At 45.1% G+C, this 137,026-nt stretch overlaps 2 protein-coding genes and 1 non-coding gene across 5 annotated transcripts; 2 read left to right on the top strand and 1 right to left on the bottom strand.

The window, feature by feature from the left end:
• Positions 1–4,151: 4,151 nt before the first annotated feature.
• Positions 4,152–5,846, bottom strand: LOC142591502 (uncharacterized). The gene has a single exon (XM_075703827.1). It carries the CDS (start codon positions 5,844–5,846, stop codon positions 4,152–4,154), a length of 1,695 nt encoding a protein of 564 aa, XP_075559942.1.
• Positions 5,847–52,566: 46,720 nt separating this feature from the next.
• Positions 52,567–136,366, top strand: LOC142590477 (uncharacterized). Of its 3 annotated transcripts, none has more exons than XM_075702630.1 (4): positions 52,567–52,912; positions 62,419–62,625; positions 65,316–65,522; positions 134,036–136,366. In XM_075702630.1, the coding sequence occupies exons 2-4, from the start codon at positions 62,433–62,435 to the stop codon at positions 134,851–134,853; spliced, it is 1,218 nt and encodes a 405-aa protein (XP_075558745.1). In that variant the 5' UTR covers positions 52,567–52,912; positions 62,419–62,432; the 3' UTR covers positions 134,854–136,366. The 3 variants fall into 3 exon arrangements, with proteins under 3 accessions (XP_075558745.1, XP_075558746.1, XP_075558744.1); XM_075702629.1 differs by lacking the exon at positions 134,036–136,366 and adding an exon at positions 95,476–97,653 and having other exon boundaries at positions 52,569–52,912; XM_075702631.1 differs by lacking the exons at positions 65,316–65,522; positions 134,036–136,366 and adding an exon at positions 95,476–97,653 and having other exon boundaries at positions 52,568–52,912.
• On the top strand, positions 121,050–121,122 carry TRNAS-CGA (transfer RNA serine (anticodon CGA)). Its single transcript has one exon. It is a non-coding gene; the product is annotated as a tRNA-Ser (tRNA).
• Positions 136,367–137,026: the final 660 nt, after the last annotated feature.

Here is a 137,026-nt window from a genome sequence, read left to right as displayed (position 1 = left end):
AGGACGTGCCTAATGAATCTCTGTAAGAGCCTGATTCGGTCACGATTAGATTATGGTGCCGTGATCTATCATTCTGCCGCCCCGAGCGCGCTAAAGATGCTAGATCCGGTCCACCATCTAGGAATCCGCTTAGCCACGGGCGCTTTCAGAACGAGTCCCATACAAAGTTTATATGCAGAATCGAATGAGTGGTCACTTAATATCCAGAGAACATACATCAGCCAAACATATTTTTTGAAAGTCCACTCTAATCCTCAACATCCGTGTTATAATACCGTTAACGAGATGACATACGCTACACTCTTTCGCAATCGTCCCTCCGTAAGACAGCCTTTCTCGCTGCGTGTGAGGGAGCTTAGTGAAGAAATGCATGTTCCACTCCTCGAGCTTCGCCTAATGCATCCAGCCAAGCTGCTACCTCCTTGGGAGTGGCAGCCCATACAATGCGACACATCTTTCGTTCAAGTTACAAAGCACGCTTCAGACATTGAAATCCAAATGCATTTCCGGGAACTCCAACACAAACACTCCTGCACGGAGTTCTACACAGACGCATCGAAGTCGCACGACGGGGTGTCCTATGCAGCCGTCGGTCCATCCTTCTCGGAATCCGGCGTACTGCATCCGGAAACTAGTATCTTTACGGCTGAAGCCTACGCAATATTATCGACCGTGAAGCATATAAGGAAATCAAAACTCAAAAGATCAGTTATATATACGGACTCCCTAAGTGTTGTGAAGGCTTTGATATCGTTCTGTAAGCACAAAAATTCTGTTATAATTGAACTCTATTCCATCTTATGTAACGCATATATATCTAACCAGCATGTGATTATATGCTGGGTGCCAGGACATAGGGCCATCGAAGGTAATATTCTGGCGGACCAGATGGCCACGTCAGTTGCATGGCATTCTGCTAATCCCACCGCTGCAGTTCCTGTCACAGATCTGAAGCCCTTCTTGCGGAGGAAACTACGAAATCACTGGCAACGCCTATGGGACGCGGAAACAAATAATAAGCTCCACGTGATAAAGCCACAGTTAGGATTCTGGCCCTCTGTAACAAAATCACGCCGAACAGATGTCCTATTCTGTCGTCTCAGAATAGGACACACATTTGGCACGCATAACTATTTACTGACTGAAAATGATCCTCCAAACTGCGGTAGATGCGGGGAGAGGCTGACCGTCCTCCACGTCTTCCTGGAGTGTCGGGAAGCCGAATATGAAAGAAAAAAACATTTTCCCTTAGCATACCGGCATCACATCCCCCTTCATCCCGCAATGCTACTCGGCCCAGAACCTTTATTTGACACCAACGCCGTCCTAAGTTTTCTGAAAGATGTTGTCTTGCATGTTTTTAGCCCCACATGTTCGTAGCGGGTCCTCTCTTCAGAGAATGCCGCTGCGATATCTCTTTAGTATAGCACATGCCTCTAGGCCCTTGTCTTTCAAGGGCTCTGGCGAGGCAGCAGTGCTCCAAGTAATTTTAACATCCTACATATTTTTGATTTTGCATCATTCTTCTACGATGGATTTTAATGTTCATAGCACTCGTCATTAGTCATCGCCATAATTTTATAGCACGTCGATTTTACGCACTTTACAGCGACTATTTTTAGGCCACTTTACAGCCAAGTCACATCCTCCATAACACATCGTTAACACTACCACTTGTCATGGCGCTCTTTGGCCAAACCTGGCCCTTGCGCCACAAAACACCACACATCATCATCATCATCATCATCAGCTGGTAGTATGGCTGGTGGTAGTCTTGGGTTATGCTAGTGTTACGGCTTACACTGAATCATCTAAGAGGATGTCATCCGTCAAATCCGTGTATGCCGACAAACATTTCCCTCACCAGCGTGCCCATTACAAAAGCTTCCAGTATCGATTGGCCGACGGTGCGGTAACACTCCATTTTCTCCGCGTCGTAAGATATGCCCACTCGGTGCTTGCAGTAGCGTTCGTTAAAGTATGGTAGCGTTAAGCCGTAATAAATGTTGGGGTTATTGTCCCCGTCCAAAATGCGATACAGTTTGTTGTACGTCTCCTCGTCGTCTTCACGATGCATTAGCGGTAGCTTGTATGTTTCGGCCACGTTGTGGATGGCCAAGTTGTCTGCATAACACCCCCATCGTTCGTCGGTCATCTTAAGTTTGCCCCACTTGTGCATCTGCGTGTCCGGCGTGTCGCTGGTTGCCCCGGGGTCCGGCGGTAGACCCATCTTGCGTCTTACAATGTCGTTCTTGTAGCGCGGTACGCGCTCGTACACGTCGCCTATAGAGACCTCGTCCAGGTAGCAAAACGCGTTTTTATTTTGTTTTTGTTGAACATGGTTCGAGTAGACCGCTCTATGGGGTTGGGCGGCGTCTTTGACGGACCGCCGAGACGACGGTATGGCTCGAACGGCGTGCACGACGTGGCTTCACACCCACTTTTCGTGAACACGAATCGATCGTTGCTACATGTCAAACCGTCCGGGCACGGGTAATCCACTGGAAGGGGTTTCCACGTTACGGCGTCGTCGCCGAAAAACTTAAAGTCGTCGATTCCCTTGGCGCGCCGATGTTCGAGCAACTTCTGATAGGCGTATTTATTGATGTAGTAGTAATCGAGCATCGTGGGCCCTGGGTCTGTCATCACGTATTAGTAGAGTTGTGCGATTATCTCTAGAACGTCAACTACCACGCGCGTTTTTAGCTGAATTTCATCTTGTAAATGGCACCCGATGCCCAACGCCGGAGTTTTTACCAAGTCGTAGTAAAGAATGACGACACACACGTGTTACTTTGTTTCATCTTTTATTTAAACCTATAAATACGCTTTGGTGATCTGTGAAGTAATGACTTTTGGTTTGTACATCACTTATTACATATTTGTCAGAATGTCTGTACATGATTAAATCTAAACTGCTTCCCCACTGAGTTGTAGACTTTGGCTGTAGTGGGCATAGGTCAAGGAAATATCTGGTGTCGTGGGCTTCGATGAACGATGGGTCTCTTGTAGGATCATTGTTGAAGTCTCCTGTACAGACGAGCATTCTTCTGTCAGTTCGTTCCGGTAGACCATTGGCCAAGATGTTAAGAGCAGCATCATTTCCTGTTTGGAGCGAGATGTAAACACCAGCCACAACTAAGTCCAAGGCAGAAATTGCTATACACAGTGCTTCTCCTTGTTCCGTCGGTACTGGAGGCGTCACAACGGTAGCTTGCAGAGGTTGTCTTACATATATAGCCACTCCTGCATTTCTAGTCTGGTCAACACGTCTGGCTGCACCCACAAAGTTGAAACCACGCATATCCAAAGGACACTCGCCTGGGTAATATCCAGTTTCAGGAAAGACTAAGACATGAGCGGACATAAGCAATGAGTCCATGGCTATTTCCTGTTTATGAGCATCGAGTGATCTAACGTTCAGTGTGGCCACTGTAATCGTGCTGTTCGCCACCAATTGCTCACATCGATTAAACGCAGTGTCTAGCCTATGTCTCTCTAAACGCTCAAAGTCCGCTTTGAGGAACCTGTCTGCATTAGGCCCTCTGTGTGTAAACTTATGGCATCTTTCCTTGTTGGTAAGATACAGCCCTCCTAGACTTGTAGCCCTACTCAGGGCTACATAGACAAGTTTCTGTGGATGGTTTGATGCGTACTCATACACGACAGCATCGGAGGTTCCTCCTTGAGACTTGTGTATGGTCATGGCGCTGGCAGGTATCAAAGGAAACTGTGTCCGCTTAACTGACATGTGCTTTACTAATTTTCCCTTCAGTTGAAACTGCATGGACACCAAATCTACGGGTATCCAGCTGTTTATATGACGACCGCACCCGCGCTGTGCAAGCTTTGCCTTAGCTATGAGGTCAACTCCAAGTGGACAACGTAGTCAAATTCTGCATGGTTCTTCCTGTGCATCATATTCAATCAGCTTGAGTGTCCCTACCATACCATTCACTAATCCGTCTGTAATATCTAAATTGTGTATCAACATGTACAGTTGCTCCACACACAAGACGACTAGTGAAGGCAAGTAGCCCGTCTCAACTCGACTAAAGGTTTCCAATGATCGTTTAGCCAAATCTTTCTCCTCTTGTGACCTGTGGCCAATTACCAAGTCTCTCGCTAGATGTTCTACTTTGTTTCGACTTTCACGGGCAACCACACAGACGAACTGCGTCGTAACGCTGCGCTGCATTATCCTCCGGGTCTATAAATCTAAATTCCAGTAGTTTAACTTCAAAGTCCTCCAACACTTCGCCATCGCCAATCTTGGTTAAGAGAGTTGAGAAGACTGCGTCGCTTTGGCGGACAACTTGGGTTAGGGGTAAGTATTCCAGGTGATGCCACGGTAGAACATCTGTGTTATACACGGCTCCACATGACTTTGGTCGCTTGTACACCTCGGATGCTCTAACGGGCGGCAGCTGCCTCATGTCTCCACATAGAATGATATCGAAGCCCCCAAAGGGTTCCAACATCCTGTCCGGCCTTATTTCACGAAGCCGCCGGTCCACTTGTCGAAGCAGGTCCGAAGATAACATGCTGACCTCGTCGATAATGATACATCTCACTCCTCTGAACAGGGTTCGAAATGTGTTCAGATCCGAGGCAGAAAGGCCCTTGTCTTCACGGCCTGATGTCATGACGATCTTGAAGGGTGAGTGCACAGTTATACCATTAAGTGCAACGGCAGCCTTACCGGTTGTGGCGCACGCTATGTAGGCGTTTACTCCCGATATTTCACCATCTCCGTAACCAATCTTTCGACTTTTACAGTACCGATTGTAGACATCCATAATTAAACGGAGAGTGAAGGTCTTGCCGCACCCGGCCGGTCTAGTGAAGAAGATTCTAAGAGGCTTGGCGTCCTCATTGGTGGCGCGATTTATAACCTTTTCGATTAACATTCTTTGGCGATGGTTGGTCATTTTCATTCTTGCGTAGAATTCATCCAAAGGCATACAGTCTTCCCTTTTCTTCACGCCTGGGCACATTGCAGCCACGACGACGCTTGTAACTGTGCTTTCTGGTACAATGTCCGTGTCGTCGTTCTCTTCGACCAGCCTAGCACGAGTTCGTTCGCTTACCCCATCCTTGTTTTCGTCTTCTTCCTGCACACTTGTGGATGACACCTCTTGGCCATTCTGATCATTGATGTCACGAATGTATTCCAGTAGTTCAGCCTTCGTAACTCCACTGTTATACTTGCTTTTCACCTCCATGATTCTTTCTTTGTTCTCGTCAAAGACACTTTCAAATGCATTGCCATCCAGAAAGTCGTTCTCCCTTCTAAATGGTAAGTACATCACGTGCTCTCGTTTGTAGTTGACGACATCGTTTATACCATAGTCCCGGCACCGAAGTATTGCCGTTTTTCTTCGCTTGGTCATCTTGTTGATGTTGTAATCTTTCATAAACTCTGCGAGCATGACGTGCTCCAATTCAGGGGGGCGTTCTTCATACTTTTCCACAGCGCTCTTTCGCCATATATCAGTGCTGGTTAATTCCAAGTGTTCAGCATCCATTTCGCGTCCGCTTTTCCTACTTCTGACCCGTTCTTCCGGCCATACAGTGTTCACAAAGATTACATCTGTGCTTGTTTGGCTCATTCCAAACTGAAGTAGCATCCAGGCAGCTTCTTGGGCAGACATCTCGATGGCATTCAGCATGTGTACACCCAGTTTTCGCAACGCCTGTTCGTAAGACAGTTGAGCCTCTGGGTCTTCGGCAATCACATTCTTAATGGCTCTGCTAAGAGACGATACACCGCGGTTAGCCCTATTCACGTACTCGACTACGTAGGCAGCGCAGGCATATACATCCAGAATGATTTGCAAATCCATGTTCGAGTTTAGCACTTCGGCTATCCAAGGATTGAAGGCGTTGATGTTACATTGGTCTAAATCTTGCTTTAACAGCATGGTAGGCCGTGAAAGTCCAGTCCGGATAACCTTTTCGTACTGCTCAAAGTCTTCAATGCCGTGCTGCTCTCACATTGATTCGTACATGTCGTAAATCGTTGTGTTTAAGGCTTCATGAAGCGCATCTCGCTTTTCCTTCAGTACTTCGAATCGTTTAGCACCCTCGGGATCTGCTTCCTTGTCCGGGGCAACCAACGGTGTCAACAATTTGGTACAAGGCATCGGCCACAGTGGGTAATTAAATCGGCAATTCTTCCTGTTACCCTTACAGCACGTATGAGTATGTTCGTGTCGTTGGCTTCTAGGCCTACTCAAAGCATCGTGATTCAGTGAAAGCAGTCGTTCGGCCAGCGCTACCGTCTCCGGCATGTCGTTGTTGGGGACCTCTTCGTTTGGCGCATCGTTTAGCCAAAGTAGAAGGTGAGCATGAGCACTGCCTCGATGCTGAAATTCAATGCGTTTGAAGTATTCAACCACGTGGTTAGGCTTAAATGGGCTAAGCCGCTTATTGCAGAGGATTTGCATAAGTACCCGAACCATATGTTCAAAGTACACGGCACAAACCACCGGATCTTCGTTCACCAAGACTGCAGCAAAGTAGCTATTCATCTCATGTTCATATATACCAATATCAGATGGGGGTTGCCTTCAAGCTCTTCAGTAATTCGAGAAGCCGCGGCCAGTGTACTTCCGATGCCGAAAGAGTCAGGAATGCCGTTGGTTTGCCCAATTGACGAATCATCGCAAACAGTTCGGCTTTACGGGTATGCCAATACTGTATAATATGCGGTACACCCTTCATAAATCACATGACTCTCTCAATGAGATTCTCCACTTTCTCAGGATTCTCTACATCACCTCTGGTCAACGTATCGATGCCTCGTTTGTTCCTAAACATGGTATTCAGGTTATCGCACACACGGTGTCGAATTACCTTCATAGCCATATAGAAAACATGCATCGGTAGAGCTCCTCGTCTATCACTTCTTCTAATCTCGGACGATGCCATGGTCAGGATTGTAGGCCTAGCCTCAGGTTTAATGCATCTTGCATGACCGAGGTAGATCTGTGGAAACGGCAGCTCCTCAGCATGCGTGTCGTACAGAATGCTTATAGGCTTCTGACCTTCGCCGAGAGCCATTGTTACCACAGGACTCAGAGTTGCTTGTTCGTCATACACTATAGTGTGTTGATCCATTGTTAATACAACTGCCTCTGACATGGGATCACCTTCGTCGTCATCACCACCACACTCCTCCAACTCCATTTCATTGTCTTGTGCCATATCAATCAAGTTGTTTACCTTGGCGAGGTTGATCTTAATGTCATAGTGTTTATACAATGGAGAATTTTGCAGTACCTCTACCCAGGGCAGCAACTGTTCACGTGAAACCTCATCGGCTAGGTACACGGTCTTAGTAAAGCGGCGTCTCTTTATATTCACAAATATTTGCTGTTGATCATCCACGTCTCTGGGCAACTGCTTCAACATATGGTCAGTCTCTACCGGCACATTCACGATTGGTCCCTTGATACCGTACTGACCGTTCTTCCAATTCATTAGTCTCAGAATCTGTACAAACAGTATACGCGGAGACAGAAGCCGCTCGGCAACTGGGTTCAAACGCGGTAGCTCTTCTGGCATCGGCGGGTATCTATAGCCATTAGAAACACTGTACAAAGAAATCTTTTCCTCTTTAAGGCTATTCTTGCATGTATTGCACATCACGGCACCTGCTAAAGTCTCTTCTTTCCAGTCCGGGTAAGCCTTAAGCAATGTGGGAAACATGAGAGCACTCACCGGCGTAAGTTTGTCCCTATGCCACAACCGGTCACACACTGTACACGCTTAGCCGAACGGGTTGTTAGTAAAGCTTCTGTTGAATTCACGCGTTGCCGTCTCAAACTCCTTTACTCTTCTCGCATGTTCTTCACGTCGTTCTACTGCAATGTGTCCTTCGGGTTGAGTCGGGCCAGCCTTGGTGAGAGATTTCTCCTGTCTTTTCTTCGAACGCTCTTATCTCTGCTGGGGTGTTTCTTCTGCACGCTGTTTTCTTCGCTTTTCGTTTTCCTTCTCTCGAAACGAACGTTCCTTCTCGAGCCGCTGCTGCCGCTGTTCCGGGGTTTCTTGGACACGCCTCTGCCGTTTAGTCGCATTCCAGTGTTCTGAACTAGTAGATGGAGACTCACTGTCGGGCAAACTCATAATTTCTTCCTTTGCTTCTGCTGTTTCCACAGAGGAGGTTGCACGTTGTCGCCGAGCTGCATACTGGGCACGCCGCTTAGAAAGTCGTTCTTCTCGTTCTTCTTCCGTCTCCGTAGCTCGCTGATGCTTCCTCTTTGCATTCTGCCGAGCTGCCTTGTTCGTAGGCACCATCGTAACATCTGGCTGTATGACTGCCTTGGCGAGAGGACCGGAGCTGTTTTATACAGCTGGTGTGACGCCACTCTGACCGTAGCGCCCCTGGTGAGAGGAGCGGGAGTTAGGCCGCCGTTGGTGGCTACCGCCTCGCCTCGCGACGGCGTGAGATGGGGCCCCGTTTTTACACAGCTGGTGTGACGTCACACCGACCGTAGCGCCCCTGGTGAGAGGAGCGGGAGTTAGGCCGCCGTTAGTGGCTACCGCCTCGCCTCGCGACGGCGTGAGATGGGGCACCGTTTTTACACAGCTGGTGTGACGTCACTCTAAGTCACGTGGTGTGACGTCACGCAGCGAGGTCACGCTAAAGGTCAATGGTGCCTACCAACGCCTCGCCACGGAACGGGCTGAAGTGCGACCTAAAGTAATATTGCTTCGCAATAAAATTGGACGGAAACCAATGCCAAAGAAATGAAAGCATTCATTCGAATACTGATTTGTATTGGTCTCCTCCTTTTTCCTACTCCCAAATCTAAATCACAGTTGAAAAGTTGGATGGAAACCAATCTTCAACAAAAGAAAGCATTTGTTGGAATACCAATTTGTATTGATCTCGTCCATCTTCCTATCTGAGTCACTACTGGGCAAAAAGTAACCTGTGTGGTGCTGAACTGGTTCGTCAAAATATGAGCCGTGTCCGCCTTTTCCCTACTTTTGAGGTTCTGGAATTTTGCGGATAATTAACTGGTTGCAGAGTTGCAGGATCATGTCTTTAAGATCCATCCTCTGGTACAGAAATTGATCCAAAATTTTTGCCACCGTGCTTGAGACGGGAAAGGTGGAATAGTGCCATGGCTTGGCAGATTTCGTTCTTACAGAGTCAGGCTGTTCAAGGCATGTACCAAAGAGGGTCAAAGGCTAAAGGTTGATGTATATGCCGGAAAGTGTCACTGAACAGTTGGCATCGGACACGCCGAAGATGTATGCTTGAAACTTCTGCAAAATTACAAGGAAGTCGTATGCCCGCTGTACGTAGACAACTTCTACATGAGCTTGCCGCTCACTCTTCGCCTTGTAAAGGAAGACACTTTCATTTGTGGCACAGTTCGCTCAGTGAGGAAAGGGCTGCCAAAAGGTGTCACTGAAGTAGAGGTTGCAAATGGCAGTGTTACCGGACTTCAGTCCAAAAATGGAGTGAAGACACTGAAGTGGATGGACAAGAGGCCTGTTCTGATACTCACATCTATCGCCAAATATAAAGCAACCTTGGAGGACAGTGGGAAGAAAACAAGGGACGGCGCACAAATCATGCAACATAAGGCCGTTCTCGATTACAGTGCAGCAAAAAACGCGTCGACCATAGTGAGCAAATGACGTTATACCACAATTGTCTTAGAAAAGGACTCAAGTGGTAGAGAAAGGTAGCTGTGCAGTTGCTTGTTGGAAATGCCATCATAAACGCGTGGAACATTCGTGTCATGCTTGAAAGAAACCCTACGCCAATTATAAAATTTCAAGATGAACTGCCTCATTCACTGTTCGGCCCTCGTCAAGACAACATCGAAGAAACTCGTGGGAGGAGTGTCCACATGCTAAGAAACACTGGCACATCGGCACAGGACACTCAGGGGCACTGCACTGGCTGCTATGCGGCCAACAGTACCAGCAGCAGCCCAAACACTACGTTGAGAGTGAGAAAAGTGACCGTTTTCTGTGGATAACGCCCCGGCAAGCCATTCATCTGTTTGTTGTGCTTTGATTCTAAGCACAAGTAACCTGAGAAGCAAGCTAGCTTCAACTGTAAAATGAGCAGGATGAAAACTTCAAGACATGGTTAATGTTCCTACTAATAATAATATTTTCTCTAATAATAAGTATTTCTAACACAGGAACTGACTTCTTGTCTTTTCTAGTGGCAAGCACTTTGTAGTTCAACATAGGTATCTAGCATCTTGAATCCATTGAGGGGCTAAAAATAAATATAAAAATGCATAATGTTGTGCTGAATGTGATCAAGACACATGTACAAGAAACTATAGTTATTAGTTCGATGAGGACAATAATGTGCTTTAGCAAGTTAGAAACTTGTTACCAGCTTGCCCACATTCACATCTTAACTGATTTAACAATGTTTCCACTGCGTGGAGAACCTTGATCTACAGTGCTTTTATCATCCTGAAGAAGGTTGGTGTTCCTATTATAACACGTGTAATTAAAAAGCTCAATCTCTCAGGATTTCATGTTGTTTTACTTGACATAAGCTTACGAGGCTTACAGATTACGTGCTCATATCTCAGCGTAAACACCCACTTCCTTTTCAGTGATTTTCATTTCTGTAAAAGCACAGTAAATTTCGTAAGACGAAAAGTGCAAATGCGTTTTTTATTCTTTCATGCTTGGTGCTTGCTAGCCTGCTGCGATTGTGAAGTAAAGCTTCAAGAGGACAGCTGCCTGAATACTTTGCTTTTCTGCTTGCAGTATTACACTTGAATGCAAGCCTTTTTGAGCTTTGAAGATTTTTAATGGTTTTATTCCGTGAGTTATTAACAGAAAATGTTGAAACCTTACTGTACATAAAATTTATTCTATAGCCTGTTTATTTTTACAGTAGTGATTGTTCTACAAGTGATCAACATCAGCTAAACAAGGGAGGCCTCTGGCTGCAGCCAGTGTTTCAACAAGACGACTAGTTGACAAAGATGAGTTTGTCACAACATTGGCTCCAGCAAAAAGCATTCTTTATTCGACTTCACTATTTACATCTTCCTGTGAATCTGTTTGTTGCTCCAACTCGAATACACAAAGATGAGTGGAATGCATAAGCTTACTTGTAGAGCTGCTCAATGAACTGCTGCATAAGTTACCCACCTAACAAAACACACAAGACGTTTTTTTAGTAAACCAAAGAAAAATAACAAAATATCATGATACTAAATAAACAACCTACTTTCACAAAGGAAAGCAGTTTGTGCGCTAAATATCCACTCAGGCTAATAGATGAGTTATTTTACAGATTTCACAGGTCATGAATAAATGCTAAAGGCAGACAAACAAGACAACTACGCAAGAACATTGTGTCTTCTTACAAACCATACAAATTACATCGGCCAATTCATTTCTCTCAGTGAGCATGTCAATCAGACAATCACTTAGGCAGCCACAGCAAGTATTCAAGGTATTTATGCATAAATCAAATTGTCAAACATACAAGCTTCCTTCATGTTCTGCATGCGAGATTTGCCTTTTGGCAAATAATAATTATATTGGACATGATGAACCAGCATATAATAGCAATGAGAAAATACAGATAAAATGACAGGAGCACAGCATAGAATCTGAACTTTTGCACCGAAGCTTAAAATTAGTTTCTTAAAAAAATTATGACGTTTCACGTGCCAAAACCACGATCTGATTATGAGGCACGCCATAGTGGTGGACGCCAGAAATTTAGACCACCTGTGGTTCTTTAATGTGCACCTAAGTCTAAAGCATATGTGCGTTTTCGCATTTGACCCCAATCGAAATGCGGCGGCCGTGGCCGGGATTCGATCCCGCGACCTCGTGCTCAGCAGCTCAACACCATAGCCACTAAGCAACCACGGCGGGCAAAATTATTTTCGTCTCCCAAAATATAATTACCCCATGCGTAGAAGGATCCTCTTTGGGGGTCGGAAATCTAACGGAGGCACGGACAGAGAGGGACAGAATGACCAGGTACTGTGACATTTCAAAATTTTATTAAAACTCCAGGCGTGTTTATTCACCGTAACCCCTCGACAGGGCCCAAGCGGTAGACCAGAGGCATTTACAAATCAAGACCTTCCACAATCCCGTTCATCTCAGGAGGATATATCCAGACATCTATTCAGACGATACCTGCAAACTATGCGGCAGGGTTCACGCATTTTAGACACATTCTCTGGGAATGTGAGGTTATAGGCAGAGGAAATGCAGTGCCTCCAGACAAAGCTGCGGCGCGGTGGGCGGCCGCGCTACGAAACTCAAACCTCCAAGATCAACTATGGGCCATCCAGCAAGCCCGTGAAGCGGCGAGGAGACAGGATCTTTGGACCTACTCGAGAGCGGCCTAGGCCCAGGCCACGAATTTGCCGGATTTTCAATAAAGTTGTTACCACCACCATGTTTTGCATGTAAACTAACAATTCGTTGGAACATACAAGTGCGTTACGAGAGTAAAGTTTACTTGAGGCTAAGATTTTGCAGCAAAATTATAAAGAAACCATAGACGACCAGCAATTTAATGCATGGTATCTTTGTAAATAGAATGGGCAAATTTACGTCACAACAGCAAATATTCAGGTGAGTTTGTAAACAAAACAAGTGGACCAAGCAGTTAACAGAAACAGCACAGCACTGCTTTCAGCACTCCTTATTTGTCAGAGTTAGTGCAAACACGCAGTGCCGCGCATACATAGATCACATAGGCACCCAATGCGCATTGACCAATAGTCTGGGAGATTAACAGCGCCTACACGACCATGCTACACGACACGGATGCATTAGCAAGCGGGCAATTAAGAAAGCCTGTTTCAAGAGGTGTAACCCTACAGGCTATTGAGTATTGTACATAGTAAGGTTCCAGTAATTTCTGGACGCCTTAGTTTCATTCATGGCCAGTGTCAATGCATTTTTGAAGTGAACACACAAATTCATCCACATCGCTGCTCTTGCCAGGTATACATGCCTATGAGAGGCACATAGTGATTACGGGAGCAGGAAACAGCTTTGTTGAAGGCAAAATCGACAAGCATGCAAAACACTGTCTCAAGCAACTTCACATTTTTCTTTGTTGAAAAAATCATAACTTTATTGTTCTGTGAAGAATGATCAGCCCTTGCTTTGTGCCAATCACTGGTTGTGCACACGAAGTGCACCACTGATGAGATACTTAGTGGATAAGAGATGTGCAGCCTCACCTTGCTGCTATTTGAGGCGCAAACACAGATGTGATGAAAAAAAATTCACCTGTAGAACCCCTCTCCCCTGAATCTAATGTTTAGGACTGCTATGTTTAGGACCACGCTCGTTGTGCCAAATGGGCACAAGGAGTGCACCGCTTTTGCTGTGAAAAGTAGGAGAAAGAGGCTGCCCAGTGCCTGTAGCAGGTAGAACATTGTGGCCCCACCCATGGTGCCTCTCTACCTCATTCCAGATTCTGTTAAGCGTAACTACTGAGGGGAGATGAATGTTAAAATTCTACACAGAAAAAATGCGACAAGCAGTCCATCGTGTCGTCGAAGAGCTTCTAATTTCTGGTACTTCCCTGAATCATCGACCACACTGTGCAGAAGGAAAGCATTCCAAAAGTATTGCAACTTGCTTGCTTAGAAAACTCATAAGAAACACTCCCCCCCACATATTTTTTTCTTCTTTTACTTTCCATTGACTCTGACTTTCTTTACAATTATTATTAGGGTTATAATTATATTCGAGTGCTGATTGCCGTGTTATAGTTTGTTAACGAAACTACCCCTCAATTCTAAATATTGTAAGGCAGTTTGTCGTGTGCGTATCATGGCCACGCATGCTTATATCGCCTTTCCGTTTCTCTACCACGGTTGCGCCTTAAAACCACGGCGCTGCAAGTTTGCTTTCTTTTCCTTCCCTCTTCTCCGCCCTTAAACTGGCTCTCTTAACTACTACACGCAGAGGCAAGAAACAGCGCGCGCTTTAGATCCTATAGATGAGATGAATATTTACAATTATTATTAGGGTTATAATTATATTCGAGTGCTGATTGCCGTGTTATAGTTTGTTAACGAAGCTTCCCCTCAAGTCAAAATATTGTAAGGCAGTTTGTCGTGTGCGTATCATGGCCACGCATGCTTATATCGCCTTTCCGTCTCTCTACCACGGTTGCGCTTTAAAACCACGGCGCTGCAAGTTTGCTTTCCTTTCCTTCCCTCTTCTCCGCCCTTAAACTGGCTCTCTTAACTACTACACGCAGAGACAAAGAAACAGCACGCGCATGCGATCGCATAGATGAGATGAATACATATATATAGAAAAGCATCAGTCATAGCTCTCGAAGTATAATATAATATAATATAGAATAGCTCCAGAAGATAGCTATTCCGGCGGCTAGCTTCCCACGCTATGCGTGCCGTCCTCGCACCTGTTAAAGCTTTTCCTAGACGCTAGAACTATACTATTCCTGCGCAACCTTGAGCGATCGGAAAGCGCGTTTTCCACGCCTGGCCGGCGGAGAGGGGAGGCTTCGTTCCGGCCGCGAAGCTCTCCACATCCCCGTAAGGAGCCTGGTGGTGGTCTCGTGCTGACGATGCCCTCTCGGTGAGCGCATATTTCCCCCCTCATCTTTTAAGAGATTCAATACATACAAGCATTTGTCTCGCAAACCAGATTTATTTCAAGGGAATTTTCCACGTCTCAATTATTTCTCTCGTCGTATTCGAGTGCTCATTGCCGTGTCATAGTTTGTTAACGAAGCTTCCCCTCAAGTCTAAATATTGTAAGGCAGTTTGTCGTGTGCGTATCATGGCCACGCATGCTTATATCGCCTTTCCGTTTCTCTACCACGGTTGCGCCTTAAAACCACGGCGCTGCAAGTTTGCTTTCTTTTCCTTCCCTCTTCTCCGCCCTTAAACTGGCTCTCTTAACTACTACACGCAGAGGCAAGAAACAGCGCGCGCTTTAGATCCTATAGATGAGATGAATATTTACAATTATTATTAGGGTTATAATTATATTCGAGTGCTGATTGCCGTGTTATAGTTTGTTAACGAAGCTTCCCCGTAAGTCTAAATACTTTAAGGCAGTTTTCCTAGTCTCTAAAGCCGCTCGAGTTCACGCTGCTCCTCTGGCGGCCATTTTTCCAAGAAATTATGCCTTCCAACCAAAATCGACTGTCGCGGACAACACCAGCCCCTTTCCACATAAGTATGATGCTCGGAGCAGGAGCTATGGCGCTTGAAAGTAACCGCTGGCTTGACGAACCAACCGACTGAGCTACCTTTCCGGGCAACATTGAAGGATTACGAGTTCAAATCACAAGTTATGTTCCTTTTTTTTAATGTCTTTTCCTTCATTTTATCACTGTACGGAAACCCTCCTAAAAGAAAAAAATTATATATCCTCAATTATGTGTGGCCACACATGTGCAGGTCATAAATACCAGGTTCTCTAGCCGAGTGCCATCCATGCTGTATAACCGAGCTCAGATTGGCCCACCTTGACTGATCAAATTGGGCACCACTGTAGGTTAAATGAGGCGTAGAACTCCTGCGGGACCCGCCGTGGTTGCTCAGTGGTCATGGTGTTAGACTGCTGAGCACGAGGTCGCGGGATCGGACCCCGGCCACGGCGGCCGCATTTCGATGGGGGTGAAATGCGAAAACACCCGTGTACTTAGAATTTGGTGCACGTTAAAGAACCCCAGGTGGTCGAAATTTTCGGAGTCCTCCACTAAGGCGTGCATAATCAGAAAGTGGTTTTGTCACGCAAAACCCCATTCTCCAATTTTTAATTTAACTCCTGCGGGGACGGTAGAGTATCCGTCTCCAGTGCAAAAGGACCGTGATTCAAATCCCGGTGCAGCGCAATTCTCCACCGGAAAATACAAAAAAAAAACGTGTGTTGAGAAAATTGCACAAACAGGCCTGGAGTGCGGCCTGATCCCGGTGACCAGAACCGGTAACGCACTCTCTCACAAGAGCAGGATTGGCCACCCTGGTGCAGTACTTGGCCACAACCTCCTATATGAATACAACAATCAAACCCCGGCCCTCAGTCCCCAGCAGCCACGAAGCAACTGACCTCGGCGGCGGTCAGATCTGTGACGCTGCAGAGGGTGCTAAGAATACCTGGCTCCGGACAGGCCGCCATTGGAATCTGAACCTGGCAACGATTAACGTTAGAACGCTATCTAGCGAGGCGAGTCTAGCAGTGTTATTGGAGGAATTAGAGGGTAGTAAATGGGATATAATAGGGCTCAGTGAGGTTAGGAGGACAAAAGAAGCATATACAGTGCTAAAAAGCGGGCATGTACTGTGTTACCGGGGCTTAGCAGAGAGACGAAAACTAGGAGTCGGATTCCTGATTAATAAGGAAATAGCTGGTAACATACAGGAATTCTATAGCATTAACGAGAGGGTGGCAGGTCTTGTTGTGAAGCTTAATAAGAGGTACAAATTGAAGGTGGTACAAGTCTATGCCCCTACATGCAGTCATGATGACCAGGAAGTCGAAAGCTTTTATGAAGACGTGGAATCGGCGATGGGTAAAGTCAAAACAAAATACACTATACTGATGGGCGACTTCAATGCCAGGGTAGGCAAGAAGCAGGCTGGAGACAAGTCAGTGGGGGAATATGGCATAGGCTCTAGGAATAGCAGAGGAGAATTATTAGTAGAGTTTGCAGAACAGAATAATATGCGGATAATGAACACCTTTTTCCGCAAGCGGATTAGTCGAAAGTGGACGTGGAGGAGCCCGAATGGTGAGACTAGAAATGAAATCGACTTCATACTCTGCGCGAACCCTGGCATCATACAAGATGTAGACGTGCTAGGCAAAGTACGCTGCAGTGACCATAGAATGGTAAGAACTCGAATTAGCCTAGTCTTGAGGAGGGAACGGAAGAAACTGGTACACAAGAAGCCAATCAATGAGTTAGCGGTAAGAGGGAAACTAGAGGAATTCCGGATCAAGCTACAGAACAGGTACTTGGCTTTAACTCAGGAAGAGGACCTTAGTGTTGCAGCAATGCACGACAATCTCATGAGCATCATTAAGGAGTGCGCAATAGAAGTCGGTGGTAACGCCGTTATACAGGAAACCAGTAAGCTATCGCAGGAGACGAAAGATCTGATCAAGAAACGCCAATGTATGAAAGCCTCTAACCCTACAGCTAGAATAGAAGTGGCAGAACTTTCTAAGTTAATCAACAAGCGTAAGACAGCGGACATCAGAAACTATAATATGGATAGAATTGAACAGGCTCTCAGGAACGGAGGAAGCCTAAAAACAGTGAAGAAGAAACTAGGAATAGGCAAGAATCAGACGTGTGCGTTAAGAGACAAAGCCGACAATATCGTTACCAATATGGATGAGATAGTTCAAGTGGCTGAGGAGTTCTATAGAGATTTATACAGTACCAGTGGTACCCACGACGATAGTGGAAGAGAGAATAGCCTAGAGGAATTCGAAATCCCACAGGTAACGCCAGAAGAAGTAAAGAAAGCCTTAGGAGCTATGCAAAGGGGGAAGGCAGCTGGGGAGGATCAGGTAACAGCAGATTTGTTGAAGGATGGTGGTCAGATTGTTCTAGAGAAACTGGCCACCCTGTATACGCAATGCCTCATAACCTCGAGCGTACCGGAATCTTGGAAGAACGCTAACATAATCCTAATCCATAAGAAAGGGGACGCCAAAGACTTGAAAAATTATAGACCGATCAGCTTACTGTCCGTTGCCTACAAAGTATTTACTAAGGTAATCGCAAATAGAATCAGGAACACCTTAGACTTCTGTCAACCAAAGGACCAGGCAGGATTCCGTAAAGGCTACTCAACAATGGACCATATTCACACTGTCAATCAAGTGATAGAGAAATGTGCAGAATATAAGCAACCCTTATATATAGCTTTCATTGATTACGAGAAAGCGTTTGATTCAGTCGAAACCTCAGCAGTCATGGAGGCATTACGGAATCAGGGTGTAGATGAGCCATATGTAAAAATACTGGAAGATATCTATAGCGGCTCCACAGCCACCGTAGTCCTCCACAAAGAAAGTAACAAAATCCCTATAAAGAAAGGCGTCAGACAGGGAGATACGATATCTCCAATGCTATTCACAGCATGTTTGCAGGAGGTATTCAGAGGCCTGGAGTGGGAAGAATTGGGGATAAAAGTTGATGGAGAATACCTTAGCAACTTGCGATTCGCTGATGATATTGCCTTGCTTAGTAACTCAGGAGACCAATTGCAATGCATGCTCACTGACCTGGAGAGGCAAAGCAGAAGGGTGGGTCTGAAAATTAATTTGCAGAAAACTAAAGTATTGTTTAACAGTCTCGGAAGAGAACAGCAGTTTACGATAGGTAGCGAAGCACTGGAAGTGGTAAGGGAATACATCTACTTAGGGCAGGTAGTGACCACGGATCCGGATCATGAGACTGAAATAACCAGAAGAATAAGAATGGGCTGGGGTGCGTTTGGCAGGCATTCTCAAATCATGAACAGCAGGTTGCCACTATCCCTCAAAAGGAAAGTGTATAACAGCTGTGTGTTACCAGTACTCACATATGGGGCAGAAACCTGGAGGCTTACGAAAAGGGTTCTGCTGAAATTGAGGACGACGCAACGAGCTATGGAAAGAAGAATGATGGGTGTAACGTTAAGGGATAAGAAAAGAGCAGATTGGGTGAGGCAACAAACGCGGGTAAACGACATCTTAGTTGAAATCAAGAAAAAGAAATGGGCATGGGCAGGACATGTAATGAGGAGGGAAGATAACCGATGGTCATTAAGGGTTACGGACTGGATTCCAAGGGAAGGGAAGCGTAGCAGGGGGCGGCAGAAAGTTAGGTGGGCGGATGAAATTAAGATGTTTGCAGGGACAACATGGCCACAATTAGTACATGACCGGGGTAGTTGGAGAAGTATGGGAGAGGCCTTTGCCCTGCAGTGGGCGTAACTAGGCTGATGATGATGATGATGATGATGATGATGATGATGATGACTTTCATTATGTTAATAAACTTCAGAAGAGCTTGCTCTCAGGCTAGTTTTTACACACTGCTAAGAATGAAAAAATGGAGAGAAAACGGGACAAGAAAGAAAGGCCGACAGAATGTTGATTTGCGCGCGGCAATTTATTTCGAGGAAGGGGTGCTGGACCAGGGAAGCTAAGAAGCCGCCACAACAAACAGGTGAGAGGGGAGCTAGGTGGATGGCTTCGATGTCCACACAGAAACATAAATATAGGAATGTTAGAGAATGCTGTGTCGTTCAACAACCCCGTGAATGTTGAAAAGTGCGACAGTGATTAGCTGAAAAGAGTTTCAGAGAGCTCCAGGGAGTGGGGAGGTGGATACGGTAAGGAGGCTAGGGTAGTGATGCGCATTAAGGGCGTCAAGAATGAACTTAAGTGAAAAAACTATGGAACATAGTCTCATCACTGCTAGATCGCTCAACACCAGATGGCCGTGGCCAGTTGCCTTAGCTGAGATTCACCTACCCTGTCATAGCATGTGCTGTGCTTGCTGCTCTGCAGTCTTTAGAATAGCCAGGTGTCAGGGCAGCATGCCCATAATGCCTGCAATTAAGTAATAGGTGACTTGCAAAATAGTGCCCGCTCTCTTCTGGTAATCTGGTAATGGTAAAATCTGGTAAGAAAATAACGCTGACCTCCACTGTTACTTGGGCTGCAACAAGTCTGGGCTGCAAACAAGAAGACACAAGACAGAGCACTGTCATGTTTTTAGCACAGTTCGCTTTCCTAAGTAATGTACCAACTAGGTCATAATATACATTATATAAATACATCAATTTGTAAACAAAATGTTATATTTAATATAATCATTTTTAAAAACAGCACAAGGATAATAGCATAATTTTAAGCGTAGTGACTGCATGCCTTAGAAATGAAAAACTTTTTTCAAAAGTTAAGCAAAGTTGTTTTGGCACCGTAAAAATGTGCATCCTCGTTGCTAAAGCATTCCTGTCCGGGGAGTGCTGGGAGTTTGTCTTGGTGTGATGTGAAACCCTCCACGCATTTATACAGTGCGAGAGGTGATGGGGAAGGGGGAGTGGTAGTGGCCAGTGGAGAATCCTTCCCTGAAATAAATTTCAGGCTACGTCACTGAGTGTCTGTAATGCGTTGTAATAGCAATAGGTCTTGGATGGAAACACTGTAGATGATACCAGTGAACCTATTGAGCCTATTCCTGTTTAGTGAGGCGATGGATGTTTTCCCAAAGAATTATAGAAACTGTACAAAGGAATGTTTTGTACCATCTGTAATAACTATGCTGTAAGAAAGCAGAAAGGCTGAGCTTAAATGTAGTAGGATGATGACGATGATGATGATGAAAAACATTATTTATCCCTCTTTAAAGGGAAGGGGGCAATGGAATAGAGGGGGGGAGGAACTACTTGAAGTAGGCCTCCTTTACCCTCTCAGCCCACTCCAGGATTGCCTCCTGAAGATCGGGCCTGGAGCTGCGCAAGGCAGCCTCCCACTGCTCCTCACTAGATAATGATTGCTTGAGGAAAGAGGGAAGTGGGTGCTTAGGGCACCCCCACATGACGTGGTTTAAGTCTGCTCTGGGAGAGACACAGAATTTACAAGAGGGAGAAAGGTAAATGGCGGGATGAATGCAGTGGAGCAGGTAAGGGGACGGAAAGGTGCGAGTCTGCAGCTGTCGCCACAGAACTTCACACCTACGCAGGGATTTGCCCATGAGTGTCGGAAAGGTTAAGCGGTCTAATCGGTAGTGTGTGCAGATGTCGTGTTAAGCAATAAGTCGATCCCGCGCTGTAAACGGCGCCTCCTCCGTGGCGAGGTCCAACGCATCTGATGCCTGAGCCCGGACTGTAAATCCTCGGGCACTGGCATGAGCCGCCTCGTTTCCGGCAAGGCCCGCATGCGTGGGAGTCCAGATTAATGCCACAGTTTGATGGAAAGGATGGGCCAAGAGGAGAAAACAAGCTGGCTTAGAGACCCTACCCGCTCCGAAGTTATGTATGGCTGCTTTGGAGTCGCTAACGATAACTGATGAATTTGGAATTGTGAGGGCCAGGGCTATGGCCGCTTCCTCCGCCTCCTCCGAGGAAGAGCCAGGAATGGAGGCGGCCGCAGCGACCTGGCCGTGAGAGTTAATGACTGATATTGCGTAATGATTTCTGTTCCCATATTCGACGGCATCAATATAGAGCACGTCTTTAGAGGTGGAGAATTGTTTTTGGAGAGCCTTTGCTCACTGCCTCCTGCGCTGTTTGTGATGCACAGGGTGCATGTTTTTAGGAAGTGGGGGGATGCAGAGGTTCTCGTGTATGCGATGTGGAATGATGTATTTAGTCTCGATGATGGGTGCCGGAGTGATAGAAAGAGTTTGTAGAATGTGTCGACCTGTTGCGGTGTTAGAAAGTCTGCTATATTGGGATGTGAGGTGGGCTTCTGTGAGTTCAGTAAGTGTGTTGAAAGTTCCAGTAAGCATTAGCCTTTCAGTGGAGGTACGTATGGGGACCCCCAGAGCAAATTTATATATTTTGCGTAAAAAGTGTCGATCTTATCTGATTCTGATTTAAGGAAATGTAGATATGGTGTTGCGAATGTAATTTTACTGATAACGAAGGCCTGAATCAAGCGGAGAAGTTCGGCCTCCTTTAGTCCGCCATGTTTATTGGAGACGCCCTAGAAGACGCAGGGTGTGATCGACTGTGGTGTGAAGTGTATGTAGGGTATATGTGTTGAGCCGGTTTCTTTGAATGTGTAAACCGAGCACCCGGAGCCTGTCCACTCTAGTAACGGGGATGTGGTTTAGGATTACCTCTATACTAGACATGTGTTTTCCGGCCCCCCGGTGGGATGGCAGAAGAAGTAGCTCGGATTTTTGAGGGGAGCATGTGAGATTCATAGCCCCGGCATGAGCGACGACGGCGTCTGCTGCGGCCTGTAGAGTGTCTTGAATCTCTCCGTCGGAGCCGCCAGTCGTCCAAAGAGTGATGTCATCGGCGTATAGTGAAAACTTCAGATCGGGAATAGACCGCAATGCTTGCGCCATCGGCATCATAGAAAGATTAAAAAGAAAAGGGGACAGCACTGAGCCTTGGGGCGTGCCGTAGCTACCTAAAGCGTATGAAAGGGATTGCTCTGTGCCTATGTGTATCGTTGCGGTACTGTTGGATATGAAGGTACATATGTAGTCATATGTCTTTCCGCCAACCCCAATGAGATTAAGCTCTCGGAGGATGGCGGAATGTGAAACGTTATTGAAGGCTCCGTGGAGGTCCAGACTGAGAATTTCTTGCGTATCTAGACTGCTATTGGGTGTAATGATGTCATGCTTCATTCGAAGCATGATATCTTGGTATGAGAGAGATTTTCGAAAACCTACCATTTCTGATGGACAAAGATTGTTGTCCTCGATGTATTTACTTAGTCGGTTGAGGATGACGTGTTCGAGTGTTTTACCTAGACAAGAGGTTAGTGATATAGGCCTGAGATTAGAAGTGTTGAGTGGTTTGTTTGGCTTTGGGATAAAAATTACCCTGGCATCTTTCCACGAACTAGGGAGGGTGCCAGTGTCAAAGCAGTGATTGAAGTACGCCGTGATGGCTGTGACAGAGTTGTCGTCTAGATTGCGGAGTATTTTATAGTTAATAAGGTCGGGGCCTGGTGCTGACATTGTGCGCAGGGTGGCGAGGGCATGGCGAACCTCTGCTTCCGTGATAGCGGCGCTAAGTAGGTCGTTGGGTTCGCCAGTATATTTTGCCATGTCATACTTGTGAGCGGGAGGCAGATGTTTATGGCGCAGGTCGTCGAAGAATCCGTTGAGATTGTTTTTGTGTGCATGTAGCAGTTTGTTTATGCTATGGTTGTGGTGTGTGCGCGATGTGGTAGGGTCTAATGGGTGTCGCAAGAGTTGCCATGTGCGCTTGTTATCGAATTTGTCATGCATGCTTTTACATACCTGGCCCCACTGCTGGCAGGCCAGTTGTGTGGAGTACTCCTGGATCTGAAGGTCTAATTTGGCAATTCTGAGTCTTAGTTTTTGGTTGAACCGTTGCCTCTTCCACCGTTTGAGAAGAGACTGTTTGGCTTCCCACATGTGTAGAAGCTTGGAATCAACCGTAGTGATAGCGGTTTCGGGGGGCAGAGTGGTAGTGTGCGTCTGGGCGTCTGCGTGTAGTTGCTGAACCCATTCTGAAATGTCTTGAATGTTTGTGGGAGCTGATATCTGGCGGGCCTCTCGAAAATTGTCCCAATTGGTAAGGCTGAGGCGTTTGGGCGCAAAGAGTTTGTGTTTGAATTGTAGTGTGATGGTAATGATGTAATGGTCGCTGCCGAGGTTAACTTGTGAGTTGTGCCATGTGACGTGCACAGCAGCCCCGCTCCTTGACAGAAGCGGTTGCTTAGCTTTAATCAAACTTGATGTCAATTACTGTGAAACACAGCGTCGTCTTCATTTGAGGGGTGGCACTGTGCTCAGCTCAGTGGAATGAAGCTTCCAGTTATAGATGGTTTCAGAATACAGGGTAAGTGACCTCACATTTTACTCTCTTCGTCGTGAAGTCTAGACACCAAAGCCTCGGTTTGAACAAGTAATGCTTTAAGCGCTCTCTCATGCATATGTTTGCTTTAAGGCAGAGTCAGCTTACTATTTCCTGCTTCTGCCACATGCAAATAATACAAAAATATCTCAATAAAATGATCGTGATCTAAGTGGTACACACTCTCTGCAAGGTGATTAAATGTTTGCAATAAAAGAAGCACTACTCATGTGCTGGTCAGCATCTGCAGCAATATGTTCACCAAGATATCTTTTTTATCTCAATATATTCGATATTGCTGCAAATTTAAGAGGTTATGCAGCTAACATGTAGCTGTTTACTTGTGTCTCGAGGACATGCAGCTTTAGGTGAGAGGAGCACTATATTGCATGATACAAAGGAACATTTTTAGACTGCTTGTTTTATTTTTGTTTGAAAAACAATTATGAAGGTTTTAATTGCAAAGTAATACAGTAGGTGTTGGCAACGCAAACAAGCCATGCAAAGTGTATGCATTAGAAATGAACTATCCAGATGAGGTACCCCCACCCCCCTGATGTATTGTCAATGCTATAATATCAAATGCTGTGACATTTAACACATATGGTGACTAAAAAAAGGATAACTAAAGCAAGAGCAGCATTAATAAAGCAACAATATCAACTGCAAAATTTATATAATTTTTCTCAAAACTTTTATCTTCGCATAAACTGTGGCCTCACACATGTGGGCGCCTTTGCCAACAACCTCGACATTTCACTAGTGCTAATTCTAGCTTCCCTCTAGCTTCTAGCTTCATTCTAGCTTCTAGCTCAACTGCAATGTTTTGAACGTCAGGGCATGTGCAAGTGAAAATTAGTTTGTGATGGCCATGTGGATCTCAGTTTCTCTGCCTGAATAATAGGGAGAGGAGGGAAATATAATTGCCTGGAGAACTTTTAGGCAGAAAAAGCATGGTGGATGAGGAGCAGTGGCCGGGATGAAACATTTCAGGAGTTCAATGTAGTAAGGATACAGGAGTAATATGATTAACTTTGCAAGAATATGAGGCCATTATAACACTAGGGGAAACAGACTGGCCGATCACAATGAATTTTCAAATATTGTAACTGATCTAGAACACCTTGCACGGCTGCTGTAATTAGGAAAAAAATGTAGCATTGTCTTAAAAAGACAACTTCTTTGTTTGTTTACTCTGCTATGCCACTGTACACGTTATTACTATTACCTCTTTTTTCTTTTGGAACAGAAAGTCACCATATGCCTGGAGGTTTTAGATCACCTTCTTGGTCTGCTCCCGATATTACAGTGTACTAGAATATTCTAGTGCACTGTACCGATATATGAACAGTTCGAAAAGATTAACATTGTTGCTTGGTTTATTGCCCATGTAGACCGGCACGTAACGACTAAGGAAGCAGGCGTGTGAATATGCACACCCTGTATCCGATCAACCCCTATATCAATCAATTTTGTACAATTAGACCTCCATATATTTAACTTTAATGTAACAAACCGTTTTACTTTGCAGAACTTATTTAGTTTGCATAGAGAAATATTCAATTTATTGAATTCTGTTTATCTGCAATTTCAATTTAATGAAAGCATAAATTCTTCTAAAATTTAAATGAGGATATGTGTTGCATTTGAACTGTAAATTCTTATTCGAGCTCGAATAGAACGCGCGCGAGATTTTTCGCATAAGCCAGGAACGCGCACAGGAGTCCAAAGAAGACCTTTGTCACCAGGAAAAGAGGTCACAGCACAGTGGGTCGAGTCGTAACGAAACTTGCGAGCGTCCTGGGAGATGCCGGAGTTAAGCGGGGTGAAGTGACGGCAGTCCGCGAGGCGAGACCCAAACTGTTCCGAAAAAAGAAGCTGATGGGGGTACAGGAGTCGAATGATACATCAAGAACGAAACTTGGGGAACAGCCATAGATGAAGAAAAAAGGTGAAAAGCCGGTAGTATGTTGCGTAGCCATGGTATAGGTGAATGACACGAATGGCAGGATTGCATCCCAGTTCGTGTGGTCGGGGCGGATGTACATCGCAATCATGTCGGAGAGGGTATGATGAAAACGCTCCGTCAGGCTGTTGGTCTGTGGATGGTAACTTGAGGTTGTCGTGCAAATTGTGTTAGGGGCGCGCAGAACTTCGGTAAGGATAGAAGAGAGGAACACTCTGCTGCGGTGACTGAGGAGAACGCGCGGAACGCTGTGGCGTAAGAAAATGTTGTGTAGAAAGAAATCGACGACTTCAGCAGCAGTGCTGGATGGTAGAGATGCTGTCTCCGCATAGCTTGTTAGATGATGTATGGCCGTTACAATCCAAAGATTGCCATGTGAAGTCGTGGGAAGAGGACCGTACTAGTCTATTCCAACTACTTCAAAAGGCGAAGTGGGACAAGGCAGAGGTTGTAAAGAGCCAGAAGGAGCTGTTGGTCGTTTGCGGCTTTGACAATGAACACAGGATGCAACACACTTCGCAACGGCTGAAGACAGGCCGGGCCAGGAGCAGCGACTTCATATTCTGTTGTAAGTCTTGTGGTAGCCTAGATGACCGGCCGTCACATGATCGTGAAAGGCTTCGAGCACCTCACGTTGCAGAGAACGTGGTATGACCGGGACCCATTTGTTGCCATCGATGCGATAAATGTTGCGATGTTAAGCCCCATTGTGCAGCTTGAATCGGTTAAGTTGTCGACGAAGTTGGGCGCTTGGAGGTGATGAAGAATCTTCCATGCGTTGGAGAATAGTTCGGCAGTGTGGGTCGATGCGTTGGTGGGACGCAAGGACAGATGGGCTGTCGTGTCTTAGCCAATCGAGGATTACGATGGGTAAAGCCGATGAACAAGACTCGGGACACTCACAATTACGGAGAGGTGATGGTAAATCGTCGTGATTCGGCAGAGGGTAGCGAGGGAGAGCATCGGTGCCTTGATGCTTCTTTGCAGCCCTGTAGGTGACATTGAAATCGTACTCCTGTAGGCGAAGCACACAGCGACCCAGGTGACCTGATAAATTCTGTAGCGATGAAAGCCAACACAGTGTGTTATGGTCGGTAACGACTGTGAAATGGCGGCCATGAAGATATGGGCGAAATTTTTGCACTGCCCAACACCAAGGCACTCCTGCTTGGTTATGGTGTAGTAATTCTTCTCTGCACTGCTTAGTGCACGACTAGTATACGCAATTACTCGTTCGCGGAACGTGCTGTCACGTTGCAGTAGAATGGCACCGACACTGACTGCTAGCGTCGGTGTGAAAGATGGTGGGCGCGGTCGGATCGAAGTGGCACAGTACTGGGTATGACGTCCGGGCATGTTGCAAAAGCAGGAAAGCATGTTCACATTCGTTGGAACAAACGAAGGGCGCATTACTGGCGAGGAGTTAATGGAGCGGGGACGTAAGCGTAGCGAAGTTGCATATGAAGCGCCGGAAGAAGCAAGTCCGAGAAAACTGTGCACGTATTTTTGACGCAGAGGACACAAAAGTCGAGGATGGCAGCAAGCTTCTCGGGGTCCGCTCGAATACCTTTATTGCTATGTGCCCCAAAACTTTTACGGTCTTGCTGGCGAAATTGCATTTGTTTGTGTGTTTGTTGAGCTGCAGGCCAGCATTAGGAAGAAATGTGAGAACGAGGTAGAAAACACAATGTCGTCGAAGTAGCACAGACAGGTTTTCCGTTTCAAACCACGCAAGACTTATCAGTCATGCGTTCGAAAGTGACAGGCACATTGCAGAGTCCAAAAGGCATCGCATTGAACTCGTAGAGCCTATCAGGGGTAGCAAACGTCGTTTTTCCTTTGTCGGAGTTGGCCATCGGTATTTGCCAGTAGCCTGATCTAAGGTCAAGGCTAGAAAAATATTCAGCACCATGGAGCGAATCAAGTGCATCATCCATCCGTGACACGAGGTAAACATCTTTCCACATGATTTCTTTCAGCGCACGGCAGTAGACGCAAGAACGCACTGAGCCGTCTTTGTGACAATTGCAATGGCATGAGTGTCAACAGCTCAAGTGACAGTTGATCCACGAGGCAACAGTTGGGGTTCGAGAGTTTGGTTTATTGCGGTAAGCAATGCAGACCCCTCAGAGAAGTGAATAAGACCCGGAGTAATCAGAATCGCTCGAAATAGGGTATGGTCATAGGGTAGAAAGAGTACGTCACCATCCACAATGTCGCAGGAGTTGACACTTATCTCTTCTCTACGTGGCCAAAGAATGTAATCGGAAGAGGTGACGAGACGAATGCGTTCTTCATGGTTAGGAAGAGAATTGCCAGTGGCATCCAGTTGTATAAGGCGCTGACAACAAAAGAGGGAAGCGGACGCCAAAGATAAGAAGTCCCACCCCAAGGTGAGTTCATGGGTCACTCACGAAATACCGCAAAAACAATGTGGTGACGAATAACGTCTATGGACACACGAACAGTACACCATGCGATTGGAAGAATAATAGCGTTGGTCGCTGCACGAAGAGAAAAGCTGGTGTAAGGCGTGGTCACTTTTCGGAGACGGGAACAAAAGTCAGCACAAATAATCAAAATGGTAGCGCTTGTATCGAGAGCTTCGACGTACACACCTTCTACGAACACTGACAGCAAGTTGGGCGGTTGCTCCAGAGGAATTGTAGGCTGTCCATTGATGCAATTTCCCCATCTAAAACTACATCAGGAAGTTTTCCAAGAGGGCGTTCGTGACATGAGAAGCATCACCGAACGACGACATGGAGACGGTGACCTGCGGCGTGATTCACGAGAATTCACAGGCATATCTGCAGAGTAAGAAGGAGAAGGTGACGGGTGATAAGAGGAGTGGTAAGACGTGCGCTGATAGCCCAATGCTGGGTGGACACGTGTACGTTCGTCGGCAGCGTAGCCACGTTGCTCATCCTGTTGACGCCGTCCACAAAATCGGGAGATGTGCCCTCGATAGCCACAGTAGTATCAAATTGGTCTGGCAGGACGCTGAGCGTAGTTACGCTGTACATGCACTGGAGGTGACAACGAAGCCACTGGAGGGTGGTCCCCTGGTGTAGGCAGAGGGGCGGTAACGGCAGGAGAGAGCACTGCAACGTCGGCATATGTGGGTACCTGATCAGTGCAGGGGCTGTCGGAGCACGGTAGACGCGATGCGAACGTGATCTCTTGCCGAGTGATGTCGGTCAAGCCGGTCGGTGGAGAAGGGATGGTAATTTATGGAGCGCAGGAAGAGCACCGCCTGTGAAGCTCTTCACGGACGATGTCGAGGATAAGCGTGCGCATGTTCATGGTCGAAGGGAGACTAATGTCGGAGGTATCAGTGCACAGCCAAAGACTGGAGCTCCTCAAGTCGCTGGCAAGTAGTTATCACATCCTGGATGGTAGCAGGATTTTGCGTAGCAAGGGCACTGAAGGCGATGGTGTTTATGCTTTTAATAATGTGGCGTATTCGGCCACTCTGGTACGTGGTGGCGTTCACACGCTTGCACAATGCAAGCACATCCTCAATGTACGAGATGTACGAGGCGCTCACTGAGCTTCTTCGCAGCCTCAGTGCGAACAGCTGGGGCATCGAAAATCTGCCGAAGCTGTTGCGTGAACGTCACCCAGTTGGGAAGATCTGGCTCATGGTTCCAAAACCAGGTTTTCGCAACATCATACAGGTAGAACGGGACGTTCCGTAAATGTGAACTGTCCCACTTGTTGAAGTCGCTTATGAGGTCGTTCTTTTAGATCCAGTCCTCTACGTCATCCCCACGTAGACCACCGAAGACTTAGGGGGCGCGCTGGCAGCTGTTGATGGTCACGATGGAAGGCAAAGGCTGCAGTAGAGCAGCGGCCTCGGACGTGCCAGGATTCGCTGAAGTCAGTATGCCCAGCGGTGTTATGCCGTGACCCGAGTGGAGCTCCAGTGAGAACGTGCGAGAGTTCTTAGGGAATGAAAAGAACCGTCCACCACTTGTAAGGAGCCACTTTATTCCAGCCGAGCTCGGGCTACTACCACGAGGATCAAACTGTGCTGCTGGTGATGAAGAAAATGCACAATGGATGATGATATGTGCAGATGATGAAGTTGAAAGTCAGGCATGTGCTGCGCCCGCGATATATATATATATATATATATATATATATATATATATATATATATATATATATATATATATATATATATACAAACGAGACGAAAGGGGGTCAACCGAGGGGCCCGATTTTTATTAATCATATCATGAGAAGCCAACAAACACTGACACCAAGGACAACACAGGGGAAATTACTTGTGCTTAATAAATGGAATAAAGAAACGATAAATTATTGGAAATTCACTTTATCCACTTTAATTTCCAATAATTTATCGTTTCTTTATTCCATTTATTAAGCCCAAGTAATTTCTCCTGTGTTGCCCTTGGCCCTGTGTTGCCCTCATAATATGACCATATATATATATATATATATATATATATATGCATATATGCATACACATATGTATGCACTCACTCTTGCAATATCTTGCTATGCAAGATGGCAGTACATGTAAATAAAATAAAGAAATACATATATGGGTTTCAGAAAGCTCGTCGGGCCCTCACCATTCCCCCCTCCCATAAAAAAAAGCTATCCACCTATGCGTGCAGGACTGGTTAACGATTTCGCTGTACCCAGTCTACTGTCGGTGCCGAGTTGGTGCAGCAGACAGGCACCATTGAAACCCTGTTTCGTGCATATGCTGTGTCCACGTAAGTGCACGGTGTATTTGCACCTCAGAAGCTGATTATGCCCACAGTTCAGGAGCTAAGAAAATAACGATGTACATTAATCGGACGAAAACATAATGCCTGCACTTCGTCTGCACTCTGGCATTCGTTTGAAGTGTTCCATTGTGCCTGTGCCGCAGATATCGAGCTGCACAATTTCTGAACTCTTGTGCACCGCCATGAACTGGTTCAGCGCGGTGCAGGCAAATGAAACGGATCTTAGATAATTTCTGAAACTCTGGCGCACCACCTTGAGCTAGTTTACGGTGGTGCAGGCAAATCAGTTGAACCTTCTAAAGGGCCTCTCCCCAGACTACATAGCAAATTTTCGCTATATGCTGGAGGTTGTCATGTGCCCTCTAGGGAGCGTTCTGCCACAATAATTTTTCAAATTAGTTCATTAATAGCCGAGTTAAAAATATTTCAGTGCCGCGAACCCATGGTTTCAGGAGGCGAGCGCCACTGAAAAGAGAGACACCCCCTCCACTTGCCTCGTCTAGCCCACGCAAGCGAAATTCCTGCCCTGCGTTCTCCCATACCAGAGCTTCAGTAACGCGTACAGCACTGCCATGTACATAGCCCACTTTTGCGATATGCGTCGACTCTCCAGCTGAGAGATGCTGAAGCTTTAAACGTTGTGATCCCTAGTACATAAATCTAAACTGTATTAAAAAAGCCATCTTGCATGAACGTTTTGATCATTATGAAGTCCTGCATATATGTAATATGTAGAAGAGAGCTGCGGCTAATCTGTCTGCAACAAATTTCTACAACCAGACAAATTTTTAATCACTGATTTGCATAGCTTCAGCTCACACATTCGAAGTGCAAATCCAGTGTGAGTGACGCTGTCAAATGGGCATAGAGCTTAGTTAACAGCTTTGACAAACACCACCTTAATACTAGTGCTTTGATTTGTCTCGTGCGACATTTACTTGTGGACAAAATGAATCTGGAGCATTGTATTGCAATGAAAGGGTGTTTGAGGCTTGATGGTAAAGTTCAAGAGCGAATTAGCGATTTGTTAAAACATTTAGTTCAGGCTCGAAGTGCACATCACAACAAAAAGAGGCTAAGCATAGGTGTCAATTTCAAATTAGTATGTCCATTGAGAATGCCATCCGGAGGGATATTCAACAGAGCAAAACCCATTGGCATGGCTTCATTTATTCGTTGCAACGCATTCAAGTTTGTTTTTAATCAACAGGTGGATGAAGAAGGCAATTCTTGCGTTTATTTATAGAGTCCCGAACGGTCACATGGCAATGATCGCCAAGCCTCTCGTAACATGGAGCCACCTCAGAATTGCACCAAACAAAGATGATGGATGCAGCCAGTCTTGCCAGATAACTACATTTTTACTATTCTGTATTGTTTTCATTTTTTGTGCAAAAGGGATTCTCACAGCGAGTTATATCTTCATTGGGCTTGAGTTGACGTCATCTGCTACAACTAGTGCATGAGTTAACGCCATAGTGCACCACTAGGATGATGACACTGTGTCGTGGGATGCTTCCCTAAAAGTGGACAAGAAGATTCCAAAGGAAGAATGTGAGATGGTCACAGTAATAAACAAGACATTTGGCATGAGAATGACCCAGCTATGAAGGTATTATCAGATGTGGACAGGCATATAATCCTAAATGGCACCTTGCACGAGTCCCAAGTGTGAAATTTAATGAGTATTGTGCATTGAAAGGGCCAAGGATGTTTTGTACATGCAAGGGAACACTATGGGCATTTGATAGCAGTTGCTTAGATGTAGCACATTAACAGGAACCAAAGGAACTCCCTTAGACATAAGCATGCAGCAAATTCAAGGACTAGATGAAGCTTCAAAGAAGTAACTGCATTTCATGTAGGATAGGAGTGAATGACCTCTGTGCATGAGATCAGTGACAAAAACACTAAATTAATGCATTACAGTGTCTGTATCATATCATATGCAGACCAAATTAGCCGGGAATTTCAGCGTTCTTTGTCAGTTCATTTACATAGGCACTACATTGTTTAAAGTGCGGTATTGCTCTACAAGGCATAATATGCAAGATGTAGCATGCTAACCTTCGTGGCTCAACAAATACTGAACCGAAACCTCAATGAGCAGTGAAGCTTCCTTGTAATTTTCATCATAACCATACTTTTGCTCTTGAAAGTGAACCCCTTTAGTGAATTTGCTTGTGTATTAACTTTTCTTTAGGCAAGTATTTTTCTTACATGTTAATGTCTCAATCCTGCTTTCTCTTTCCAGAGGTAAAACAAAATGTCTCATTTCAATTTGATCTTTTGACCTAGGAAGCCATCATCTGGCGCTGTTTACAGCAAGCACATGCTTCGGGCAAGGAGGGAGCCAGCACCATATCTACATCAGCAAGAACATAAGTGTTGAAAATAAACATTTTCTATTTAAATGCCTGTGTTTTTATACTGCGAGCATGAATTAATAAGGTTCTCTTGCCTTCAGATGCAGGAAGGTTTATAGGAATAAATAGTGACTGTTGAATGCCCAGGAAAATCCTTGAATCTTTTTTACTTGTACAGTGTTAAAGTACATGTGTACTTGAACTTGATAGTACAGAAATGAAAGGCAGAATTACAGGCACAATGCTCAAGACAGCACTCGTATAATTGGGAGATGAACACAACTAATAGTGCTGTACAGTTTCATTCAGTTTGACCAAGTGTTGTAAGGATTGCCTTCAAAATGCAACATTCAGTTTGGCCAGCTAAAGTCGAACTCGTACAAACCTTGGAATGTATGCTGAGAATTTCAGCATAAATGGTACGTGTGCAGCTTTCAGCACCGCTACAAACCCAACAAGGTTTGATGTTACTGTCCTTGGTGTTATTTCAGTATCTATTTCAAGTGCTTGATGGTATAACGGAGAATGACTCCAGTTTGCTATGAATATGTGGAGTGTTGATGCAGAAATGAGAAAGTTATAAATATGCAGTACAAGAGATGGTGGGCCTGGTTATAAGCATGAATTGAAAATTTATAGACCAAATGCAATATGAATACAACTTGTTAAATGGCATCCATGTGTGGGAACTGCCTACATGGAAGGAGAGAAAGTGCAATACTTGCAACCTACCAACACAAAGATCACTCCAGGGAAGGATTATATATGGGTCTACTAAGTGTACTCTCTATTTCAGCGCACACTGATTAGGTAGAGCTCTAAGCTGGTAGAGGAAGCGGCGATCGTCACCTCTTCCTTTCCGCTGAGAGCTGAGCATGGCCTAGGTTAAGTCAGAAAAAGCAACCAGCGTCCTTAGAATCCAAACAACTATTACTATTTGTCCTATAAAAGAGGACAGTGACACTTGATTTTGGCCATATTTTTCACTATATGCCCGAGAATATTGGTATTTCCCATCAATCTTATCGTTCCTACATCGCATAGTGAACAACCTGAAAACTTAACACTGTTGTGCAGAGCGATGGGGGGACAGGATTTGAGCGAGAAAACAACACGACACCTGAGCGCAAACTATGAACTGGTTTATTTTTCCGCAAATGAAGCGTACATAAAGCCTACACGCCTGCACAGGAGTCCTCTTCCAGGTCTACCTACACTCTCTATTGTCTGTGATTACGCTAATCTCTTTATTGCTGAGTGAAATAGATGAGGCGCTGACACATGAGCCCTGTGGGTCCATCTTGATGTATGCTTCCACGACTTCTCTTTTCCTTTGGTTCCTACTTTTCAGCAGAATCGTTGCCTTGTGATAATCACCAGTTGATAGTTTGTGCGGATGTGTCGTGTGTTGTTTTCTTGCTCAAGTCCTGTCCCTTCGTCGCTCTGCACAAGTGTTAAGCATGTCGAACCAACTAGCCCACTGCACAATTTTCCTGAATTTGCAAACAATTGTGAACCAAAGCCCGTGAGAAACGATGAGGTGTCCTGTCGTGACATACAGATTTATGCATGATCACTTTGCTAAAGATAAAATATTTTAGCCAATGTAATTGAAGAGCTTCACTTTTGGAGTTCATTTAAACAATGTGTGTGATGGATTGTGACAGTAGGAGGTCCTGGAGACGCTACTGTGGAGATATGTCAACATATTGAGCCTATTCCTGTTTAATCTATGGATAGATGCCTTCATAAAGAGTTGGAGAAACTGCACAATAGAATGTTTTACATCACCTGTAATAATTATGCTGTGATAAAGTGTAGATGCTGAGCTTAATGTTTTAGAAAAGCTCAAGGAAAGGCTCCAGAATAGGCATGAAGGGTAGGTGACTTTATAGTTGGCTCTCTTCATAGTTAAGTCTACAGGCCTTACCTCAGCCACACTTAGTAAAATCTGTGGGCTCATACTGCCCATGCCTTTTCTGCACAAGTTGCCTTGGTGTTCCCAGTCTTGACAGGTGACACTTAAGCACTCTCTCATGCACATGTTTGGTCCAAAGCTATTGTTGCTAACTAAAGTAGCTCCCACACAATATTCTGTAACTCTAGACCTAACTGCAAAAACTCATGCAGTACTACCAGTCTGGCATGGAGTCCACATAACACGTGCACAAGTTCATATTTCGTAGGCAACAGATAACTGGTAACCTGTTAGAGTAACAGAATGGATGCCAAGGAAAATTTGCCCGAGGCCTTGGGCAGGAAATTAGGTGTTTTGATGAGATAAGTAAATAACAATCGCATTTGATCGACTGACTCAAAGCTGGCAGGGGTATTACCTTTCACATGACTGAAACGAGCTGTAGCATGGAATGGTCACTGTGGCAGCCTTTACAATGCCGCGCTCTCTGAATTACACTTATGTGCATCCATATGCTGCAGCGACCAACTGTTTTTATTCAAGAAAGCCAAGTTTGTGGTTTAGCACACGTCATATGCTGACAAAGTCACTCATGAGTCAACTCCCTCAGATCACCCCACGATGTGAGACCAGCTGAGCAGTATTTTGCAGTGTTTGAGCCCGAGTGAGCCCGGCTGAGAAGAATTCTTTTGAGTTCAAGTAAGCAGCTAAGTATAATTTTGGCGAGTCTGAGTTCCGATTATTTTGTCGACATATATATGGTCCATGTACTTTTGAAATTCAGGTACGACACTAGCCCATAGGTTGAAAATTAAGCTTCTCTCGAACTGACTAATGCAGAAATAATCTTAGAGGTAGAGAAGACCGATACGCCTTAATGACGATGCACCGTGCCTCGCGGGATCAATGTGGGCAGCGTGGATGGATGCGTGATTGGGAAATTTCGACCCATCCACAGATAATTTACATAATACCTTTCTCTGTAGTGTATTATTGCGATAGCAATTATTTGGACACCCTAGGCGAATTTTCGCTGTCACCCTGATGTTCGGTTGCAAGTCCAAGTGCGATAAAAATTATAGTGCCCCGCTGCATCCCACATGTTGAGGCTAATTGCGAGTGAAAAGGTGCGAGGGTGCGCCGAGAAGGATGGCAGCTTTATGCGCGCTCTCCACGTCCCGTGATCAAGCGCGCTGGGGTTGAAGAGCGCACGTCTCTTGCCTGGCCGTGCCCGTGCATGGCTGTCCGCGCGCAGCTGAGCGCATGCACGGCCCACGTACGCGTGCCATATTTTTTGAAAAGTAATTTGCGGCCGGTGCAAAGGCGGCAAGCCGACGTTGCTGCTGGTTTCATGATTGTTGGGAGTAGCGTTATCTAAGTTTCGTACGAAACAGTGACTTCCTAGGAGGGGCCAAAATTTTTGGGACGCATGCGCGGTACGCGTCCAGTAGAATGCAGTATTCCAATGTAAAAAAAATTTTCATGTAACGAAGTAGAGTGCTGAATATTTGTTACGTCTTTATTACATCTAGGTTCAACAAAAAGCCTGAAGAAAATAGAGAAAGATCAGCGCTGGACGCATAAGCAACTTGTTAATATATATATACTGAAAACATTTGAGAGAACATTAAAAGAAATACTCAGTACGCTTGCATAAATCCCTACCTGCAGATATTCCTCTGGTTTAACCTAATTAATGTGCTGTCTTCCTAATCTACTCACGCAGCACAAGTACCATTGCGAAATTTCCCTTTTTTTTTTGGAAAACATTGAGTTAATTTTGCGAATACAAAAAAAAAAGAATTGCAACCTCCACTACAGACGCACTTCCTAGGCTATTACATAGCTACAATGTTCAGAGAACACACTGTTTCCATAAGTAGTTTACTCGCGCAATAAAATGCACTGCTCCTACACTTTGTAATAAAGCACATATGCATCGACATGTAGCAGTTGACATCCTTGCTTATTCTCTCATCACAGAGATAGATGTGGCACATGAACCTATATGCTCATACAAATCAACGTGACCAACTACTGTGGAGACAGGCAACGAATCCTTTCTTCACTTCGTACACCACAAAAGCGCGGTCTATGCATTTATTTGACTTCATGAAACCTTATTTCTACCACAGGCTTTACGGCAATGCTTACGTGTAGTGCGATGAAGCATTGGACAAACAGCACATATTATGGTCTGCTTGATGTTAACTCGAGATGCAAACGTTTGCGCAGGCACGCAGCCAATGCTTTCATTCCCGCAGCGCAGCACTAGAGCGTGGTATATGCATTCATCTGGTTTCATGAGATCGCACTTTTGCCACAAGCATTACGGCAATGCCTGCGTATAGTGCTGTGAAGCTCAGAAGAACTGCACATTATTACCGTGTGCTCGAAATTCACTCTAGATGCACACGTTTGTGCAGGCAGGCAACGAATGCTTTCGTTCACGCAGCACACCACAAGAGCATGGTATATGCATTCATCTGGTTTCATTATATTGTAGCTTAATTTGCCACTAGCTTTACAGCAATGCTTGCGTATATATATATATATATATATATATATATATATATATATATATATATATATATATATATACATAGTGCTGCGAAGCTTGACGGAACTGCAAATTATTACCGTGTGCTCAAAATTCGCTCGAGATGCATACGTTTGTGCAGGCAGGCAACGAATGATTTCGTTCACGCAGCACACCACAAGAGCGCGTTCTATGCAGTCCTTTGATTTCATAAAACTCTATTTCTGCCACACGCTTCACAGCAATTAATGCTCGTGCTAGAGAGGGCTGTGAAGTTCGACGGAGCTGTAACAACATCTCACGGTCCACCCGATTTTTACCGAGTTTGTTTTAAAGGGCCCCTCACAGGCTACATAACAAATGTTGGTTATACGCTGAAAGTTGGTACGTGCCCTCTTAGAAGTGTTCTACCGCAAGAATTTTTCAAATTGGTTAATTAACAGGAGAGAGAGAATGATTGAAGTGCCGCGAACCCATGATTTCAGGAGGCGAGCGTCGACGCCTATATAAACACTCTCTCGACTTTCCTTGTCCCGCCTCCGCAAGCGAAATTCCTTCACTTCGTTCTCCCATACCGCAGGCGAGGGATCGCGCGGCGGGTATATCCTACCTTCCTTTTTCACTGCCTTCTTCTTCCACACCGTCACCGGCACACTTCCGGTGATTGTGCCGCACGCGAGCTCTTGCGCTTGTCTCGTTTCCCGTAGCGGACGATAATGCGCTCTCTGCACGAGAACACGTGGTTAGCGGTATAAGTCAGTGCCCCAGCATTGAGGCAGACGCGAGAGGATGAAAGAGCATGATCGCAGTGCTGGAACACGGTAGAAAATGACATATAGTTTCGTTCTCTGCGTGCAAATGTTGGAATGAGCAGACGAAACGGAAGTTCATCTGTCTTAATGCTACAGTGCGAAGTAAAACAGAAGCACCCAGACATTCGGTTTGTATATTTTATTTCTCTAAACTTTAATTAGTCCACTGAAGCAACAGATTCAAGAAATACCTGATGCTGCCTTGAATATCTAAGTCACGTGTCACTGTGAGTGACATCACAGCACAGCCATGTACATAGGCGCACTTGTGCGATTGACGTCAACTGTTTCGCTGGGAGCGCGGCCGCCGTCAGAAGGCACTATGGTTTGAAATTTAAGCTCTTTCCGCGGCACGTAGGAATGCAATACTTAGCAGACTGATCATTAGCGTGCATTGTATGCACTGCGCTTGTCAACTCAAAATGTGGAGACCTGATGAGGGGCCCTTTAGTGTGAAAGCCTCAGATCTCTATATTTCAAGGTCGCTTTGTGAGGTACAGAAAATCGGAGCGCTCGTGCTACTGCTCGCGCGTTTGTCGTCTTCTTCCACATCTTTGCCACATTGATGACGCTAATCATGCCAAACAAAAGGCATGGTTAATCGGATCGCCCGCGACACTGCTCGCGCGTTCGTTGTCTTTTTCCACATCGATGGTACTATAATCATGCAATAAAGGAAGGTACAATTAATATAGAGTTAATTAAGGAACTCGAACCCACAACCTTTGGTATTAATTAATTAGGGCAAGGTTGATTAATGCGTAGTAAATTAATATAGAGTTCATAAGGCACTCATACCCCCAACCTATGGTGTAAATTATGGCAAAGTTGAATAAAGCACAGTTAATTAAGGAAGTTTTAATTAACACTTTAACTACATTGTGGGTCACCAGTGGGTCACAGCCTGCGCTCCTCCTATGCGGCAGCAAAGTTACGGGCTTTCATCTGCTTGCTGCCGCAATAACTTTATGACACTTGAACGCAGAGGTATGATTTTTGTTGCGTGAGGTTATAGATAGCCAGTAGAATACTTGTCTGATGTTAAATGCTATGACCCACCAGTGACGCACGCGCAAAAATTCTCCCTCTTGTGTTGCCATCCGAGGTTTGAAATTGCAACTAATATATCTTTCTATTGCATTGGAGATCGGGTGGCACGTTTATTTTGAAGAGTGGAGTGGCAGCACATTTCTCAGTTGGGTTGCTTGCAAACTTCTCGTCGCAATTTTTGAAATATGTGCCGTTGGACTAATTATCTGCATTTTTCTTGCTACTCCAAACTTTTCAGCGTGTCTAATAGATCCTCATGCCTCTTATGGATGCAAAAGAAAGCACAACACAGAGGAAACAAATAAACTGAGTTTCGGCCAGAAGAATGCCCCAGCAACTTCGCGATCACCGTCTGATGAGTCAAGTGCTTCAGTGTCAGATGTTCGGCAGTGGACAGACAGTGAAATCAGTGACAAAGGTAGTGTTTACGAACCGTCACAGACCTCAGCCAGCATGTCTAATGGAGAGTCGGACCTGGCGGATATTTCCGAGGCGAATGATTCCGGCTACGATACTCTCATTTCTCTCAGCCCATCTGTAGAGAAATGGACACCGGCAACAACCACTTCGCCTAATGCGACACCGCACACCGGAGTGCCCACTATCATTCAGCCATTATGCCCCGTCTTTACGCTCACTGTTTATTACGGATGACATCTGGCAAATGGTGGTCAATGAAACAAACAGGTTCACACAAGTATTGGAGTCAACTACTCCCAAATCTAAATCATGGTTGAAAAAGTGGACAGAAACCAATGTCCAAGAAATGAGAGCATTTATTCGAATACTGATTTGTATTGGTCTCCTCCATCTTCCTACTTCCAAATCTAAATCACATTTGAAGAACTGGATGGAAACCAATGTCCAACAAACGAAAACATTTGTTGGAATACTAATTTGTATTGGTCTCATCCACCTTCCTACTCTGAGTCACTCTTGGGCAAAAAGTAACCTGTACGGTGTTGAACTCATTCGTGAAAATATGAGCCGTGACCGCCTCTTCCCTGCTTTTGAGGTTCTGGCATTTTGCGGACCATTAATTGGTTGCAGAGTTGCAGGATCATGCCTTTAAGATCCAGCCTCTGGCAGATAAATTGAACCAAAATTTTTGCCACTGTGCTTGAGCCGGGAAAGGTGGTTGTGATAAATAAAACAATAGTGCCATGGCATGGCCGACATGTACAAAAGACTTACACGCTAAAGGTTGATGTATATGCCGGAAAGTGTGACTGACAAGATGGCATTGGACACGCCGAAGATGTATGTTTGAAACTCATGCAAAATTACACGTGAGTCGGGCACCCGCTGTACGTAGACAACTTGTACATAAGCTTGCCGCTCACTCTTCGCCTTCTAAAGGAAGACACTTTCATTTGTGGGAAAGTTCGCTCAGCAAAGAAAGGGCTGCGAAAAGATGTCACTGAAGTAAAGGTTGCAAATAGCAGTGTTACCGGACTTCAGTCCAAGATGAAGTGAAGGTACTGACGTGGATGGTCAAGAGGCCCGTTCTGATACTCACATATGTCGCCAAATATAAAGCAACTTTGGTGGACAGCGGGAAAAGAACAAGGAACGGCGCACCAATCACGAAACACAGGGCCATTCTCGATTACAATGCAGCAAAAAAAGGCGTCGACTATATTGACCAAATGATGTCATACCACAACTGCCTTAGAAAAGGACTCAAGTGGTACAGAAAGGTAGCTATTGAGTTGCTTGTTGGAAGTGTCATTGTAAATGCGTGGAATATTCATGGCATGCTTGAAGGAAACTCTATGCCAACTATAAGATTTCGAGAAGAACTGGCTCGTTCACTGTTCAGCCCTCGTCAAGACAACATCGAAGGAACTCATGGGAAGAATGTCCAAATGCTAAAAAAAACTGGCACATCGGCACACGACACTCAGTGACCAACGGTACCAGCAGCAGCCCAAACAACACTAGGGTGAGAGCGAGAAAAGTGACCACTTTCTGTGGATAATGCCCTGGCAAGCCATTCAGTTGTTTGTTGTGCGTTAATTCTAAGCACAAGTCAGCTGAGAAGCAAGCTAGCTTCAACTGTAATATGAGTAGGATGAAAATTTCAAAACATGGTTAATGTTCCTACTAAATTTTACCTTTTCACTAACTAATAAATATTTCTAACACAGGAACTGACTTCTTGTCTTGTCTGGTGGCAAGCACTTCGTAGTTCAACATACGTTTCTAGCATCTTTCAAATAAACGTGCCAAACGCCAGCCGCAAAGATAGCAGCACCATCTCTTTGGAGTAAAAGAAAGAGGCATAGCTGCGTGTCCCACCGGTAGGCCACTCCGCATGTAAAACAAGACCTAAAGAAAGCGTGTCGCAGTGAACATGTTAAGGTTCGTATGACAGTGTGTATCACTAGGAACGCCTTCGCAGACTACGTGACAGTGCCCACAGAAACAGTTCTGTACTGTGCGTGTGCGTTTTTTTTTTCAATTTTTTTCGCCATTCTTTTTCTCTCTCACCTATCACATCCCTTTGCCCCTCCCCCGGTACAGGGTAGCCGAACGGATATAATCTCTGGTTAACCTCACTCTCTTTCTTTTGCTTTTCTCTCTTTCTCTCTTAAGGCACTCGAATCTACGACCTTTAGTGAGAGAAAACAATAAGAAGTAACAACCTGTTTGAATGAGAATGTCAATTTAATGCATGTCTCTTGAGCGTGCAGGCTCTTTGGGGCATGCTAAAGTGACTGTCTTTTATTATGCTTTTGTAATACGTTACTGTGCGTTCACATTTCCACCTCACAAAAGACAAATGGTCAATTATCGCATAGGAAGTGCATCGTTATGGCCTGCAGACATATGAAGAACTTGTATGCATGTATGTACATTGGCATTCAGAGTAATAAGGATCATTCAACTGCAGTATTCAGAGGAGAAGAGTACGCACTTGGGCTGGCTGGTTCATGATTACGAGTAGAAAACAGCGCTAAACAAAAGGACAGCGTTGTGGTCTGTGTCCCTCTCTTTGTACAGTATTCAAACCTGTAGAGTTCGAACATTCATTCTATTAATAGGAAAAGTGAGCAATAGAAACGTTTGGCAGATGTTTTATTGAAAGGTTAGCCTGCAGGCCTCCATCCAAGCCTTAATTACTTAAAGCAGTTCCATTGTCGGTTGCAACGGTTCTATTGCTTTTGAAGATGTTACTTTCTTAAAGGGAAGCAACAGCATTCATGACCTATTTTCTAGAGTGGCCATGCCGTCATGCGTTCACCATACACTGCTTCAAAAGGTACTTTGGTGTACGCATGAATACCTAGACATTTGTCTTTGTTCTTATTTAGTGATCAATACTTTTCTGCAGTTGCATATGCCTTTCCACAGATGCACATGACCATGTCACACTTTTGCATGTGAAGCGGCTCCTGCAGGCATGTGTCCAAAGATCTGTTGTGTCAAAGTTCAGGGGTGTTTTATAGCAAGGAGACCTTTCTGACAGCTTTGTTTCAGGTACCCAAAACTTCTCCAATGTGCAGTTGCCATTTCATTGTAGGTGCACCCGTGGCTATGGGCTCCCACTTGGTTGCACTTGCATCCAAGCTCTTTACACACAACAGAAAATTCATGAAGACAAGAGAAACAAATAACATAAACACTGTAATCTGTTCCTCACATCGTTTCAGTGCTGTCTGTAACCTCAGATTCGGACAAACTAGCCTGACTACAATGTTGTGTTGAGTGCCTGTGTCGCTGCACATGGAGAAAATTCTCAACACCACAGCAAACTTATGCAAATACGATCTATATATAAATATAATTAATATGTTCGGGTTGTCACATCAGAGCTCTTTTGCATCTTTTTCCAACTCGGCCACTGTACAGCGCACATAGCACATGGTGTTCTGGGTGACACTGTGGTGTTTACAAAAGTAGAGCTTGTTTGAAGCTGAAGGAACATGCTGGTTGGACACAAGAGCTTAGTAGACTACCTTAACTTGCTAAAGCATGTTACTGATCGGACTTAGACAAAGAACCATACAAGACAAACACGGTGCTACTTCCAAGTGGAATTCATTGAAGGGCTACAGAATGTATTACAAAAAGATAAAAATACATAATGTTGTGCTGAATGTGATCAAGGCACATGTGCAAGAAACTATAGCTATTTGTTCGATGAGGACAGTAATGTGCTTTAGCAAGTTAGAAATTTGTTACCAACTTGCCCATATTCACATTTTAACAGATTTACTAATGTTTCCACTACGTAGAGAACCTTTATCTACAGTGATTTTTATCATCCCGAAGAAGGTTGGTGTTCATATTATAACATGTGTATTTAAAAAGCTTTATCTCCCAGAATTTCACGTTGTTTTACTTGACATAAGCTTACGAGGCTTACAGATTACATGCTCATATCTCAGCATAAACACCCACTTCCTTTTCAATGATTTTCATTTCTGTAAAAGCACAGTAAATTTCGTCAGATGAGAAGTGCTAATGCGTTTTTTTATTCTTTCATAATTGGCGCCTGCTATCCTGCTGCGATTGTGAAGTAAAGCTTCAAGAGGACAGCTGCCTGAATACTTTTTTTCTGCATGCAGTATTACACTTGAATGCAAGCCTTTTTGAGCTTTGAAAAATTTTTCTTTAATGGTTTTGTTCCGTTGGGTTATTAACAGAAAATGTTGAAACCTTACTGTACACAAGAAAAGTTATTCATAACCTGTTTATTTTTATAATAGTGATTGTTCTACAAGTGATCAACATCAGCTAAATAAGGGAAGCCTCTGGCTGCAGCCAGTGTTTCAACAAGAGGACTAGTTGACAAAGATGAGTTTATCACAATGTTGGCTCCAGCCCAATACATTCCTTATTCGACATCACTATTTACATCTTCCTGTGAATCTGTTTGTTGCTCCAACTCCAATACACAAATATGAGTTGAATGCATAAGCTTAGTTGTGGAGCTACTCAATGAACTGTTGCATAAGTTACCCGCCTAACAAAACACACAAGACGTTTTTTAGTAAACCAAATAAAAATAACAAAATATCGCGATACTAATGGAACAACCTACTTGCACAAAGGAAAGCAGTTTATGCGCTAAATATCTACTCAAGCTAATAGATGAGTTGTTTTATAGATTTCACAGGACATGGATAATGCTAAAGGAAGTTAAACAAGGCAACTACACAAGAACATTGTGTCTTTACAAACCATAACGATTACATCGGCTGATGCATTTCTCTCAGTGAGCATGTCAATCAGGCAATCACATAGGCAGGGACAGTAAGTATTACAGGTATTTATGTATAAATCAAGTTTTCAAACACACAAGCTTCCTTCATGTTCTGCATGCGAGGTTCCCACTTTGGCAAACAATAATTTTATTGTTCATGATGAACCACGAAACCATATGACTAGCAATGAGAAAAGAAAGATAAAATGATAGAAGCATAGCTTAGAATCTTAACGTTTACATTGAAGTTTAAAATTATTTTCTTTAAAAAATTAAATTGTGGGGTTTTACGTGCCAAAACCCCAATCTGATTATGAGGCACACTGTAGTGGGGGACGGTGGAAATTTAGACCAACTGTGGTTGTTTAATGTGCACCTAAATCTAAAGTACACATGTGTTTTGGCATTTGACCCCCATCTAAATGCGGTGGCCGTGGCCGGGATTCGATCCCGCGACCTCGTGCTCAACACCATAGCTACTAAGCAACCACGGCGGGTAAAATTTTCTTCTCCCAAAATATAATTACCCTATGCGTAGAAGGATCCTCTTTGGGGGTTGGAAATTTAACGGAGGCACGGACAGAGAGGGACAGAATGACTGGGTACTTTGACATTTCAAAATTTTATTAAAACTCCAGGTGTGTTTATCCACCTCCTAACCACTCGACAGGGCCCAAACAGTAGACTAGAGGCAGTTACTAACCAAGACCTTCCGCAATCTCGTTCATCTCAGGAGGATATATCCAGACATCTATTCAGACGATAACTGCATGCAAACTATGTGGCAGGGTTCACGCATTTTAAACACATTCTCTGGGAATGTGAGGTTATAGGCAGAGGAAATGCAGACTCTCCTGACAAATCTGCGGCGCGGTGGACGGCCGCACTGCGCATCTGAAACCTCCAAGATCAACTATGGCCCATCCAGCAAGCTCGTGAGGCAGCGAGGAGACAGGATCTCCGGACCTACTCGGGGGCAGCCTAGGCCCAGGCCACGGACTTGCCGGATTTCCAATAAACTTGTTACCACCACCACCATGTGTTGCATGTAAACTAACAATTCGTAGGTACATACAAATGCGTTTCAGGATTAAAATTTACTTCAGGCTAAGATTTTGCAGTGGGCACGCCAGCTGGTCATCCGTCAGAGCCGTGACCAACCCGTTCATGTTGTTCACGGAGATTTTTCTATCCGCTGCGACAGCGATGGCCGGCGCCCTTCAAGATACGACCGGCAGCATCACCCCTGCACTCCCTTTCATTCTCTGTGGAGACTGCGCAAACAGACCACTGCCTTCACCGGAAACCAGCGCACTCAACTTCCATTCCACCCGACTACTTAAACACCCTACTGGCCCGGAATACTCTCAGTGAGCACGCCAGCTGGTCATCCGTCAGAGCCATGACCAACGCGTTTATGTTGGTCACGCAGGTTAGTAACACATACGCCTCCATCAAAACCTCTCACCGCTGTCTAGTCCAGCTGGCGTGCCCTTCCAGCGTTAGTACTGTATGCATGTTCGTTAAAAATTTTTCGCTCTCGTTGCTGCTACTCAGTGGGGATATTGAATCCAATCCTGCACCCACTACTGAACAATTGCTGAGGGTAATTCTTATGGACAAAAGAGTATGCACAAGTGATTAAACACCATTGAGTCTAAACTTCAGAACGTGGAAACCATAGCAGCCATATATGCGGAACTTGGAGCACGCTTTGAGAACACGCAATGAACAATATGGAATCTATAAAAGAAACTAATCGATTTAGAAGATAGGAGCAGACGAAACAACCAATTAGTCTTCGGCTTTAAAGATGTGAAAGAAACACCAGATTCGCTATTGACCACATTAAATGAAGAATTATTTTTAAAGCACTTAGGTGTTCGAGTACCTTCCACTGAAAGACTGCACAGGATGGGCTGTAAGCAGGCAAAGAAGCACCGGCCTATCATTCTATAGTTTACAGACCACAGAGAAAAAACAACCCTGCTGAGCAACTGCCACAAGCTCAAAGGGCAAAATATTTCAATTTCGGAAGATTTTTCAGCAGAGACACGTACGGTAGATCAGAAAGCACCTCTGGGACGGCATAGCTGACGTTGGAAAAGCAGGTGCCAAAGTAAGGCTCCAGTACAACAAGATAAAGGTTGACAATCGAACATATCGATGGGGCAGTGCTCAGATGAAATGCATACCCGTCACCTCGTCCCTGTCAAGAAAACCCTAAAGGACTGCAATGACCTCGTTCCTGTGTTAAAAGACCAAAAAAATTCTGTGTCTAAACATATATGTTCGGAGCATAGTAAACAAGATCGCCGAATTAGAGGCGTAACTGCCCACAAACCCCGTTCCAATAATAACAGAAACATGGTGGCATAGCGATATCCCTGACTCTGAAATAACACCGTGCGGTTAGAGAATCTAGACATGACAGGGGTTCCCATGGCGGCTGCGTTGCAATTCTCTTCCAAGAAACATTGAGTGTTGCTAGGCTGCCTGATATTACAGGAATTGAATGTGTTGTTGTGAAAATTTTTTCTTGACGAGTGCAATCTAATCATCTTATGAATCCTTTAAAAAAATTAAATTAAATTATGGAGTTTTACGTGCCAAAACCACTTTCTGATTATGAGGCACGCCGTAGTGGAGGACTCCGGAAATTTTGACCACCTGGGGTTCTTTAACGTGCACCTAAATCTAAGTACACGGGTGTTTTCGCCCCCATCGAAATGCGGCTGCCGTGGCCGGGATTCGATCCCGCGACCTCGTGCTCAGCAGCCCAACACCCTAGCCACTGAGCAACCACGGCGGGTAGGAACACGAAATTTAGTGTCAGGTAATCAATCATCTTGAATCTAAACTTCTTTACATCTAGCCAACATGGTTTTTGTAAAACATTCTCCTGTGATACCCAGCTTCTTTGCTTTACTTTACTAATTACTACTTTACTAATGAATCCTTGCGCGCCAGTAAGAATAAGCACTGCAGTATGCTACTTATGGGTGATTTTATAGTTCCTTCTGTAAACTGGAATAAGGATTTCCCTGAGCCCCCCTCAAGTGTTTCTGAACATTTCGTGGATATAGTAGTGCTTCACAACATTTCACAGCTTCTCAATGAACCTACACATATTCAAAACAATACACTATCAATTCTGGACCTTTCCCTTGCGAATACTGCCGTGACTAACACCCATATTCTCCACTCAACACTCCACCTGGACTCAAGTGCCCAGCAGCACCGCTCCTTGCCAGAAGCGGTTGCTTAGCTTTAATCAAACTTCATGTCAATTACTGTTAAACACAGCGTTGTCTTCAGTCGAGGGGTGGCGCTGTGCTCAGCTCAGTGGAATGAAGCTTCCAGTCATAGATGGTTTCAGAATACAGGGTAAGTGACCTCACATTTTACTCTCTTTGTCGTGAAGTTTAGGCACCAACGCCTCGGTGTGAACACGTAATGTTGTAAGCGCTCTCTCACGCATATGTTTGCTTTAAGGCAGAGTCAACTTACTATTTCCTGCTTCTGCCACATGCAAATGATACAAAAATATCCCAATAAAATGGTTTTGATCTAGGTGGTACACACTCTCTGTAAGGTGATAAAATGTTTGTGTAATAAACGAAGCACTACTCATGTGCTGGTCAGCATCCAGAGCAATATGTTCACCAATATATATTTTTTGACTCAATATATTCGATATTGGTGCAAATTTATGAGGTTATGCAGCTAACATGTAGCTGTTTACTTGTGTCTCGAGGACATGAAGCTTTAGGTGAGAGTAGCACTATATTGCATGATACAAAGGAACGTCTTTAGACTGCTTGTTGTTTTTGTGAAAAACAATTGTGAAGGTTTTAATTGCAAAGTAATACAGTATGTGATGGCAATGCGAACAAACCATGCAACGTGTATGCATTAGAAATGAACTATCCAGATGAGGACCCCCCCATATATTGTCACTGCTATAATATCAAATGCTGTGAGATTTAACACATATGATTATAACCTCCCTCGGTGGTCGTGTAGGCGTCAGCCTACACGACCACCGGGGGAGGTTATAACATTTGTTTCTGCAATGAAGTCGCGACAACGCAAGTACTTGCAACAGGGGCGACGACGTTCCACAAAATCACAATCATAGGCAAAGACCGCTTGCACATGTACTAACCAGCCAAACAAACTAACCACGGCAGCGAAGACCACTTAAATCGACCATACAATGCAGTTAATTTTCTACTAAAACAGCACGTAAAAAGCTTTTTAGCTTTATTATAACACAAAAACATATTTTGTTTAACTATGAGAACTTGTTATTCTTTGTACAATTATACGTAAAAAGTATCGGCGGGCCGCTAAAGTTGTAGGGCAGACGACAAGATTCGCGCTCGCTTTGAAAAAGTTTGTCGTCTGCTCTTGCTTTTCTTCTCTTGGTACTGCAACGTAGGTGAGTAAAGATGTAATATGCATGAATGGAAACATTTTATGAAGATTTGACTTTAAGAACGCGTTATTTGTGTAGGTATATCCACATTTTAGACGAAGCGTCTTACAACACCAGCCAACACAAGCCTCGCAGACATGTACCGTCATTCCCATGACGGCACAGCGCCCGTTAGGAAACTCCCATAGACGGTGGCGCCAGATTTCGCGAGAAACTCTATGATCCTTCCCCATACCCGCGCACCGATGGGTGGAAGAATGTTGTGAGCGTCTCCTTTGGAACGGGGCGGTGGGTTGCGCCACCAAGCTCTTGCTGTTATAGTGCATAACGTCCTACCTAGGTTAAAAAAACCACGATGACCTCCCACAGTCAAATTTTCTGACCCCCTATTGTGAACTTTGTTTTTGCACGTCTCCGTTTTTTGTCGTTTCCCTACTTTTCCACCAATCTTCAAATCACCTCTTCTTTTCCCCTGCTCTCGCTGAACCCAAGGGCTTTAAGGAGTCCAGTGGAGCGTAAATCGATTGCTAGGTAGATGTCTTCGCATTTTAATAAAACATGCTCCGTCGTTTCCATAGTTTTACCGCAGCCAAGCACGCGCTTCTTCTTGTAATTTCTTATATCTCTCTTTGTAGGTGCGTCTTCTAGGGCTCCTGATCTCGCTTCGAAAAGTAATGTGCTTCCCTTTGAGTTATCAATTATTTTTTTCCTGATTTCATTTATTTCCCTGTTAAGTAGTTTCCCATGACAGGTTTCTTTTCCATTGCCGCCATGTATTAGATTATTTCAGTCTCTCTGACTTTCCCGCTTGACGTTCTTTGTTGCTGTGTTGCTCACCCTACAGGCCGCGTATACTTGCTGGCAAGCTCCCTAGTTCTTTTCCTCCACGGTGGAACCTCTTGCCGCTCCCCCTCTCGCTGGCGGCATGCAACACGTCAGGCCACTCTCTCCTCTGGGCCCACTAATATCTTCTAGTACACTGTAGGTCAACCAATCGACTTTCGCAAAAAGGGAATCGAAGCAATTTGGACGTTAATATGAACAACAGTGTTAAGGAAAAGACGTTGCCTATGTACTCAGACTGAATCGGAGAACATTCAACGTGCCAGCAGGCGAAATTAAGTAGAATCAAGTATAGTCTGATGGAATGGTAATAACGCGACAGCGTTAAGGAGCTCGTGTCGCAGAACAGCCGATGTCGTCGTCAGCGGCGTTGGCCGTGAGTGATAAATCCCAGAAGGCACTTCATAAATAAGAAACATCTTGCAAGATCGGCTGATGGGAATCGAACCAGGGTCTCCGGAGTGTGAGACGGAGACGCTACCACTCATCCACGAGTTCTTTTTTGTCTTTATTGCTGGCTTTGAAATACACAAACAATGCACAAAAAAGTAAACGTGTCAACAAGGATTTTGCTGGCACGACATATTAAAATTTTTTCAATGCTGCAAGCTTATCTAGAAGCATTTTTCTGGGATGTGCTACAAAGACTTTAAAGAAAGAGTTAAATACCTTTAGATCCACATGGAATAAGATTCTTACCAGTAGAAAAAGAGGCTTTTCCTTATGACGCTATAATGCTCCTGGGCCTCCACAGTTTGTGGAAAGCTACAACGCAGTTCAACAACGCTGATGTAAATTCGCGACCTACACGTGATCACTTCATTGAATCTGTAGTATGGTTCAGGGATGTCCATCGGGCACTCCCTGAACAACCAAGATGGATTCACTCAGCCACGAGTTCGATGGTTCAAAACTGGACAAAATCGTCTTTAGTGAATGCGGTGTCGCCTTAGAAGCGTGCCGTAGAAAGTTATACTGCGGCGTATATCGGTAATTATGACCATGTAAATTACAGAAGTCGCACTTTCACGAGTAGCGAAGTATGTTTCCGCTACATTTCTTTTGCGCTCTGCGCACACGCAAAGCCATCTTGCGGCAAACGCAGAAGACCCCCTCCTCTCAATGTACGGCGCTTCCCCGACACGTGGCGCGCCACTCGCGCCATGATGGCGTCCGCCTTCATGGCGCGTCGCGGCCCGGCCCGTCGCGTGCAGATTGCGACGTTTGGCTCTCGTAGATCATTTGAGTAGGCGGTGCGGACGGGGTGCGATAACGCCATCGCGTTCCAATGTTGAAGGCGAAGCTTAAGCGTGATCCAATTTTTTTGCTACTGAGATCGAATTCGACTTCAGAATTCACTATTAAAAATGACCGAAAAGCCGTTTCCGTTCCCATGTAACGCATAAGCCCTTTCGAAGTCTCGAAGGTGAGGGGCCGATGCAAGTACAGAACTCTTATTCCGAACGATTGTGCTACTGGAGAGTCGTGGCTGTTGCGCAGAGGCGCACCTGTTCCTGAGAGAATTAACGCACGAGTGCTAATCGGTTCTGCTGAACAAGTTCCTAGCTCTCACACAATATAAACGCCCCGTTTTGGGGTAGCCTGTAAGTCTGGTAACTCAAATGATTCAGGCAAGGAAAAATTTTTGTTGACAGTCTCGCCATGTCTGCAACACATTAAAACTGGGTGCCCACTGTGGAACCACACTTCAGCGAACACAGCAGATCTACAAATATTTCTACGTGTATGTGAGGCATGCCGTTCCTTTAATTGCTTCGATCATTATTGCCCTTATGATAGTGCACTCGGTAAAAGAAAGGAGCCGTTTATAATACAGAAGCTGCCTCGTTTAGCCGACGCGTACAGTTGGGAAAACGGCATTACAAGTAATTATGAAATATAGATAAGCGTAACATGTGTTCCTCAGAAATCAGACTCGATGGATGGATGGATTGATACAACTTTCTTGTACGTCCGGCAAGGTTTAACGCGACCCGGGCTCAGGTCTCCCACGGGGAACGTCAAGGCCCTGCCTCAATGCCACCTCAATCATACTCAAGAATAATTTTTCATTTATATACCCCTAGCAAAACGCCGAAGGACGCAGTTACCTTCTTTTCTTTTATTTAAGCAAATTCTGGCGTTTTTCGTCTAGCGATACGATTATGAGGCACCCTGTTCTCACCGCCTGGGGCTCTTTAACGTGCACCTGAACAGATGTAGTCGAGTGTTTTTCCATTTCGTTCCTATCGAATTCCGCGATCTGGTTTGAACCCGTGAGCTCGAGCTTAGCAGCACAATGCCATATCCACTACATTACCATTATAATTACCGCGTCGCTTTTCCTTTTTTGTTGTTGTTGTTGTTAAGCACAGACTGTACAAAAAATTTCACACGGCTTACGGGCCAAACATTAGCATATATGATGACTACCTAAAACTGTTTTCGGCACCCGCGAGGTCCGACCGTAACAAAAGAACCCGTACCAATTACTCTGCATTCTGTTACGTGAGGAAGCCGGTAACGTGAATGGAATGTTGCAGTGCAGTTGTTTTTCTTTTTCTATAAGAATATTTCTCGTAAATCTTAGTACAGGGCGCCGGATGGGGCAGACATGTTTTACTTGTTCGAAGCAGCAAGCAGGAAGTTTACATATGTTCTTCCGTTTGCGTTTCGCAAGACTTGCTGATAGAAAAACATATGCGCAAAAATACACACGAGAGATACATGCTGCTTGAAGAACAAGAAAAATATTTGTCTCGAAAGGAAACCGCACAATAACATAGTAGGATGAAAGCCGACACTGCGGCCGCAATGCACGTGCAATTACCGAGCGGCATTAAAAAAATAATAAAACGAAATAAAGAAGGGAAAGAAAGGCGCCTATTTATAAGGGATAAATACATTCCATATGCAATTATGAAGACCGTTTGAGCAGTCTTAACGCATATACTAGCGTTCACAGTAGTACGAATAACCCTACCCAGAAGTATCACCAGCAGTTTAAACGGCGTGACCTTGACGCAGCCGAATCCACGTCGATCGCAGCGCCGCCAAAGAATTTTTCGTCGTTGCACGCCCGACTGGCAAGCATGCGCGCCCCATCCGTTGGCCTCACTCAACCGTTTTCTAGTACACTGTAGGACAGGCGGCAGCAGCAGGAGAGCGACTTTGGTCACAATGCCACAGTGCTTTGATAGAATAAATAACTGCTTTGCAAGGATACCTCAGACCATCGTCAGGTACCCCGCGGTCTGTTCCATTATCAGGTCCTATAGTCCCCGCAGTCCCCGTTTCCCAAGTGCCGGTGCTACCGCAACGCATCTGGAACAAAGGCGAGAATACTCGGAGTTTCGCACGATTACCTGTTCGTCTGCTGACACTTAATTGTAAGGACAACCATAAAGCAATACCCCTGCCAAGCGCTCAAGTTAAGTGCACTAAGGAGAGCTTCACTCGGTGAGTTCACTTTGAGAAATCTAAACGTCGCGACTGGAGTGACGGTGTCACTCGCAAAAGAGTGTACTGCCGAAGTGGTGATCGCGCGAACTACCTGTGCTGCAATCGCGTCTCTCGTCACTTCTGTCGCTTCTGGTATCGCTTGTGCTTCCTCGTCTGTATACATATCGGTGGTGCTGCTTTGTCTGTCCCTACTGTGGTCATGCTGGTGGTGTCGTGTGATGTGCGGCGGTTTTTTTGCCACGGGAAAGTTTAGCGCAGAAGTGCGTCGACGTCTCACAATAGGAAGAAGTTTCCAAGGCTGCTTCAGCGGCCAGATGCAACGTGATGCTGGTGCTCAATATGTTTATTCGCAGCGGGACGACGGCTGAGAGTGACAGTCACCCTTTTCACGGTGATCCCGTGGGCGCTGCCATGTTTAATCACGTGGTGACGCGTCCATTGCTTGCCTCAACTGCCTCCGTTGCCAGCGTGTTTACAATGGATGCGTATGATGCCAGTGTGGCTTAACAAATCTCTGTTTCGGGCGACGTCGTAGGCGGCGACTGGGTGAACGAAACGTAGCTTTGGCCACAGAAAGAACGTGAAAAAGAGCTTTCGGCGCTGATTAAGCTGTCCAAACGGCGCGAGCAGCGTATATGGTGCTTCTTCTAAAAGTGGGGCTAAATATGTCTTACATTCTATCCAAACTTTCCGCTTATGAATTGAATCAGGGTTAGTGTGTTTCTCTCACCGTACTTCATTGGGAAAATATTTTGAAGCAGCGGCTTGTCACATTTCTGATTCGGCAAAGTCTGTCGGTGCGGTCACCATCTGATTATTTTCTGCCTCATTGCTCGTGGGTGTGCTAAATTGCGGTATATTTATTATTGCTGCGCACACTGCTTGAAACGTAGCCGTTTTGTACATTTAAATACCTTGTAGCAAAGATATCGCTAGTTACTCTTGTGGACTGTCACAAAACATTCAGCTTTGACCATTTGTGTGCTGTCGGTGTACTCTGTCATTTATTGTAAGTATATGGTTCACATATATTGAAGTGTGCACCTATTTACGTATTGACATGTTGACGATAGAGTGGGCGTAAGATTCCATGCCGGTTAGGGTAGATGTGTGTAGATACTGCATGTGAAACTTGCTATGACAGGAAGCGGCACAACCTCTTTTAACATCTTTTAAAAAGCGGTACTCACTCTTGCCGACATTCCAGGACTGAGGACCTTTCTTTAAAGGTTAGAGATACAGCAGTGGTGGATGAGCAAATACCTGTATCCTCGAGGAAAGCCATACATATGAAAGCGGGAGTAACACGTACTGACACTTGCAGGAGCGGTCCACCAACATGGCCACACAGAATCATTCTATTCCTTAATATGCCCATGGCTATTTCTGCAGCCAACTATTGCACACGTCTTCAATCCAACACGATTGGAGCGCAGTGCATTTGCAAAAACTCGGTTGCATTTCTGACAGCTGATTCCACAGAAGAAAGATAGAAACGGTGATGACTTTGTATGCGTGCGCTGTCGCTGAGGCCACATGTGGGTTGCTGCCGAAAGTGCCATCTCATTTCTCTAATTAAGCCGCACATACGAAATTGGCCTTCAGTAACAAAAATGCGAGAAACTGATGTCATTGTTCTGTCGACTGAGAATAGGATACACATACGGTACTCATTATTACCTGCTGACTGGTAGTGAACCTCCCCTTTGTGATAGATGTGGTGAGAGGCTGGCCGGCGTCTTAGTGGAGTGACGGGAAGCAGAAGCTGAACAAAAAAAAAAAAAACACTATCCTATAGCATACCGATGCCACATCTCCCTTCATCCGGTAATGTTTCTTGGAGCAGAACCAAGTTTTAAATTTTTTACAAGATGTCAATTTACTGCGCATTATAAGCCCACGATATTCGTAGCACATGCTCTCACGAGAGGCTCATGCTGTGAGAGTAGCAATGTGTGTGGCACAACTCCTCCGGGCCACTGTGCTTAAGGGCGTTGGACAGGCAATAGTGCTACTTGTAGCGACATATCGTAGTATATCACTTCTTCATAGTACACCCTTTTCCACAGCATATGTCATGTATCAGTGTCTAGTTTTATTAAGAATATACGCACTTTCCAAAGAATATTTTTTAGGCCTCTATACTGTTGTGTTTGATCCACTTCTCGATGATCATTATTCAGCAACGGCAGTTTCCTATTATAGCCTTGGCCCCAATAAACCCCAATCATCATCATCGTTGTTTCTCTAGAACAAAGTGCTCTACGGAAAGGGTCAGTATATGGAAACACATGCTGCGCTGAAAGAATGTCTCACAGACAAGTCCGATGTGTGTGAACGCCATGTTGAGTACGAGAATCTATCTTTTCATTCTTGAGAAGATATCTATCTTGATTCCTCTTGGAAATAATGGACACTGGTTTACGGCACAATAGATGACTTAATTATTCTCGGTTTTCACGAACATAACTCGAAGGCAACAAATGTGATGTCAAAGCGAAGCTGATCAAAAGACAGAGCTCAAGTGTTGGCAGGCACTCCGGTGGAAACTTGTAGGGATGCGCTTTATGTAGGTTTTAAAGCAATTGTGCTTCGAATATTGTAGTGCTTGCTTGCAAAATGTGCGCTACTGACTCTCATCATCAAGCTCGTGACCGTGGTTTTGCCTTTTGTACTCTGAAAGCTTGAACTTATTGAAGACGACACCACATAGCAGCGATATGGGAATCGTTTTCAGGAGGCAATTCGTAGGTGGAATCTCTTGACTTATGGAAACTGTTGTCCATGAAAAGTAGCGCACCTGATTATTTGCATGAAAAGCTACAACAAAAGCCACAAAATCATATTTCGAGCGGCTATACAACCCTCAAAACCATAACTGAAATTGTCCTTAGAGAAAATTAAGCACGTACAGGTGTGCAAAACGTATCAAGGCAAAGTAAGACAGTAACATATAAAATCACATGTGCACTACAAACTGTGGTGCACAGTATATACAAAAGCTTGTGAATGTCATCTTTGGCTGCAGAGGCAACTTTGTTCGACCAAGCCTCCGTACGCAACCTTCAAACAAATACAGAAACATGTATGGGTAATATGAAGAAAAATGCCTGCGGCTTTGAATGTACGTGATTCTCGACCCCCACAAGCCTCTTTACAAAGATATGAGGTCGTTGAAAACCATCCTGGGATATTCATCAATATTGAATGCGTACAGAATCAAACATTAATTCATTACACACTTGAGAGTATAGTTTCCTGTGATTTATTCTGGAAAACCCCAGTCAGACTGGAGAAACCATCTGTGAGTGTATGCATTTGGATGGGATGATTTCTAACTGTTGACATGTATAATACAGTTTTATATGATCAAGCGCATGCACTTGACTAAACAAGAAAAAATAAGACCAACGTTTACAAAGCACATGCATTTGAACCACCAGAAAGTAATGGGAAAATTACTTTGAAAAAGGGTTGCACAAGCAAATGAAACACGTCACAATGTTCGTTGGCAATTTTGTTCATAGAAAAGAAAATCCTTTGAACATTGAATGTTCAATTGTTGAATCGGTTGTTGCCACTTCCTGCCAATCACATTGAACATTCATCTTTTTATATGCATGATTGACATGTAAAAATTGCATGTACAAAAGGTTTATAGATGCGGAACAGATGTGGTGGCTCATTAATTTCAGTTTCCAGATAGGTGTTTAGTTTGTAGCAGTAAGTTTGCAGAAACTCCACTGCAGTTGTCTAAGTATGCACACTATAGTGTGCGTAAGCGTATAATCCTAAATTTGTTTGCCTACGCCCAAATTTCATGTTGGCCCACCCCTAAAAAGGTTTCCCCAGGCATCTTCTGTGGAGCACTATGTATCCCTCTGGATATGCAAAAATCTGATCATATGGTTTTTCTCTCGGAACAGTTCTTTTTTTCCGTTGTTCCTTGTCCCTTATAATGCTACCAATCATCTACATTTACACAATTAAAATGATTAAATGCGTTAACTGCACAAACTATGCATTTTTCTGCAGATACAAGGCATTACAATCTTTGCGTGACAGACAGATTTTGCTAGGGTACTCGCCAAAGAATGCTTATGCATTAAAGTAATGAGAGGTGGTTAGCTTACTAACAAAGGAGTAGCATTTGGCCACCTTATGATCTTGAGCAGCATGCAATATGTTCGTCATATCGCTGATTATGTACAGGAGCTCCTCTTTATTACACATGTTATGAATATGCTGCCAGAAAAAAACACTGAGTACGCAAATGTGGTGCTTTTAACTAGGTTAGTTGGAAAGCAGAATCGCCAAGCCTGACCGCTGATTTGCATCGTACAGCTTCAAGCTTGAGGTGCCAACTACATGTGTATGTCGAGGTCGGTACAGGGAAGTTTTGTTTTTCACATTAACCTCTGTATAAATATTTGAGCGGGCAGCTAAACTACATTTACTAATGAGCAAGTGGTTCAGGTTAGGTGGGGGAAAACAATGCATGGCAGCAAGCATAGTACACGATTCACCGTGTGTGAAGAAACATGTGACTGCAAGACACCCTAACAGGTATCGCTGAGCTTAGTGTCACAAGTTGGTAGCACCGCGCTTCCCCTTAACCTCTATCTTCTCAATTGGATTAACACGGCTTGCTATGTGCTTGCATGCACCTTCGCTCATCGCTCCTTCTCTTTCGTGTGGATTAAATTGGCACGGCTCGCTACATGCTTGCGCTTGCATTTCTGAGCGCAGATTGGTGTGTACGTGCTTTTTGCACTGGGCTTTCAATAGATCACTCGCTTCTCACGCTTAAAGATAAAGTGAGTGCCGGCTAGCGTAGAAGTGGTTTGGCACAGGCTTGCTTTGTATGCAAGCACACAAGAATGCCAAAAAACATTCATGCCACGAAAGGGTCCGAAAACTATGTTATTTTTCTTTACTTTGTGATGTACCTCGCCGCGCTATCACTTCTAAGAAGCACAGGAAGGTCTGAAGGCACACAAAAGAGCGCACAATGTTTATTCTCAGCTGTATATGTAACCCTGTGAGGACAGCGCCCAGTGGCTTTCGGGGACACGGATAAAGAAGGTGCAACAGCATAAAGCATAATGCAACTCATGCTCAATAACAGCGTGCAAGCACTTATCAGCAAAAAGGCATCGGCTTGTTCGCAGCCCGAAAAGAAAGTAGTGTTCTTCTTGAGAAGGTCAGTCAGTGGATGGGTGATATCCGCAAAACGTTTAGCAAACTGACGAAAATAGGAGCACAAGCCCGTGAAGCTACACAAATCTTTTGCTGAGCAGTGCACTGGAAAGTTCTTGACAAGATGGATCTTATCAGGATCAGGATGTGTACTGGCAGCAGTGACAAGGTGGCCAAGAACTTTGACTTTGCAATGTCCAAAATGGCACTTAGAAGAGTTAAGTTCAAGGCCAGCCTCCCTAACAACTTTAGGAATAGCAGCCAAGCGACTGAGGTGACTGTCGAAATGTAGGGGAGTATATGATGACATTGTCCAGATAACAAACAGTTGGACCACTTATAGCCCTGAAGGATAGAGTCCATCATTCTTTCAAAAGTTGCTGAGGCATTACAAAAATCATTACAAAGGCATAACCTTAAAATGTAAATTCTGTCCGGTGTAACAAAAGCGGTATTGTAAAACACGGGATAGTTGGTGCATTCTGTTAAGAAAAACCAGTCTCTTTCCTGTCCTCCTGTATGTTTCCTGTGTGCATCTTTTTTTGGCTGGTTTTTTCTCAATAGAGTGAAAGCAGTCTTCTCATGGTCAAGTTCATCACCGGAAATCTGCCAAAGGCCAGATTAGAGCCGAAGAGAAGTATTTCCATCTGTGAACACAGTTGAGGGCATCATCAGTCCACAGGACAGAGGGTGCATATCCTTTTTCATGATCTGGTTCACTTGACAGTAGTTGACAGAAGATCGCCAGCTGCCATTCTTCTTTTTGACCAGGATAACCAGCAATGCCCAAGGACACAAAGACGGCTCAATTGCACTTTTCTTTAGTTTCTTGTCTACTTCAGCATGGATAACGTTTCATTCTTTGTGAGACACGCGATAAGGTCTCCTGCAGATTGGACTGTATCACCAGTGTCATTCTTATAAGTTACAATGGAAGTCTGTCCCAGTGGGCGATCCTGCAAGTCAGACATCACAATAAGACACCAGCATGGGACAAGGACCTGTAGCTTGTTTGGTAAGCAGGTCTTCAGCAATCATCTTTGAAGATATGTCAGGATCCGACGTTGCGGAACCTATCGGACAGCAGGTAAATGAAGACAAGTACGGACCATCTAATACAGAGACAGCCGTATTGTCGATGGGAGAAGCGTTGCCGAGCGACATGCCTTTCTGGACAACTTGTGTACCTTAACCAAAATTTTAAACGGGAAAAAATCTGCAGTTATTGGCACTAGTCACAATGGTATGAGGAATGACAACTCTGCTTAGCAGGAGAACATTGAGATTAGGAGTCTGCATTTAGTCATTGTCAGGAACAGATGGGAAGCATGTCAAAGGCATATATATACATGGGAGCTGGGGATGGCAACCATACGAAGTCTACAGAACATAAACAAGGCTTAGCTGATTTTGGAGGACACCAGCGAATAGGCCGCTTGAGTTGGAGGAGGCCAGCACTGCAGTAATCAGTGCTGAATAGTCCGAAAAATAGTCGAGGCTGAAGATCAAGTCACGGGAACGCTGTTTTAAGAACAGCAAATTAAACGGAAGTGTTGAAACCAGCAACAGTTACTCGGGCAGTGGTCATACAAAAGATAATGTGCGTCATTGTCAGGAACAGATGGGAAGCATGTCAAAGGCATATATATACATGGGAGCTGGGGATGGCAACCATACGAAGTCTACAGAACATAAACAAGGCTTAGCTGATTTTGGAGGACACCAGCGAATAGGCCGCTTGAGTTGGAGGAGGCCAGCACTGCAGTAATCAGTGCTGAATAGTCCGAAAAATAGTCGAGGCTGAAGATCAAGTCACGGGAACGCTGTTTTAAGAACAGCAAATTAAACGGAAGTGTTGAAACCAGCAACAGTTACTCGGGCAGTGGTCATACAAAAGATAATGTGCGTTGCTCCGTCAGCGACCCAAATAGCATGAGATGCGGCAGGTGTAAGGACTTCAGATGGCTACGAAGGTGGTTGCTCATCACCGAGATTAGGGCTCCAGTATCAACAAGCACTGGAACAAATAAACCATCGACTTCTACATTGACCATATTGTGTCTGGTCGGCAGGGTGAGAGGCTTTGGCGGAGAGGTTTTCAATGCAGATCCACCTCCGGGAGCTCCATCTTTTAGTTTTCCAAAGGTATATGCCCAGGTCAGAATCATGCCCACAGGCGCCAGGGCTCGGGTGACCTGGACGGGCATCGACTTTCAGGCAAACGGGACTGGTGACTGCTCGGCGACGGTGGTCAACCGCGCCGTGTGGTTGTACCGTCAAGTGTCGTGCAGGTTCATCTCAACTTGCTGCTGGAGATAGCAAAAACCGCTATCTGGACGAGGCCTGTTCAAGAACGGTATCGATGACCAACAGTTGCGACAGTATCGGGCGATGTGCCCAACATGGCGAGAAGTGAAGCAAAAAGGTTCGTTCAACAGTGTTCGCCACCCTGTCATGTTGCGAGAGCCTCGAGGGATCCACTCATTTTTGGTATGCACGAGCGAAGGGCGTGCGGATAGCCTCGAACTGGTCATGGTACATACTGAGTGCAAGCCGATACTAGCGAGTTCTTGACACACGATAGCCCGAACAGTGTGAACCATAGGAGTGCATGTATCAATTACAGGTGGGTAACGAGCTGCAGGACACATGGCTTTCAACTTCCTCTGCACAATCTTCGTCAGCTGCTTTGAAGGATGCTGCCGGCGAAGGAGAGTCCTGTCGGTCATCACAAGAGGATGTTGCAGCCGTATTGGGAAGCCATGCAAATAACTGATGTGATGACTTTTCACTTGCTCAAAACGCTTGCATTTCGTGATAATATCATTAACCAAAGTACAGTTGTTACAAAGGAGTAAATTGAAGGCATTATCAGCAGTACCTTTTTAGGTGTTAGGTTTTAGGTTAGGTTAGGTTTTAGTTTTAGGTTTTTTAGGTGTTAGGTACGGTAAATGGCTGTGAGTGTAGGTTATGGAGGTCGAGGATTGTTCTCAATTTGAAGAGATTAAGGTATAATTAGTTAAGAGGAAACAGGCTAGCCAACCTAGTCATAGTCAGGGTAAAAGTAGATGACAAGACAAGGGTAATTGGAGATAAGTGGCAGATGCCGCCCAGGGCCATTGAAGAGTGGCACATACCCAGTGAACCAGCTTGGCATCAAAAAGGTTTGTTGAAGAGCAGCACATAGACAATGTTACATGCTCCCTGTGCCCAACGTACTATAAAAGCACTCTTGAACTTTTTAAGTGAGACTGGTTTAGACGATCGCCTCTAGAAGCTGTGAGACGTGTAGTCAGTACAAAATGTGTTTGCGCAATAACTTTTTGTGGCAAGATTACTTTTTGTATGGACAAGATTACTCTTACGTGTATTGCGTCTCCAGTGCGCATCTGCATATTGGACAACGTGTATATAGTATCTCATTGTACCATATTATAATAACCCGCCACCTACCTTTTCCTGTATTTCCCACTTCCCCATTCCCCAGTGAGGAGTAGCAGGCTAGAGACACGCTCTCCAAGCCGACCTCTCCTCCTTTCCCTTCATTAAAATCTACTCCTCCTCCTCCTTCCCTCAGCAGTTACAGTTCCCTCAGCACAGCAGCCAGGTGCTCTACCCATTTGGCCATAGACTACCCAGTGGCCAAAGTTGGCAGGAAAAAGGTTAGGTGCGGACATACATACACATATACATACATACATACACACATACATTCTTTCTTGCATTTATGCACACACACAGGGAGCTACCCCTAACTGGATGAAATTCCTAAACAATGCTGTTTTATTTAAAACATTTTGGCAAGCAATGTAATGTGTAGGGTACGTAACCGACGGTCTATCAGGGTTACAGAATAAGTACCAGCTGAACTGATGTGTCATTGTGGACAGCAGACAACTAGGTAGTGTGATGAAATAGAAATTTTGAAAGCACATAATAGTATCAGCTGGCACAAGACATGGGGATCTTAGAGTGGACATTAAACAGGCCGATCATGATGACCCTAGTATCATGCAGTCTATTTTCGTTATTTGGACTACACTGATAGCTTTAGAATATATCATAGGAAAAAGTGTCTGACATATGTTCAACTGTCATGATCCTTTCACAGAAAAGAGGTTGCTTTGCTTTGGAGTAATCAATGTGGTTTACCACCTGTAGCCTTTTAGGAATACTGAACCGAAAGGGTTATATTGTATTCCATGGCTATGCATTGTAAAGTGCCCCTGCATTTATTCTGTTGTTGTATTTACCTCTTTTCAATACCGTAACAGGACTGCAATCACCCCAATTATTTTCTGCAGGCTTCACAATTTCGATGAGCCTAGCTGAAAGCATTCCTGCCAAAATGGAATGCTACACCCCTTCCAAGGTCATCGGTCAGGTCGAGGTTGGCGTGCAGTACAGCTTGCCTCTAGCTGACAAGTCTATTGGGTGCTGCTTCAAAGCATGGAGTGAGTCTAGGAGCGTGCAGACTACACAGACTCTGGAGCAGTTAAGCTCCACTTCAGGTGGGCAGTGACTGGCACTTCTCTTACATTTGCTTGCGTGTGAGCGTTGTGAATGGCCAAGTCTGAGTAGCTTGGTATCACTTGCTAAAGTGTGTGTGACATTCTGCTGCCGAGGACAAATTAGCAGGTTTGCGAGCCTTGTTTGCATACTGATTGGAGCAAAATGCAGAAATAATGCTGTGCTGATCACATTGAAGCAACTAAGATGGCAGAGTTTAATTCAGAGCCCTCATGACTTGACGTTCTTCTAGGCCTGAAATTGCTCTGTTATAATGTTACATCCTTGAGTCTCTTAGTTATGCTTAAAGCGGTGTACTTGTGTAAGAACAGGAATAGAGATCCATGCAGAATTTCAGTCGACCCTTCTGTTTAGGCTGAACAAAATTAAAACAAAATTCTTTAATGCAGTATAGGATACTACAAAGAAAATATACTTTGTTTTATCAATGTGCTAATTCATTAAGGGAGGCAGAAACCACATGTGAACTGTCAGGAATCTTTTCTAGGACAGCTTTGAGTCACGACATCCAACAGCACATCATCGGTAATGACTAAGCAGGACTAGGCATGTGCATCAGTGTTGTAGCGACCATCCGTCACTTCGTTGTAGAGCTGTGCACGGCCTCGGGCCAGCCCGAAAGCCTGGACCCGGCCCATCTAGCCCGCGGGCCGGGCTCGGGCCATTTGGAGATTCTCTCATTTGGGCTTGGGCCAGGCCCGGGCCAGGCTTTCTATGTCTCGGACGGGCCGGTTGGGCTCCCCGATCTCGACTGTGTAACTGATGCGAAAGTATGCTTGTCGTCTTGCATGTAGGTACAGCAGGAAGTGCAATGTATTTATTCATCAAAAATGAAAACAGTCTCACAGTGTACCTAGACTCGCCACGGCAGTTGGGCTGGTTTCACTGTCACTATGTACGTACATACATACATACATACATACATACATATACATACATATACATACATACATATACATACATATACATACATACATATATACATACATAAATTCTTGCTTGCATGAATGCACACACACACACGGAGCTACCCCTAACTGGATGAAATTCCTAAACAGTGCTGTTTTATTTAAAAAAACATTTTGGCAAGCAATGTAATGTGTAGGGTACGTAACCGACGGTTTATCAGGGTTACAGAATGGGTACCAGCTGAACTGATGTGTCATTGTGGACGTCAGACAACTAGGTAGTGTGATGAAATAGAAATTTTGAAAGCACAGAATTGTATCAGCTGGCACAAGACATAGGGATCATAGAGTGGACATTAAACGGACCGATCATGACGACCCTAGGATCTTGCAGTCTCTTTTCATTATTTGGACTACACCGATACCTTTAGAATATATCATAGAAAAAAGTGTCTGACATATGTTCAACTGTCATAATTCTTTCACAGAAAAGGGGTTGCTTTGCTTTAGACTAATCAATGTAGATTACCACCTGTAGCCTTTTAGGAATACTGAACCGGAAGGGTTATACAGTCGCCGACCGTTTATTCGGACCTCACGAGGACTGCAAAAATGTCTGAATAAACAGGTGTCCGAAAAAGCAGATTAAAGGGAAAAAAATGAAATCCTTTATTTTCACGCACTTATTCGGGCTCGGCAGTAGGCTTGAAGAAATCGTGAATGTGCCGTTGCACGCTGTTCCGTTTACGCGCAATCAGATAAGCCTGAATCTCGGAGAGGGTCGTATGGTCACTATAGGTGGCTGAAAGCACAGTCACTGCTGGTACACGCTCCGCATGCGACGGCAGCATAGCACATGGTGCGTCATCTTCCGACTTGGTCATCGTCCGGCGGTGCAGGGGAAACCTGAGGAATGATCTCGCCATCGTCAAGTTCAGCGCATGTCAGTACAACAGTGTCGGCACCTGTGAAACTGTCAAATGAAATGGTGTCTGGAATCGCAATGCAACCACTGCGCAGGTCTTGACAGAACATTTTCAGCATCAATAGGGGCACATCGGAAGGCGACAAATCCTAGGCCTCCCGGCACCCGCTTGCCGGCATTCCCCAGCGCAGTCTGGACGGGCACTGGCGGCACCATTTAACACTAGACGCGATGTTTCCGTATGCCGCATTGGATCACCGGAACCTCGACACAGCACACAAAGCAAACACCACCATGCCGACACCAGTTGCACAAACGAAAAACGTGGCCTACTCACAGCGTCGTGGGCGAAGAAACAAATCCGCTGCGGGATTGTCTTTACTTGGTTTACTAAGCTGAAACCGGAATTGCTGTAGAACCGCTCTATCGAACCAGGCAGAAACGATGATGATGAGCGGGGATTTGCAGTAGCGGCAGCAAGGAGGCCCCGTTCAAAACAAAAATGGCGTTCAGCAAGTCAAACCATGTACCGGTCAGAGTCGGTGCGTGGTGCTCTCGATCGAGTTGACTCGAGTGTCCGAGAAATCAGATGAGAGGTTGCAAGGTGTCCGAACTTTCGGCAGTTGTTATACATTATGGTCTATGGGGAGAATGGCGGTGCCGCGAAGCAGACTGAATAATCGAGCTTGTCCGAATTTTTTGGAGTCTGGAAAATCAGTCGGCGACTGTATTGTATTCCATGGCTATGCATTGTAAAGTGCCCCTGCATTTATTCTGTTGTATTTACCTCTTTTTGATACCGTAACAGGACTGTAATCACCCCAAATATTTTCTGCAGGCTTCACAAATGCGATGAGCCTAGCCGAAAGCGTCCCTGCCAGAATGGAATGTCGCACCCTTTCCAAGGTTGTCGGTCAGGTCGAGGTTGGCATGCAGTGCAGCTTGCCTCAGGCCGACAAGTCTGTTGGGTGCTGCTTCAAAGCATGGAGCGAGTCTAGGAGCGTGCAGACTACGGAGACTCTGGAGCAGTTAACCTCCACCTCAGGTGGGCAGTGACTGGCATTTCTCTTACATTTGCTTGCGTGTGTGAGCATTGTGAATGGACAAGTCTGAGTAGCTTGGTATCACTTGCTAAAGTGCGTGTGACATTCTGCTGCTGAGGACAAATTAGCAGGTTTGCGAGCCTTGTCTGCATGCTGATTCAAGCAAAATGCAGAAATAATGCTGTACTGATCACCTTGAAGCAACTAAGATGGCAGAGTTTAATCCAGAGTCCTCATGACTTGACGTTCTTGTAGGCCTGAAATTGCTCTGTGATAATGTTACATCCTTGAGTCCCTTAGTTATGCTTAAAGCCGTGTACTTGTCTAAGAACGGGAACAGAGCAGCATGTCAGTCGACCACTGTGTTTAGGCTGAACAAAATTAAAACAAAATTCTGTACTGTAGTTAAGCATACTACAAACAAAATATACTTTGTTTTATCGATATGCTCATTCATTGAGGGAGGCAGAAACCACATATGCACTGTCAGGAATCTTTTCCAGGAAAGCTTTGAGTTACGACATACCGAAGCACATCATCAGTAATGACTAAGCAGGGCTAGGAATGTGCAACAATGTTGTGGCGACCATCCGTCACTTTGCTGTCCCCTCTTCTCGGAAATCCAGTTTTCCTTGCCATGGGGGTCCTTGCTCCGGAAATCCAGTTTACCTCACAGGGGTGGTCATTGCCTGCTGGTCTTTCTTGGAACCTAGGCGGCTGCCTGACTGGGGCACCACCACAGCCACTTGGCGAATGTGACTTTACAATTGAACAAAGCCAATCGAGTGTGCATTCTCAAGCTGTCAATGTGTATTCCTTACGTACCCTGAAGAAAGCTCCCAACAATTGGTGATGCGCAGGACATTACATTTTATTTTCGAACACTAGCCATGGACGATGCTACTTTTGCAGCTGCTGACAGAGACGGTGACATGATTACATCTGCTGATATTGCCGCAGAGCTTCAGCTTCCCAGCTTTTGGCCCAAGAATCCCTGAGTTTAGTTTATGCAAGTAGAGGCCCCTTTTTAACTCTTACGCATTGCTTCGCAGACAGCAGAGTACCTGCATGTCATTGCCACATTACCCTCCGACATCGCTGTTGCCGTAGGTGACGTGCTAGTGGGTACGCCTTCGGTCACTGCATATGATGACCTGAAACACATGGTCCTGCAGTACCTCGAGCCATGACAACAGAGTAGGCGCCAAGAGCTCCCCTTCGAGGAATTCGGCGACCAACAAGCGTTACAACTGCTGAACTGGCTGCATTAATTACTGGGCGAACACTCTGTAAACAAGAGCCAGCTTCCAATTTTGCACAAGGTTTTCTTGCAACACCTCCCACAGTCCTTAGCATGGTGCTGATGGGTTCTGGCGAGATGAGTCTCGATTAATTAGCTACGTTTGCTGACTGCATGTGACCGCTCGTATGTACACAGCTACCTATCTCTATTCTGAGAGTCTTGGAGCCAAGAGACTGGCTCTCATGCCTAGAGGAAACTGTCGACCACTTTACCAGTGCACTGGAGAAGCTGGCGACTGGCAGCAACACTGATGACCAATGTCAGCATAACCATTCGGCTTCACAGTCTCACAGTGCACCTAGACTCGTCATGGCAGCTGGGCTGTTACCACCTTCTCTTTCGCAAACAAGCAAGTCGTTGCGCTCAGCCCTGTTCGTGGGCGGGAAATGCACCGGCCAGTCGCTAACGATGGCTGCCACGGCCGCAGATCGCCAGTATGCCAAATCCACACCCATGCTCCACACAGGGAACAACAATGCCATCGTGTCGTATGGGCTCTGGTCAATAACGCTAGCCATTGGACTCGGGCGCTTGTATTGGTAGGTGTTTGTGATTGCCGACGTCAGCTTGACCCCAAGGCATCAAGCCACTGGAATAGCGGGTGCGGGCAATCGAGGACTTCCCCTCTCCAACCTACTTCCGAAGGTTGCTTGAGTTTTTGGGGCTCGTGTATTTTCGCAGGTGCTTGAAACACATCCTGTGCGCAAGTTCTTCAGCCACTTACTGATGTGCTGCATTGTGACTCAAAAAAAAAAAAACATGCCTACCTTCCATTGGTACTTGGAGCAAGAACACTCCTTTCAGAAAGCCAGAACATGGTTGACGACTGCAGTGTTTGTTTATTTATTTAGCATACCCTCGGGGGCCAGTACGGCATTATAGAGGGGAGTGGTTACAAGCAAAACGGGTAAATTCAGCAAACAGGAATTAATAAAGCAGAAGGTTATATATATACAGTCAATGACTGAATTTTCGGACACCCAAATTTTCGGACATGCCTGATATTTCGGACGTCTTCGCGGCACCGCCGCGAGCCCCATAGAATCAATGTATAAGGACCTCTGAAGTTTCGGACGCTCGAACCCCCCGCCGTCCAATTTTCCGGACTTTTTGACGTGACGGAAGGTCCTTTGGCTCCTCGCGTAGCGGCCTTTCGAAGAAAATCGAATTGCAGCCGAAGCATATCACCGCTTTTAACCACAACTAGCCGAATCTAGCTGCCACACACCAATGTGGTCTGGCCACGCTGGCTATGTTCATCGCCTCACTTCCGCCTCCGGCGGAGTTTCCGGAGCAGCGCCATTTCGTTCGTTTGCGCAGGCCACGTTTTGGCTAGCGTAGTGTGTGGTTGTGCTGTTGTGCTCTGCAACGCTAGGCCTAGGTGCTTCGACGCTCGTCAGCGAACTCCACTGTTCAACTTGAGGACTTCGCTTGCCTTCGATGGCCCCCACTCCGTCTTCGTCGTCCTTGCCGATGGCATCGAAGGGCGGAAAACAGTACCGTCGGTTAACGATGAAGAAGAAAGCAGCCATTATAAAACAAGTCGTGAGCGGCCGATCGCAGGCTGACGTGAGCAAGGAGGTCGGCATTTCTAAGCAAACAGTTTCGGATTTCCTCAAGAACAAGGGCAAGACCTTGTAAGCGGCCGAAAAACCATCTGGTGCCCAAAAAAAGAATGCAAGCCAAGGTGTTCATCCAAAGCTTGAGGAAGCTCTCGTTGTGTGGCTTAATTCGATGACAGCAAAGCGGTTGCCGGTCTCAGGCTGCATCTTGAAAGAAAAAGCGGAAACTCTTGCGCTTCAAATGAACATTGGGGATTTTAAATTTAGTGATGGATGGTTGAGGAACTTTAAACATCGGAATGACCTCAAGTTCAAGAAGGTGTGCGGTGAGAGCGGCGCCGTCGACAGTGCAGTTATTGAGCAGTACAGCAACTGAAAACTTCAGTCTTTGTTGCAGCAGTTCTCTGCTGACAACGTTTTCAACTGCGACGAAACTGGTTTGTTTTATAAGATGTTGCCAGAAAGAATGCTCGCTTTTGCTGGTGACCCATGCCATGGTGGCAAGCACAGTAAAGAACGGCTGACCGTTCTCGTCGGCAGCAACATGTCTGGCAGCGAGAAGCTTCCCTTGTTAGTAATCGGGAAGTCAAAGAAACCGAGATGCTTTAAAGGGGCAACGCTGCCAGTGTTGTACGAAGCCAACAAAAAGGCATGGGTGACTCGGCAGTTGTTTGAAAGTTACGTCCGCAGGTTGGAGAGGAAGTTTGAGCTTCAGAACAGACGTGTCGTGCTCTTCATTGACAACTGCGCCGCTCATTTTCACATCAAGAATTTGAAGGCTGTCCAGCTGGAATTCATGCCACCCAACACGGCTGCAGTCCTCCCCCAAATGGACCAAGGCGTTATCCGCAATTTGAAACTTTTGTACCGTTCGCGAGTACTAAACCGCATCGTGCTGTGTGCGGAAAACGGCAAAGGCTACAACGTTGATCTTTGGTCTGCTGTTGGAATGCTTGCGGACGCATGGAAGGCAGTGAGGCAAGGCACGATCCGCAACTGTTTTTGCCACGCGGGCTTCGTACTCGCCACAGAGGAACCAGACTTGCCTGAAAGCAACGACACTATTGACGTGTGCCCGCCCATGGACGACGTGATCAGCGACCTCCGCTCTACTGGGGTTTCCATACCCACACAAATAACTTTTAAACAGTTTGTTGACGCTGACAACGAGCTCGACTTCTGCGCAGAACTGACTGACGAGAAAATAGTCCGTCAGGTTGTGGGGGATTCGGAAGACTCCGATTTTGAAAACGAGGAGCCAATGCCTGCGCCGCCTACAAGCGCCAAGTTGACGCGAGCACTGTTGACTCTTTCATCGGTATACAGTGCTGACATGACCCTTGCTCAGATCGAGGCGAATATGATCGCATGCAACCGGAACGCCGTCCAAACAATCGGCAAGTTCTTCAAGCCACTGCAGCAATAACACCGGCTGCCCGACGATGCATATGTATATAATAAAACTGCAGTCGGCTGCATACAGAGTTTTTGAACGCCTCTTTTTATAGCAACTTCACTGATGCTTTGGCAGGCTTTCGGAAGCCTGGTACTTCGCCCTCTACCTCTAGATCCGAGAAAAAAAATAAAAAAAGGTGCGTTTTTTTCGGACTGCCTGAATTTTCGGACGTTTTTATGTTCCCTAGAGAGTCCGAAAAATCGGTCGTTGACTGTGTATATATAGATATAAGTATATTGTCCTTGTCTTGTCATCTACTTTTACCCTCACTATGACTAGGTTGGCTAGCCTGTTTCCTCTTAACTAATTATATCTTTATCTCTTCAAATTGAGAAAATCCTGGACCCCCCTAACCATCCTAATTACAAAAAAAAAATGGCACCTAGATTTTTAGGTATAGAAAGTTAGCATGGCGTTCGTGACTATAGGTTGAACAATGGGAAGAAAAAGGTTTCTAGTGTTACAGTGGTAGCTATGACATTCTTGAATAATTGGTGATATGTGATAGTGGTCATCGAGGCGGGAAGGCGATTCCACTCATTGGAAGTACATGGTAAAATGACTGCAAAAAAGCGTTCGATCTGCATAATGGCATGCCGACCTCATGAATGTGATCTGGTCTGGGCAACACATACGGAGGCAGGGAAATCAGTTTGGTGCGTAACAGCAGGTGATGAAATAACTTATGAAAAAGGCACAGAAGGAATATTTTGTGATGTGATGACAAGGACGGTAAGCTAAGGCTAGATTTCATGGCACTGATACTTGCAGTTCTATTTTAGTTAAAAAGAATGAAACGAGTAGACTTACTCTGTAACATTTCTAGTGAGTGCATTAGGTTTATTTGACCCGAATCCCAGATTGAAGCATCATACTGAAGTTTGGGTCCTATTGAGTTTTATAGAGGATTAATTTTAAGGAAGGAGGTGCTTTGGAAAAGTTGCGTCGTAAATAACCTAGCATTCGGTTAGCGTTACTTATTATATGGGAGATGTGGGCATTCTAAGTGAGATCGGATGTGATGTGAAGGCCAATGTACTTGTACGTTGTTACCAAATCTAATGGAGCGTTATTAAGGGAGTACACAAGTGGTTCACTGGTAGTTCTAGCTAGATACACGCATGAAATTACATTCGTTAGCATTTAGTTCCATTAACCATGAATTGCACCAATGCAAAAACAGCGTTAAAGACAGCTTCAAGGCTGGTTACATCCTCATCGCTAGTTATTTCGGTGTAAATTACACAGTCGTGAGCAAATAGGTGAATTATAGATGAAACACAGAAAGGTAAGTCATTAATATGTATGAGAAAGGGGAGGGGTCCAAGCACAGAGCCCTGTGGTACACTTGAATCAGCATGACTCAGATTAGAGGTTCCTTCATTAGCTGAAACAAACTGAATGGTTAGTGAGGAAAACCTCAAGCCAGTACAAAAGTGTAGGATGAAGGTTCAGTTGGTGCAATTTGTAGATAATAAGCTGTGGCATACTTTATTGAACGCTTTTGTGAAGTCTAAAAAAGTTAGGTCTGCAACTGAAGAGTGGTCAAGCAATAGGTTCAGTTTATGCATGAATGATACTAGTTGGGCGTCACATGAATATGTTTTGCGCAGGCCGTGTTGAAACTCAGAAAAAAAGGAGTTTTCTTCTAAGAAGTTGGCAATATGAGAAAACGAAATATGCTCGATAATTTTGCATGGTATACTGGTTAAAAAAATAGGCCGATAGTTCAGTGGGGAATGTTTAGTACCTGTTTCGTAGAGTGAGATCATGTTGCTCACCTTCCAACCAGCCGACACTTAACCTTTGTCAAGTGATTGCTGGAAAATCTTTGTAAGAATGATGGAACAATATGTCCTAGTGTTCTTTAGAAACTTTGCACTAAGTCACAACGAGTAGCAGATGAGAGTTTCAGTGATGCGATATTTTTTCTATGCTGACGGGTTCGATTATTAAAGGGTACATTGCGGCGTAGTCTTAAGATAGTATACTTGGGCGTGTTACATGAGCGTGTTTAGAAAAATTGCGGATACAAACGTAATTTAATACGGATGCACGATTGGCAGGGGGAATTGCGTTATCAGTGCTATCAACAAGGGTTATGGCGTCATGTTTTGGGTTAATAGTGTGCTAGAACTTTTTCGTATCAGTAGTTAGCATGGATAAAAATGTGTTCTTTAAAAAGTTAGCTTTAGCTTGCTTAAGCGCTGTCATGTAGTTATATGTAGCGCGTTTGTAAGCTGCCCATCTTTCAGTGCTTGCAGATGTTTTAGCTGATCTGTACAAACATTTCTTTTTGTTAGAAAGGCGCTTAATGTGGGTGTTATACCAGCAATCGCATTATCATTATAGGAAAGATTGCAGGTAGGGATAAATCCTTCTGTTAATTCACTAATTTTAGTAAAAACATATTCCACTTTGATTGGACACTGGAGATATAGAAATCAGTCAAAAAAGTGCCAAGGAAAATACAGAGCTCGTTGTTAATTGTTTCAAAGTCAGCTTTCTTATAGTCGTGAATTGCCCTGATTTTTTTTTTCTGATTTCGGACGTGAAATGTTGATGTTGAAACGAGTGAGCGCTTAAGGACAGTAAGTAAGTAATGTTCGAAATAAAATCGGGTCGTGTTGTTAGCACAAGGTCAAGGGTGTTAGCAACTTGTGGTGTGATTCTGGTGGACTGTTATCAGTTGACTGAAAGAGAACAGTGTGCACAAGTGAAGAAAATCTTGATTATGCGGAGAAAGGGTGTATCACAATGGGTTCGCTATGCCAGGCTATGTTTGGAGTGTTGAAGTCACCCAGTAGAAACAAGCGTAAGGAAGGAAAGCGTGTTACGACAATATTGATTGTCTCTTGTAATCGTTAGGAAAGGAGGCGGCGTCAGTAGGATCGTGATAACATATGCCCATTATAATTTTTTCGTAATTTCAATAATTGCCCAGACTATCTCCAAGTTAGTAGCAATATTAATGTGCTGAGAGTGTAGGTGTTTATCAATTGCCAGAAGAACGCCACCACCTTCATGCAAGGTATGGTCGCAGCATTAAACTGAGAAGCCATGTGCGGTAGAGAAGATTTCATGGTCTCTAATATGTGGATGCAGCCAAGTATTTGTAAGTACAATCATATGTGGGTTGAACGTGTCGACTGTGGAAGTGAACGAGTCGTGTTTGTTTTTGATGGTTTGAATGTTAGTGAAAAGGACAGACACGGCGTATAAGTGTCTTCCACTGCCCCTCGCGATTCCCTATGGACGATTAGGTGGTGCAGTACACGCTTTGGTGTTAACACGTGACGGGTGTGGTATGACGTGCTCTCTGTCATGCTGTCTGTAATAGGATCGTACATGTACTGCTGCTTGTTTACGATTAGTTTGTTGTATCGGATATGAAACAGGGGTTTGCCCGCTAACTTCTTCGCAAAGGCAATCAGTGTACTTCGAATATGGCGGTTGGCAGGTGAGCAGTGATCACAGATCGTGATGCCTTTATTTTTTTAGGAGCTCATGCGCGGAAAGCGCCCTTTCCTTTACTTTGCGGTTGCTGAATTTGGCTATAATGGGGCAGCATTTATCAGGTGTATACGAACCGAGACGATGAGCGTGTTCGATTGCCATGTCGGGTAGATTGCCGATGATAGTTGTTAGCGCGTTAATGATGTGGGCCTCAGATTCTTCCCATGATTCGGGACAATCAGGGATGCCATGAAAAATTACATTGTTTCTTTGCGATCTGTCCTCTAGGTCTTTGAACCGAGATTGCGAAGTGTTGCATTTGGAGGCGATCCCACCGCTGGCAACCAGTTGTAAGAGTTGAGGAAGACATCGGGATGAAAAACTTGGAGGTTTATTTACATTATTTACAGAGAGTCAATTAACAGTCTTAAAGTCATTACGGGCCGGCAGCAACTCGGACGCTGCGGCCGGTGGCAAGAAGCTCGAAAAAGATGAATCAAGGAATGCTCTCTTGCTGCTCCCGGTCTGTCTTTTAAGCCCTTCGGTGTCTCGAAGACACGTCACGTTCGGCCAATTGGCGAGCCCGCTCAGGGGACGCCATTTTCGGCCAATCGGCGAGCCCGCTCAGGTGACGCCATTTTCGGCCAATCGGCGAGCCCGCTCAGGTGTCATTTTCGGCCAATGGTAGGCGCCCGTGTGATTGTGTCACACCCAGCGGAGAGGGTCGCTCCTTGGTCCCCAATTGTCCGAGTGCTTACTTCTCTCTGCGGTCTTGCCGTCCCGGTCTGCAACTACCGTTACCAAGGCGGAGAGGGTCGCTCCTTGGTCCCCAATTGTCCGAGTGCTTACTTCTCTCTGCGGTCTTGCCGTCCCGGTCTGCAACTACCGTTACCAAGGCGGAGAGGGTCGCTCCTTGGTCCCCAATTGTCCGAGTGCTTACTTCTCTCTGCGGTCTTGCCGTCCCAGTCTGCAACTACCGTTACCAAGGCGGAAAGGGTCGCTCCTTGGTCCCCAATTGTCCGAGTGCTTACTTCTCTCTGCGGTCTTGCCGTCCCGGTCTGCAACTACCGTTACCAAGGCGGAGAGGGTCGCTCCTTGGTCCCCAATTGTCCGAGTGCTTACTTCTCTCTGCGGTCTTGCCGTCCCGGTCTGCAACTACCGTTACCAAGGCGGAGAGGGTCGCTCCTTGGTCCCCAATTGTCCGAGTGCTTACTTCTCTCTGCGGTCTTGCCGTCCCGGTCTGCAACTACCGTTACCAAGGCGGAGAGGGTCGCTCCTTGGGGCCCAATTGTACGAGGGCTTTCTCCCTGCGGTATTGCCTTGCTGACTTGCAAGTGCTGTCACAAATTGGCGGAAGGGGCCGACGCTGCCAGGGTTTCACGGTGCATTACAGCCGTCGTGCTTGGGGACCCACTTGACCTGGAACAGTGCCAGGCTCTCGCTACGCTTTCGGGAAGAGTCAAGCAGTGAATAGCTCCAGATGCGGCATACGAGGTGGGGGACGCCAACTCGTTTGCACGTGCCGCGCCTCGGGAATGTGGTATACGCGCTTCTGTGCTCCTTCATTAGCTGTGGCGCGATTCGATGTGGTCTGGTGAACTCGAAGTAGGCCCAGGAAACGGTCCCGTATCTAACAGCTCGTCCTCGCCCCGGAAGTTCGGAATGGCTGGTGAAATCAATTTGCTGGCCATGAGGAATGCTGAAAGAACCTGCAGGGTACTGGTGTCGAGCCTCGTTTGACGAACTTCGGGATCCTGGGCCCTGGAGAATGTACGTCAAACAAACAAAACAACACAGCGCTTCACCACGTGTAAGCGCAGGCTCTTCACCCCTGACTCGCCAGGCTATTACTGAGTCAAAATAAACTCTGACCTTTTATTTCCCCAATTTTGACAAAGCAGTTCCAACCAGCTTTCCAAACCGCTAGCCATTTCTCCCCGAATGCCGTCAAGGCAAGAGTGACATTGTTGTTGCAAAACAAAAGGTCGTTGTCGTTGCAAACAAATATTGGAAACAGCCGAACATAAGTTAAGTGGCCTAACTACACGAACAGCATGTTTCCAACCTATCGCTGTGGCGTACTTATCGCACGTATTGGGGCCACTGAACAGTCTGGTCAACTCTACAAGTACATAATAACAAGCGCGCTAGCTTTGTGGTCCCTATTCTGAATGCATACTTGCGTCGAAGGCAAACTTTTCATTACATCTACAGTCGAACCCGGCTATATCAAACTCGCCAAAAAACGCCTATCAGTTCGATATAGAGCATAATTCGATATAAGCCTGCTAAATAATTGGTTGCCATAAAAGCACATACCACTTTATTGATGAAACTAGCTTAGTTTCGCACGAAATAGTCCTGCATTTTCTTCTGCATGGGCAATTTCGCTGTGTGCAAGGCACGCACTTTTCCACTTTTTTAACACTTTCCTGTCCGTGGGAAAATACGCACTTTTCGGGTGGTCTAGTAAACATTTTTTTGCTGCTACACCAAATGTTTGATATTAAAATGTTTAGTATCAATTTGTAGAAGAGGGAATGCGCTTTTTAATGGTGTTGTTTGAAAACAAGCACTTATTACCAATTAATTGAAAAAAATCACCTAATAAGAAATTTGTAACAAAAACGAGAAAACTCCGCGATAACGTCGATGCTGCTTTGCACCAAGACAACATAAAAAAAATTCAAAATATACATTTTGAAGGGACAGGCCGTATACAACATTCATGCAAATATAAAATTCCTATCTGTACAAGACATTTTTTTACAAAGGAAAATGTCATCCCTAGTGGCTATCGTGCCACCGCACAAAGCAGTTGCGTGATGTGGTGAAGCACAAGTTTGCGGCGCACGTCTCGCAGAAAACGTTCGTTTTTTGTTCCACTTTCCGTTCTTGATAGCACAATTTGCAGTTCCTGTATCTTTGTAGCTTCTGGGGCTTGTGCTGTTGATCCTTAGGGGCACATGTAGCGGGAACAGCAGGAGGAGCCTTGGGGTCTGGATGTTGTTGCTCATCAAGTCCTATGAGCTGCTCCACCAGCTCTAGCCTGAACGCGAACTGATCAAAACGCGAACCTCTTGACAATTCAGGCACTTCGGGATGCTGCCGACGGTGCTCATCAAATAGAATAAAGCTGTTGACAACAGCAATATCTATACTGTGGAAAAACAGCGTTTTCCACCAGCGCACGCACTTCATCAGAACATTGTATGTCCCAATCAGCTGGTCCGATTTATCGACGCCGAGCATGCCCACATTGTACTTGTCAATCAGCATTGGCTTTTTCACCGATATTTCTTCCCACTTATTGTTGACTTTCCTTCTGCGCTTGGCAAGTACGAATTTGTTGGCTGTGTGGGCTGTCGACATCATGTGAACAACACGCTTGTCCTTCCATTGTAAATATAGAACGTCCTGGTCCCGTAGCCAGCGAACATCTCCTCTCATAGCTTTTTTTTCCCATTGGGTGTCCTTGAGCTCGGCTGGAAAGCCCCGACGATCCTTGCGCGTTGTGCCACAAGCAAGCGTCTTGCGCTCCAACAAGTGCACAAACAAGGATGTCGACGTGTAAAAGTTGTCTAAATAAATGATGTAGCCTTGATCTAGGTAGTCCTCTGCGAGTCGCGTCACAACATCGAATGCCAGCCCACGTGCGCTTGGTGCTTCTCGCTTTCCTGTGTATACACTGAACTGAACAGTGTAACCAGATTTGGAGTCCGCCAAAACCCACAATTTATACCCCCATTTTATAACTTTGTCCCGCATGTACTGTCTAATTCCGGATCTGCCTTTTGACTTTACCATCCTCTCGTCAACGGAGAGGCTCCGATCAGGTTGGAAGAATTGGGCAGATGAGGCGTTGATGTGCTTCAGCAGCGAAGCTACGCGATGCAGCTTGCCATGGGATGCGGCAGTTGTCTTCTCAGGGTCGGACACACTCAGGAATGCAAGCAACGCTTTGAATCTATTTCTTGGCATTACCGAAGGTGGAAGAAGACCAGAAAATAATTTCCGCGTGTTCCAGTAGCAGTGCAAGCGCGGCACTTGTACAATACCCATGTAAATGAGAAGTCCGAGAAACTTCTTCATCTCATCGGGAGTCACTTCTTTCCAAGAGCCGTCTCTCTCACTGTATGATTGCTTCTCCAAAATATGCATCCACGCATATTTATTTGTCATGTTGCATATTTCAGTGATTATTTCCGCCGTGAAGAACAGCGTGAAGAAGTCGACGGCTCTTGCGAAGCGCCGCGCGGAACTACGGAGCGCAGTGCCGAGGTCAACTCCCGGCAGTCTTCTCGCGCAAAACTCCACTCTTTGTGCCGCCGCCGACAAGTGGTCGTGTCCAAACGACGTTGACACCCTGCAGATAAGAGTCGTTGCCTTTAGAACATGCCGCATGTCTTTAGATCTGATCGCGGCCGCGATAAAATGGCTCGGAGTGGAAAACTGAACTTACCGGCGGATACCTGTCGACGTTCCGGGGCTACTTGACGCACTTTCACCGTCCGTGCTGAAGTCGGATGAGTCAAAATCATCTCCCGAGTCTCCGCTGCTACCATCATCGCAAAATTCTGATGCAGACTCATCGGAATCGGTCGAAACTCGCCGTTTCCGAGGAGCAGCTGCGCGAGATGTCGACGCCATATCCGAAACTACGCGTGCTCGTCAAGCGCGATTAAAAGGCATTTTAAAAATCCCTCCCGCGGCCAAAAAAGGAAACACAGAAGCGAAACTTCAAAAATAGTTATCCTTTTATGCGCTGGATGGCGCTAGCTGTCCATAAGCGCTCCGAACGGGAGAAAATCGACGTTGAAACCATCGACAACATACTGTCGATGGGCATAGGCGCGGACAGGAAAGTGTTAAGGAGTCGGAGCAGCTGAGGCCGCAACATTCCGCATTCGCGCAGAAGCACCGGACTAGTGCGAGCGCACCAATCACTTCGGAGGATGTGGGCCAGACACGGTCGCTGCTTTCCTCGTTGTGCCCATTTTCACTTGTGCTCGGCAAGATGTCGGCAATGTAGTCTTCGTTTTCGGGCTCTCCCGTGGTCGCGACACCATCATTTGCGCTCACCAACTCGTTCACCGTTGATTCGTCAACAGCTTCCGGAAATTCTGACTGCTCGCTTCAAACTTCGGCAACAACGGCAACGGCTTCGTCGCATTAATCAGAATTTACAGTCATCACCGAGCACGCGGAAGTCGGTACGGCTGAAGCTATTTTGGATGAACCACTCGTACACGGCCGTGCGTATGCGTCGGGGGCCACGGGCACTACGGTCGCGAGTTAGGCCGCTTTAGCCCTAATTTCCCCCTTCAAGATCGTGCCAAGAGTGCACCTCGGAATCTTGTACGTTGCGGGGACATCCGACTTGTCACCGCATTCGACCCGATTTATGATTTCGAGCTTCACGACGAAAGGCGAATTCTGCCGCGTCATCACGGCAACACTGCGGGAGAAGGCGCACACAGTGAACCAGATAAGCAGCGAGACAATGCGCACTTTCGCCATCTTGCACGACGAGGGCACAAGAGCCTCTGATTGGCTGTCTGAGCAAGCGCTGCGGGCGGGCGGGCCAGGATAATTTTTTGTAGGGGGGTGTCGGCGGCTCCGAGGTAGCGCGGTCACGTAGGGAGAGCGGTTAGATGGAGCCGCGCCGCCGGGTTTTCCCGTCACCGCGAGGGAAAGCCAACTTCCGGGGGCACTTTCCGCCGCTTGACGTTCGATATATCAGGAGTTGCTACTTGTTTTGTTCGATGTAAGCGTAATTTTTGCTATATATACTCATTGTAACTATACCGTGTCCAGAAATTGTTCGATATAGTCAGGTTCGACTGTACTCACGTGTCTTTCTCTAGTCCATACAGGACATGTACCTTAAACGAGAACTTAATTTGCGTAACTTATGCACTCCGCAGAACCCTTTTAAAAGAATGCATCTCCTAATTACTAGTTCTACTCACGCTCGCTAAAGAAGTCAGAATACGGCTGCCCTCAACACACACGAGCAACCCAGTCATAAATCTGCTTCCTTCCGTCCACACAGGACACGCGCTAATGGAACTAAGAACGCTTCTCAGTGCAAATGATGCACTTACTGAAAACCTACGCGGTTAACCTTAGAAAATAGAAAAACGCATAAAAAAGAAGGTTAACTAATACACACGCGTGTTACTATAGGCCTCTCAACGATAACTTTGACATTTGGGTTACTTACACACACAAAAAAAAAGAAAGCCTAACTACTTATTAATGAACACCTCGCGAAACTACATGTTTACTTACAACGCGTCTTTCAACTCTCGGAGCTTCTCAAACAAAACATAAACAACGCTCATACTTTTACATATTGAAAGAAACTTAAATCGCAAAAATTATCCGATGCTCAAAAATAAAACAAAACATGTTTCACTCCTACGGAAGCTTTCTTGGCCTCCCGTTTCAAACGTTTTTGACTGACTCATACTTTTGAGCCGTACTCGAGGTGGTTTCTGTTCAAAAGCTACTCTGGCTACCGAGGAACAACAAAAGGGCTGACTCACTATCAGCTCCCCCAAGACGTTGCAGTCTAATGCCAATTTGCGTCCTGGCGCTCGCCTTTCATCACGAACTCGATTGACCGCGTCGCTACTTCCTACCACCTGGCCTTGTCTTGCCACCTTGCGCTCCCTCGCCCTACACGCTGAACTTCGAAAAGAACGACGGAACGACGAGGAATTTAACTGCCCCGTGCCCTTTGTCCGCGTACGTGCAGAACATGCTTCTCGGTCTCCTTTTGACCGGTAGCTCGAACGTGTTTGATGCACACACGTCGTCAACGACGACCGTACCGTTCTTTTCTTCGTGCTCTGCCTTTTTGCGTTTGTTGCCGTCTTTGGCGGCGTTACATTACTCACCGCATTCTGATCTTTACGGCGCTTTTTCCTCGCACTCACTTTCATGTCGTCTTCTCGCGTCTCGTGCTGGCCGTTAAGCATCTCGTCGGCCCGGATCGGTCTCTTACCCGCACGGTCTGAGTAATTTTCATTTAAATCTACTCTCTCTTGGCTATCTAGACTGGTGGAGAGCTGCACCGATCCCTGAAGAATGCAATTGTCTCCTCTTGAGCTACATAGCTCGCATTCCTGAGAGCTGCCCTCAACTGCATCGTCCAGCTGGCACTGCACTTCGGCACGCAGATCCGACTCTACAGTTATCTCGACGTGGGTGCTCGCGTCTGTCGGGTCAGCGGTACTGTGTACTTCGTTAACTAACTCGTTAACATTACCTGCGACGCACACGTGCGGTGACTGTGCCAATTCATTCACAGCTGGCCTAGCTGTCCCTACAGGGCTCTGTTGGCACAGTAGCTCGTCACTTTCACTACGGCCTTTAACGGCCTCTGTTGCCACTAAGGCATCGTTAGCAGCTAGCCTTTTCCCTTCACCTATAAAGGTGCCGCTAATCTCACAGGCAATACCTCTTTTGTCGGCTTTTGGCGAAAATCCGCTAGATACTTGCTCATTCTTGTGCTCTGTACTGCCTACAGAATTTTCAGACAGGCGTTGTCTTTGTTCCTTTAACTGCTGAAAATATTGTATCTGTTTTTCCAATGCTGCTATCTCTTTCTTGTGCTTTTGCTTACGTTCGTGACTCTCACGCTTACGTTCACAACGCTCCCGCTCCCGTGGTTCTTGTATCACCTCCCAAGCAAACTCAATGCTTTCATCATCATTGCCACCATCTTGAATCGCCTTTATGATAGCTGGCGTTTTCATCTGTTCGTCCACCTCAACTCCCACGTCGTCGCACACCAACAACAAGTCTAACTTCGTCAACCTTCTAAGATCCATGGCAGCTGCCCCAACTGGTGGTTAGAACTGTTTTCCTTAATTAATCTGAGCAAACACACAATGCAAAAAATTCCCGATTCCTAGAACTATCAAAATAAACACACAACATTTGAAGTCTGGCGAATCAAAAGGAAAAAAACCACGCGCTCACTTACGGTTGCAGCACCCTGCCATCTGGTTCATTGGTCCGCTGTTCCCGGTTCCTCAGGACTCCCTGGGTCGAAGGCTCGCTCTTCTTCGCTACTCCCAGTTCCTCAGGACTACTTGGACGAAGGCTTTCTCTTCTTCGCTGTTCGAAGTTCCTCGGGACTCCTTTGAACGAAGGCTTTTTTTTGCTGTTCCGGGTTCCTCAGGATTTCTCTCGACGAAGGTTGATCCGCAGCACTGCCACCAGTTGTTGCATTTGGAGGCGATCCCACTGCTGGCAACCAGTTGTAAGAGTTCAGGAGGACGTCGGGATGAAAAACTTGGAGGTTTATTTACATTATTTACAGTGAGAGTCAATTAACAGTCTTAAAGTCATTACGGGCCGGCAGCAACTCGGATGCTGCGGCCCGTGGCAAGAAGCTCAAAAGAGATGAATCAAGGAATGCTCTCTTGCTGCTCTCGGTCTGTGTCTTTTAAGCCCTTTGGTGTCTCGAAGACCCGTCACGTTCAGACAATCAGCGAGCCCGCTCAGGTGACGCCATTTTCGGCCAATCGGCGAGCCCGCTCAGGTGTCATTTTCGGCCACTGGTAGGCGCCCGTGCGATTGTGTCACACCCGGCGGAGAGGGTTGCTCCTTGGTCCCCAATTGTCCGAGTGCTTACTTCTCTCTGCGGTCTTGCCGTTCCGGTCTGCAACTACCGTCACCAAGGCGGAGAGGGTCGCTCCTTGGGCCCCAATTGTCCGAGGGCTTTCTCCCTGTCGTATTGCCTTGCTGACTTGCAAGCGCCGTGACAAATTAGCGGAGGGGGGCGACGCAGCCAAGGTTTCACGGTGCATTACAGCCGTCTTGCTTCGGGACCCACTTTACCTGGAACAGTGCCAGGCTCTCGCTACACTTTCAGGAAGAGTCAAGCAGTGAATAGCTCCAGATGCGGCATACGAGATGGAGGACACCAACTCGTTTGCACGTGCCGCGCCTCGGGAATGTGGTATACGCGCTTCTGCGCTCCTTAATTAGCTGTGGCGCGATTCAATGTGGTCTGGTGAACTCGAAGTAGGCTCAGGAAACAGTCCCGTATCTAACAAAAGAAACAAGCTGAGTGTTTAAAGTCTCTACAGATTTCTGGAGACCTGTGACGTGTTCCTTAAACTGATCAAGTGAATTTGCTTTTTCTTCAAGAGCGTCCAGTCTTTCTTGGATGCAGCCAATCTTGCTTTCTATATTTTTTTTGGCTGGCTTTGATTGCTTTAATATCAGCAACCATTTCTCTCTGATTCTTTGGGCCGAATGAAACTGAACGTCTTTCAGAAGCTTGAAGAGGACCACCACTTGTTCCGAGGCTTCATCAGGTAGCGTCTGTGTTTCAAGAAAAGACTCTTTACGTGTGGTAGGCCCAGGATTAGTTTGGATGTCACCACAACAATCTAATAACACAGACATATGGAAACACTCGCAAATAATATCACAAAGCACATGTGCGCATGGAAGTAGTAACATCAGAGATAGTCTGTTTTTCTAGTGTACAAGGAAAAACGCTTACGCACTTGTGAAGTTCCAAAAGGCAAAAGGTGAGCCATATTGCTGTTGCTACTCCCGCGCCCACTGAACATAGTGTCGAACGCCGGGAGTTTATGTTGGCACCAGAGGTTGACGTCACCGTTGATGATGTACATGCACAGATGATTGGGCAGGGCTGTCCGGAAGGATTCAGTAGGGAGTAGTTATCGGGGAAGTGATGCTGATTCATTCGTTCCCTGATGCGCCAACACGCCTTATGGTAAATGAGTCGGCCACAGCAGTGGCTGCAGTACTGCAGCAGCATGATGGCATAGACTGGACGCTGCTGGGCTTCTTTTCAATGTACCTCAAACCTACAGAAGCTCGCTACAGCTACCTTCGGGCGAGAGATGTTGGCCATCTATTACACTGCCGAGCATTTCCATGCTTTTCTTGAAGGCTTTTACATTCTGGCCGACCACAAGCCGTTAACCTTTGTTCAAAAAAACGACCCCAAGCTGTCATAACCTAACCTAACCTAACCTACACCCTAACATATTGCACATGGGCAGCCTATGTTAAGTTTCCCGACAGTGGACACAACCACGCATGTCTTCATGTGGCGCGACTCCATCAAGCCACCATTGATTCCGTCCTATGAAGGCCCATTTTGTGTGGTTTTGCATTCAGAGAAAACCTTAAATATTGACGTTTACGCCAAAGAAGAGACAGTGTCGTGCGACTGCATGAAACCAGCCTGTCTTGAACATGAACTCTTCATTCCTTCCGCAATTCACACCTAAGCCTGCGGCATTCTAGTGGTTGAGCCCATGTATCGACCATCCGTCACTAAGCTGTACCTCACCATAGGTGTCGTTGCCCCCTGCTCCAGAAATCCAGTATGCCTTGCTGTTGGCGTCATTGCCCCTACTGTTTCTTGGAACCAAGCATGCAGCCAATCAGGCAAACCTACCTTTACTCTTGAATAAAGCCAGTTGACTCTTTGTTCTCAAGCTGTCAAAACATGTATTCCTTGCCTCCGCTAAACCGAGCTCTTAACAATGTCATCGGGCAATGAGCCGCATGCACTGGGCACCTGAGGTGCACGCCAGCAATAATTTCAGTCGACCTGTAGGCATATTGAAGTAACTGCTGGCTTCACAGTCGTTCTGATCCTCTCTTGCCTTTAGCGGCTTCAGGTTTTCCAGCGCCTCAGTGAGAGTGATGGAGGTCGACACAAAAACCCCGGTGTCCTCGACACCAAAGGACAAGCGCTCTCTTGAGCGCGGTAAGAGGGACAAAATCCCAATAAGAACTCTAAATAAGAAGGCGATAACCTAAGGGTTATCACTCATTTGTATTAGCCTTCTCAAATCCATGTCACCTATACCACACCTCTTAATTTTTCCGTAGTGCCATTTCTTATCTTTCCATTTTAACATGGCTTTTATTATCCACTGGAATTGTAGAGGGCTTTTACACAACTTAGGTGACATTAAAAACATATTAATAAACTTCTCTCCTGTAGCCCTGTGCTTACAAGAAACAAACCTAGGCGAAAAACACAAAAACATTTTGAAAGGTTTCACTGTTGTACGGCGCGACCGTACTCAGGCGAACCGGCTGTGAGGTGGTGTAGTCATTGTCCTGCCAGGTGGTATAGCAGCCACAGAAGTTCCCATTAACACTCACATAGAAGCCGTTGCTGTCACCGTTTTAGCTCACAAAACCATCACCATTTGTTCAGTATACATTCCGCCGCATTTACATTTTGCCATAAGAGACCTAGAGTTAATTTTAAACCAGCTACCCGAACCATTTTTATTAGCCGGTGATTTTAATTCACATAACACGTTGTGGGGTAGTCAAACAACTGACACCAGGGGTCAAACGCTTGAAGATTTTATCCTAACAAATAACATATGCCTTTTAAACACCGGTGCGGCAACTTACTGCTCCCCAAGCACAGGAGCTATGAGTTGCTTAGATCTGGCACTGTGCTCTCCATCTCTCTTTGACGATTTTCAATGGAGTGTTATTGACAACCCCTATGGTAGTGACCATATGCCTGCTGTTATTAAAAGAAAATCTCCTTCTCCTTCCATACCATTAAGACCACCCCGTTGGAAACTCCACCTAGCAGACTGGCCTCTCTTTACTGAAAAGGCCACTCTGGATAACATATCAGATGAGCTAACCATAGATGAAATGAATGATAAGATCACCGCCTGTATACTTGCTGCAGCAGCAGAAACAATCCCACAATCCTCTGGCTTATTAAGAAAAAACCTGAAACCCTGGTGGACGAAGGAATGTACACAAACAAAAAAACTACAAAACAAAGTGTGGGGTATCTTTCGGCGATACCCAACACGACAATCTACTCTCCTTCAAAAAAGCAAAAGCGAAAGCCAGGTACACGCAGACAAGCCGAAAGACAGTCCTGGAAAAATTATGTCTCGTTTATAAATAGTTCAAGAACATCCAAACGAATGTGGGATCAGGTTCATAAGTTTAGAGGCGACTACGCTTCTTACACTATCCCCATACTATCACCTCCAGGCATGCAAACAAATATAGAAGAACAAGCAGACATATTAGGACGACACTTCCATAATATATCAAGCTCGGTAAACTATTCAGCTGCATTTCTAAAACATAAGCAATTAGCAGAAAAACTAAAGTTTCCGACCACAGGAAGTTCAGAAAGACCGTATAATGCCGCTTTAACACTACCGGAAATCAATAGAGTACTAACAACTGACAAAAAAACAGCACCTGGTCCGGACAGAGTACATTACGTGATGCTCGCTCATCTATCTCCTAATGCAGTTGAAACCTTGCTTCGTTTTTTAATAAAATCTGGGAAACGGAAAAAATGCCAAAAGAGTGGAAGAAAGCTATCATAATCCTGTTCTTGACAGCTGGAAAACCTCCCACAACAGCAACCAGTTATAGACCCATAGCACTCACAAGTTGTCTTGCAAAGTCCTATGAAGCCATCATCAACATAAGACTGACATACATCCTTGAAACAGAGAACATGCTAGATAACCACCAGTGTGGATACAAGAAAGGTTGCTCCACAACAGATCACCTAGTCCGGCTAGAAGACGAGATACGTGCGGCCTTCCTACACAAACAATATTGTCTCACTGTTTTCTTCGACTTAGAAAAGGCGTACGACACAACATGGAGGTTTGGTATATTAAGGGACTTAGCAGATTTAGGAATCCGAGGTAGAATGCTGAAATGTCTAGCCGATTTCATGTCGGACCGAACATTCCAGGTGCGTTTAGGAACGGTGCTGTCACGTGTATTCATTCAGGAAAATGGTGTGCCACAAGGATGCGTACTAAGCACAACACTCTTTATAGTAAAAATGAACTCTGTTAACAAAGTCATTCCCCCCTCTATCATGCACTCCATATACGTCGATGATCTGCAAATAGCGTGCCGCGCCCCAAACTTACAAACATGTGAAACGCAGCTCCAGATAACAATTAATAAACTAATAAAGTGGGCTGAATAAAATGGCTTCCGCTTCTCTACTCAAAAAACTGTTACAGCGCTATTCTCGCAAAAATGAGGATTGTACTTAGACCCTGTTCTACAATTGAATGATGTCTCACTGCCGGTAAAGCAATAATATAAATTCTTGGGAGTATTCTTTGATAAAAAACTAAACTTCTTAGCCCACATTAAAACACTAAAGATTAAAGCAAATAAAGCATTGAATATCCTAAAAGTCTTATCTCATAAGCACTGGGGTTCCGATGGAACCTGTCTTTTACGTATTTACCGGTCTCTTGTGCGTAGCCTTGTAGACTGCGGCTCCGTGGTTTACAGCTCAGCCAGGCAGTCCTACATCCAACTGCTTGATCCAGTACATAACCTTGGATTGCGACTGGCAAGTAGTGCCTACAGAACATCGCCTATTCAAAGTTTATATGTTATTACCCTGTTATTACCCTCATTACAGCAGCGCAGAGCATTATTAACATTCTCTTACCTACTCAGAATTCAGTCATCACCGCGACACATATGCTACAACATCCTCACACAATGCAACACACGCATACACTACACAAATAAACCGAACATGATTAAGCCACTTGTCCTGCGGTATGAGAAATACTGTCAGGATTATGACATCCCCCCACGAAGTCCTCCAGGTCGCCAAGAAACCACAACGGTTGGCCCCATGGTACAATTTCACGCAGTTGTGTGACTGGACATTAACACATTTAAAGAAAAGAAACACTCCACACGAACACATCATGCAAGAATTCCTGCTCTTCAAGACAAGTATCAAAATCACATGGAATTCTACACGGATGGCTCAAAAAAAAAAAAAGAACACGTGGGTATAGGGGCCGTAACAGAAAATTGGGAAACAAGTGTCCGTCTACCAATACATGCTTCTGTTTTCACTGCTGAAGTTTATGCTGTATGGGTTGCAGTTAAAAAGATTATCACTGGCAAGCACAAAAACACAGTCATATACACTGATTCCTTAAGTACACTGAAGGCTCTACGTCTGAAATCTGAGTGTGAACCCCTGATAGGAGACATTTTAAACATGTTGGTGCTTAACGAATACGGGAGGTCAATTCGTTTCTGCTGGGTCCCAAGCCATGTTGGGATACCAGGTAACGAAGCAGCTGATAGATGTGCATTGATGGCAGCGCACAAAGATATTACAAACACGACGCTCCCATACAATGATAGCATCCGTGCAATTAGAAAAGCCTTCACGGTAAAATGGCAACGCGAATGGGACCGTTGTGCTGACAACAAGCTACATCTCACGAAACCCATAGTTGGCGAGTGGAAGTCGTGTTATCATCAAGAGCGGTTCATCGAAGTTGTTTTATGCCGGCTACGCATTGGGCACACACACCTCACACACAATTACTTACTTACCAAAGAAGACACACCAAAATGCGAGAAATGTCAACAGCCACTGACAGTTATGCACATATTACTCACATGTATGCAGACTGAAACACAGACGAACACTTTTGCACAAATTATATCAACTACACATACCTTTACACCCTGCTGTAATTTTAGGTGATGATCCGCTAGTCCCATTATGTGACGTCCGTAAATTTGTACATGACACTGGATTTTTACATAAAATATAGATTACTAACACAGCCTTTTCCTTCACAAACTGGATTTTAAAACACCTCGTGTTTGGCGCAGCATAGCCTTAGCTGCTTTTGCGCCATTAAACCTCATTTAACTAACTAACGTACTACTGTTTTATCCTTGGACTTTTGTCTATTTTGAATTCCTTCCACTACACTGTGTGCGGGCTCCTTAGGCAACAGGACATCATCGCTTTTCAGGCTGCAGCGAGCAAGTGCACTGATGCTGAGCAAACCCTGCTCTCCTCCCTTGCATGACCAATTTAACATAGTAATCAAAGTTTCAGATGCTGTATAGTGTCTTGTTGGATATTTCCAGCATAATGCATTGGTGCAACAGCTGTGCCAATTGTGCCAAACTGTGTCGAAAAGATGGCTTTGTCCGATGCTGCACCAAAACGGCCTTTTAGCAAAATATTGCACCGAGCCTGCACCAAAGCATGTACAAGAGCGAATCCCTCCTTTTAGCTATATTTAGCAGCTACAAAAACTGAAATCAAATTCAACAGTACGCTATCATCATCATCATCATAGAAGGAAGCAGAGTCCCATCCATACTCTATGGACCCGTCAGAGCCGTCCGGTTCGTCGTTGCCACATTTTTCTCTGACGGAAGTACAGTGTACTGCTACTATACTGCCTTGCTGCCGCTTTGTTTCGGTGTTCATTGAACTTGCATGGTACCACTGAGTTTGCCGAAGGAGGATGTCACATTTTAGAATTAAAGTTAAGCTTTTTATGTGTTGATGGGTGATAACCGGGCGACCGCTGTCAAACATGATAGGCTCAAATTTCACAATTCCAAGTATCGTAATCATTAGTTATTGTTTTCAGGGACCAAATTAAAGGAACAGCGCTGTGAATAGCCCTGCGCATGCTCGAACAAGGGCACCTTGCGAAGATCGTAGCTGAGATCTGACTTCAGCAGCTTAATGATATATTAAATAACGTGCCACAATGGCATCTCGAATTTGTAATCATGAATGTCACAAGTAGCAAATGAATCAAGAAAACATAAGCTTCAGGGTGGCACCAGCGTCTCTCGACGAAATCACAGGGGGTAGCATGCCTTCAAGGCATTGTGTGTGGCTTGGTCTGTGGTTGCCCCGAACAATTGCAGCTTACCCATGTGCTTGACTGTAAACTAGCCAAGGTCTCTGGTTGAAAGGACACTACGTATAGCCCTTTCTTTTAAACTGCCTGTGAAACCCTCTCCAGTAGAGACGAACAATACCTCAGTAAACTATATCTAAAATACTCCTTCCAGTGAACACGTGACAGCGACAGCACCGCCAGTGTGACGCCTTCACTATGAGAGAATCCTATAATCTTGTGGCCCTGGTCTACTTTAGGCGATTGAAACGCGTGATGCCTAATGCAAAGGGGATGAAGCTACACTGGCCTCGTGTGCATGAAAGTGGGCCCTAACGACAATGAGACAGTATGCATGAAAATATGAAAAAAGGCGAGGTAGTGGGCACTTTCCAAAGTGCCCAGGGAATGGGTCTAACTCAATTGGCTACCGATGCAGGGCAACCATCTAGTCCCGAAAAGCTTTCATAACTTCCCTGTGGGTTTAATTAAAAAACTTGAACGCCAAACGCACTCGTTTGGTCGTTCCTTAATGGAGAAGTGCAGTCAACGTATTTCAAATATTACAACGGTGGTTGCACGCCCTTCCCCAAGAGAGCCTTTGTAGTCGATATTGCTGCTTCTGGTCTTTTCTAAACGATCGATGATTGAATTGCCCGCATATTATAATAAAACCTGGAACAACGCTAGGCAGCACTGAGAGATGTTGGTCTATTTTTTAATCTTTTGTTTTCATCGCACTTAGAAACACATTCAAAATGTTTATCTAAAAGCATAATGCGAGGGCTCTCACCTTTGAATGTGTAGGATAAAATTGTAATAAATTTTGATAATTAGGAAGATTTTGTACTATAATGCGCTGCATGGAAGCCAGGCAGTTTTGCCCAGACGAGCGCATTTGCTCACACGAAGCGCCGTACCACGGCGGCCGCAAGTCGACCTCGCAGCTGGCAAAGTTAACGCTGCACTAGTTTCTCACGAGCCATGTTATCAAAGCATGCTTGAGAGTAAGAGGCATGCTTCCCTCGCTCTCTTTATCCTCGGCGCAAGCGAGCAGCGGCGCGCGGCGGCGGCGGCAGCGCCGCGATAGCGGAGTGCAGACGCTCCCCGACTGTTCACAGCGGCTTCAAGTTTTTTGACCACGACTGTACCTTATGTCTGTTCAAAGTTGCTGAGGAATTTTGCAGATTCCTCTGTCTTGATTTGCAGAATTTCAAATTTTCCACCGCACAAAGTTAGGGGCTCTACTTCAGATAGGTGATAACCAAAACGCACCGCCGTTCCTTGCTGCAGACTGTGATCGTATTGACCCTTGTCGCGGAGCAGTTTGTCTTAGAGAATCGACATGGCATCTTTGGCAGCAACTCGCCTCAGTGACAGTGCATGAATACGAAACCATTACCACTTCCACCTTGCTTCTTTACGGTCAATTGGCACTGAGTTTTCACTAAAGCACTATGCTTCAATAATGTTATATTGAAGACGTGCAGTAGTGTGCTGCAAGAATAATGACTGGCATATTAAGGATTGTAATGAATCAGTGTAGGTAAGTTCGTGGACCATTGCTGCAACTGTCCATATGTGTTACGAGCACTTTGAATTGTATGTATTTCCTTGAGAACACAGAAACTTGCTCATCTGCGAGTATTGTATCTCCAACCTTCAAAGAAAAGGCTTTGCCCCCGAACCTTCAGTGAGAATAAGTACCGATTGTTAAACAATGGCAAATGGAGCAGCGCCGCTTCTTGTCATACGTAGTATCTTTCGCACGCAGTACCTACACACATCTACCCCAACTTGCACAGAACCTTAACGCCCACTGTATTGCCAACTGTAAGTGAATGCGCACACATTTGAATATATGCGCACCACATATGCACAATAAATGACGGACTACACCAATAGCACACGAATGGTCGAAGCTGAATGTTTTATGACGGTCCACAAGAGTATGCGAGTTACTAGTGATCTTTGCTACAAGGTATTACAATGTACGAAATGGCTGCGTTTCAAGCCTTGCATGCAGCAACAACAAATCTATCAGCACATAGCACCCCTCCGAGCAATTAGCAGAAATAATCGGATAGTAACCCCACCAAGGAAATTTACGAGCCGCTGTTTCAAAAATATTTGCCAAGAACGAAAAGAAAAATATGCTAATCCTGATTCAATTCATGAGCAGAAAGATTGGCTAGCTTGGAATATGTATTGAGCCTCGCTGTTAGAACAAGCACAATATATGTCGCTCGCCCCATTTGGACATAACTTAATCAGCTTGCACAGTTCTTTTGCATGCTTTCTGAAGCTCTCGCCAGAGCTTTGTGTCATCCATCCAGTCACTATCTGTGATATCTCCCGAAACAGAGGTTTGCTAAGCTGCACTGGCACCATACACACCCTTTGTAAATGCAGAGGCAACGGAGGCAGCTGAGGCAAGTAATGGACGTTCCACCATGTGATCAAACATGGCAGCGCCCACGGGATCGCTGTGAAAAGGGTCTGTAGGTCTTCCGGCTGCAACATTCCATGTGAACAAGAGAAGGTGCGACGCGCGCAAGATCGAGAACAGTATAGCTGCCTGGTTTCAAGTGATAATCATGGCGCACACAGTTTATTTCTCTGGTACCCTTCAAATCCCCGCTTGGGTTGTTGCACCCTACACTTGTAGCTATCACCACCAAACCGATTGCAATAAGCATCTTCACCTATCTGTTTTACAGCGCATGGTGCGTAGTACCATTGGTAGCAAACTGCACACCTTTAGTAGGCGATAATGCAAATGTGCCATCGTTTCCTACTGCAGGCGGTGTGATGTAAGCACCACATTTCGCTTCGGTGGCATCAGGCGTCGCCTACCAGCTAGATTTCATTTCGGTTTCCAGTCCCTCTCTGAAAACACCATGCACTAGGAAAACAACAAAATGCATCAGCATCTCGTGCCACAATGATCAGCACGACGCTTTGTATTACATAGATGTCAACAAAAGTTGTCTCAAATTTTTTTAGTTACTTAGGATTGTACATTTTCCCAGTTAGTCTGTTTTTTCTTGTGGTTTCTTCCAAAACATATGAACGAGGCTCTGCTGTATCTACATTTTGCGACTGTGTGTGATTTTCATCGAGCTGGAAGACAAGCAAAAGCTAACCACCTCCTTGGTGTTCATCATCATGGTATTTCAAGTATGCAGTATATCACTCAAGCACAGCACTGGGCAAAATGAGGTAAAGTTTTCATACCGCTGGTGCTTTAATAACAGTTAAATTATTTTTGCCATTAAAGTTGCCAGTTTCAGACTTCCCGTGCAATTACTCTGATGTTCTTGCGAGAAATTATAATTCTGGTTGGTGATTCATAATGCTAATGTAGCATTGAAAGGTGAAAGTCCCGAGGCAGACAAACCCTCCATGTGATGTAGGTCATGTAGCATGCCTTCCTAGAACTCTGGCAGAGCTTATGGTAATTGCACTACTGCCCTCCATCAGCTGACATTTCCCCATAATAAGCTATGTCAATTGTAGGGATGTTTGTCGGGACCGGTGTGAGTTTTCGTTTAGACCCCCTCCTATGAACGTGAAATTATCCTACTGGGTGTCAAATTTAATATTTATCTTGGAACATAACTGTTTTTGAAGAATAAAACAAAATGAGTTTTCTTCAGTAGGATCACTCAAATTTTTAATACAGATATATAGATACCGTAAGTCATAAAATAAAGAAAAACAACATTTTTGTTTGCCATTCTGTTTGTTCAGAGGTTGTTTGCCAGAGGAGATAAACTACCTATGCAAGCAACTATCTGTATAGACAGCATTTGTTTTCTCAAAATTACCGATACTTCAGATTTAAAGGACTTGTATAATGTGAAGATGAAAGGCTTGTGGGAATGCAAAAATAGAAAAGGAACAATAAAAATAGCCAAATGTATTTAGAGAGGTAGAGAAGAAGGTTTGCCTATATCAGGCTGGCTGCATTATTAGCGTAGTTGTTTTTCAGAGTGGTCCATCTTAATACACTCATAGCGGCAAGATCACGCTGAATGTTCTCAAATCTTCTCTGAAGTCTGGTCGTACCATGCTTCCATGCTTTTCTAAGCCACTAAAGTGGTTTTTAGGCTCATCTTAGGCACCAGCGCTTCATCACAGTCTATCGTAAGCACTGCGATGAAGGGGTGGGTTATTTTTGGTGTTTTGATTGAGTTTATGAATGAGTGACCACTCACTGCTTTCTCGTAGCTTGCCCAATGTAAAAACTCTGATTATTATAGTTTCCAATTGCTTTCAGACCTGCTGTGATTGTCAGGTTTACTGCTATAAAATGCATTCCTAGCTGCTCCAAAATAGCACGTGCCAGTACCAACACAGTCCACAACACATCAGAATAGCCGGTGAAGGCCTATAGATTTAGCCAACTCGAGAGACTCAAGCTGACCAAGCCAGAAAATGACACCTTTAGAAGCCTGGGATACTGACTGGAAGAACAAACAGAGACAAGACAGGCAAGGAAGGAATATCGTTGCAGATATGAAACAACATCAAAGTCACGGCACTAGTGTGCAATGTGGATACAGAGTATCCCCCAGGATGAAAAACGGCAAGAATCAAGACGTTTAACAAGTTGTACGAAGACAACGAGGATGTCGGCTATGTGGATGCCAAACCAGACAGAGGAATGGAGGCGCACGCTGTCAGTGATGAACGGCAGAGGAGAGCAGCTTGAGGCCCCCTCAGTTGCCACCTGGGACATGCACTCAACCAAAAAGACAGCAGTCACCCTCTTGGCTGCAGGGGAAAAGAGAAAGTAGTGGCGATGACGGATGCAAGAAACAGCTTAAACCAGGCAAATGATTAGCCATGATTCCGTAGGATTTTACTTACACGCTAAGTTTTGGACATTCCTTTGTGTTCCAGTTAAGAAGCATAAATCTATGCTATGTACTGTATAATCCAGATACAGAAAACAAGTTTGTAACAGCCCGGTTAAGGCTTACAAGTACAATGCGGGGTCTTTCTTAAAGGGTTTTCTTCTTCTATCATTAATTGCTGCAGAAATGAACATCCCAGGAACATGTTCGCACAGGTTATACACATACAAAAACAGCATCTTTAGTAAAGGCACATAACCGTGTTCTTGGAAAATAAAGATGACAATGTTGTGGTTTGTATATTTAACACTTTTCCTTGCCCCAATGCATTTATTTATACTTCTTGGGTCTGTCCTCAGTGATGGTTTAGGAGTCCTCTGGGGCCAATGTGTTTCTACGTGTTCTTTACAAAGGGGCACAATATTTGCAAGGATGAAGAATCTGACCTATCTGTGATGTGTAAAGTCAAACCTGTCTAAATGTCAAACATGTTTGCATCGAATTATTCCTTATATTGAACAATTTCTTAAAACGCTGTTACAACTAGAAATTATTGCAAAAGATATGGTTTCATAGAACAAAAAGGGCCACTACTGATAACTGAATTTCAAGAAGCATAAGAATGCCCCAGAAGTTCGCTTTCATGCACAGGGGCCGGGCGACCTGCCAGCACCACCCCAAAAAAATGGTTTAGCCCATCTGCACAGCTCTACTGCCCCAAAGAGATAGATAGGGTCAAAGTAGCTCACTTTAATTCCACACAATCAAGCCACGGGTTGGCACTTCCCTACAGAAAGTTATCCAGGCCTGTACTGCTATGCTTCCTTCCACAGCTATAGTGGTTGTTTCGTTATGTTGTTTTCACGTGTGTTTTCTTAATTGTTGCATGATGTCTAGGTGAAGTGGCAGAGTCTGCTGCTGACCGTGAAGGTAGAAATTATCGAGTTGAAGGCAGAGAGAAGCAAAATCTGCCATTGCTGCAGCATCTGGGCGAACATTAAGAAAGAAATGATTCAAAACTGATTCTGTGCTGCCTTTTTCCATGGTCCCTGTGACCATTGTTGAAAGTGTTCCAACAAATGCAATGGCTACTACATCTAAAGTGCAAGGTCAGGCTGGCACAATTCTGCCAGCTATTAAAGACTGTTTAGCTCCCCTACAAACCACCCATAAAATCGCACAAGAAGGTCCCATGCCATTTCTTGACCTTTGACTGTCTTGTTCAGTAGGGCATACTTGCTTATTGAGGATGGCAGAGCAAGCTGGGTCAAAGCATTTTTAAACATTTCTCTAAGGGTCGTAGAAACCTACAAAAGCCTTCAAACACCCCACATTCTGTCACTGTAATCTTTTGGCTTTCCAAAAAATAATGTTTATTGGTGGACTTCAGACAGGGTCATGAAGCATTCAGATGGAGAAATATTGGCTAAATTAGGAAGGGCCATTAGGAGTTCTTTGTTTAATCATACTTGAAATCACCCTCAAGATTCCAGAAATAAGAAAGCAAAACTTGTAATTAAATTTAGCATCTCTGTTCTTTCTTTGGCATTTCACAACCTTTACTTTTATTTTATTTTTGCAGCATCGAGGCTTTCTATTCCTCTGTCAACTGCCAGATGTGACAACTTGAAGCAAGGACGCCTCCAGCAATGTCAGTTATGTGGCTGTGAGACTGATGAACTGTCTCGCCTGGAAACGCATGCCAGCGTCCATACTGGCAAGAAGCCATTTCAGTGCCCTTCATGCTCTCTGAGTTTGTCACAACAAGCCTACCTGAAAGAGCACCTGCGCACCCACATAGGCGAGAAGCCATTTCAGTGCTCTTCATGCTCTCGGAGCTACTCAGTTGAAAAGAGCCTTAAGAGACACCTGCGTACCCACACACAGGAGAAGCCATTTCAGTGCCCTTCATGCTCTCGGAGCTTCTCAGCAAAGGACAACCTTAAGAAACACCTGCCCGTCCACACAGGTGAGAAGCCATATCAGTGCCCTTCATGCTCGAAGAGCTTCTCAGAAAAGGGCAGACTTATGAGGCACCTACGCACCCACACAGGGGAGAAGCCATTTCAGTGCCCTACATGCTCTCGGAGCTTCACAGAAAGGACCAGCTTTACGTATCACCTTCGCGTCCACACAGGTGAGAAGCCATATCAGTGCCCTTCATGCTCGAAGAGCTTCTCGCAAAAGGTCAGCCTTATAACGCACCTACGCACCCACACAGGTGAGAAGCCATTTCAATGCCCTTTATGCCTTCAGAGCTTCTCAGTAAAGAGCAGCATGAAATCCCACCTGCGCACCCACACAGGCGAGAAGCCATATCATTGCACTTCATGTTTTCGGAGGTTCACACGAAAGACCCACCTCAACAAACACCTCCGCACCCACACAGAGGAGAAGGCATTTCAGTAACCTTAATGCTCTCGGAGCTTCTCAGAAAAGGCCAGCCTTATGAAACACCTGCACACCCACACAGGCGAGAAGCCATACCAGTACCCCTTCATGCTCTCGGAGCTTTTCACGAAAGAGCCACCTAAAAATCCACTTGCGCACTCACACAGGTGAAAAGCCCTATCAGTGCCCCTTCATGGTCTTGGAGCTTCTCAGAAAAGTGCAGCCTTATGAGCCACCAGCGCACTCGCACTGGTGAGAAGCCATATCAGAGCCCTTTATGCTCTGAGAGCTTCTCAACAAAGGACAAGATTATGAAACACCTGCGCATCCACACCGGTGAGAAGCCACATCAGTGCCCTTCATGCTCTCGGAGATTATCAGAAGAAAGCAACCTTATGAGACCTGCGCACCCACGCAGAGGAAAAGCCATTTCTGTGCCCTTCATGCTCTTGGAGCTTCTCAGAAAAGGCCAGCCTTATGAAACACCTGCACACCCACACAGACAAGAAGCCATTTCATTGCGCTTCATGCCTTCAGACCTTCTTATTGAAGAATGCCATGATGGTACACTAGTGCATTCATACAGGTGACCTGCCATGCAGCTGCACCATCTGCTCCAAGTCTTTTACACGGTCTCATCACTTGATGAGAGAGCACAGCATTATGATATTGTAGGGTAGATCAACAACCATGTTGAACTTGAATCCAAATTACAAATCTACAGACGTGTAGCATGTTGCATAGTGTTCTTCTGCATCAGGTAGCACAAATGTCTCGTTGTGCTCTTAAACGAGTCCTGGAACACTTTTTTCAGGTTGCCATATTTGCTCTAGATCTTTTCCCAGCATGTAAGAAAGAATAGAGCAGAATAAATTGAGAAGTGTCCCACACAAAGCCGTTATAGCCGAGAAAAATATGTAAACATAAAGTTAAACATTGATATAATGAAGATGGTAAAATCAGCAATTTGCTTTGTTGTGGCTTTTCATTATTCAAAAAGTAATCCACATTCAATCCTTTCTCGTACAATAGTGTTTGCATGCCACTACCAACTATGTATCTTCATTGTAATAATTATTATTACACTACAGATATAATGATCTGCTTTCTAAGCTCTTCGCTTGCTTTTCTTTTATGCCAGTAGTCTCTTTTGGTACATGTGAACTTCTTCCTCTAGGCCGATTCGTGTCTTGCTTCTCGGTTCCAGTTTACGTGGTTCATCCTGCAGATTCTTTTGATCTTACTCTATTCACTCCTGTTTTTTTTTTTGCAACCTGGTTCTTTCTTAGAGCAATTGATTGTTCAGTAAGTTAGCTTTCCACTGTTTGTTTCATCAGAGCACCAAATAAAACCCTTTGTTTAATGAGTATTCATTGTCTGCTCTTGGTATTTTAATACTTGAATGACAGTGTGCAATATAGCGATGTTAGTATCTTATTCTATCAGGGGCTGCAAGAGAAGTTGAGTGACAGCAGTTGGAAGTAAATTATTAGCACATAAGGCACTTATTATAACTAATATACACAAGCAATTTACGTCTTGAGTCAATTGTCAGGTGCCCCATGCCTAATTCATTCCTACTTGTTATTTCAAGAAATGTATCAGCATTCGTGTAACCACTGGTGAGGCATAAATCTGTAGAAATATTTATATAAAATTTACATTTCAAATCGAGCATGCAGAGACACTTGCACTGTATCATACGTTTATGTGCAGAAGGCAAGAAATTGGGCCAATCATGTTCTTTTGACATTTGTAAAAATTCTTTATGAATTGCAGTTGTGGCACTCTCTCGTGAGGAATCTCCTCACCAACAAAATTGTTCACACGGCATGTTCTCAAGGTAATAAACTCAAGAAGTGTTTTTGATTCCGCTAGTGTGAATATTTGATGCTTCGAATGGGCACTTCGTAAACACATATTTTCCAGTAGCCTTCAAACACTTTAAGCATTATGTGTAACCCTGTTCACACCCGTGGCCATAGCATAGGCTTAAAATATGATCATGTGATTGATAGAGGGTGTATACGTTGCTAAGCAAGCCACACTTTCCTGGCTATACAGGGATTGTTTGCACTTGCTATGTGCGAGCAAATTCCTGATTTGTTCCTGATGCTCCAATTGTGCTTTTAGTAAACAGTGCTTCATAAAATGCCGGGGAACAACAGGAACTTGCCAATCTTATCAACAACCGGTTGTGCACATTGTTTTATACATATTTTGATAATAGCTGTTCATTTTTTGAAAACTGTTTGAAACGTATTCTACATTTGATTTGTTTCACTTCTGACACTATTCCATCTGCATTCCATTTAATCTTAAAAATTAATTTTGCACACCACTAGTTTAGATGCATATTCGGAAACAATGTATCGACATATAATAGGTAAACACGCGAGACAATATCTTTCTCTCTGACAAGTTCCACTCCAAAGGATTACCTCCACATTCACTCAGCCATTTTGGTGACATGTACTCCTTCATGCTTTGGCACTTTACAGCCACGTGAAGAGGCACCTGTGCCAATACATGACCATTTCAGTGCAGGTTCTTCTTTCAAAGTTTCTTTGTAACTTGTTAACCAAAATAGCATGTATCTATCCAAACAGTTCAGCCACGTAGGTTTCTTTGTATTACGTAAAGTCTGAACTGGGAACGTAGATATCTGTACAGCATGCTGCATAACATACTTTTGCGCAAGCGTTACCGTACGCTCAGATATGTTGAGCTGCCGAGGTAACTCATAGCATGTTGCAGCATAATGTGACAAACTATTTCATTGTCTTTTAACAATGTAATGAAACAATTGAAAACATTGATATGACCTGACACATGATACTTACATCAGCATACCAAATTCAAGTAGGGTACCAGTTATGTAGGCACATATTGTGGAATTAAATATGTTATTGATTTGCAAGTTCTTTAGTTATATTGTAATATAGTTTAGACCAGGCGAGCTGAAGCTTGCAAAGACATTTTTGGTAATCAGTTTGCCGTTCATATTTCAGTGACCATGGCCATGTAATGTTCCTTGATGGTAACGGCTAAATAGTGAAGTATTTGTTTATTTGCTATGCCTACAAAAGACTCCTACGTACACTAAATACTCTTTACAGATAAGTTGCGCCCGTCTTTCTGTGGCGCGACTCTATCGAGCCACCATTGACTCCTTCCTATGAAGGCCCCTTTTGTGTGGTTTCATGTTCAGAGAAAACCTTGAATATTGACATTCACGGCAGAGACAGTGTCAATCGATTACATAAAACCAGCCTATCTTCAACATTAACTCTTCATTCCTTCAGCCATTCACACCTAAGCCTCCGGCATTTTACAGGGGGAGCTCTTGTAGCGACCGTCCATCACTAAGCAGTGCCTCGCCGTGGGTGTCAGTGCCCCTTGCTCCAGAAATCCAGTGTGCCTCGCTGTGGAAGTTATTGCCCCCTGCTGTTTCTTGTAACCGGAGTGGCTGCCCGACAGGGACGCCACCACAGGCACACGGAAAAGATACTTTTACTCTTGAATAAGACCAGTCGACTCTTCAATCTCAAGCTGTCCAAACATCCTTGCCTCAGCTGAACTGAGCTCTCAACAATGTTGTCAGGCAATCAGCAGCATCCATTGGGCATCTGAGGCGTACGTCAGTAATCACTTCATTTGACCTGTAGGCATCTTGAGGTGACTGCTGGCCATAGACTCGTTTTGGTCCTCTTCCTTCAATAGCAGCTTCAGGATTTTCGAACAGCGTTTGCAGACTGCAGTGGCTCACGGGACCGCTTCTGTACCGCCAGTTTGGCCCAACGGATAGTTATTCTTCTGCTGCACTCTTGTTACAATGTGCTACAAGCATATGCACCTTCGCAGATGCGAAAGTCAAGCCTTTTCCTCTTGTGAAATGACAGTGGTGAGCAATTCAATTGATGTTGCAATGAATTGAATCTTCTGGCATAGGAGAACTCATGCATGGTGCTCAAAACAAATTCCACCACAGTGTCTTCAAGTTCACTGTCGAAAGATTAGCCATTGCACAACAAAGCTTTCAGTGAAAGTCAACAGTTGCAGTGTTTTCTTTCTATTCACAGAATGCAGAGCAACAATGCTGCTTTTTCAATTCTGCCCGTATTATCACATTCTTTTGAAATGCAGTTATAAAGTCGAGCCCTGACATATTATTTTTGCTCTCTCTGCAGTGTTTACATGTGCTTGCACAAAGTTTTCCAAGCTGGCGTGTTCGCCACAGTAATGCCAAAAATGATGATGCTGTCTCCATTTTTTGACGACTACAAACAAACGTTTATTTTGTTTCACAGTACACTTGGCAAGCACAAGAGGAATGTGCCAAAGGTATCTTCCGACACCTGACCAAGGCCCAATCATTCCTTGGTAATTCAGGCGCATGTGGTTGCAGCATAAGAAGTGCAAAATGGTTACAGAATGGTTACTGGCACAAAGTGAAATTCGAATGTTATTTTTCGCAGCATAATGATATGTTCGCCGACTGATTTTTCAGAGACCTGATTTTTGTGCCTCCCCGAATATTTGGACTCTGCCGTGGTACCGCCACGCGCTCCGTAGAGTCATTGTACAAGAATTACCAAAATTTCGTATGTTTCAAGCTCTATTCAATTTTCTCCGCCTGGCAAAGAAACCTCAGTAAATATGAAAAATTCCATGTGACTGCGCTCTCACCCACATTGTATAGCATCACCCTCAAATAAGCTGATCGAAAACAGCTGCATGCTTGTCGCAAACCCGAAGAGAGCACATCACCTTGGCAATCGTATGGAATTAGCAGCAAAAGCAGGTTTCTCACTTTGCAGCTATTCCTTCCTCTCATTTCTACGGCACACTTATTATCCGTCTCTCAAGGCCGACTGATCACATTGATAACAAAAGCCCCTTGATAACACGGGCAAAGCACCGCTCTGACCACGCACAAAACGCGAAAAGCTATGAAATGGGTATAGGATGTTTCAAAATCCCGGCTCTGCTCGCACCACATCGAAAGAGTGCGCGTGCAGCCATATATTTCGCACCAGTAACTTGCTTTGGACTAAAGCCAATTAAAGTAATGATTTTATTTTTAATGAAAGTGTATGCATGCTCCAAAAACATGTTCGTAACAAAAAATAAAAGCGAAACAAACAGACCGAGATGCGACCCACGTGTAGAGAAAAGGCAAAACCAATGCATTCAAGAAAGAAAATATTCCACTTCTAAATGAGCCAAATTTGCGATCGGGATTCCTGCAAACGATGTATAAGAACATCACTTTCAGTGTGCCTTTATTATGCATGAATTCGGAAGCTCAGTTGAACACCAGCTGCTGCCTACTGGCGGCGAGGAGTTACGGAGTCGCCATCTATCGGAAACGCCTCGCTGGCGTAGTATGAGGGATCACGCGGCGCACTCCTCATAGGTTTTGCTGTCAGCGCTCACTGAAAACACCATGCTCGAGCTCTCCCGGACATTTCTGTAAGTACTTTCGACACGAGAGAAGTTTTTTACTGTCTAAATTATAATCTTGGGCAAACTAAAAGCACAGAATCGTTTACAGACGCTATCTCTTTACCGAATACGTATAGTGAATGCCACTGCGCGCGGTCGCCGCGATAGAGTCTCCCGAACCGGCTTCTTGCGTGAAAGGTAGGCAAACGCTGAGAGCAAACTATGTGAAATATGTTCTTATAGTGTTTGTAGAACTAAAGGAGCGTAATAGAATGAAGCCTCAATACAGCGATCGCACAGATTCGCAGTGACCGACTGCGCGTCTGCATGTTTGTCCGCGCACTGTTTCGCTTTCGCCGCGTGCGCGTTTTCGCACCGTGCCATGAGCCTTCGGCCGCAGAATATGAGCATGTGACAGTATACAAGCAACCATTGTTGCGTGGGCGCTATCAGAGCTGTTCAAAAATAATTTCATTGTAGAGACTTCGACGCCTACGGGGACTGTGATGTGCCATCGCGACGATTCATTCTTTTTTTTTTCTTCTAAGTTCTTGGACGTTTCAATATTTCTCGAGTTGCATCGTACTGTATGTTTATCGGTGTTCTCAGCGTGCGATTTCCCGCTGCTTCTTTTTTGTAATCCAGTGCATTAATTCATAACACAAACATGACCATATGCCGTGCTTTTTTTTAAATGTGCTTCTTACCGCTCCCTTTCCACTCCAGTGAACTTGCCAGTATCTATAGCATCGATAAGTTCATAGAACAAACCGTCATGACATTAGTCGGGCAGCGGACTCGGGTGACCGTCTCAGTGCGTGTTTTCCGAACATCGCAGACCCGGTGCCGTAGCAGAAATCTTCCTCGCGTCTGTGCTTGCTGCATATCCGAGTTGTAGCCGATGACTGTTTGCCGCTTTTATGTTTCGCGAGCCAAGCTTCACGCAGCTTCTTGTCCTGCGGCTACGTGTGAATAATGCTGACACCGGGCTCCGTTGCGCACGTCCGGCACTGCGGCACCGAGCAGTAGCCTACCATGTTGCGCGCCTTCAAAGGCAGCCACTACCTATTGTAGTGCTTTCAAGCGTAGTAAAGGAGACACTCGAAGCGGGAAAATCTCGCCACTAAGTGAGGACCGCAGCGTGCGAGGCAATTTAAACTCTCGTTTTCAGCTCGCTTCGGCGCTCCCGAAGCAGCCAACGCGGCCGCTATGTCCACGTGTCCCTAATAGCACGTCACGCCGACGGTGGCGCCAGCTTTTCCAGTGGTGGAGCTCGAGGGCAATAGCGGACGTGTTCGTATAGGGCTCCTTCTGTAGCTACGCAGTAGCAGCGCCTCCTCTATACGCCTCGTGCACCGCCTATAGAGGCGCCACTGAAAGCCACCTAGCGGACGCTTCCAACAGTACACGCGGGAGCAGTAGCAGACGACAATCCTTTGCAGCAAGGATGGCTGAAGTTCGCGGCTGCGATTTCTCCTTTGTTTGGGTGCCAGGCTGCTGCTTCCGCTGTGACAGCTGTAGGGAAGATGCTGCCCTCTGTGCGAGCGGGTATGAACACGATGTTACCGGTGTTTGAGACAACATGGTCCACATACGTGTAAGGTGTGTCCCGCAGACGAACGCCATGAACCTCATTTACATGACGTGGAGCTCATGTTTACTAGCCGATAAATTTTGTTGAGTGATGCAATCTCTCCATGGTTTTTTTTTTATTCTACCCTTGCTGCAATGCTGCTTCTGTGCCTGAATAACAAGCACCCGTCGTTAGTGCAGACTTGTATCAAACAAATCCGCACGGTGCAATCTCTGCATATGCCATTGTGATTTTTCTGACGATGAATACATGTGACATCGCCGAATAAGTGCAGTCGAAGTCGCCTCAAGAAGAGTTTCCCAATTTATTGATGGAAACGCATACACTAGCCAACGAAGTCACCAAACACACGGGTTAATAAAAGCGCGTGTTAGTGCTGTACCGCCGATGCGATTCTGCTGCATACGCCGATGAACTACCGTTCCCGCTGCAGTTTGTGCAATTTTAAATTCCCCAAGGGAGCTGCTTAGAAACGTACAAAGCTAAAGACTGACTAACTTTTCAGTACTTATTTATATTACTAGAGAGAGGTGCCACATGATATATTTAGAGGCAGAGCAGCGCCATTCAAAGTAGATGAGCGCTGGCGGCAAGGCCTGGTTTAGTCGTCTGCAGCGTAAGTATAAGAAAGAATTCAGTTGAGTACAAAACTCGCATGCAAGAAGGGACTACGTTGTGAAACAAACAAATCACTCGGCGTGTTAAGTTTGCTCAGGCAGCATCGAGGTGTGATGACTTCCCAAACGGGACGCGAACTTTTCGGCGAGAAATGGAACAAAAATACCATATGCAGCAGCTATTAGCAATTCTCGCCCTGAACTACCTATTTCCTAAACACATTTCCAAAAACGCGAACAATATATCTAAGATGCCCCCGGGCGAAAAGAATAAAGCTGTTAAAGAAGCACTTCCTTGGTATCATTCCGATAAGACACAGCGTGATTTATACCCTTTACAAGCAAGGCAGGGTGAAAACTTCGCAGCTCAAAAGAATCGACAAGAGTTACGCATGGAGCAACTAGCAATGATTAAACATGTGCAAAGCCACGCATAAAATAGATTTAAAAACATGAAGTGCGCGACAGCTGGTGCGAGGATTTACCGCGCCACATGAAAGCAACCATTTCAGTTCTTGCAAACTTCAGTAGCTTTAACATACAACGCAATGCGCTCGTGCAGTCGTGCTGCCTAGCTAGCGCAACGCGGTAAAGAAGCCGAAAACAATATAAGGGGCAAACAGCATTCCGAACTTTAGCGAAATGCCTTTAAACCTCATGCTGCACTGCAGACGAACTTCGTTGCTCATGCATCTAACTATGATCGAGGGGAAAAGAACACCAACGAGACAAAAGAAAGGATGAGAACAAGAAATTTCCCTTCGAAGCGACGATCCATTTTTGCTACCGTTGCTCCCGCTGATGAGCCTTTGCCGGGAATTATTAGAACCGTCTCCCCGGCACGTTTTCACCGGTATTTGAGCCCCCCACCCTGCAACAATTCTCCTTCGACATTCCCTGAAGCTTTGGCCACTCCACACGTGCGAATGGTGTTGCCTATCTTGCTCTGAAAACGTGAATAAGACGGAGAAGCACGATCAACGACACAGCAAACTACGGCGGGCGCCAGGCTCCTCTCCCGCATGTTTTGCGCAAGGCCGCCACCAGTGGCGCGTCCGTCGGCGTGCACGGCGCCTATACTTTCAGTGCCCGGCGAAAGAGCGCAGGACACTAGCCCACTGCCGTCGGCGATAGTACAACGCATTGCCGCCAGGTGCCTCCACCTAAACAGGGTTCCCCTACACTGGTTTTCCAGGGCAGCGAAGGGACGGAGGTGTTGCGTGTGGTTTCAAGTGGCAACGCAGCGGATAAAAACACAGCAAGGCGTGTTCTCCCGCTTTGTTTGCCGCAGGTCTGGATATGGGACTATGTTTATTTCAGCATATTTTGCCCCACGAGGAGCACTGAGCAAAGATATCAAAGCAAAACAACTGAAAGACATCCGAAGCAGATGCAGATATTACAGAATGTGAATGGATGTGAAATGCACTTGTCTTTTTCTGGCGCCAGTTGAACCCATTCAGAATTTAGCTTTACTGCATTTCTAACACCTTAGGATAATGCAACGTGCACAGCAGCAGAACAGACTAAGAATACTCAATTCAATAAGCAATGTTGGGTTGGAAGAATGCACACACCATGCTTTAAATCACCTCAACAGAATCTATTCAGTGAAGTGTCAAGTTTACAGCATCGGAACGCTATGCAAGGACCTTCTAGAATCAAGTCAATATGAAAAAGTCCACCATGCAACATATAGTGTGCTAAGAAAGAGCTTTTCCGACTTCGTCAGTGGCATACCTGAAAAACAATGAAAAGTGCAACACTTATTCAAATCTGCAGAATAAATCCAATCAGGAGTGTTTCAAGTTTAATGAAATACATACAAAGGGTGTTTATTTTCAAACTGCTTTCGCTTTTTAACTTTATGTTCACAATTGTGCAAAGAGCACCTGAAGGTGTTACACTGCTTATCGCTGTTTTAGACAAATTCTTTTAAGTGGCTTTTGAGCAAAGTACTGTAAGCACCGTGCTTGTCTTTGATGCTAAATGCATAGTTTGCAAGGAGAGGCCTCACAAAACGCACTGTTCCATCAGCTTCTATTGGTGCATCATGTCATTCTCTTTACATTGCAGCAATTTTGAGGCACACAGAGCTGGAACAGCGTGTGCCACCAAGCTAGTCATGGGTCTCTGAAGAGCTGGATTTTCCTTCAGGGCTTGTTCAGAGAAAACACGCAAGATGTCCAGGACAAAAAGCTGGTCAGAAGGATATAAAAGTTCCCCACGGTCCTGGCTGCGAGTGGACGTCTGCAATGGCTGATTTGTTAGTGGCTTGGATGCGATTGCCACACAGTTCTCGCACTTTATCTGCTCACTGATGACGCGGACAATATAGCCACCAACATATACGGTCGCAGATATCTGCAGTGAAGGCATGTATACAGGCAAAACAGTAGTGTCGAGTCCTTGAAGAACATTCAGAGCAGCTCTTCCCAGTTGCGAATGAGGCTTAACAGATGTTTCTGGCTTCTCAGGTGATACAGTTATTGACATGACTACCGGCTCACTGTGTGCCACATTCGAAAGTGGATTGGATGCAGCTATTCCAATTTTCGACACCTTCTGAAGCCCTGAAAGGGTAGCACGAACGTCTAGTGCATCATTGCACCCAGCTGACCTTCTCAGTGTTCCAAATAGAGACTCTATCGGGTCACTGTTGAACTTCTGTGTCAATACAAATGCAAATTTTTCCGCCCTCAACAGGTGTTTTAGGCAAGCCACAGTGCTGTACGTAGTGGTCAAGAATGCCTCGTATGTCTCCTTTGTCAGAAACTCACGAGGACGGGTGCACCTTGTTTTCAGTTCATGCAGATACATTGGCATTGTGACCTCTTGCCACTCAAGCCGGGCATGTTCTTTGCTGTCGTACTGCTTAACATCTGGGAACCTCTGGCACAGATGTTGAACTTGTGGGGTCTCTCTCACCCGTGCTCTTGGGACAAAGGAACGACAACACAGTAGTGCAAACAATAACAAGGGCATTTATTGCACCTTTCATAGATCAATGCCTGCTGGCCGAGTTGCTACCCACAAAACATGCCGATGGGCGCGCGACAAATCCAGAAGTCCGACTCACCGCGACCGGAAGCGAGCGAATATGTTCGCCCCATGCTGGATTCCAACGCCTGGTCGTTCGCGTGTTCGGTCACGCCAACGGTGGCGCGTTCGCAGGCAGCCACGCGAGGCGGTCTCGCAGAAGCATGGGTCGCCGCGCGCCGACCCGCCAGGGACGAGGGTCGCTCCACGCGCGGCACGGCACGTCCGTGCTGCTTGCTGTCTCGAACCCCAGAGAGCAAGCGCCTTCCCTTCGGCGCCCAGGTAACCTCGCCTGTCGGCGGCGTTAGCAGCGCAACACTCGCGCCATCTCTCGCACTGCGCTTCAACCACATCGGTCGGCGCAGGTGTCACGCAGGCCACGCGGCGAAGCGGGAGTACAGGAGACGCGCTATGCGGGAAAAACATCAGGGGACGCACGAGAGTCGCGCATCCCCACAAACTGTATTACTGGTGTCGTGGAGAACAAACCAGCGATAGAAGTTCTCCATAAAAGTGGTGGTCGGGCCTGCACTTGCGAATGAAATATGACAAGTGTGACCAGCTTGTTCTTGAAGATGTTGCAAAACAGCCGTTACCGCAGGAGATATGAGTTGAATAGCCCTCACCACATTCATTTTTTCTATTTTATTAGGAAAACATGTTTCCGACTGAGGTAGCACCGGCTTCACAATCAAGTTCTTTTGGAGCTCATACACATCTTTCAGATATGACGCTGAAATTTCTCCTTTGGGTCCGATGTTGTGTGCCAAAAATTGAGACCGCACATTTTTTAGCACATGGCAGGGGTCAAAGCTCATGAACAGCGGCCTATCCGGGTCACATGGATGGTCAGTTCTGTAGGTAACGATGCCGTTCCCTAGAAGTCTCATGGCTTGTACATTTACCTTGTGGTTGTCAATGGAAAGTCTGATAATATGGAAACCGCAAGACTCAACTTTCCTTATTATGAAGACCGTCAGCGCATGAAGCTGGGTACCGGTTAAACCTTTCGTAAAGAAGTAACCAACAGGAATCCTGTACGAGGATGAAAGTCCAATGGTCACAAAACACAAAAGGGAGTTCGCTAAGACAAGGTCACTGCTAGCATTCGGCGAGCTCATGTCTGCCTGCCCCACAAAACAGTCTTGTTGCTTATTGTACTGCAGCTTCTCTTTAATACGCATCTCGTCAATGATGAGAAAACACATTCTTGACTGAGGCACCTTGAGATTTTCAAGCTCTTCTTTGAGGCGAGCTTCAACCAGTTCTGTGAAGCCTGTTTCACTGTTCTGTATTCCAATGTATGCGGACAGTGTCTTTCTGCCAGGAAGTTTGAAAATTCCATGGCCCCGCATGTGCGCATACGCTCTTGTGGAAAGGTGTCTCAGCGCAACACACTGACGGGTCATTTCTTCAGACCATGTTGGTCGTTTCTTCCTAAAATTTCTCACCTGATCAAGCAAAATTAAAGCAGAAGACTCATTTTCCGTTGCTTTCTGCCATATGTAAGAAGGATCTGTAGCGAGCGAATCCTCCTTAAGCTCCTTTAGCAGCTGCTTGTACTTATCAACTGTCTGTGGCAGCCGCAAAATTTGGCTTCTTAGGTCTTTCTCTTTTCTTTTCCACTTCGCTCTTTCTGTTGTCAGTAGACTTGTTGGTGCTCTGCAGTCGACCTGGACGCCTCGATTGCTCATATTACTCTTCACATAACAGTGGTCCGCGGGCTCACTGACAGGTGTTGTGTCCATTAGAGCATTTTCCTCTGTAGGTGGTTCGGCCGAAGTTACGGACGGTAGCAAGGCAGAGGTTGATGCGGTGGCGGCCGAAGCGTTCGTCGACAGCGAACACGTAAACTGGGCTCGTTTCTCTATGCTTGCTGTGCTCCTGTCTCGTGTTGCCTTTGATTGCAAATGATGAGGGAAGTCATCAAAAACGGAAGGTTCACTACCTTTCTTCAGTCGACGTCTTTTGCCTTCAATGAAATCTTCCTTCTTGAAGTGCCGGCTGCAAACCTTTGTATAGCACGACCTGTCGTTCGGTTTCCAACCATCGCGTCGAACTGCAGCAATCCACTTCTCCCTCAATGCCAAGTCTGATGGAAATTCATTAAACGATAGTCCCGGAGTCTTCTTTTTTTCATCCGACTTGCACAAAGGCACGCAACAGTACGCCATGTCAGACGAAGCGAGACGTGTCGCAAAAGCACATCTTTCAAGGCAGCAAAGCACGTCGCCAAATCCCAAATGGCCAAATCACGCGAGCCATCGGGTGATAAACAATGGATGGATGGATGGATGTTATGAGCGTACCCTTTGGAACGGGGCGGTGGGTTGCGCCACCAAGCTCTTGCTACTATGCTGCCTAATATCCTACCTAGGTTAACCAATGAAAAAAAAAAACATGAACTACCACGTCCAACTTTTCTGATCCCCTATTGCGAACTGTGCTTTTTACGTCTTCGTCTTTTGTCGTTTCCCTACTTTTCTTCCACCAATCCTCCAATCGCCTCTTACTAATGTCTATTGCGGACCTGTTTGCTTTACCACTGCTCCCGCGGAACCCAAGGGCTTCAAGGAGGTCAGTGGTGCCTAAATCGACCGCTGGGTAGACGTCTTCACATTCTAATAAAATATGCTCCGTCGTTTCCCTAGCTTTACCGCAGCAAGCACATGCTTCTTATTCCTTCTTATATCTCGCTTTATAGGTGCGTGTTCTAAGGCATCCCGATCTCGCTTCGAAAGTAATGAGCTTCCCTTTGAGTTATCATAAATGGTTTCTTTCCTGATTTCGCTTTTTACTCTTAAGTAGCTACTCATGGCAGATTTATTTTCCATTGCCGCCACCCATGAGATTAATTCAGCCTCTCTGACTTTCCGCTTGACCTTCTTTGTTCCTGTGTTGCCCACCCCACAGGAAGCATACTTGCTGGTAAGCTTCCTAGTTCTTTTTCTCCACTGTGAATCAATGTTTTGCCTGTGCAGATTCCTGAACACTCTCCCAGCCCATTTACTTTCTTCCATATTCCTCAGCCGTTCTTTATACTCAATTTTACTGCCAGCTTCCCTCACTCCAAAACTAGTCCAGCTCATATCACCCTGCACAGCTTCATTTCTAGTCTTCCCGTGAGCGCCCAATGCGAGGCGACCCACTGACCTTTGGTTCCCGTCGAGTCCTGATTGTACCCCTGATTTAAAGCAAACAACAGCATTTCCAAAAGTAAGTCCTGGAACCATTACCCCTTTCCACATACCTCGGAGGACCTCGTACCTATTGTATCCCCATAGCGCTCTGTGTTTCATTATGACTGCATTTCTCTTCCCCTTGACTGTTATGGTTTTTCCCTGTTTACGTGGCACCACCTCGCGGCTGCCAAACGCGCTACGTGAACAGAGACGCGACGGCGCTGAGAGCGTGAATTGCCGGGCACTGAAAATAGAGGCGTTGGCAGTACTGAATGCGCTTTATCACATCTTCAGTGGCTTTCTTGATGGCCGACACAGAAATTCTACGGCAGGCATCCGTTACCCTTGTCTTCAGCTAATCTGATGTCTGTCTCGATTATATAAGCATGGTCTTTCACATAACCCCAAAGAAAGAAATCGAGTGGAGAAATAGTTAGGTGAGCTAGCCAGCCAATTTAAAGGGCCGTGCCTTCCGATCTATTGCGCACGAAAAGTCGCACGTTGGAAGGCGCTGCTTTATGATGTGGGTGGGGCCGCAGTCAGGTGGTATTCTCCATATTTCGCAGTGTGTATTTATCAATTGTTGAAAATTAGTGTGCAATTAGTATGTCGCTGAAAATACTGTAGCTATATGTCCCTTGGCTGTGCCTACAAAGGCCTCATTGACAGTGATATTTAGGGTAGTACGTCTCGAACTAGATAATTCATTACAATTACCTAATGAAATCTCAGTAACAAAAAAAAAAATACTGGCAGCCACTCCACTGTACTGGAAACAATATGCACTACATTTTCTTCGAGTAACGCATTGCTGCTTTTCAAATCTTAGTCATTGATAGTTCATTGGGACACCCTCTATATATTTATGACCTTTGCATGCAAACGACGATGTTTCCATCCCTAATAAATGTGATGAATTATTGGAATGTTTTTTGGTGAGTCCTTAGCATTGCTTACTGGAAAGAGAAGCAATACTGAGACGCATATCATTCACGTACATTTCACACGCAGTTGATAAGAGACTCTGCTCAAGGGGTCACTGAAGTGTATAGGTCTTTTTTCAGAGTAAAAAAAGCATGCAAAGCAATTTGAAGCAAGGTGAACATAAAGCAACATATTCATTCTCTAGGCATAGGCTATCCATGCCTTTAGGAATAATTGTTAATTGGCTACCTCCTTCTCTATAAAAGGTATGAAATTTGTCCTGTGTATATATTTAAATATATTACGAATGCATAGTGTTTACAGTGTAAATGTAAAACAATTTTGAAATTGGAAAATATGCAAGAGGCAGCCGCCGCTGGTGCTTCTCACGCGCTTGCCCTCGTCAGGATTTGCAGAAATAATACGAAAGCATGAATTAAAATCTGTGCACGTCCGCGCCAACAAATGTGCAGTAAGCTATTAGCCACAATAAAATTTTAAATGATAAGGTCGAGGAAAATAAAAAGAAACCTCAAATGATGTGGGTGAAAATGCTCTAGTAGTGATACTTTAGGTGTGGGAGGGGGATGGGGGGAGGCTAAGCCCCCCTCCCCCCCGGCATACGCCGGGGGGATCTCGGGTGCTGAAGCTCCCCCCCCCTTCCCATGTAGTCAGTGCCTATAGTCAGTGGTACTGTTTGTATCGCCTCTCATGCTCATTGTGGTTCTCTTCAGCTTCGTACTGTGACACAGGCTTAGCCGCTTCAGCAGCTGATAGTCTTTAGTGGTTTCATCACAGCTGGTAACAATGGCGTTGACAGCGCCTTCGTCGTCCACCTCCGAGTCGACAAACAAACAACTTAAACAAACATCAGAGTGAGGAAATTATAGCAGGTTTACGACAGGAAAGTAAGCCACTATTATTAGGAAAGTGCAAAGTGGCCCGTCGCATGTGGACGTCGCAAAGGCATAAGAAATCTTAAAGCAGACAATGTCAGATTACATAAGCAACGAGGTGGTGGTTGATCTGCTTGATCCCGGCAGAAGAATGTCAGCCAAGGTGCCCACCCAGAATGTGAGGAAGCTATTCTGATGTGGCTGAAAGCCGCGATCGCTGTGCAAGTGTCGGTGTCCGGTGGTGCTTTAAATCAAATGCCAGCAACCCTGACCCTTCAGATGGACATTGAGGGTTTTAAATTTAATAATGGCTGGGTCCGAAATGTTAAGCAAAGAAGCAACTTAAGCTTTAAGAAGATGTGTGGTGAAAGTGCTGCTGTAGATGAGTCGGCTGCTGAAAGTTATCGTCATGATAGGCTACAGTCATTTCCAGCAGTTCATGTCCGGAGACACATTTAACTGCGATGAAACTGGCTTGTTTTATAATTTGCTACCTGAAGAACCCCTTGCGTTCACTAGGACCCTTGCCACCGTGGCAAACAAGCACAACAAGGAACAGCTTACCTTTCACCTTGGCAGCAATTTTCTGGGAACTGAAAAGGTTCCGATGCTTGTTATCGGTAAATCAAAGAGTTCGAGATGTTTTTAGAGAGTGCGTGTTCAAGTGCTGTATGAAGCCAACAAGAAAGTGTGGATAATGTAACATCTATTCAAAAAGCGCATTCAGAAGCTGGCGAGGAAGTTGTAGTGTCAAGGACACAAGGTTCTAATAACAATGGGCAACTGCATTGCGAATAGCCATGCCAAGGACCTCAAAGCTATACTAGTGGAATTCTTGCCGTCAAACGCAACATAACTCCTGCCGTCAATGGACCAAGGGATTATCTGGACTCTCAAGGAGCTCCATTGGTCGCGTGTGCTTTATCTCGTGGGGGTATGTGTGGACAGTGACAAACGCTACAATGTTGACTTTATCTCTGCAGTCAGCATATGCGCCTTTGCATGCATGGAGGCCCTGACTGAGAACGCAGTCTGGAGCCACGCAGCTTTCATGATCCAACATGAAATGCCATTGTCATGCAATGATTGCAGCTCTAGCAACCTGATCTGTAGACTTCACCTACTGACCTCATCGAGCATTTGCTTATGGAAATGACGCTGGAGCAGTTCACCAATGCTGCAAACGAGATCTAGTTCTGTGCTGTTCTTGCTAACGACAAAATAGTTAGGTGCTGTAAGAAGATGAGTTGTACTCCCGCATTGAGGAGCCAATGACTGTTGTCAACTAGCTCTGAACTGACGCAAGCCTGCATTGTGCTTCAGGCCATTTACAATGAGAATGATACCCTGTCAATGTGCAAGCTGATTTATTGGTGCGACAGCATAGCACGTCACAGAAACATATTCACATATTCACGAGTTTAAGTCACTCGGTAAATACGTAAAGTGATATTTTTTCTGCAAATTCGTTTTTTTTGGTATGCCCGATTTTCTGGAGGCAATCTCAACTTGGTCGGTGACTGTAAACAAGTGGACAAAGAAAATCTAACAAAGCTTCGATACATTTCAGGAGTGCGAATATTTACTGCAGAATCTGTATGAGTCTCTGGATGATGCAAAAATTCATATCGCTCGAAAACAAAAAAATTGGGACATTATGGTGAGGGTATGTACAGTGATATAGTTGACTTCTCAAAAGTTTACATTTATTTATTTATTTACATGTACCTTACAGGCCTTCGACAAGGCATAGTGTAAGGGGGGAAATACGGTAACATATAATTATGTAATCGGGAAAGAAATAAACATCAGCATAATGAAAGGAGTACGCACAGAACATGGAAAATTAATAATTAGCAAATACCATATGTACAGCAATAACAATAAATGGTAAACAACAACATAATAGCATAACATTGTAAACGTTTTTGCATGTTATACAGTAGTAAGTATTGTAAAATATTGGGAGCACAGAAATTCTTCAACTTGTAGAAAAAATGCAAGAAAATTGCAAAAGACACACGGGTTTAGACGGTTGAAACGGCATATTTATCGGTTAGCAGATTGCGAAATGCAGTGTGTTTAGACTGGCATGCAATGGTATCTGGTAGTGCGTTCCATAAACGGACCGCACGGGGCAAAGCTGAAAAATTAAAAGCGTGTGTGTTGCCATAAATTCGGGTGTAGCTGAACTGATTGTTCAGTCGTTGTGACGTCGACGATGCTTTTTTCAGGTTTGATAAGGTTAGGCCAACTGTGTGAACAAATCTATGAAATAATAATAGAAGGGAAATATCACGGCGAGTAGTCAGTGGTTGCAACGAAAGATCGATTTTTATTTGGGTTACACTTGACTGGTTACTATAATTTTTAGAAATGAAACGGCTCGCTCTATTCTGGATGCTCTCCAGGAGTTCGATGAGGTAATTTTGATGAGGAGACCATATACAAGAGGCGTACTCAATTTGTGGCCGTACAATAGTTGCGTAAGCTAGTTTTCGTAGTGGTGAAGGCGCACTTCTTAAGTTGCGGCGCAGAAATCCTAATGATCTGGAGGCGTTAGCTGAAATGGAGGTGATGTGTTTAGTCCATGAAAGATTGTGTGTAAGGAGCACTCCAAAGTATTTTTATTCTGTGACGTGGTCAATTATGTTAGAATCCAGATAATAAGAAAAGTGAGAGTTAACAGTTTTTCGAGAAAAGGAAACTACTTTGCACTTCGACACGTTTAGGGACATGAGTCACGTAGCACACCAATCACGGATAAGTGCAAGATCATTTTGGAGCGCCACGTGGTCAGAGGGACAGTTAATCGAACGGTATACAATGCAGTCGTCAGCAAATAATCGTACAGAAGATGATATATTGTTCGGTAAGTCGTATAATGTAAATTAAAAAGAAGAGGCCCAAGTACACTGCCTTGAGGTACACCAGAGGTGACGTCAGAGAGGCCAGAGGAAAAGTTAGCAACAATAGTGAACTGTTCGCGATTAGTAAGAAAATTACGAATCCATGATAGGGTTAGTTAGTCGAGTTTAATTGCTGAGAGCTTTGATATCAGGCGACTATGGGCTACACGATCGAACGCTTTCGAGAAATCCAAAAAGATGCAGTCAATTTGTTTATTACTGTTCATATCAAAGTGTAAGTCTGACGTGAATCCTAGTAGTTGTGTTTCGCAAGAAAATCCTTTTAGGAAACCATGCTGTTTCGGGTAAAAAAAGTTATTACATTCAAGATGAGAGTATATATGGGATGCGATAATGTGTTCCAACATTTTGCAGCAAATGCATGTTAGTGATATGGGACGGTAATTATCACTAAAACTCTTGTTACCTTTCTTAAAGACAGGAACTACTTTTGCAATCTTCCAGTCTGTAGGAAGCATACCAGTTGTAAGCGATTGGTTAAATAAGTGTAGCAGAATTTTGCTTGATACTAGTATTGTGTTATTTAGTATTTTAAAATTTATACCATCTATACCACAGGATGAAGACATTTTAAGGTTATCTATAAGATCGACTACCCCTTTTAAAGTGATAGTGATGGGAGCCATGTACTAGAAATCAAAATCGGGAACAAAAGGTATGTTACAACTATCTTCTCTTGTAAAGACGGATGTAAAAAAATGAGTTGAATGCTGTCGGACATTGACTGTCAGGAATAGGCGTGTTGTTTTTATCCTGCAATGAAATATTGCTGCACTTATTACTAGGGTTAACGATATTCCAGAATTTTATTGGACTGCTTGTATGAATTCCCGGTAAGTCTTTTGAAAAATAGTTACTCTTGGCGACCAATAAAGCTGTGCAGTACTATTTTAGATAGTTTTTGTATTTATCCCAAGCCAATGTTGTTTGTACGCGCTTTGCATTTTCACATGGGCGTTTTTTCTTGTGTCTCATTCTGCGAAGAGTTTTAGTAAACCATGGGTTGGAATTATCGTTAGTTATAGTAACAAGAGGAACGTGCTTTTCAATCAATGCCGACAACTTATCTCTGAACAGAACCCAATTTTCGTTGACAGATCTGCCGTAGAAGGATGGCTCCAAAACATCAACAAAAAAGTTGTGTAGTTCTAAATTGATGATATCATAATTACCTTTATTGTAGTCTCTAATTTGCTTTGTTGTGGAACCGGTGGACGCGCGCGGAATATCGATGGTCACTTGGAGTGGCTGGTGATCACTGAATCCATTTGAGTGTTATATGTGTGACAGTTTCTGGAACTGTTGTTAAAATGAGATCCAAAAGATTGGAATTACGAGTCGGTTGATTAACTACTTGAAATAGGTTAAAATCTAGTGTTAAGGAAATAAAGCTTCTGCACATATGACACGAAGAGGATAGATTAACCCAGTCGATTAAAGGAAGATTGAAATCTACGAATAGGTACATTACATCTGCCTGGTACAGACCAATTGCTTCATTAATACTGTCATGTAATGCAGTTACGAAGGAAAAATCAGAATCCGGCGCACGGTAACAGTTACCGAGCAGTACCTTCACGGTTCATACAGAGCAGGCTACCCAAATGATTTCGACGTTAGTACGGGTTTGAACAACAAAAGATGCGATATTCTTTTTAATTCCTATCATGACACCGCCCCCTCTTTTTTTATCTCGGTCCCGCCTGTATATGTTGTAGGTTGTGTTACCGGGAAAGATTTCGTTGTCAGTTATTTCAGGGTTTAACCAGGTTTCGGTAAAAGCAAGAGCATCCGAGTTGCAATCGTCGAGAAAAGAAGAAACAAGATCGCGCTTTGACATAATACTACGGATGTTAGCAAACGATAAGGATAAGGATGAAGAAGTAAACGTTTGATTTGGTTTATGGTGATTGCGCACATGCGTATTGTGCCGGAGCTATCTGTTGACCAAGACAACTGCATCGGTTGAAACATCGTAGGTGTACGTCTCAGAGTCTATGCGCATTCGGTCGACATGCAACTTAAATGCCTTGTCATTATTCCTGGCAAAGCTAATTAATTTCCGCCTCGCTTGTCGCGTTGCGGAAGAAAAATCCTCGCGGATTGAAAACGTCGATCCCTTAAGTTTAGGTGCTGAAGCCAAGATACGCTCTTTGTCTTTGGAAAAAGTGACCCTTGCTATGATTGGCCTGCGTTTTTCTTGCGAATGTTTGCCCAAACGGTGCACGCGCTCGAATTGTTGAGCTGTCGTATTAACGCCAAGTTTTTCTGAGCAAAACTTGATAATTTTTTGCTCGGACGCAGCCCAATCTTCTTTGGGATCATCATCTATTCCAAAAAACAAGAGATTCGAGCGCCGTAGTCTATTTTCAGTGTAATTGCATCTTGAAGATATGGCTGCCAATTGCTCGGAAACGTTGCTTATAGCATCAGAATTTGTCCCGGCTTCGGCTGTGGAATGCGAAGAAGTGGCGGATTCTAATTTTATTATTTTTGCACTGAGCAGCTTGATTTCGTTTTCTGCTGCCTCTTGCTTTTCTTTCGCCTCCTTAAGTTCGGCGATTAAAGCAGCGTGACCATTTTCAAGCTTTCGAATGGATTCTAGAGCCTGGGCCAATGCATCAGCTTCAGTTTTGGACATTGGACCAGGATTTAGTTCAACGTCTCCAGAAAGTATGAGCAGAACTTGGGCAGAAAATGCATTATGAATGTTGGAATACAACAGCAAAAACCGCTTAAACAAATCATGAAGTTCTACAGGGCACGACACCGCACATAAACAGTAGTTACTGCTCCTAACATACGCCGCATTATTCAGGTAACTGACCTGTAACAAGAACCGGCGTGAGCGTGCCATTCCCGGTGCGGTGTCGTGCCCGAAGTGCGCTGTTGATGGCTGGCATTTAAGGCTTCCGCACGCTGTGTCGAGGGTAGTCTTCGCACGCCCGGGTTGCCAGTTGGTGTAGCAAGCTTCGTCCAGAACCGGCCTCCAGCGCTGTGAAGCAGACAGTGGTGGTGACAGCTTGACACCAAAGTTCTGGCTTGGGTGAACAAACTAAGAACAGACTGCCCAGCTGATAGCGCCCTGTAACAAGAACCGGCGTGAGCGTGCCATTCCCGGTGCGGTGTCGTGCCCCGGCATTTTAAGGCATTTCAAGGCATTTTTTTTCTCCAGTCTTAAAGAAGTCAAGGTCCTTTTAGATTTACACTTCTCAGTGTTATGTTTGATTATCCATAGTCTGGGGGGGTGCTGTGTCCGGTGGCAGGCTAGCTTGCTTAAATCAAAGGGAGCTTTATGCAAGAATTTCTCCACACAAAATGCATTGCAGCTTGCCTTGACGCTTGTTTTCATAGACCCGGACTTTCTACCATTGAACTTTTGTACCCTCCTAACTACCCGGTGTCACGCTAGATGCTTGTGTGACCAGATTGTGAACATGGACTTTGTCAACCCTGCCAAGAGGAAGGTTTCCTGGCACGTGCCAAACGCCATATATGTAGTAGCAGTGATGGTATGGCCTCATCTTTGATTAATTATCATGGTTGGCAAGCACCACCTTGCATAGCCCTGCAGAAGGTGTGATGCACTGCACACTGTACTCTTGGATTCAACTTATGCGCAAAGGCTCTGTGGACGCTGAAAATGCTTTTGCGAACCCTTATTAAACCACTGCTGCAGAGAACAGAATCGTTAATCAGCACTACCTTTGCTGTAATATTCGTAGACAGTAGATGTCTCGAAGAGCTAGGAAGGTTTGATCCAGGAACAAACCCGTTCTGTATAGTGAGCATGTACGATCTTTGCATTGGCCCCCGCAGGGGTGTCTGCGTCAGCAGGCGTTTGGTGTGTTGCGACACCACGTACCCGAGCACACGAGGGTTGGACCCTCCCGCGTGTAGCCGTGCGCGGCTTAGCCGTGTCCGGGAAAAGGGGATCCTGGGGGTTGAGCCAATGCCGTGTGTTTGGACCTTTACGGCCCCTCGGCGGCGGCAACACGCCCCTTTGGCATCGGCTTCACGTAGACGGCACCTCCAGAATGACCCACCTGGGGGAAATCGGCAGTCGCCCTTTCCTATCGCTCTCTCCTCAAATCTTCGTGTTCATCTCTCACTTTTGACCTTTCCTGACTTTTCCTCTCTTCCATTTACTTTCTTTCTCCACGGCGGCAAGGGTTAGCCTTGTGTGGCTATCCTACCTTGGATACAGCATATTTGGTTATAGTGACGGCATACGGCTGGCGTCGTACAGGCTTGTACACAAGCTCTGCCGCGTCCCCTCGTTGGGCTCCGTGATGGGCGGTCGGCGCTGTTGCCGAACATACACACTTTCTATGGCAGCACAAACCTCTGTTGTCTATGATCGGCGTCTGAAAAGATACTGCACTGAAGTACCATTCCATTTCTCCTTTCGGAGCAACGCTCCATCCTTCCCCAAGTACTATGTAGTACACAGCGAAAGCAACATGCCAGTAAGGAAGCTCTCTCCATTCCTTGTATCCAAATGCCTGAAAGAAAAAATCGGACCGAGGTACCAAGCCTCCAAAATGTCTATTGGGGACCTCCTCCTAGAACTGAATGATAAAAACCGAGCAGAGAAGCTCACTGACCTTACCAGTATTGGCGACGCGACAGTGACAGTGTCAGTCCATAGAACACTTAATACAAGCAGGGGAGTAATATCTGAAGAAGACTTCATTGGATTGAGCGATGAGGAACTCCTTGGGGGTTTCCAAGAACAAAATGTGACAAAAGTACAAAGAATTGTAATCCGCAGAAACAACCAAGAAATCCCCACCAAACATGTCATACTCACCTTTGGAACAAGCGAAATGCCTACTTCACTCGATGCAGGTTATGTTAAAGTCAATGTGAGACCATATATCCCGAACCCCAGACGTTGTTTCAAGGGCCAAAGGTTCGGACATGCTTCACATGCATTCCGAGGCCAAACAACCTGTGCTAAATAAAGCTCGAGTGATCATCAATCTGAAAACTGCACTTCTTCCCCACATTGTATTAACTGCAAAGGAGACCATCCAGCCTACTCGCGGTCTTGCCTATGCTGGAAAAAGGAAAAGGAAGTCATTGCAGTAACTGGGAAAGAAAAAAAGATTCGTTCTTTGAAGCCAGAAAGCGGCTATCATACCTTCCGCGAAGAAGTTATGCCGATGTGACGCAGGCGGGGGAAGCGTCACAGAGGCCTCCGGAGTCCTCCGAGCCCACGCGCAGTGTTTCCACAGTGACTCCCCTCGCCCCCGTGATGGAAGCACCCGACGCTGCTCCATCGTCTTCACAGACCTTGCAGACACCAGTCTGAAGCCTGAAGTCTCAACCTGAAGGTTATCGCTCCTTTGTATTACCCTTCTTGAGTTCTACATTACCTAACATCTTTCCTATCTCCTATTCAACTATTAAAGCCATTTTTTACTTTTCAATTCCATAATGGCTTTTATTATTCACTGTAATTGTAGAGGTCTTTGACATAACTGTGGCCTTGTGCTTACAGGAAACAAACCTAGGTGAAAAACACAAACATGTTTTAAAAGATTTCACTGTTGTACGGCGCGACCGTACTCAGATGAACCGGCTTTCGGGTGGTGTAGCCATTGTTGTGCAGGGCGGTATTGCAGTTAGAGAAGTTCCGATTACGAGTCACATAGAAACCGTTGCTGTAACCGTTATAACTCACAAAACCATCACCATTTGCTCGCTGTATATCCCACCCCACACCCATTTTACCGTTAAACACTTAGAAAATATAACAGGTCAATTACCGGAGCCATTTGTTTTAGTGGGATATTTTAATGCTCATGGTACTCTTTGGGGCAGTATCAAAACTGACCAAAGAGGGCAAATGGTTGAAGGTTTTATTCTGTCAAATGATATGTCATTCTATGACATATCAAGGACTCCCCCTGAATCCTCCGAGGGCCTGGACCAGGGGATCAACGATGCGTGAAATATACGTGAAATATACGTGATTCATATACGTGAAAAGACCACGCTCTCGTGACGCCTGCGGCATGAAGGACGTTCCACGCCCGCCGCCAAGGTCTGTGAGTGGCGGCGCTGGCTAACACTGCCAGGGTTCTACTAGGACACATAAATACCCAAGAAAGTGGATGGGAAAACAGCGCCGCGGTAGCTCAATTGGTAGAGCATCGCACGCGAAATGCGAAGGTTGTGGGTTCGGTTCCCACCTGCGGCAAGTTGTTTTATCATCCACTTTAATTTCGATTAATTTATCGTTTCATTACTTCATTTATTAGCACAAGTAATTTCCCCTATGTTGTCCTTGGTATCGGTGTTTGCTGGCTTCTTATGATGTGACTAATAAAAATCGGGCCCCTCGGTTAACCCCCTTTCTTCTCGTTGTGTGTGTGTATATATATATATATATATATATATATATATATATATATGTGTGTGTGTGTGTGTGTGTGTGTGTGTACGATAAATCGTGAAAAAAATCCATTTTCTGTTTGCCGTTCTGTTTGTTTGAAAAGTTGTCTGCCACAGCAGATAATCTTTTTGTTCAAGCAACTATTTGCACAGACGACATTTGTTTTATCAAAATTACCGATACTTCAACTTTAACGGACTTGTCGAGACGGAGGTGGAGGTAAACTTCCTTGATAGTGCGGCGCAGGGAGAGTCCCCCTGAATCCTCCGAGGGCCTGGACCAGGGGATCAACGGTGCCCGGTTTAAAACGTCACGGGCGAGCTGATAGGCCAGCTCATTGCCGTCAATCCCCGAATGCCCAGGGACCCAGCGGAGGAAGACGGTGGAAGGTTGCAGTGCGGAGACCGCTCGTTCGACCTCTTGCTGGAGTGAATGGGGTAGGGTGCGATTCTGTATGTGGTGAGTGGCGGCTTGGGAGTCGGTGTATATCGCGTACTCTGGGAGCGAGGGAAGGGAGGGAAATGATTGTAGGGCATGTGAAATGGCAAGGACCGCGAGAGAGAGTGCATTCGGAGGGTGCAGGTACGGCCCACTCGTGTGAGTTTCAGGTGCTGGGAGGTGGGGACGGTGGATAGCGTAGCCGCAGGAACCTCAAGGAGCTATGAAAGAGGCATCCGTGTAGGCTACTCCCTGGGTAGTAAAGAGGGGAGAATGATGCTGCGCGCCCGCGTGACGACGGTCGGCATGCAGGACAGAGGACATATTGGACGGGAGGGGGAGGATGCGAAGATTGGGAGCCGGGGTGGATTTTGGAGGGGTAAAGGTGGAAACGGGAATGGGAGAGATACCCGCCCATGGGCCAGTAACCACTGACCCTGACGGGTCAGAGAAAGCTGGGAGTCACGCTGGAGAGAGAGAATATATATATATATATATATATATGTATATATACACGCGATAACTTCTGAAAAAAATACATCTGTTTGCCGTTCTGTTTGTTTGCAAAGTTGTCTGCAACAGCAGATAAACTTCTTGTGCTAGCAACTATTCGCACAGACGGCATTTGTTTTATCAAGATTACCTATACTTCAATTTTAACGGACTTGAAAATGTGGAGATAATGGCCTCGTGGGAAGGTAAAAATAAAAAAAATGATAGCGGGTTCTATCTAGAGGTAGAAAAGGAGGGTGCCCCTATGGTACTGGGTTGTGCTGTGTGATTAAAATAGTTGTTTTTCACAGAGCGGTCCAGCTTACACAGTGCATTTATGGCACCAAGATGCCGCTGAATGTTCTCAAAACTTTTCCGAGGTCTCTTCGTAGCTCCGTCTAAGTACCTCCACGATTTTCTAAGCCGCTGTAGTTGTTTTTAAGCGCACCCTAGGCACCAGCACTTCGTCACAGTTTATACTAAGCGCTGCGATGAAGCGGTGGGTGATTTTTAGTATTTGGATTGCGTTTATGAATGAGTGACTACTTACTGCTTTCACATATCCTGCCCACAGTAAAAACTTCGTATAATATAGATTGCAATTGCTTTCACAATTTGCTCCGAATGTCTGTTTTGCTGGTCCAAAATGGATTTCTAGTGGCTGCAACAGCTGCTACGAAATGGCATGCGCCAGTAGCATCATAATCCACAACACGTGGCAAAAGCTGGCGGGAGCTCATGGAAGAAGCCAACTCCAGAGACTCAAGCTGAGCAATTTAGGAAGAGACACCTTGAGAAGGCTGGGGTACCGAGTAGAAGAAAACAACAGAGGCAAGAAAAGTATTGGGCGTTCCTTTGTGTTCTAGCTAAAAAGCATAGATCTGTGCTATGAACTGTATAAACTCGATACATAAAGTAAGTTTGTAACAGCCCAGTTAAGGTTTACAACTAGAATGTGAGATCTTTCTTAAAGGGTTATCTTCTAACATCAGTTGCTGCACAAATGAACATACCAGGAACATGCCTTCTTACAGGTTGTACACATACAAATACAACATCTTTAGTAAATGCATATAATCCCTTTCTCGGAAAATAAAAATGACAATGTTGTGGTACATATATTTTAACACTTCCTCACACCACGCCATGCACGCCATGTACCCAGACATGTACACCACAAACAGATGCACATCGTGTGACGAGGTCTTATGGGAGTGTCGGGACCTAACAAACAAGTCGGGCAGTGCCGACCCCTCCGTCTCTTCCACCGCCAGCCTCCAGTCACGCTGGATGACCGCACTGCTCAGCTCTGACCTGACAGCACAACTCTGGGCCGTCCAGCGAGCCGAGGAAGCCGCTTCGAGAGAAGGTCTCGGAACCGCGTCCGCGGCGGGTGCCCAGACCCACTAAAAAGACGCCGGACTCAAATCTTGTTGATTTGAAATGAAAGGTTACGCTCTCTCTCCTCACACCAAATCATTAATTTATACCTCTTAGTTGTGTCCTCGATCAGCAATGGTTTCGAAGCCTAATGGGACCAACGTGTTTCTACGTTCTTTGCGAAGCGGCACATTATTCAATTCAGTCTTTATTTTTCTCTTGGACAGGAAAGGAGAGAAGACTAAAAGCTCGTAAGCTTGGCAGATGTCCTGCCCCCTTTATCAGCTTGGCAGTACAGTACACAGGCAGCTATTTTCAGGTTTTGCAATAAATACTGAAACAAGATAACAAAACACTTCGTAAAAAGCAGTGCTATGCATCGCAGCACAAGACATAGGCATTCGAAAAAAACAAATAAGATGTTATGGGGAAAAACATATGCACTAGAATAAACAAATAACATGTTATGGGGAAACGAAAAAACAAAAGCGGTATAGCTTTAAACTGAGTGCAATATCACGTAGGTTTGCTTAGAAAAAATCGCTTAATAGCATCAATTGAATGCTGAAAGGGGTCAAACAATCTTTTGTTTAATTTATTTAATAATACTGGAAGAGTATAAAAACGAGACTGCTCGGTATAATATGCCCTAGGTGTCGGTACTAACCAAATTTTCTTGTCTTGCAAGGATGAAGGATTTGAACTCTCTGTTATGTGTAAAGTCAAAGCTGACTAAATGTCGAACATGTTTGCATCGAATTATTCCTTATATTGAACAATTTTTAGAATACTGTTGCATAATAAAGAAATTATCGCAAAAGATATGGTTACATCGAACAAAAATGGCACATTACTGATACATTGAACTTCAAAAAGCATGAGAATTCCCCAGAAGTTGGCTTTCGTTCTCAACTGTATTAAACATAAAATATTCTTACATAAATTGCTGCTTTATGGAATAAGTTGTACATCCCTGGAGATTATTAATAGTTACTTATCGTTTTTAATACAGTGCGCAGTTGTAAACTGTAACCCATCTACTTTTGGCACATGTTCCACAGGTGTTCCACAGGGCTCCATTTTGGGGCCCTTGCTTCTCCTAGTTCATAGTGATATTAGTATACCTAGTAGAGCTGATATAGTTCTGTATGTAGATGACACTATCATATTTTTCTGCAGTCACAACTTGAACACTCTAGTAAATGCAAAGAAATATTTCTCTGAACATGGTCAAATTTCAGCTACATGTGTGCAAAAGAATATTTATTGTCCTTAAACTTAAGAATGAAATTCTACATTTTGACCCTATCTTCAGTTTGAAAAAGCAAAAAAATAGAATGTGTGAGCTCAATACGTTTTCTTGGAGTGGCATTTAGTGAACAGTTAACCTTGACTCTGCATATTAATTACCTGCGTTTCAGTATACCATGCTAAGTCGGTCTAATACATATAATAAGGCTTGTCCTACCAACTTTGCTGAAAAAAACACTATGTTTGACACTTACCCAGTCAGTTCTTCATTACTGTTTACTTTTCTGAGGTAGACAACATATGCAAACCTAAACCCCTCAATTATATAGCAAACAAGGCAATCAGAGCAAACGGTAATATTCCCAGAACTTCGATAACACAGGAATACCGACGAATACCAGCGCTTCTTAATACGCATACCTTAGTAACCTTTCGGCATGCAATATAGGCTGGTCACAAGATCCACAGCAAGCCTAACTTTTAGGCTGATTACATGACCCACAGCAACTAACCTTAGGTTTTGTTCACTTGCACAGCCTGGTGCTGTTTCTGAACTGCGACGTGCATTTTGCAGGATTCCAGAGGCTAGAACTAGCTGTGGGCTTCTAACCTTTGAACATAGCATCATAACTTTCCTGAATGATAACAAAGCAAGCGAAAATCTAATACATAGTTCTCTTGTAAAATACTTTACAAAAAAGAAGTGTGGATCTATTAAGGGTTCATCCAGAAATATGGTTTCCATCAATTTTAGAAATCGACAACATTGTTTATTCTCATAGAAATTTACACCATCGAAAAGAGGAAACATTACTCTATTTTTCTGCGTAATCGTATCCCAGTGTCGTTGAACTCCGCCGCCAATCCACTGAGGAAGCGTTTCAACTCTTGTTTGACTTCATTGGCGCTCCTGGTTCGTTGGCCACTCAAACGTTCCTTTAACTTGGGGAACAAGTGATAATCACTGCGCACAAGGTCTGGACTGTATGGTAGGTGGGGCATGACAGTCCACTCAAAGTTTGTCAAAAGTTCCTGGTTTTGACGGGAGACGTCAGGTCGAACGTTCTCGTGAAGCAGCGTTACACCGGCAGCGAGTCATCCTCGCCTTCGGTTCTGGATAGCTTGCCTGAGTTTTATTAGTGTTGCACAATAACTGTCTGAGTTGATTGTTGTCCCACGTTCCCATGAAATTGATCAGCAGTATCCCCTTACGACCCCAAAAAACACTGGCTATGATTATGCAAAAAAGAAGTGAGGCGTGCAGACAGGACACAAGAGTAGAGAAGGGGACAACACGAACGCCGACTATCAACTGAAGGGAGCACTGAGGCGAAAAAAGAAAGAAGACACAAAACTCATCTGCGCATGCTCAGGAATGGTAACACCACGTGTCAGTCGGGTACACGTGCCGGTCTACGTGAGAAATAGCTGTTCAGGCACTTAATCTCTTCCTTATGTAAGGTAATCGATGGCTGACTCACGCACACACTTCCACCATTACAGATATGCCATGCCTCTACCATAAGACGCGTATCTTCATTCTTATGCCTTTACAATATCGCGCATTGATGTAACTCTGGCGTGCAGTTACAATCTTGGCAATGTAGCGAAATATTAGAAGGCGATCCACCAGTTAACGACCTTTTATGTTCCATTAGCCTCTGATTGATACACCGTCCCGTTTGCCATACGTAGAACTGGCCACAGCTAAGAGGAATTTTATAAACCACACACATACAACAGTCAGTAAAACTGTTGTTCTTATCGTGCTTCACTGGACAAATATCTGTTCGTTTTTTGCCTTTTGCCTGCTCCTTTGTTCTCTGTTCGGCAGCGCATATCTTACCTAGCTTATTGGGAGCAGTGAAAGCAACATTAACATCATATCTACTTGCAACTTTTTTAAGCCTGTGCGACACTGAATAAATATACGGAATAGCCACTACTCTTTTTTTTGCTATTACTGCTTTCTGTAATCACGTCCGTCCCTCTCGAAACCGACTTTTTTAGGCGCTCAGCCACAGTGGCCACTGCTACACTAGGATAACCTGCTTCTAATAGGCGCTGGATCTGCGCATTAAAACTGGCGCTCATTTTGTGCATGCATGATCTGGTGAGGGAAGACTTAAGGCACGACATGGCAATTCCGTTTTTTACTACTTTGGAATGCTTGGATTGAAAGTTTAGCAACGGCTTCGAAGATCTTAGGGAGTACTGCCAACAAACATGATTCTGTTCGAAGACCAAGGAAATGTCAAGAAACTGAATTACGCGTCGCTGAGGAAATTTCTTGGTAAACTTTAATCCTCCTCCATAACGTTTACATTGTTCACTTACTGAAGTAGCAGCGGAATCGAATTCTTTCCTATTTCAGAAAATCAGGTAATCATCAACGTAACGAAATATCTTGATAACGCAATCACCTAAGTCTTTCTCTAGGCAGTTGTCAACCTTACTCAGGTAAATATTGCTAAGAATAGGGGCAACTTTTGAGCCAATACAAATACCTGATTTCTGCAGAAAAACGCCATCTCTCCACCCAGTCAGCGTTGACTTCAGGTACATTGAAAGAATTTCTAGAAAAGCTCCCGTGGAAACACCGCATCTGTCAATAAAATACGACTCTAGCACTTGTTCTTTAATGCACTCATTTACGGAATTTAGCAACCCGTCATGCGGCAAAGAATAATACAGTTCTTCGATATCCATACTAAAAGCTGTACAATCACCAGGATTTCCTCCCTCAAATATTGAACTAGTGCCTAAGAATTACGCAATCAAAAGGGGTCTGAAAAAACTAGTGAAGCTAAGCACTTCTGTAGGTAACTAGCGACACGGACCTGCCACGTCCCTTTCTCTGACACTATAGCACGAAAAGGAATTTCTTGCTTTTGGGTCTTGGCCGAGAAAAACAGTTCTAAGGTGAGGGATTTAGCTTTCTTGACATTACAGACAACCCTATCAAGATTATGTCTTGACAAGAGGTCAAACGCACGTTGCTTAACTACCGAAGGCTTGAGTTTTACTGGCTGTAAATTATTTTCTATGGCTGAAATCGCTTTTTCTGAAAACATGTCATCTGGCATAATTACGGAATAGCCTTCCTTGTCAGATATTGCTGGTCTAAGTTTATGCTCCACAAGGTAATCAACTAATCGTCGGACAGGGTCAGACGTCTTAAAGTGAGAATTTGATTGTTTAATGCTAGCAATGCAATCTGAAATACAGCGCGAGCGTTCTTCCGGGACGAACCTGGTTATGTAGCGCGGTATGCTTAAAGCGTCAACGGGTTTTATGTTAGGCTTAAAACAGTGCTTAGGACCTAAAACAAGGGTTCTTCTATGGTTATCACTTACGATGGCGTCTCCAAGGACCATTACGTTATTTGACGGTGAATTAATAGAAAGGTGTTTCCTCTTACTTTGTTGAAGCTCCGGAAGTTTCATCCTCCATAGGAAGTCCGCGTGTTGCACGGCTACCCTATTCCAATCGGCGTAGGGGCGGTTCCAATGGCGACCGTCTCCCAGGGCCGCGCGACGGACCTTTAGGCACTCCTGATAGAACCTAACTTGGCGCCATGATTCAGCAGATAGAATAGCTCCTATCCTCCTGGCATGCCCAGTTGATGGTTGAGGGAAGCCGCACATCATTTGAAATTCCAATGGGACGACGCGATTACGACTAAACCATGACATGGTTCTAGCGCGGATCATACATATCGCAATTAAGGAAGCTAACGAAGCAGGATTGTGGAGATAAGTAGGGGAACATGGGAAAGGGCTCAGAGTACTAGAAATGTGTTGTCCACAATTCGTGCTGTTCACTTCTCTACTCTTGTGTCCTGTCTGCACGCCTCACTTCTTTTTTGCATAATGAATCCTTACCTCAGCTTTCTGTCGTTCTAAACTGGCTATGACTTTGGCAACAGAATTAAGGAGCTTCTTTGAACTTCTTTCCAACTGTGCTGACTCTGGGTGACGCCACTGTTTGGATTTTTGTTTCGTTTCGGGAGTGAAATGAAACACCCACATTTCATCTCCCGTAACAATGGTATCCAACAATACTTCCTTATCTTCTTGACACTTTTGAAGAAACTGGCGGGCACAGTCAAGGCATTTCTCCTTGCGGTCTGATGTCAATAGCCGCAGTATCCGTCGAGCACAACACTTGTGAAACCCCAATTTTTCAGTCAAAGCTCTTTCCACTGTACCGTAAGAACTCCCAGGAATCGGAGCAACAAGTTCACGGACGGTGATTATCCTGTTTTGAAGCACTTCGCGTTGGTCCATCTCGATAACCTTCTCCTAAACTGGCGGAAGTCCACTCTTCATCGTGGACTTCCTTCCGACTGGCACTAAAATCCCTGCACCACTTTCAGACGTGTTGAACGGACATACACTTGTCGCCATACGCCTCTGTCAATTGACGATGAATATCCGCGGGTGGAGTCCCTTTGGCCGACAAAAAGCGAATTACGGAATGAATTTACGCTTGGTGGGATCAACAATGGGAACCTCCATATCGGACGGCTGCTGAGCCAAGAATGAGGGGCGCAGCGAAGCGAGGCAGGGGGGAACCGTGAGAGGGGGAACAGCCGCGCGCAGCAGTGTTGCCGGATTTCGCCTCGCACCTTCCCCGTGTGGCTGGAGCTCATTGGGAACCTTATTCCTGGAGTGATATTACACACAACTTCGACTTATTGTGGTCATAACGTGTCCGATTACTTATTTATTTTTTAGTGCTGCATGTGTTGCTCTCTTTCACAGCTGTAGCTGAATAATAGGTTATGCTGAAACGTATTTATACTGTGCAGAATTTTGGGTGTTCTTTTTTGGTGTGATTCTGATGCTGCCGCACAAGGAAGCGTGTTGCCATCTCAAATGCGTTCGTTGTCATCACCAGGAAGGCGGGCCTCGTCAGGCACATACAGGCTTTAGCCTCCCCCTTGATGTGGCGATGCATGTTTGAATGATGTATGTGAAAAGCGATTCTTGCAATAAACTTTCAATCTTAAAAAAAAAAAACTTTTCAAGTCTGGTAACTAAGGAGTGAATCTGAAGATTCATTTAAGGAAAGCGAGTGAATAGCACTTACTGTGGTGTACCAAAACGTCACTCTGCAGAGAAGAGGCTTAATTTTGCTTTGTATTGACATCTTAAAATAAACAAATGTTACCAAAGAAAAGTATGGTGATGCAGCTTCAGTTATCTATTTCTACTATGTATGCCTGTTGTAAATAAACTTAACTTTCTCCATGAACTGTGAACCTTGCTCATTTGGCATAAGTGAAGAATGAGCCTGATGTTAAGATCGTTTAGAATTTTTGCTATAATGTTATGTTGGAAAAATGTTCAATTGGGCCGATTCAATTACTTTTTATGCTTCTGTGGACAGAGAAGCATATACAACGGCTCCTTACGAATTGTCAAGCACGAGGAATTGCAGCAGAGCTGCCTTAAATATTGCGACAGTTGTGACTATGCGATATACGTCCTATCCTCACTCATTGCACAAAAGTGCAACAGCATGAGGAGAAGCCGCACGATTGGCACTTCTGCTATCAGAGCTTTTCGCATAAGCGCGACTTTGCTCAGTATTACCCCGCAAAAAGGGCTCAAATTTGAAACGAAGCGCTGTGCGCCCTTCGCCTCACAGGCACCGAATTCTTAGCCAATGAGTCAAGGTTAACCACAAGGGTGTGCCCATGTCTCCTACAATGCTGTGACGTCACTTATAATAATATATGACTTCGAGAATTATTGAAGGCATCAACTATTTGTTTGATATGTTGCTTCAATAAACGATTTCACGATTAGAGAAATAGTAATATTTAGAACTAGAATGTCTGTGAGTCTTTGTTTTAGTCTTTGCCGTAGCAGGTGAGACATACTTCGGTTTTGTGTGCTGGTTCCCACATTGTGCAGTCGTTTCGTGCTGAAAACGAAACTATCTGCTTTTTTACCTGGTTCCAAAGTGCTATTGTGCTCTTTGATTCGCCTCTGTCTGACTCAGTGCTTGTGACTGTGGCACTGACTTGTGCCATTATTCATGGGTTCTGGCAGAGGACGCCTGAGCAGAGCGCAATGAATAGAGTGCATGTCAAATTGTTCCACTTTAGTTGTTATATTTTTGCACCTGTAGCTCGCACCAAAAATGGTAAACATTTAAAGGGACCCTGAAACGCTTTTGACGATTTTCTACAAACGTACTGAGTCGTTAGAGTAGGTCCTTCTGATCATTAATTGACACATCTAAGTGCTCTGCGTAAAGCGTGTAATTTATTATAAGGTTTTAAAAATGCACATCGCTGCCGATCGCAGCGCACTGCTCGGCGGAATTTTAAGCCGCCCCTACCCATATGACCAAAATCACCCGTATGACGTCAGTGGGGCGAGCTATGCGATTGGCTGACCAGGGCGCGTGATCGATAATTTCTCCAACTTTATGGTAAACAAATGATCTTCGTAATAGTTGGAATGTTAGTTAATTTGTTTTTATGAAAAGAAAGTAGCATAAAGAGAATGCACAAGAACAATTTTTCAGTACACTTAAGCACTTCCGGCACACAGCAAGTGTCGTCTGCTTGTGTTACAACGTACAACGACGAGAGCTCCGCGTTTAGAGTTGGTCTCAGTCTTTTCGCGAGCACTATGATTCGACTTTGTTGCCTTGTGGACTACAAACGTAGCGACTGGCAATATGTCAAGCTTCGACATCGTGTCCCTCTGCAAGGCAGCGTACGAGCGCACTGGCTGCTGCGCATCGGACTGCCGCTATACGATCGGTGCCAGGATTTGCGCGTTTGTGGCCGTCACTTTACACCGGAAGATTACTAACGCAACAGCGTTTCGCGAGTCCCGTATTAGGGCAAACGTAAGCGCAAGGGGACAGGGTCTGGCCGCTTGACTGTGCCGTAACGGGATGAGCCGAGATGAGCAGAAGGGCAAATGTGAATGGTCTGCACGGTGCAGCCACCTGGTGGCATAGAGCGCAACCATACACAGTAGCAGCAACGAAGCGTATTCTTCTTTGCTGCTGGTGCGTATTTTTCGCAGGAGTGTAATCATCGACACGTTGTTTTTATAAATGTTTAAAATGTTTTACACTTGGTTAGAGCAATATTAGCGCTTTGTTTGGCTGGTTAAGCGCTGCGCCAACAAGTGTCTGGACCGTGTAGACCGATCAGGCCGCTCACGTACGTCTACGCCAAAGTTCCTTCATCAGCTTGAGTTTATGCCTCCAGTGATTTGCCGAAATGACCAGCTTGCCTGTGGTTAACGGAATACCAGACACGTTCGGCGCTACGACAGAATGCTCGTAACGCACGCTGCTTCGATAGCTCTCGCTTGGGGTCGACAGCCAAGCGGCTAGCGGAGAGGTCTCGCGCAGGCGGGGGCGGGCTCCAAAACAAACGGAAGTGGACGATGTGACGTCGCATCGTGACGCAGGACCAGTGAAGGCGGAGCGTAGCCCCGCTCGCTCGGCGAACGAGTTGAGGAGGAAAAGCGTGGATGGGGAGGAGGGTAGCTTCTAATCGCATGTAGCTCCATTAATACGTAACGCTTCACTCAAATTGTGGTGCGAATGTTCTACTTAAGCTGTACCCTACGCGTCTACAAAATTTGTCCGAACCGTTTCAGGGGCCCTTTAAGAGTAAGGTCAGGGTTGGGGTAGGGATTACAGAAATTTCAATTTGAGGTGCGTCTGTTTGGCAGTAAAGCGTGCGCTGCCACAAAGCTACACTTCTGGGGAATGTTCTCGACTGCTCAAACTTTCATTATCTCCTGGGTAACCCCTCGATCTTTCCATTCCTGGGTGTAGAAACTCCCTTTTCCCCACATTCATTGTCATTCTTTCCTCCTCTGTACGAGTCGCTATGTTGCGTTTAGTAGTTAACGAATGCTCGAACCTCTTGATAACGAAACGGGATATAAGAAAATAATGGATATAACGAAGTACATGAAATTCTCTGAAATCCCCATAGAGATCACCAAATTTAAAACCTCATTTTAAGGAGGTGAAATTGTCCTACCAATGCATATCATGAACTAGATTTGTCCACTAAACCAAAAAATACCCAACCGTTGCGTGCTAAGTGCATCACTTCCCCCAGGGTTCTACATTCATTCACCGAAGCAGTTTAAAATTCCCACATCTCCGCGTCGAATACGTATTCGATCAACATTGGTCTATATCAGAACCACGCGTAGCTGCGCACCTGTGCACAAGCAGCAGTGCACTATTGCACTTCTCCACTGACCTCTCCCTCTCTTGCGGGTGCTTGGCTGCACGGTTATGCACGGCGGAGCGAAAGGTTAGTCCAGTCCCTCTGTGTAGCTTGCCGCGCAGGCAGGCAACGCTGTGCGGGGCCTCGGAGACTTCCTCCGCAGCAATCGCGGGGGTCACGCCCAGGCTGTGCATTCACTCTACGTCGCTGCGGTGTGCCCTTCAGGACTCCCGAGATCGCATATGAGCAACTTTAGTGATTGAATGGTGTGTCTCTATAACCCGCATATACCGTATGTAGTATAGCCAGGTATGGCATATACAGATACCTAATATATATGAGAATTTTCACTCACCGTGACGCCATAGCAGGACATCAACACAGGGCTCTTCGTGTTATCGCGTCATAATACTGTTCTTAGCTGGCTCCTTGCAATCTCAACTTACGAAAACATTGCCAAAGTTTAGTGTGGGATCAAGAAACCGACTGATGAAGTCTTACATTAGACAAATTTGTTGTGCCAGAGGATCCTAAGCTTTGCAAGTGCCGAGTACGGCATCCGGGCCTCAATTGCTCATTAAGAATCAGAGAGCATGCTGGGTCAAAAGATTTTTAACCAGTTTGTTAAGGTTCCTAGAAATCCGTGAAAATCTTCGAACACTCCACGTTCTCTAACTTTCTAATTTTACACCTCTCTAAAAAATAATTTCTATTATAGGCGGACATCACAAACAGCATCGTCAAGCATTCAAATGCAGAACTATTGAGTAAATTAAAAAGGACCATCAAAATTTCTTTGTTTAATCATACTTGAAATCACCCTCAAGGTCTCCCGCCCCCATAAAAAAAAATAAAGCTTGTAATTAGATTCCGCACCTGTTTTCTTTTTTGTATTTCATGCTATCTTTAATTACTTCTTTTTTTGTGCAGCATCGAGGTCTTCTATTTCTCCATCAACTGCCACGTGTGACAACTCAAAGCAAGAATTCCTGCACCGATGTGACCAATGTGACCACGAGGCTGATAAATTGCTTCATCTGGACGCATATGCCAGCTTCCATACTGACGAAAAACCATATCAGTGCCCTTTATGCTCTCGGAGCCTTTCACGAAAGAGCCACCTAAAAATCCACTTGCGCACTCACACAGGTGAGAAGCCATTTCAATGCCCTTCATGCCCTCATAGCTTCTCACGAAAGAACCGCCTGAACGAACACCTGTGCACCCACACAAGTGAGAAGCCATTTGAGTGCCCTTCGTGCCTTCAGAGCTTCTCACAAAAGGCCAGCCTGAAGTCCCACCTGTGCACCGACACAGGTGAGAAGCGATATCAGTGCCCTTCATGCTCTCGGAGCTTCTTGCGAATGAGTCACCTGAATGAACACCTGCGCACCCACACAGGTGAGAAGCCATTTCAGTGCCCTTCATGCCTTCGGAGCTTCTCAAAAAAGGCCTACCTGAAATCCCACCTGCGTACCCACACAGGCGAGAAGCCTTATGAGTGCCCTTCATGCTCTCGCGGCTTCTCGCGAAAGTTTGTCCTTAATAACCACCTCCGCACCCACACAGGTGCGAAGCCATTTCAGTGCCCTTCATGCCTTAAGAGTTTTTCACAAAAGGCCAGCATGAAGCCCCACCTGCGCACCCACACAGGTGAGAAGCCATTTCAGTGCCCTTTATGCCTTAAGGGCTACTCACTAAAGGCCAGCCTGAAATACCACCTTCGCACCCACACAGGCGAGAAGTAGCCATATCTGTGCCCTTCATGCTCTCAGAGCTTCTCGCATAAGAGCCGCCTGAACGAACACCTGCGTATCCACACGGCTGAGAAGCCATTTCAGTGCCCTTCATGCCTTCAGAGCTTCTCACAAAAGGGCAGCATGAAATCCCACCTGCGCAGCCACACAGGCGGAAAGCCATATCAGTGCCCTTCATGCTTTCAGAGTTTCTCGCGAAAGAACCACCTGAACTAACACCTGCGTACCCACACAGGTGAGAAGCCATTTCAGTGCCCTTTATGCCTACAGGGCTTCTCGTTGAAGAGTGCAATGAAGGTACACCAGCGCATTCATACGGGTGACCGGCCATACAGTTGTACTGTCTGCTCCGTGTCCTTTAAGCAGTCTCATAGTTTGAGCGGACATAAGTGGAGAGCACAGCACCATGATACTGCAGGGTAGGTCAACAACTATGTTGAACTAGAGCTTGAGTAAAATGTCTATGGGCGTGTAGCTTGTAGCATAGTGTTCTACTGCATCAGGTAGTACAAATGTCAGGATGTGGTCTGATACGGTCTCTGAAACACTTTTTTCAGGTCCCCATATTTCCTCTAGATCTTCTTTCAGCAGGTAATGAAACATGGAGCTAAAGAAATTATGAAAAGTGACCCACACAAGGCTTTTACAGCTGAGAAATAACATAAACGTACAGTTAAACCTCAATAGGATGAAGACGGTAAAATTAGCTGTTTGCTTTGTAATATTATGTTTTTTCATTATTAGAAATGTAATCTTTCTTCATCCCTATCTCAAAAAATTACTGTTCTCATGTCCCTAGAAACAGTGTATGTTCGTTGTATTAATTATTACACTGCAGATGTCTGAACGATCTGCCTTCTAAGCTCTTTGTGCTTTTTCCCCAGTATTCTCTTTTGGTACATATGAACTTCTTCTTTTGGACCAGTTCATGTATTTGTTGGCTCTAGGTTCTGGTTTATGTGGTTCATCCCCGAGATACTTATGATCTTATTCTATTCATACTTCTCTTTTTTTTTTTGCAAATGGGTACTTTTTTACAGCAAATGATTGTTTAATAAGTTAGCTTTCCACTGTCTGTTTCCTCGGAGCACCAAATAAAACCATATGTTTAATCAGAATTCATTGTCTGTTCTTGGTATTTGAGTACCTGAATGACAGCATGCTATATAGTGATGTCAGTATTTGATCCTATCGAGGGCTGCAAGAGAGGTTGAGTGGTGGTAATTGGAAAGTTCATTATTATTTATTGATTTATTTATTTCAGAATACTGCAGGCCAACAGTTATGGCCCATGCAGGAGGGGCTGTACAAGGCATGTAAATACACTGTGACATAAAAAGGAAAAAGAAAAAGAAAGAACGGCACTCTAACAGATTGCCGCTAATAGACAAGCAGAAAAATATATATACAACATGTACATATTCATTCATATATATACGCATACGCACATATACAGCACTCATTCACTCAAACAAATGCTCTTCTAGAGCTTTAACAAAATTAGGGGACTGGAAGATGACCCCTGGAAGACAGTTCCAGTCGGAAACGTCCTCGGGAAAAAACTGTGAATGTTTCAGTTCTTGCAAAAATTGGTTCCAGTAAATGACTTCCTGTGTGGTGTGTTCGTCTAGACGATAACTGTTTAAGTTCTGTGGGATGCGAAATGTTTACTTTATGTGCTAAAAGGTTATGCAGGAACAACAAACGGAAAATTTTCCTACGTACTTGAAGTAGTTGGATGTTATTTGTTTTCATTAGTGTCGTAGGTGAATCAAGCCTTCTGTATTTGTTATAAATAAACCTAATCGCTTTCCTTTGCACCATCTCAAGCTGGCAAATGTCATTCTTTATGAACGGGTCCCATAAGACCGACGCGTACTCTAATTTTGATCTGATGAATGTTATGTATGCAAGACGTTTAAGCTTACTTGGAGCGCCTCTAAGCTTCCGCCTCGGAAAGCACAGCTTGGAAAATGATGAGGAACAAATGTCTGCAATATGCGCAGACCAGGTTAAATCATTTGTTATTGTAACCCCTAAGTATTTATGATGTGTGACCTCCATAATAGAATGATTTAGAAGGCTGTAAGAGAAAGGAGAAACCTGTTTTTTGCGCGAAATTCGCAAGAGGACAGTTTTATCTAGGTTAAGTTGCATATTCCAT

This window comes from Dermacentor variabilis, chromosome 8, assembly GCF_050947875.1.
Source record: "Dermacentor variabilis isolate Ectoservices chromosome 8, ASM5094787v1, whole genome shotgun sequence".
NCBI classification, from domain to species: domain Eukaryota; kingdom Metazoa; phylum Arthropoda; class Arachnida; order Ixodida; family Ixodidae; genus Dermacentor; species Dermacentor variabilis.
The sequence above is the reverse complement of the archived record's forward strand: the minus strand, read 5'-3'. Positions and strand labels throughout refer to the sequence as shown.

Bases quoted from the DNA above. Each gene is read 5' to 3' on its own strand.
- LOC142591502 (XM_075703827.1), bottom strand. From the start codon at position 5,846: ATGGATTTGCAAATCATTCTGGATGTATATGCCTGCGCTGCCTACGTA.
- LOC142590477 (XM_075702629.1), top strand. From the start codon at position 62,433: ATGAGCCTAGCTGAAAGCATTCCTGCCAAAATGGAATGCTACACCCCT. The intron at 62,626-65,315 runs GTGGGCAGTGAC...TATTTTCTGCAG, and splicing joins GCAGTTAAGCTCCACTTCAG to GCTTCACAAATGCGATGAGC. The intron at 65,523-95,475 runs GTGGGCAGTGAC...TTATTTTTGCAG, and splicing joins GCAGTTAACCTCCACCTCAG to CATCGAGGCTTTCTATTCCT.